This window comes from Petaurus breviceps, unplaced genomic scaffold (assembly GCF_028583685.1).
Source record: "Petaurus breviceps papuanus isolate PSGF00001 unplaced genomic scaffold, PetGlider_PUasm1.0 689, whole genome shotgun sequence".
In the NCBI taxonomy this organism is placed as follows: domain Eukaryota; kingdom Metazoa; phylum Chordata; class Mammalia; order Diprotodontia; family Petauridae; genus Petaurus; species Petaurus breviceps.
Window position 1 is genome coordinate 6,269,817 of NW_027186458.1, and position 112,434 is coordinate 6,382,250.

At 44.3% G+C, this 112,434-nt stretch overlaps 2 protein-coding genes across 3 annotated transcripts; one reads left to right on the forward strand and one right to left on the reverse strand.

The window, feature by feature from the left end:
• The first annotated feature begins 6,113 nt into the window (after window positions 1–6,113).
• On the forward strand, window positions 6,114–14,494 carry FABP2 (fatty acid binding protein 2). Its single transcript, XM_069104841.1, has 4 exons — window positions 6,114–6,401; window positions 9,104–9,276; window positions 13,098–13,205; window positions 14,162–14,494. The coding sequence occupies exons 1-4, from the start codon at window positions 6,200–6,202 to the stop codon at window positions 14,210–14,212; spliced, it is 534 nt and encodes a 177-aa protein (XP_068960942.1). The 5' UTR covers window positions 6,114–6,199; the 3' UTR covers window positions 14,213–14,494.
• Window positions 14,495–28,407: 13,913 nt separating this feature from the next.
• USP53 (ubiquitin specific peptidase 53) lies at window positions 28,408–85,610 on the reverse strand. Of its 2 annotated transcripts, XM_069104893.1 has the most exons (16): window positions 85,507–85,610; window positions 74,424–75,124; window positions 64,342–64,434; window positions 59,269–59,403; window positions 56,241–56,354; window positions 56,071–56,153; window positions 54,145–54,250; window positions 53,573–53,719; window positions 50,856–51,005; window positions 49,345–49,510; window positions 48,691–48,843; window positions 47,149–47,295; window positions 45,978–46,707; window positions 44,473–44,549; window positions 32,475–32,559; window positions 28,408–31,458 (listed from the first exon to the last, which is right to left on the reverse strand). In XM_069104893.1, the coding sequence occupies exons 2-16, from the start codon at window positions 74,568–74,570 to the stop codon at window positions 30,567–30,569; spliced, it is 3,225 nt and encodes a 1,074-aa protein (XP_068960994.1). In that variant the 5' UTR covers window positions 74,571–75,124; window positions 85,507–85,610; the 3' UTR covers window positions 28,408–30,566. The 2 variants fall into 2 exon arrangements, with proteins under 2 accessions (XP_068960994.1, XP_068960995.1); XM_069104894.1 differs by lacking the exon at window positions 64,342–64,434.
• Window positions 85,611–112,434: the final 26,824 nt, after the last annotated feature.

Consider the following 112,434-nt stretch of genomic DNA (forward strand, 5'->3'; position numbering starts at 1 on the left):
GAGAGAGAGAGAGAGAGAGAGAGAGAGAGAGAGAGAGGAAAGAGAGACAGAGAGAGAGGAGAGAGAGACAGAGAGAAGAGACAGAGACAGAGAGAGAGGAGAGACAGAGACAGACAGACAGACAGACAGACAGAGAGGAGAGAGAGAGACAGAGAGAGAGACAGAGGGAGAGGAGAGAGACAGAGTTAGAGACAGAGAGAGGAGGGGGGGAGAGAGAGAGACAGAGAGGAGAGAGACAGAGACAGAGAGAGAGAGAGAGAGAGAGAGAGAGAGAGAGAGAGAGAGACAGAGAGAGAGACAGAGAGAGAGACAGAGAGAGAGAGAGAGAGTATACTTCAATCTGCATTCAGACTCTATAGTTCTTGCTCTGGATGTGTATAGTATTTTCCATCATGAGTCTTTTGGGATTGTTTTAGATTATTTTATTGCTGAGAAGAGCTAAGTCTATTAAAGTTGATCATTGCACAATGTTGCTGTTACTATGTACAATGTTCTGGTTCTGCTCACTTCACTCAGCATCAGTTCATGTAAGTCTTTTCAGGTTTTTCTGAAATGCACCTGTTCATTTCTTATAGAACAATGGTATTCCATTACATTCATATACCACAACTTTTTCAGCCATTCCCCAATGGATGGGCATCCTCTCAATTTCCAATTCTTTGCCACCACAGAAAGAGCTACTATAGATATTTTTGTATTTGTGAATCTTTTTCCCTTCTTTATGATCTCTCTGGGAAACAGACCTAATAGTGGTATTGCTGAATCAAAGGATATGTACAGTTTGGTTACCCTTTGGGCATAGTTTCAAATTCCTCTCCATAATGATTGGATCAGTTTACAACTCCAACAACAATGCATTAGTGTCCCAATTTTCCCACATCTACAACATTTATCATTTTCCTGTTTTGTCATGTTAGCCAATCTGACAGGCATGTTGTGGTACCTCAAAGATGTTTTAATTTTTCATTTATCTAATCATAGTGATTTAGAGTATCTTTTCATGATTAGAGATAGCTTTAACTTTTTCATCTGAAAAATTGACCATTAATCAATTGGGGCATGACTTGGATTCTTATAAATTAGACTCAGTTATCTACATATTTGAGAAATGAGGCCTTTATCAGAGACACTGGCTGTAAAAATTGTTTCCCAGATTTCTGCTTCCCTTCTAATCTTGGTTGCATTAGCTTTGTTTGTGCAAAATCTTTTTAATTTAATGTAATCAAAATTATCCATTTTGCATTTCATAATGTTCTCTACCTCTTATTTGGTCATAAATTCTTCCCTTCTCTATAGATCCGATAGGTAAACTATTCCTTGCTCTCCTAATTTGCACATTGTTTCACCTTTATGTTGAAATCATGTACCCATTTTGACCTTATCTTGGTATATAGTGTAAGATGTTGGTCTATTCCATAGTTTCTGCCATACTATTTTCCGGGTTTCCCAGCAGTTTTTGTCAGATAGTGCATTCTTATCCCTGAAGCTGGAGTCTTTAGGTTTATCAAAAAGTATACCACTATAGTCATTGACTACTGTGTCTTGTGTACCTAACCTATTCCACTGATCCAGCACCCCATTTCTTAGCCAGTGCCAAATCATTTTGATGATTTCTGCTGTATAATACAGTTTTAGATCTCATACTGCTAGGTCACCTTCCCTTTTCTTTTCATTATTTCCCTTGATATTCTGGACCTTTTATTCTTCCAGATAAATTTTGTTATTATTTTTTCTAGCTCTATAAAATAATTTTTGGTAGTTTGGAAGGTATGGCACTGATGTAAATCAATTTAGGCAGAATTGTCATTTTTATTGCATTAGCTCAACCTACCCATGGGCAACTGATATTTTTCCAATTATTAAATCTGACTTTATTTGTGTGAAAAGTGTTTTGTAATTATATTCATATAATTCCTGGGTTTATCTTGGCAAGTAGGCTCCCAAATATTTTATATTGTCTATAGTAAATTTAAATGGAATTTTTCTTTCTACTTCTTGCTGTTGGGCTTTGTTAGTAATATATAGAAATGCTGATAATTTGTGTAGGTTTCTCTTATATCCCACAACTTTGCTAAAGTTGTTAAATATTTCAAGTAGTTTTTTACTTGATTCTCTACGGTTATCTAAGTATGCCATCATATCATCTACAAAGAATGATAATTTAAGGGACGGCCAGGTAGCACAGCGAGTAAGAGCACACCGGCTCCACTGTCGGGATGACTTGTGTATCGAATACGAGTTCAGACACTTAGCACCCACCCAGAAACACCTGGCCGTGTAACCTTGAGCAAGTTACTTAACCCCAATTGCATAGGGATGGCCAGGTGGCTCAGCAAGTAAGATCACTGGCTCCAGTGTGGGGATGACCTGGGGTTCAAATCCGGGCTCAGATACTTAGCACCACACCCAGAAATAACTGACCATGTAACCTTGAGCAAGTTACTTAACCCCTATTGCTTTAAAAAAAAAAAAAGAATGATAACTTTTGGGGTGTCTAGGTGGCGCAGTTTATAGAGCACTGGCCCTGGAGTCAGGAGGACCCGAGTTCAAATCTGACCTCAGACACTAGCTGAGTGACCTTGGGCAAGTTACTTAACCCCAATTGCCCTGCTTTCTGCCCTCCAAAAGGCCAAAAAAAAATGATAGCTTCGTTTCTTCATTGTCTATTCTAATTCCTCCAATTTCTTTTTCTTCTCATTGCTAAAGCTAACATTTCTAGTACAATATTGATTAACAGTGGTGAAAATGGGCATCCTTGTTTCATCCTTGGTCTTATTAGGAATTCTTCTAGCTTATCCCCATTACATATAATGCTTGCTGATAGTTTTAGATAGATGCTACTTAACATTTTGAATAAAACTCCATTTATTCCTATGCTCTCTAGTGTTTTTAATAGGAATAGGTGCTGTGTTTTGTCAAAAGTTTTTTCTTCATCTATTGAGATAATCATATTATTTCTGTTAATTTTGTTATGGATATGATCAATTATGCTGATTGTTTTCCTAATATTGAACCAGTATTACATTCCTAATAGAAATCTCACCTGGTGTTAGTGTATTATCTTTGTGATAAGTTGTTGTAATCTCTTTGTTTTTATTTTAGTTAAAATTTGTGCATCAATATTCATTAGGGAAATTGATGGATAATTTCTTTCTCTGCATTGGCTCCTCTCTGGTTTAGGTATCAGCACCATATTTGTATCATAAAAAAGGATTCCTTCTTTTCCTATTTTCTTCAAATACCTCATATAGTATTGGAGTTAATCATTCTTTGAATGCTTGGTAGAATTCACTTGTAAATCCATCTGGCCCTGGCAATTTTTTCTTAGGGAATTCATCGATGACTTCTTCAATTCCTTTTTCTGAAATTTCTTTTTATTATATTAACCTGGGCAATTTTTATTTTAGTGAATATTCATCCATTTCACTTAGATTGTCAGATTTATTAGCATACAGTTGGGCAAAGTAGCTCCTAATTATTGTTTTAATTCCTCTTCGTTGGTGAAATCACTGTTTTGATTTTTGATACTCATAATTTTGTTTTCTTCTTTCTTTTTTTTAAATCAAATAAATCAATGTTTTATTTCCCCCCATAAGACCAGTCCTTAGTTTATTAATAGTTCAGTAGCTTTCTTAATTTCAGTTTTATTAATTTCTTCCTTGATTTTCAAAATTTCTAATTTGGTATTTAATTGGGGATTTTTAATTTGTTCTTTTTCTAGCATAATCAATATGCCCCATTCATTGATCTCCTCTGTCTCTATTTTATTCATGTAAGCATTTAGAGGTATAAAATTTCCCCTACAAACTTCTTTGGCTACATCCCATAAGTTTTGGTATGTTGTCCCATTATTGTCATTCTCTTGCATGAAGTTGATTGTTTCTATGACTTGCTGTTTGACTCAATCATTCTTTACACAAATGGGACTTTTTAAGTGATGTTTAGAAGGAGAGATTGTATGGGACAATGAATAGAGCCCTGGGCTTGATGTCTGCAAGACACAAGTACAAATCCCACTTTAGATACTTTCTAGCTCTATGACTCTTGGTAAGTCACTTAAATTCTCTGATATTCACCTATAGACTAAAGTGGTTGGATTCTCCCTCTGGGTCTCTGGAAGTTCTAAATCTATGATCCCAGGACCCCTCTTTGGCCAATTAGGTAACCCTTCAAAGAAGGTAAGAATGTGTCCTATGGTTACTAAAGATTGGTGGTTATATCTTCTCCTAGGTTACTCCTGATGCCAAGATCAGTGCTATTCCCACTAGAGCAAACTGCCTCTGTGGAATATTTATGAAAAGACATGGAGGATCATGGGATTGAATGAAAAATGCACCAGGAGGAGGGCATGTCTATGTTGGTGAAGTCACAAATCCATACAGGTATAGAAGCAAACTTGAGAGAAGGGGGCTCCAAACCTTGGGAATTCCTTTCAGAATAAAGATATTTGACCCAAACACCTCAAATTAATGAAGCTTCCCCAAAATAGGAATCACTCCCTAGCTTTTGAAACCCAACCCCAAAGCCCGTGCTCTGCTGGCCCGTAGGTGACCTGTCCCCTTTGCCCCTCCCTAGAAGGTGCAGGGATGCCACACTGCTATGCCACCCCTCAAACCTTTGCCCAAGTGGCATGTTGGCACAATAAAGCCCTGGTCACCAGCCAGTAAAAAGTTATGAGAGCAAATTACTTTTTATTTAGTAAATACAAGGATCTTTGCCTTTTCCTAGGCTGCTGATTGTACAGTCATTGGATAATAAAAGCTTGTTTTATAGGTTAATTATCATGGGGAGGGGCAGAGACAATAGAAAGGCCAATGATAGGCTCCTTTCCAAGTTTGCCTGATTTATACTGTAAAACATGTCAATTCCCATAGAATGGTTCTAACCTTGGTTGGCCACAGCTGGAAGTAGAAAAATATCCCTTTTACATGAGATGCTATTTTGTGACCCAAAGAGGGTCTTCCTCTTTAGGACTGGAAGGAACCTCAAGGGTCATTTAGTCCAACACTCTTATTATACAGAAGAGGAAAATCAGACTCTGAGTAGTTAAGTGACTGGCCAGAGACCCTCAGATCATAGATTTTGAGCTGTATGGGCCACCTTGTCCAACCCCCTTGTTTTACAGATGAGGAACCTAGGTCTTAAAGAAGTGGCTTGTTGTTTCCTAGTCAGAATTTTACTTGGAAAATCACTGTGAGCTCTGGCCCAGTGCCACACATGACCACTGGAAACATGTTTCCATGGTTATAAAGGCAATCAATGTCAGAGGTCAAATTTGAACCCAGGTTCTCTGACTCCAAGCACCTCTTCTTTCCATTACCATCTCCCCAAGATAACCATTCCCTGGGAGCCTGCCAGTAAGGCATGGGGCACCAGGGGGTGTAATAAAGAACACCGCCTCCGGGGGGCTCCATGCCTCCATCAGAGTAGGTGTAATCCAGTACCAGACCAAGGACCCCCTTCAAGTTCTTCCTTTGGGTCTGACCTTGCTTGATCACAGCTTCACACAAGTCTGATGAGAGGGCGTTCATCTCCATCAGCCTCCATCTCCTAGAGACCCTGTCACCACCATCACCTTCACATGTGGTGACTAAAGATGGCAGGGTCCTTCTTCCCTCAGACACTTGCCTCAATGGAGCACAGAAGCACAGACTAACAATGAGAGGAACTTATACAAACACACCCCTCTGACAGAAGAGGAAACAGAGGCCCAAAGAGGCTAAGTCATTGCTTGGGTTGACAGAGCTAGTAAGTGTCTGAGTCAAGACTGCAGCCCAGGCCCTCTTGGCTCCAAGGCCAATGATAAAACACTAGTTTCTCTCAAAGTATCTCCCAAGTCTCAAAACATCTGCCCCAGGCAACCTGAAAAGGTGATGCCAATCATCCTTGGACATTACTGGCCTCACTGAGGAGTGGAGGCTGTGGAAAAGGAGGAAGAGGGTCTAGAGAGCAGCTCACACATACGCACTCACACACACATACACACCACACACCATACACACACACCACACACCACACACACACACACACACACACACACACACACACACTTACAGTATGTTCCCCAAACAGGGAATAATTCCAGAAATAAATGGACATTCAGATTTTGGTTTTCTCCTGTGTTGCAAATGAGTGACGTTTCAGGAAACCATTTTGGGAGGGGTGTTGGAAGAAGGCGCCACCCCAACGCTTAGTCTTGATGAAGCTCAGTGAAATCTTGGACTTTAAACAGCCACATCATTGTACAAATTGGTTCCTAGATAAGCAGAAGAATAAATGCTCCTCAAACCCCAGTCTTGAATCTCTGGCCAAGGAGGAAAGAAAAGTTGGAAACATGGCATTTGATGGGACTTGGAAGGTGGACCGCAATGAGAACTATGACAAGTTCATGGAAAAAATGGGTAAGAGTATTCTCTAGCAACAAATCCTTTTCTGAGCTAGGAAGTCAGATGACTGTTGAGAAACTTTCTGGTGATCTGTTCATGCTAATCATTCTGGGGGTGTTTGCGATTGTTTGCTTCTAAGTCACCTAAGGGTGATGTCAACTTTTGATCTCTATAATTCCCAGCTGATTTCTTCAGGAGGGTAGATTTTGCTGGCTAGGTGTTTATTTTCTGGATTCCTGTTAGCCCCAACCCTTCCTGACTCCAAGAAGGTGCCAGTAATTTACCAGATTCCATGAGCTCTTTAGAAACAGGTGTTAGTAGATTCTGGTAACAGTTGGAAGAAGAGAATATTGTCGGAAAGAAAGCAGGGAGGCAGGAAGGCAGGGAAGCAGGAAGGGAGGCAGGAAGGGAGGCAGGGAGGGAGGCAGAAGGTGAAGAGGGCAGGAAGGCGGGGAGGAAGGGAGGAAGGAAGGAAAGGATTATTAATTTAAAACTGAAGGGAGTCCTAGGGATCATTCCATCCAGGCCACTCAGTTTACAGAAGAGGAAACTGAGGTCAAAAAAGAAAACTTTCCTACTTTCCCACTGATGGGATTTCTAGCTCTGTCCACAAATCTCTGATTTTGATGACTCTTTCTTGTTGATAAAAAGGGAGTGAGACTTATCAGGGCAGAGCTATTACTAGGAATTATTTTCACCTGAGGCAAAAAAAAAAAAAAATTGAATAGGATGTGGTGGGGGCATATCAGAGGACTCTGACTATGGATGAATCAGGTTAGAAAAATAAGTACAGTAACATCCAGAGAGACTGTGTAAGGACAAAGGTGATCCCTTCAGGGAGGGGCACCATGGTGATGGGACCTGGCTTTGGTTGGCTAGCACCAGGTGAAGGAGCAGGACTGAGCCATGTGGCCTCTCCCCCAGATTTCAGCACCCTGGACCAAAGCCCATGAGCTTGGTCCTTGTTACATCTCTCATTGGAGGGAAGGGAAGCACCTCAATCAGTCTTACATTAGGAAGAATAAAATGTTCTTTCTCCTACGGGGGGTGGAGGGGTAGGGGGGGTGGGGAATGACCGCCTCTAGGACTGTCCCATTGTTTTAAGTGCCTGTTCTCAGCCTTGTCTGCATCTACCCTATCACCACACATGCAGCGGACAATCCCGACTCTCCTCTGTGTCGTCTGAATATATAATGGGGTAACTGGCGGCTCAGTGGATAGAACACTGGGTCTTGAGTCAGGAAGACCTGAGGTCAAATCTGGCCTCAGATACTTACTAGCTGTGTCAGTCATTTCACCTCTCTGCCTGACTCCACTTCCTCATCTGTAATATGAGGATAGGAACAGTGCCCACCTCCCACAGTTGTCATGAGGATCCAAAGACATACTTAGTCTGGGGCCTGGCACATAGTAGGTGCTTAATAAGTGTTTCCCTTTCCTTGGCCTTCTCAATTCTGTGACATTGGGGCACACTAGGAGTGTCCCTCACTGCCCTCCAGTGCCCCAGACATTCATTTCCTCTTCCAGGGAGTGTCTCTGTTTGCCCCAGATTGGCCTCAGCCCTGCCCCCTCCCCTCTCTCCCAGCAGCTGCTCTGCAGCTGCCAAAGGCAATTACCACCTAAAGGGGAATGTCAGAGTCATCTGGGTGGAGGTCCTATTCTACCAGCATAGTTCCAGGAGGGAGAGGGAGGGAAGGAAACAATCAGGTATCAAATGCTTCCTATATGCCAGGCACTGGGCTAAGTGCTTTACAAATATCATCTTATGATTCTCCCAACAATCCTGAAAGGGAGGTGCTATTATTCTCCTTATCTTACATATGAGAAAACCGAGGCAAACAAGTTTAGTGACTTGTCCAGGATCACACAGCCAGTAGATGTCTGAGGCTACATTTGAACTCAGATTTTCCTGACTCCAGGCCCCCATGCTTTATCCACTATGTCGCTTAGCTAGGAGAATAGAAACCACATCTTAGTCAAGCTTTTCATCTCTCCCAATGCCATCCAGAGATCCCTGAAATGCAGTAGGTACCCAATAATTTCAGAGACTGAAGTGAATTAATTTCACATTGTCAGCTGATAGTTAACTGGGCACTGAAATTCAAGTCAGGAAGATCCAAGTTCCAATCCTAGTTTAGTAACTTCCTAGCTGTGACCTTGGGTAAGTCTCTTGATTTTTGTGTGCCTCAGTTTCCTTGATGGTAAAATGAGGACGTTGGATTTGATGGTTTGTAAGGTCTTTTCCAGCTAAAACCACATGAGCCTAGCTATAGAATGGAGTGGGGGACAGAGATGACAGCTGAGCAGCCAACTCTCCATTCCAAAGTCATATTTCTCTCCCTCTCCCATTTTTCCTTCCTTCCTTCCTTTCTCTCTCTTTCTTTCTTTTTCTCTCTCCCTCCCTCCCTCCTCCCTTCCTCCCTCTCTGTCTCTGTCTCTCTCTCCCTCCCTCCTTCTCTCTCTCTCTTTCTCGGGCTCCCTCTCTCTCTCTCTCTCCCCCCCCCCCTCCTTCCCCCCCTCTCTCCACACACACACACACACACACACACACACACACACACACACACACACACACACACAAGCACCCTAGAAGGTTTCTTACAGGAAGTTACTGTCTCTGTTCTGCTGTTTAGAATACTTCCCCTCCCAGGGGCATCCTGCAGGATGTACATCCAAGGAATCTTAATTTGGGAGCTGTCATGTCTTCAATTTCACAGGCATCAATATGGTCAAAAGAAAGTTGGGAGCCCATGACAACTTGAAGATAACAATTACCCAGACAGGAAATAAGATGACTGTCAACGAATCCAGTTCCTTCCGAACCGTGGATATCGTGTTCGAGTTCGGAGTCGACTTTTCGTACAGCTTGGCTGATGGAACAGAACTCAGAGTAAGCAGTTTGTTCCTGAAAACACCCCCTTCTTTCTATACCACAGAAAGGAACTCCCACAAACCCTTCTGCTTTCCCTTTTAAACTCCTGACCAGCAGCCCCCACCTATCTGTCCAGCCCTATTAGTTATTACATCCCTTTCACTCACTCTTTTAAAAGTTTAACTTGTTTCAGTAAAAAGCATTTATTTTGACTATATACTACTGTTCCGACCATCTCACGGGCAGGGGCGGCCGGGCCTTACCCTCTCTGGTACTTACCCTGCGCAGTTGGCAGGCGGGAGGCAGCCGCGTTCTCCAAGAATGGAGTCACGGGCCAGGAGAGTCAAAGAGTAGCGAGACTTTATTAGGCAGCTTCTTTTAGCAATCACGTCCTAACTCCTCTTTGAGCTTCCCCACTTTTATCCCCCTTCTGCCCCACCTTCACCTGAGGCAGAAGTTCCCCCGGCACCAAGTCTGAGCTAAGCCCAAGGACACAAGTCGGGAGGTAACGGAGCCCTCGTCCTGGTACAGAGGGTTTCCCACAGATATCTGAGTCTCCTCCACGGTGTTTGAACAGCAAGGTCAGCATGCCCTTATCACTGTAAAGTCAGCATATTCTGGGTCTCGTGCCTCCAGGGGAACTGCACGTACACCCCCTAACATGCCCGCTTTCTTGTTTAGCGCAGAGCGCCTACAGATTTTCAAGGAAGGGTTGACGGAAGGGGGTTGGGGGGGAGCGTACAAAGAGGTTAGGGTGGATTTAAGGAGGGACACAAAGGACAATTAAAAATATCTACTACATGCTTCACAATGCAAATCGCAAGGAGATACAATATAACCAGAAGAAGAAGGGGTGAAAGTAAGATGTATAGCCAATGCAAAGGACTCAACTCTTGAAATCAACCCTAAATTTGTCGTGCCAAATCGGCCGCCATAATTTTATCCAGGGAGGCTTCACTGATACGGCAAATCAATTTATCAAATTATTCCAAATCCATTCTTACAGAGGTATTTCTAAAAATCCCTAACAAACGATTTTTAACTTTTTGCCAATCGTAATTAGACCTGTTCTATTTCACGAGTGTGATACAAATAGAATGAAATCTATGACACTTCAACACAGCTCAGGTTCTGCAAGGCTGTCTTTCACAAATTCTAGTTTCCTTTAAAGCATCTCATGTTTGCTGAAAGTCTCTGCTTTAACTTATTACCTAAATAGAAAGACACAGCGGTTGAAATGATCGATGATAGCAGACAAAATAATAGTGCATATCCCTTCTAGACATACATAGAGCAGGAGTACAAGGAATGCAAACAAGATTCCATTCAGAGGAGTCATACCTAGACAGGTATATCCATAAGTACATTGGAGAAGGAGAATAGAAGATACAGTTGCAATTAGTCCCATGATGAAAAGTCCAGAAATCACTTTTGTGCAGGTTCCCCCAAAGTCCAAAATCGAAAGAGGCTGGTTCTGCAAACAGTATGACATCATAAACACTAATACATTTTTGAGAGTACAGTTAAAGCAGGGTATATATTCCAATAAATTATAGTATTGACTTACATCGTCTGTAAATGATTTACACTAGAAGTAAGGAAGGCTTGAGGAGGTCAAATACATGTAGTCACAATTACAATTATATATGAAACAAGTGATGCAACAGGGGTAGGTGTCTTGAAACATAAATCAGGATGGAACCAGTTCGGTTTGTATAGAAAGCAGAGGGATCACAGCAAGAAACACAAATCCTGGGGTAACAGGTTTTTCAGTTCTTTGGGTGGATATAAAAAATGTTCGATCTGCTTTTGGTTGCATTAGACCTCTTCTTCTTTATTCCCATGCTCTGTCTCTGGGAGTTCTTCTGCTGCTGCTTGAGCTTTTTCATTTTTCTGGGTGATTCGGAGTACACACCTTGACATTTCTTTTCTGGCACCCTCACTGGTCATTCCCCAGCTTCTGGAAAATATATAAGCACAGCCTCGCCCCCACAATAATAAATTCCACATTACCTTCACTTTGGGAAGTATTCACCCCAATTCACATTGTTTTACTGCCGGTGTATGCTCATTTTTAGCAATGTTTTTATTTAGCTAATGTATTTTGGGTGTATAAAGCAGTAGCTAATACAGCTAATTACTCCCCCTTTTTTATTTTAGCAACTAGGTTGTAATATCTTTATTATAAGGGGTATGCCTGTAATTAATATTATTTTTAAAATGATCACAGAAAGATTGAAATAAGTTTGTTAGTGGCAGAAACATTAACAGCATTCAATTGTGTCAGAATGCCCATAGGAGCAGAAAACTATAACATATGGTTACATAGAATATTTGCATTTTGATCAAAATAAGAGTAAGCTAATGTAGTTCTATGAGAAGTAAAGTGAATATTAATAACTGTATCATTATTAGAATTAATAGTAATATAATTACAATTAATTAGCTTGCATTTCCAGGAAGCTGATAGACAAAAGAAGTTCCTGACTAGAACTTTACAACTGAATAGTAGATCTCCATTGTTCTCACACAAAGCTTGTTTATCCTCTGATTATGTTTTACTTTGGAAGAAAGAGACATTTCAGAAATTGAATCTATTAATTATAATAAGTTCAGACACTACTTTAACTCTTGCCTAGGCCATGGAATGACTATACATTGGAATCAAAATAGCAAAATCTGTTCTACTTTACTATAACTTAGCTGTAAGTTGTCTTGGAAATCCTAAAAGTAAAAACAAAACTTTTAAGAGTGAGATCCATTTAAACTAAGTTGGTGGAACATAAGTAACAGATTCTCAAAGTATTCATTGAGAAACTATTGTAGAATTCTTAAATATAACAAAGTTTTTTATCAAAAAAGGTATAGTAATTGAATCTTTATAGTGGCAACAATTGAGATTATTCTGATCATAGAAATTTTGCTATAGAAAGAAAAATAAAATGTGAATTAAATATAATATTAAATGGTTTTTATTTTAAGTAGCAATTTTTCACCAATCACAACTTATATCCAATTATATGTTGATTTTATTCCTATGGAGCTGTAATAAACAATAAAGATTTACTAGGTTTTTTCTCACATAAGGAATTTCATTTAATGTTTTTCTTTCTCAATTGCTAAAAATCCTTCTAATATTTTGCAACTTTCTTAGCAAGTTAGATTCATTGTTTAGGAACTACGTAGCTGAAACAAGTTCCTTTCTCAGGCTGAATGACCTTGCCTCTACAGATAATTTCCTTGGCAGTTTTATAAAATAAGAATAACTGAGATGGATTTCAAAATCCTGAGAATGGTTAGTTTCTATTGTAAATTTTCTCTTTTGGCTAATTGGATTCTTGGGTGTCTTCTCTTGGGAACATTATCAAATTATGCCACTCAGAAAACCCCACCCATTAAAGAAAGCATTGAGAGACTTGGAGGAGAGCATCAGCTTGCATCTTGTCAAAGAGCCTTACAGCTCCTATACCTGGCAGGGTCATCTAGGCTGACCTCCTTATTTTACTGTGTCTAAGGACACAGAGTGACCAAGCTGGGACTCAAACTCAGGTCCCCTGATTTCCAGTCCAGTGTTCTTTCCAGGACACCCCACTCACAGAGTATGCTCATCTTACAGGAGTATGGGAAAAGAACTCTGCTTTCATTCTCCATTCTACTTGCCGTTCCATTATTTTACTTGGGGAAGGAAAGATAATTACTGAAACATCGATAGGAATATTGACTATGAAAAATGAGTATCACTGATGATGCTAAATGGCTTTCTCTGAGATATCAACTTCTGGAATAAACACGAGATGCTTTTCCTAAAATGTCCCAAATATATTTTGTTTTGTGTGCAGGGGTCTTGGAACATGGAAGGGAACAAGCTTGTTGGCAAATTCAAACGAGTGGACAATGGAAATGAACTGTACACTGTCAGAGAAATTGTAGGGGGTGAGCTGGTCCAGGTGAGTTATTTAAAAATCCTGATACCCCGGAGAAAATAAAGCAGTCTTAACAGCTGGGAAATCTGAGTGCTCCTACCTCCTGAACTGGGTTATTATTTACAATTACACCGTCATGAAAAGCCTTCTCCAATACCTCATTGGGGTACAGTAACTCTGTGCTCTTGAGGGCCAAGCTCAGGCAGGCCATGCCAACTGTGGCAAGTCTCTGCATATGGGTCTCTCAATGACTATGTGCCAGTCATTTGGGGATCAACCAAACTGACTCAGGGAACTTCATTTTGGAGTCAAATGCAAAGGGATGAATTTTTCAGCTGTGACAACTCTTCAGGACCCTTAACTAATGGGATCTGTGCTCATGAAAAGAGTGCCCACCCTGACAAAGCCCAGGAGGAGTGAAGTCAGTCAACATTCAAACCAAGTGATGGCTTCACGTATAATAAGCATGAGTTAATGCAGGATTCCTGCTGAAACCTTGTTCATTCCTTGGGTCTGGCCCCAGGACACTTACTAACTGTGTGACCCTGGGCAACTCACTTAACCTCTGCCTGATGCAGTTTCTTCAGTCTGAAGTGAGGACAATAGTAGCACCTACCTCGAATGAGACAATAAATGTGGTGTGTTTAGCATGAGGCACATAGTAGGTGCTAAAATGCTTCGTTCCTTCTTCCTCTCCTAATGAAGGGATTTTGAAGTGATACATTATAGGGATGTCAAATTGATTGATTCTAAACTATAAATATCTTTAAAAATGAAAATTTAAGAGTTTTTTTTAAAATTTAGAAATTTAAACTTAAGAAATGAAAAAAAATTCTCTTTTCTATGGAAGGTACTACTGCTAAATGAAAAGAGAGTATTTACTGCTGATTTTTTTTAAATTATGCTCAATATTGACTTTACCCTCATTTGTTAAAATGTAAATTTTAACAAGCATCATTTCCATGTTTGTTAACTTTCAGAGCTATACATACCAAGGTGTGGAAGCCAAGAGAATCTTCAAAAGAGCTTAAAAGTCAACGTGGAAAGTATGACCCCAAACACTTCCAGAGCAGCTGGCGTTTGGTTTGGTTTGTCCATCAACTATGAACTTCCTGCTGGATTCCTTCTCCCATATCCATTGACTGACTGTTGCTATGCTCAGTCTCACCAAAGGAAAAGAAGCACAAGGCAATTAGGATTGACTTTGTTTTCCATGCATCGTCCCCAGCCTATTAGAGTATGGCTCTGTCATAGCTTACCAAGTGAACATGTAGTATTTTTTAAGGAAAATAAAAATGGCCAAATTCTTTTCATTCTGACTTCAATGACATAGAAATACACAGTGTCTTACACAGGGTGAATGGTCAACGTGTTTGTTGAATGAATGAATGAACAAACGAAACAGGCATGTTGTTCATCCCCATACTATATACCAACACACCTTTTCCCCCCACATGCTCTCTTACCCTGTTCCAAGCCCCCGCCTTTGTTCTTTCCATTCTCTGTAACTACAGTATTTTCCCTCCCCTTCATTAGCTGGTGAATTCCTCCTCATCTTCCATAGGCTGACTCAAATGGAATCTCTTCAAGGAGATGCCATGGGATCTACCAAGGCTGGAAATACTCACTTCTTAGGATTACTCATCAATTACTTGGACTCTGGGAGGGAAACAGCCAAGTAACAGAAAGCTACCAAGGGCCCAAGGATTCCTCTCCGGCTTATCAGACAAGCACATGTCATCAAAAGCCATGCACTTATACTGTAAGCTGTCATTGACAAGTGTGGGGAGGTGGGGTCAAGGGGGTGAGATGAGTAGGAAAAGGAAGCTCCCTCCTCTCACACCTGAAATCCATTCAGTCAGGCAATAAGCATTTATTAAGAACTTATTGTGCAACAGGCACTGTCCCAAATGCTGGGAATATAAAGAACAGTATTTGTCCTCAGAATCTCACATTCTAATGGGGGATGCATGAAAATCACATACAGTATACAAACAGGGTAGATGGAAGGTGATGCCCAAGCTTAAGCATTAGCAGCTGGGGGAACTGGAAAAGGCTTCTCGCCCAATGTGGGATTTGAGCTAAACCTTGAAGGGAAGTGAAGAGGCAGAGGGGAAAGAGTATTCCAGGCATAAGGAACAATGCAAAGGCGTGGGAATGAAAGAGTATGTCATGTGTGAGAAATAATGGTAAACAGGCAAATGTCTAAACCTAAGTAGTCATGAAGGGGTGAAGGGAGGTCAAAGATTAGTAAGAGTGGTAACGGTCATGGGGGCATCCCACTGAGAAGATGGAAAGGTTATAATCAAGGGAGCACGTAGAGGACTTTGCTTTGTCAGGGAAGAGTACCAACTCCTCATGCAAGGCTGGGGTGAAGGAAGAGACAGTGGGAAAAGATGTCTGAGTGATGTGAGAAGAGTGGAAGACAAGATGGAATTCTCAGTAGGGGAATTGGGGTTAAGTGACTTGCTCAAGGTCATACAGCTAGTTTTGTGTTGTGTCTGAGGCCGGATTTGAACTCAGGTCCTCTTGACTCCAGGGCCAGTGCTCTGTTCACTGTGCCACTTAGCCACCCCAGCCTCAATCTTTTCAATGAAATATGAGGTGAATTCTACAGCTGGAAGAGGGATGCTGAGGGAGCCCTGAAGAAGAGGGGAAAAAATATTAACTGTGGAGAGTAGGGTAGACATAAACTATGTTTCAATGTGCCTACTAGAACAGGGTTGTTCTATGGCAAAGAAGGCATCTCCTTTGGCATAAATCTGAGACTGAAGAAAGTGAAGGACAAAATAAGTAACAGTTTTTATCGTGTTTTATCCTATTTTGACCCTGAGACCCTTCTGCACCATTAGGAAAGTATGGTCATTTTAAATAAAGGCTAGGGTAGATGATAAAAAAAGGGAAAGTACCCCCGAAAGTAGAGAGGCCCATCCCTCAGGAGCCTACCCTTATTCAGGAGGAATCATTCACACTCGGAGGATGCCCCAAGACCACCATAATCACCACACCTCTTATAAAACACATTCTGGTAGAGGAGACAACACATGGAAAGTTTTACCTGTAAGTCACATGATCCTTAGAAGGCAGCAACAAATCAAATAGTCCTGCCTCTTCTTTAATGTCGTTTCCACTGATAAAATCATACCAGTTTTGCCATATGGCAGAGTCAATGACTTGAGTTGAAAGAATGTTCCCTCCTGTATTTCTATTTACTCTGCTTAATACAGATTTTCCAAAGGCTCAAGGTCATAGTAATTCTGTCCTTTGCCATGTAGTTATGGAACACAAGTGGTTTGGGATGGTGTCCCAGTTAGAGAGCAAAACTCTTGCAATGGGCTTAGCAGTTGAGATCCCAGCCCCTGTGCCAGAAGGGGTCTCTGCCCTGAGTGCTCCCATGCCTTCACACTACTACTAATGGAACAAAAGAAATTCAAGAACAGGGACAACTACACATTTTAGTTAACCATAGATGTCCATGGGAAATAACATCAGATCAGACAGATGCAGTCTTTAACTGAATAAAAAGACATGGTTAGGAATGGTTCCTATCCCACACATCTGAACTAATGGGTTAGAACTGTCAGTTCTTCCTATCTTTTATTTCTCCCAATATTCCAGCCATCTGAATGCCTACAATAAAAATCCACAATGTGCCCCCCATTCGCCTCTCTACCTTTCACCTTTCATGATCTCACTTAGAAGCTTTGGTTAGATGAAGGGAACTGCTGATATTGCTACCACCAGTCACTGCTGTCATGTTGCTACTCCATGTGGTGGGAGAAGACCCTACCATCTCCCTCTTTTCATCTCCTCCTCCCAAAGTGATGTCTTTTAAAAACTGGTCTCTATTGAGATTTTCCAAAAATTCCAAGCAACTGCAGGGAAAAAAGATTCCCCCCCCCCCATTCCAGTCTTATCTCTTGTTAGTCTCTCTTCAGATTGGGAAGGAACACAATTCCCAGGCTTTTTTCAGCTTCATAATCTTTGCTAAGATGACTGTTACATCAGGAACACACTCTCTTCTCATTTCTGCCAGTCCCTTCTCTGGTCAGCTCAGGAACAACCTACTCAAAGATTTTCTTGACATTTAAAACCAGACACAATTTGGGCTCCTACAAAGCTTGCTAGACTTGCAATGCATTTTTCCTCTTCAACATTCTTTTTCAGTCATGATGACCTGCTAAGTGTTCCATGGATAGGACATGACACCTCCTGCTTCCATGATTACACAGATGGCCTGCCTCTGTGGGATTGCCATGCCTGTCTCTCTTCTAAAAATAACTTTGTATTGGCTTTGTGTATACTTTTTATTTACTCATCTGTGTGCATGACTTACACTCCAGGGGTACATAAGTTACTTGAGAATAAGGACTGTTTTGTCTTTGTATTCTCAGCACCTAGGACAGTGCCCTAAACAGAGTACTGTTTAATATTTGAGGAATTAAAATAATTGACTTAAGTCAAAATGAATTATTAATATTCTCTCCCTCCCCTCACCCTTTTCTTTCCCCACAAATCTTTGGATCTCTCCTTTGTTCTCCTCATACCCTCCTTTGCAGATATATTTGCATATAGGTTAGATATAACCTGCCTGTAAAACCCTGAGGGCAGGGAGTATGGGTTTTTTTTATCTTTGAATCTTCATTCTGAGCACAGAGCCTGGAACAAAATAAGTACTTAACATCTGTGTCTGTCTGTCTGTCTGTCTATCTATCTCTAAATCTACCTATGGACATCTATAGATATTTATATCTATGTCTATCTATACATGTATGAATATACATACATTATCTAAAATGGTGCTGGATTTGGAGACAGAGGAATTGGATTCAAAGCCTGTCTCTGCCATTTAATACATGTATGACCTTGGGTAAGTCACTTAGCTTATCTGAGTTTTAGTTTCCTCAACTGTAAAATGAGGGGGTCAGGTTAGATGCCTCTCTGGGCCTTTCAGCCCTAACACTGTGATCCTATTTGTTTCTAATCCTTTGGAATTCAAGGAAAAGAATGACAGGAAGCTAGAGGAGGAAGAGTGCGGGGTTATTCACTAGCCATCAGCCCAGATTCAAGGTCACATGCTTTGAATTGTAGACAATGTAACTTGTTCTTTACAAATAATTTGGCCAGAAATAAAGGGAAAACTTTCCCATAATTGTGTAAAATAGAGCCCACTGGTATTTAACAAGGCTTCCTGAAGACCAAACACTTAGATTAATATGAGAAATGAAACTGGGAATGGATATAAAGGGAAACTATAGAAGATAAGCATAGGTAATATTTGTGTTCTTTTTTTTTCCTTTCCTTTTTTAGGTTATACATGTGTAGTCATGTAAAACATTTCTATGTTAGTCATTTTGTGGAAGAAAAGAGACAAAAAAAACCTCAAGAAAAATAAGGAAAGTTTAAATAGCATGCTTCAATCTGTATCCAGACAGCATTAGTTCTTTCTCTAGGAAAAGATAACATTTTTTTATCATTAAGTCCTCCAGAACTTCCTGGGATCATTGTATTGCTGACAGTACCTAAATCATTCACAGATGACCATCTTTTTTTTTTTTTAAGCAATTGGAGTTAAGTAACTTGCTCAAGGTTACACGGCCAGTTATTTTGCAAGGATGCCAATTATCTGAGTCTGGAACCAATCCCGGGTCTCCCGATGCCGGGACAGGCGTTCTTACTCACTGCGCCACCTGGCCACCCCCACAGCTGACCATCTTACAATACTACTGTAACTCTGTACCCAGTACATGCTACTTTGCATCAGCCCATGCAAGTCTTTCCAGGTCTTTCTGAGAGCATCCTGCTCATCATTTCTTATGGTATATAGTATTCCATCATAATGACCTACCACAACTTGTTCAGCCATTCCTCAATTGATGGACATGTCTAATGAGAAAATTTCTTAATTTCTGATACTTTGCCATCAGAAAAGAGCTGCTATAAATATTTTTGTACATATAGGTCCTTTGCCTTGGGTTTTTTTTTTAATCATGTTTGCATACAGACTTAGTGGTGGTATTGCTAGGTCAAAGGGTATGCAGGCTTTTATATTCCTTTGGGCATGGTTCTAAATTGCTCTACAGAATAGTTGAATCAATTCACAACTCCACCAACACTGCATTGATGTATCATTTTTCCCCACCTCCCCTCCAACATCTGTCATTTTCCTTTTCTGTCCTGTTAGATAGTCTAATAGTTATGAGGTAGTACTTCAGAATTGTTTTAATTTGCATTTTTCCAACTATATAAGTTGGAGCATTTTTTCCATATGACTGCAGATAGCTTTGATTATTTCATCTTGAAAACTGTTCATATGTTTTGATCATTTATCAATTGGGAATGGGATAGTTCTTATTTTTATGAATTTGATTCAGTTTTCTATATGCTTGAGAAATGAGTCCTTTATCAGAGAAACTTGCTTTAATATTTTTTTTCACATTAACTACTGGTAATTGTATTTCCTCCATCCTATTTGACCCCCCCCATTTATTCTATTCTGTCTCTCCTCAAAAGCATTTTGTTTCTGACTATCCCCTCTTCCAAACTGCCCTTCCTTCCATCTTCCTCAATCCTTCTTTTATCTCCTTCCCCTCCTATTTTCCTGTAGGATGAGATAGATTTCTATATCCAATTAAGTATGTTATTTCCTCTTGAAGCTAAACCTGATGAGAAGGTTCAATTTATTCCATTTCATTTCCCCCCATCCTGCCCTGTCTGTAAAAACTTTTTCTTACCTCTTTTATGTGAGATAATTTACCACATTCTACCTCTCCCTTTCCCTTTCTTCCAGTGCATTCCTCTCTCATCCTTTAATTTTATTTTTTTAGATATAAACCCTTTATATTCAACTCCTACCTGTGCCCTCTGTCTATGTATACTCTTTCTAACTGCCCTAATAATGAGAAAGATCTTATGTTACAAGTATCATTCTCCCATGTAGGATTGTAAAGAGTTTGACTTTATTAAGTCCTTTATAACTTCCTTTTCTTGTTTACCCTTTTATGCTTCTCTTGAGCCTTGTATTTGAAAGTCATATTTTCTATCCAGCTCTTATCTTTTCATCAAGAATGCTTGAAAGTCCTCTATTTCACTGAATATCTACTTTTTTTTTCTTGAAGGATTATATTTAGTCTTGCTGTCTAGGTGATCCTTGATTGTAATCCTAGCTCCTTTGCCCTCTGGAATATCAGATTCCAAACACTATAATCCTTTAATGTAGAAGAAGAGAAATCTTGTGTTATCTTGACTGTGGCTCTGCAGTTCTTAAATTATTTCTTTCTGGCTACTTGCAATATTTTCCCCTTGACCTGAAAGTTCTGGAATTTGACTATACTATTTCTGGGTGTTTTCATTTTAGGATCTCGTTGAGTAGGTGATTCTTTCAACTTCTATTCTACCCTCTGGTCATAGAATATCAGAGCAGTTTTCCTTGATAATGTCTTGAAAGATGTCTAGGGTCTTTTTTTGATCATGGATTTCAGGTAGTCCAATAATTTTTAAACTATCTCCTGGATATTTTCCAGGTCAATTGTTTTTCTAATGAGATATTTCACATCTTCTATTCTTTCATTCTTTTGGCTTTGTTTTATTGTTTCTTGACTTTTCATAAAGTGATTAGTTTTCATTTGCTCAATTATAATTTTCAAGGGATCATTTTCTTCAGCGAGATTTTGTACTCCCTTTTCCATTTGACCAATTCTACTTTTTAAGGAATTTTTTTCCTTCGGTGAATTTTTGTGCCTTTTTTTTCCATTTGGTCAATTTGGCTCTTCAAGGCATTCTTCTCTTCATTGGGTTTTTGTACCTCTTTTACCATTTGGCCTATTCTGTTTTTTAAGGTATTATTTTCTTTAATATCTTTTATGTCTCCTTTACCAAGCTATTAGCTTTTTTCTCATGATTTTCTTGCATGAGACTTATTTCTCTCCCCATTTTTTCCTCCATCTATCTTACTGGATTTTAAAAATCCTTTTTGAGCTTTTCCATGGCCTGAAACAAGTTCATATTTCTCTTTGAGGCTTTGGATATTGGAGCTTTGACTTTGTTATCTTCCTCTGAGTGCGTATTCTGATCTTCCTTTCACTATAGTAACTTTCCAGGGTTGGAATTCTTTTCTATTGTTTGCTCAGTTTTCCAGTCTATTTCTTGACTTTTAACTCTTAGTTGAAGTGTGACCCTGTTTCCACAGTGGGAGACACACTGTCTCTAGCTTCAGGGGTTTTGTGCAGCTGTTTTCAGAGATACTTCTAGGGACCTATAAGTTTTCAATTTTTCCAAGGTGGCATGATCTAAGGAGTGGTGTGTTTACTACTCTCCTGGCCTATGCTCAGAGCTTTTAGTGATGATAAGCACTCTTTTCAGCCCTGGAACTGGGACGAGGGTCCCCTACCCACTGTGGCCACAAGCTTTGGTATGCCAGTACTCTTATTGGCCCCAGGACTGCCACTCAGGACTGTGACCCAGATCCAAGTATGGGCGAAGCAACAGAGTCCTGCCTTAGTGCTAACAAAGAGACCCCTGTAATCTCCTTCTGACCAGTTGTTTGACCCCTTTAGCATCTGTGAACTGAGATCTCTGGATGCAGCTGCTGGTGCTGATTCAGTGACTCCCAAAGCCTATTTCTAGTTTGCTGGGGTCGGGGATATGTTGGTGTGATCTGCACTGGACTGGCTCCACTCTCACCCAGGTGCAACAGGCCTTTCCTGCCAACCTGCAAAATTATTTTACTCCATCCTTTTGTGGGTTCTTCTGCTCCAGGAATTGTTTATGGAATTATTTTAAAATTTTCCGAGGGGTTTTGGGGAAAACTCAGCAGATCTTGGCCTACAACCAATAGTGGTATTCTTAAGAGAATCCCCTGCCTAGGCAGAGACACCTCTACATTGAAATTGTAGGAAAAACGAATAAAAAATGTGATAGAGGAATCCTATTCAGAATCGGTCACAGGCAGGCTGGAGCAGAGCTGTGACCAAGATGGTCAGAGTATCTCTCCAGGGCACTGAAATATTTAAGGGGATGTCTGGACTTGCAGTCCCTTAAGCTGTATAAAAACAACTGAGTTTAGAAGCTCTTTAGTCAGAAGAGTTAAGTAAAATAAAAGGCTGTCCAATGGCGAGTTTCACAATGGCTGCTTTAGAGAGGAATTCCTTTCTAGTCTGCCTACAGCCCCATACATAACCCAAACAGTTCAAGGGCACATTTGTACTTCTTCTCCAGAATTAAGTACTGCTGGACACATTTCTGAGCTTGAGGGTTAGTTAGGGAGAAGTTAGTGAGGGCTATGAGTGTTCAGGGGCCACTAGGTGGCACTACAGTAAAGTGCCAGGCCTGGAGTCAGACTCTTCCGGAGTTCACATTTTACCTCAGACTCTTACTACCGGTAGCTGGGTGACGCTGGGCAAGTCACTTACCATGTTTGCCTCAGTTTCCTCATCTGTAAAATGAACTGGAGAAAGAAACAACAAACTACTCCAGTATATTTGCCAAGAAAACCCCCAAAAGGGGTCACAGTCAGACCAACTGAAAACGGCTGAGCAACAACAAATAAGAATGTTGTTACCTAAAAACAGCAAAACTCCTAAGCTCTGGTCTGTCTATTTCCTTCCACTATGGAACGCCTGCTGGCAGGATCTTCCTCTTATGTTTAAGGTACTGCTCATGACTTGGAAGCCTGGGGCCATTTTGGTAGATTTCCTCACTATCGGCTCATAAGTCCCATCTAAGAAATTGGGGAAACTCGATTCCTAGTATCTCATCCCCTCTTCATACTGAGACTTACTCCCTATACATAAGCACTTCAGTCGCTATATTGCAGAGAAAGATTTATTAAAGGAAAGAAAATGGAACAGATCCTTGAAAGAGAACCATTAATATGTAAATCTCCAGGCTTCTTTGTCTCTCATACTTGAGGATGGGCACATTTTATTTTCCCAGTGACTCAAATGGGAGGACCATTTGCTACAATATGACAAACAAACAAACAAACAAAAAAACAATTGTGAGGCCGTGGTAGAGTGGACAATGCATAGGACTGGGAGTCAGGAAGTCCTAAGTTCAAATCCTGCCTAAAACGAATGAATGAACAAAAGAATGGGGGAAAGGCATTGATTAAGCACTTACTTGTAAAGTATTGTGCTAAGCATTGGAGATATGAATAGGAAAGTATGGCAGCCCCTGTTCTCGAGTTCCTATTCTAATAGGGAGAGACAATACACATAGGAAATTTCAGCTGCAAGGCAGCTGACAGGAAGGTCCCAGGGTCCTTAGGGCAGGATTGTAAAAGAGAGAGCAAAGTCTCTTTTGTAAAGTCATTTCCACTGACAAACTCCTCTGTTTTCCATCTCCGGGGCTCCTAGTTAGGGCACTGCTCTTGGAAACTAGCTATTAAGGACCCTATTCCCAATCCTATCTTGTAATAAATGGACACCAATTCTCTCTGTTGCCACCTTTTCCTACATTTTCATTTTTGTTCTGTCCTTTCCAAAATCAGGTGCCTCCTCCTTTCTTCCTCCTTCCTGTCACTAGGGCAGCTAGGTGTTGCAGTGAATAGAGTACCAGCCCTGGAGTCAGTATAACCTGAGTTCAAATCCCAGCCTCAGATACCTGACACACTAGCTGTGTGACCTTGGGCAAGTCACTTAATCCCAATTGCCTTGCCTTCCCCCCTCAAAAAAATATAGCATATAAATAACAAAACCTTCTCTGAGCATCAGTTTCCTTGTCAGTAAAAGCAGTATGTTGGTAGGGTGATCCCTAAAAACCACCCCCGTTTCCCTAATATCACCAAATGTAAAACTTGATAGGATCATGGACCTAGAAGGGCCCTTCAGAAACTGTCTGGTCCAGCCTGAATCTGAATCTAAATGGCCTCTCAAATATTCCTGACAAGAAGTCATCGAGCCTTTGATTGAAGTCCCTGCAGTGACAGGGAGCTCACTCCCTCCTAAGGCATCCATTTTACTTCCGCAGAGCTCTAATGGTTAGAAAGTTTTCATTATACTGAACTGAAACCTGTGCCATCACAAGCTTCTATTGCTCATAGCATTTTATCATTGTAAACAATGATAAAAATGTAGAATGTAAGCTCCCTGAGGGCAGGGAATGTTTCATTTTCTCTTTTGTATCCCCAAACCTGGCAAACACTAGGCGCCAAAAACATTTTGTGCTGGGTTCTTTGTTTTGAGGAGCTTTTTGACTGATTGATTGAAATGCTCAGGACCCAGGACAGATCTCTGGGCAGTCTCCTTCTTCCAGATTGGAACTGATGACTCCCCTTTGGATCCAGAATTCAGCCTGTTCTGAATCTATTTAAAGGTACTCTCACAGAGCCTAATTATCTCCCCATCTTGTCTATGAAACTAGTAAGAGATGCTTGGTTTTATGCTTTCCTGAAATCTCCATGCTCTGTACTTAACTCAAGCATTCCTCTGATCTACCCGGCTGACATTCTTGTCCATTCTTGTCCATAGGTCAGTCTGGCAGGTTGTGCCTTTGCTGAAGTCAGGCTGACTCTGTGCTGACATTGTTCTCCTTTCTCAATAACCGGTAATATCTGAGGTGATTTTCAGCGCTTGCTAACTCCTTTCTGATCAGCCCTGGCCAAGCAGAACCAGTTTAACAAGTATTTCTGTTTTGCGTCTTCCATGCAATCCATCCCAGTCCCACAAATACCCCCCTTCATTTCTGCATCCTTAACTGTTCATCTAACATTCTCTATCCATCCTCCTCTGGCACTTTTTACATTTTTTTTTTCTATCTTCTGAAAGTCACTGAGATCCCTTCCAACTCTCAAATTCTCTGGCTGTCAGGGAGAGTAAAAGGCAGGGAAGGTAAACAAGTGCCTCATTTGTCCAGAGATTCAGACTTAAGCACTATTGGCAAGGCACCAAGCAGGTAGATGACTATGGCTTGGTTATAGGATATAGGTTCGTTCAGCTTAAATCAGTGAATCTTAAATACTCAGTGGGAACAAAACATTGTGCTGGGTACTAGGAATATGAAGATAGATAGACCTACTATGTTTTCCAAAGGTCAGTCATCTAATGGGGAGAAGAGGAAGATACATATACAAAGAGGTCTGATGAGAGAATAAGATAGCATGCAAAGAAGAGGGCTAGATGCCAGGCTATAAAGAAGCTGAGAAGAAAAAGGGCAGCACGGAGGAAGTGGTGACTGATATAGGTTTGGCAAGTCAGTAGGAAGCATGAAGAATGACTCAGTTTAACTGGAAGGTAGTAGAGGAAGGGACAGCTAGGTGGGACATGGGCAGAGTGCTGGGCATGGAGTCACTAAGATTGGAGTTCAAATGTAGCCTCAAACATAAACTGTGTGACCCTGGGCAAGTCACTTATCCCTGTTTGCCTCAGTTTCCTCATCTGTAAAATGAGCTGGGGAAGGAAATGACAAACCGCTCTAGTATCTTTGCAAAGAAAACCCCAACTGGGGTCACAGAGAGTCGGACATGACTGAAACAACTGAACAACAGCTTCACAAATAGTGTAGAGGAGGAGTAGATGAGATCCTATCTCGTAGTACTTATTGTGTTAGATATGGACCTCCAGGACCATCGAGTGCAAGCCCCTTGTTTTAAAGGTGAGTAAAACTGAGGCCAGGAAGGTTAGATGGTTTGCCCAAAGTCCTATGCTCCTAAGTACTAGAGGTGGGAGGACTCCAGAGCTTGGGTCCTTTCTCTTCTTCACCCTGCCTCCCTCATCGAAAGATTCTCAGGTCAACAGCCCTCAAGAAAGGAAGGAAGGAGGGAAACAAGCATTTATATTAAGGGCCTACTATGAGCTGGGCACCGCACTAAGCACTGGGGATACAAAAAGAGGAAAAGACAGTCCCTGCCCTCATGGAGCTCACAACCTAATGATTCTCATATGGAGGAAGGCATTGCATTCCCATTTTACAGAGGAAGAAACTGAGGCAGGAAAAGGTAAGGTGACTTGTCCAGGGTCACACAACTAATATGTTTCATGAAGACTCAGGTCTCCTGACTCCAGGCCCAATACTCTATCCACTGAGCCATATATCAGCTTCCATGTGTGGGATAAACCAAGTGAGGAAAAGGAATACCTAGCAGTGTGCTATCCTTACATATGTGTGCTTGCAGGAAACTGAGGCTTGGGGCCAGCTGGATTAAACGAGATTGCTTCAGGGTCAGTGGGAATGGGCCTTGTGACAACTTCGTCACACTTCATTTTCTCTTTTCCTCCCCACTCTCCTTTTCCTTCTTCTCTCCTCCCTCTTTCTTCCCTCTCCCCCCTTTTATCTTTTTTTCTTTCTCTTCCTCCCTTTTTTCTTTTTTCCTTTTCTTTCTCTCCTCTTCCTTTATATCTCTCCACTTTTTCTTTTTTCCTCCCTTCTCCTCTCTTTTCCCCTCTTCCATTCCCTCTCTCCCTTTTTTTCTCTCTCCTGTTTCATCTTCCTCTCCTTTCTCCTTTCTCCCCCTTTTCTCCTTTCTCTTTCCCCCTTTCATTCCTTTTTTTTTTTTTGGAGGGGGGAAGGTAGGGCAATTGGGATTGACTTGCCCAAGGTCACATGGTTAGTTTTGTGTTAAGTGTCTGAGGTCGCATTTGAACTCATGTCCTCCAGACTCCAGGGTTGGTGCTCTATTCAGTGTGCCACCTAGTCAACCTCTCATTCCTTTCTTTCCCTCCCTCTCTTCTTTCTTTCCTTCCTCTCCCCTTTTCTCCTTTATCTTTCTTTTATCCCCTTTCATTGTCTCTCCTTTTTCTTTTTTCTCCTTTCTCTTCCTCCCTTTCTTTCCTCTCTCCTTCCCCCTCTTTTCTCCTTTCTCTCCCCCCCTTTCTTTCCTCTCTCCTTCCCTCCCTTTTCTCTCATTCTCTCCCTCTCCTTTCTCTTTTTCCCTTTCTTTCCTGCCTCCTTTTTTTCTTTTTCCTCCTTTCTCTTCCTTTATTTCCTCTGTTTCCCTCCCTTCTCTTATTCTCCTTTCTTTCCCTTTCTCTCTTCTTTCTCTTTTTCCCTTTCTTTCCTCTTTCCTTCCCCCTCTTTTCTCCTTTCTCTCCCCCCCGTTTCTTTCCTCTCTCCCTCCCCCCCCCCCCCCCCCCCCCCCCCCCCTCCCCCCGCCCCTCCCCCCTCCCATCTCCCACCTGCGCCGCCTCCCTCTCCCCCTCCCCCTCCCCCTCCCCCTCCCTCTCCTCCTCCGCCCAGGCAGGCAGCTCCTTAGTAACACCTGGAGCACGTGCAGCGCGGGCGTCACGGAGGCGGAAATGCGGGAGGGGCGGGGCCTGCGTGCTGCACGTCCGCCGGGGCCGCAGTGCGCCTGCGCGGGGGAGGGGGGGGGGTCGGCGCCTGCGCCGTGCGTCGGGACCACTGCGGAAGTGCGAAGATGGTGGCGGCGGCGGCGCCTCCCGACTCGGGCTCCGTAGGAGCGGGTGGGCCCGGCCCCCGGGCGCGGGCCGGAGGCGGCGGCGGCGGCGGCCCCGAGGAGGAGCGCGAGCTCGGGTGCCCGCGGCAGGAGCTCACCAAGCACTCCTACTGGTTCGACCTGTGGCTCTTCCTGCTCTTCGACCTGGTGCTCTTCGTGTTCGTGTACCTGCTGCCGTGGTGAGCGCGGGGCGCGGGGCGCGGGCGCGCGTGGGGTGCGGGGCGGGCGGCGCGCGGGCCGCCGCTGAGCCGCCTTTGTTCTTGTTTTTGCAGAGCCGCTTCGGTTCCGGGGCCCGGCCCCCCCCCCCCCCCCCCTTGTGTAAAAGGAGCCCTTCCCGGGAAAGCCCGGGCGGGCGGCCCGCAGGGGGCCGCCGGAGCCCCCACGCCCCCCCCGAGAGCAGTCCGACAGCCTGCCAAGAGCCCAAGCCCGCGACTCCAATTAAAAGCGGTTGTGACCCGGAGGAGATGGTTTCCCGGGAAAATAGAGCACCCTAAAGAAAGTCCCGAGCCTTTGGTTCATTACAAGGTTGGTCACAAAGTCGCCATGAAAGCGCTCGTAAGAATGCGCGTGATCAGTCAGCAGCTAGAAACTCTGCCTGCGTGTGGCGCCTACACCCAGGTGTGAAATGCGGTGGCGTTTCCTGTTTGCCACTTCCCCGCGATTCGGTGAATGCCGTGAACCCAAGGCTCTGATAGCGAAATGCACAGCACGCTTAGGGAGTGCCAGCAAAGTGCAAGTGCCAGAGGCCTTTCAGATGGGTGCGAATCGGGGCAGTGCCAAAATACCATTCTTCTGCGCAGACTTTTTTTTAAATACACATTAATGAATCTTCTGAAATATTTGAAATGGATCTATTGTTGCTGACGTTACAATGATGCAAGCAGCAAAGTTAAATACATTGTTATTTCAAATAGAACTTTACAAATTTTACACTTTTTACAAATAGTACTAAAAGCTTTAAAACAGAGCTTTGGATAAAGGATAGAATGCAATTTACTCGGTCAGTTCAAGTATTTCTAAATTGTGTAAGGATATAAACGAACAATCATTCAGGGAGAATTTCAAACCTTTGAGAAATTTTAGAATAAATGGAAGACAAACGTAAGTCAGGCCAAGATTTGGTTACAAAGCAAATATGCATACTTTACAAGTAATTATTTTCCATTCTTACATCAAAGCACAGCAATTGAATATTATCACATTTCAGAATATTCTCAAATACTATAAGATGCTTATGATTAGGTGATTAAGAAAAGATCTGCTTTGTACATTTTAAAAACAGGTTAAATTTAATATAAGGAAACCTGGGTAATGCCAATTTCCCATTTCAGTGTGCAGCAGCACGTCTGTTAAGTAACAGATTTCTTAAAGTAGGACTTCACAGACCTCTGGGAGGTTCCTTATCTGCCAAGGAATCATCTCTGGCCATGTCAAAGAAAGGCTGGACCAGATAGTGAATTTTACTAGAAATGGAAGTACTGGTTATTAGCTATTGTGAAGGATCTACTTTATCTTTGGTAAGTACTTTAATTCTCCAAATCTCTTTGCTTCCTCAGTTCTTCCCTTAAGATAACAGAAGAAGTAAGGTCCTTGAAAGCAGCTAGAGTGAGGGAATAAAGTGGGTCATGGTAAGGGAGGTGCATTCAGAATAACAGGGCAAGAGAGTTACCAGGATGGACCACAGCTTGAGGCTCCTCAGGTCTCAGGTGATACACAAGCTCCAGGCTCTGAGACCCTGGCATGGCTTCACATATCTTTAGGGTTATCACAGAAACCCAGCTTCCTTCCACCTCCCACGAAGGCCACCGACTTAGTGCAAAACAACTGGACTTTTTTTTTTTCCTTTCCTAAAAGCCACTTTACATCTAATGGAGAACTGCTCTGATTTTTATGCAAAGGCTAGCTGGAAAGAGAAGACCTCTGCTTTAAAAGGTCTGCATAAACTAAAAGATGCTTCAAAATAACACTTTATTAACATTGAATTCCAACTGGCCATCTGAAGAGCATAAATTTTCCAAATTTAAGGACACACAGAAATCAGTTTGCTGGGTGGCCAGTTACTAACTATGAACCTTAGTTCCCAGTGTCTGGGGAAAGACTCAGGCAGCCATGGAAAGTGTTCATTGGTGACTTGTAGTAAGGGGCTGATGCCACTTTCTAGCATTGGTTCTTAGCTCCCAAAACACAGAACAAAAACACTACCTTCACATGAAATCAGAGAAAACACTTGCAAGATACAAATGTGCTAGAGGCTAATTGCATGTTTTTTAGCTTACATGATAGCAGTAACATTCATGGCATACCAAACTCACTGGCTCACTGGATCTGTGTATAATAGAGCTCCAGGAGGGAGAGATTCCTTCCCTTCTGTTCTTGATTTTGAAAAACTGGTGTCAGAATCACTCACAATTAAGGCTTTTTCCCTCCCAAATGCTATAAAAGGATAAAATTTACATGTTAATCTATTGTTTAAGACACTTGAAGGTATCATAGGTAGCAGACTATCACAGAAGTCAAAAAAAACAAGACTATGGGCGAAACCTCTGGCTGTTTACCCATGAAAAGTGCTTCCTCCCAAGCAAATACTGCGCTGACTAGTCTTGCCATGGTCCAGACACACGGCAGCATTGATCAGGTATATGTAACTGCTGGCAAGTTGCATACCCATTGAGCTAACTACCCTGCAGGCCACTGGCTAGCTATGTGTGTGTGCATGCATGGCTGGCTGGCTTCTGCAGCAGTGCCTGAGGCCTGCATAATGCATCCCAACAAGGCCCACCTAGGAAAGGTTAGAAGGCTGTGATCACAGCCAACATCCACAAGGAAGAAGAGGTGTAAAGGGACCAGGCTCCACGGACACGGAATGCCAAGGTTTGCAGGCTTCTACTCTTAACTCCTTCCCCACAGATCTCAGCAACTGCCTGTGGTCTATTCACATTTCTCCGGTCTGAGAGGTACCTGCCTGCTGGAAGTGTCACTCACACAGCTGGCCGGGTCTAGACATCGGCTGGCTCCAGATGGTCATGGAACACAGCTTTCAGCCTCGGTTCAGTTTGGGATAGAGGCTTGTTTCCATGTATATCACTACTCTCTGGAAAATAAAGCTTGGGTCTCTGGCGGTATTTCAACCTGTATGTATCAGTCATACAGCTGTCCACAGAAAAGTAGGTGGTGAGAGAAACTATCCCATGAGGCTGTGGCACATTGGGCTGTGGTTCTAGTTGGGGAACACCTTTAGTGACCACATCCAGAGGGGTCTGGAAGTCAGTGGGAGGACTGCATCGGGTCCTGGGTTTGTACTCAGCAAGTTCTTTTCCTTGAACTGCCCCTGCCTGGGAAGGGGCACTGATGGCATGCTTCTGGAGGTTTGGAGGCTTAGCTCTCCCCCTCCCCGAGAGTTCCAGCTCGGGGAGGAACTCCTTCTCTGACCGTGACACTGCCATGGCTTTAGCATACTTCTTTGGAGGCAGAGGAGGTGGCAGATTCTGGCAGGCGGTGGGCTCTAGCACCCCACTATTATCGGAGGGGCTGATGGCAGCTTGTTTAGGAGAGCTGCACAGCTCCCCCAGACTTAGCTGGGCAAAGGACTCGCCTGCTTTCACATGTGTCGACAGCTGGGACGAGGGGAGTCTCTCGTCATTGTCAACTAACTTTGCTGAAGGAGAATGATTAGGAATGTGAAAGGGGACAGATCCCCTAGTGCTGACCAAAGACGCACTGTTTTTTTCAGGCTTCTCTGAATTAAGCCTTTCAGGAAAATGGCATTCATTTGAATTTTCAAACTGCTTTTCATTTGGTTGTGGGATGTGTTCCCTTGTATCCTGGTCCTTGAAGATCTGGGGATTTGATAAAAACAAAAACTTCTCGCTGGCATCATGCACGTGAGACCTAAAAAATAAAGATGAAAATACAGATGGAGAATAAACCACTTTCACACACACATTTCTTATAGATTTTTTTGAGCTGTAACCCATGTCTGATTTTCGACACTATTCATTTAAAATATTTCCCATCACAGTGAAGACACAATTTGCAATATTCCTGAGTATTTTTGATCTAAGTCCAAAGAAAGGTTGTCTAGCTATCTTAATAAAGATCGCTGGTCCTTGGACTAAGAGATGGGAAGGATCAGTGACCTCAGAGATCCAGTCTAGTTCTCACTTTACTGATAAAGAAACAGATGCAGAGTGACTTGATGATTTTCCATTATTACTCAAGTCAGTTGTCTGATACAGAAATGTAGTAATCAGTGAAAACAAACTATTTACAAGTTACGGGCTAAAGTTTGGTATGTGAAAGAATAAAGGAACCAATAATGACAAAAACCCAGAGGGCAGCCTGGTGTGGTAGTTACAGTCCTGGCCTCAGGCAGCCCTGGGTCCACATCCATCCTGGCTGTGGGACTCAGACTCCTGAGCTGCACAGGATGGGGCAACCCCCTCTACCAGAAGTGAAATGAGAAACAATGAGGAAATTGAAAATCTTCAGTGCTGGGGCTTAAAGCTAAATAATAAATCCAGTGTTTGAAGAGGGCAACCTTTATAGAGGCAGTAGTAAAATGAACATTAAATCATTAAAGGAGAAGTTGAATCAATCCATCCGTAATAAGCACTCTGTGCCAGGCATTGTGCTGGGTGCTTCCGATACTCCCTAGGTACCAAAGGAGCCCAGATCGCAGGGAGCCCACTGAACACTGGATGGCTAAGGAATGTCCCATCTACAAGTGACATATGGTGATTTTCTTGAGTAATGCTGCCTCCTCTTAGGCAAAGGTGGGGATTACAACACTGCATAGCTGTCTGCTATTAGGAAACAAAAGTCATTCACAATGAACTGCATTCCCTGGCAAGATTAAAGGACAGCGCTATCATTTAGGATTTATTTCTTAGTGTCTCTACCATTACCTCTTCATTGAAGGATTATCTACTTGTAGATGCAAATCGGGGGATCCACAGGCCACTTCTGAAATCTTGATGTTTTCTCTCAAATCTAAAACGAAAAACCCCATCCAACATTTAAAATGATTCTTCAGAACTTACTCCATTTTTTTCCCTTCTTGAAGCTCTTTTTCAAGAGGGTAACTCTGCAGTGATCTCCTTTACCATTGAGAGGCAGCTTGGCCAAAGACTGGCCAGGCAAAGAGCCCCAATTTGAAGTGTACTTGGTCATGGGCATGATTGCCAAGGTTTTCTGTACCTCTGCCGGAACACAGGGATCACTGGTAGCATTTCTCTGAGAGGGTCATTAGGAGACTCCGGGGAGATCTGCACAAAAGGATTTCTAAATCCATCCCCACCAGATCTCTGTGAAATCTCTCTTCTGGCCTATGTCCAAACCCAGAATTGAAAAGAACATCTCAGCTGCCACTAAGACATGTGGCAAAAGAATCCCAGCCCCTCACTTGTCATGGCAACCCATCCCACTGTAAGCACCTGTCCTGATCTACAGCATACAGCAACCTCTCTGCAGCTTCTACACTGGGTTCTGCTCTCTGAGGCCAAGCAGAAAAGGCTCGATTCCTCCTTTATCTTAGACCACCCTTCAAATACTAGAAGACAGCTAGCATGTCCCCCAGTCTTCTCTTCTGTAGACAAGTATGTCCAGTTCTCTCAGTCGATGCTCATGGAACATCAACTCAAGGCCCTTCCTGGTGGCCATCCTCTGAATGGACTCCAGTTTATTGATGGCCCTTCTTAAGTGCCCAGCACCACCACAGTCCTCAGGTACACTCCGAAGAGGGCAGAGGACAATGGAACTTTCTCTTCCTGTTAACTCTGCCCCAATTAAGGCAGCCCAATGTATCGTTAGCTTTTTTTTTTTTGGCTGCCCTATTACACCGACTCCTGGAAATTACAGTGACCCACGTGTCCTCACCCCAAAGACTGACTGCTCCTAAATTACAGTAGATTCAGTCTGACGCTAGAGGCGGCCTGAGGATGAGCCTCATGTTATTGAGTCTCAAAGCATGCTTATTAACAAGTGGCCACATGTAGCATTAATGTTCAGAATACAACAGGTATACTTTTCTTTCTTGTAACAAAATATCCTTTTTTACGTGTTTCCTGGAGTTAAATGACCTATATATTTAGAGAAAACTTTTCTGAAAGCATGGTTTACGGCCTTCAAAGTGCTATAGCAGGAAAAGGGTAGGAGGGAGGGAGGAAGGTGAGACCAGGTAGGGAGGAAGGGACGAAGAGAGGGAAAGGAGGGAGGGAGGGTTTTTAGTGTCCACAGGCCCAGCCCCCTCCCTGCTGGGACTCCGTGTAGCTGCCTCTGGCACAGCAACAGTATAAAAAGCCTCATGTCAGGTCTCGTGAGCACATTTTCTTATTAACTGGTTTGTCCTTTTAAGTACTCAGTATCTTATATAACTAAATGCTGAAAACCAAAATTAAATAAAGCAGTCACAAGGGAGTTCATTGTCTTTCTTCCCAAACCTTCCCCTATTCCAACATCCCCTCAGCTGTTGAGGGCACCATCATGCTCCTTGTCCCCCAGACACACGATTTGGCTTCACCCTCCACACAGCCAAGTCAGTGCCAAGCCTTGTTTCCACCTTCCTTCTCTCCATTCACACAGCCACAGCCCTCGTTCAGGCCCTCTGTGCCTCTTGCCTGGACTATCAGCCTAGCCTTCTGACTGACCTCTGGACCTCAAGCCATCCTCTATTCAGCTGCCCAGGGGATTTTCCTGGAGTGTATTTCTTGACATGTTAGCCCCCTATTAATGGAGCTCCACTGTTATCTCCAAGATGAAATAGAAACTGTTTCAGTTCTTTATAACCTGGGGGGAACAGTCTACTGATGCTTTATTCCCACCAACTTTAGACCCTAAGCCAAGCTAGCCTATCTCCAGTCCTCTGAACATGCTAAGCCACCCTGTATGTCCGCATTGGCTCCCCCTGTACCTCCAGTGTTCTCCCATCCATTTACATCTCTTGGTTTCATCAGTACCTTGGTCAAGACTCCCAGCTCAAATCCCACCCCCCAAGGCAGGAGGCCTTTCCTGGGCCCCCTTCTTCAGACGACCCTGATGTTTCTTATTCACTCCCTCAAGTGCTAGTGAAGGCTTGATCCCAGGGCTGCTTTCTCTGATGCCCTGATGTTAGTTAGCATTACTTTAAAGCGTCGTGTCCCTCCATACCCTGGGTAGCTGTGCAACCCTGGACAAGCAAGGGCAAAATGAGATGTTTGTAAGCTAGCCAAGGCTAAGAAGGCATTAGCTGTGTTAATCCCCTCCACCAACCCCAAGAGTTCCTCTTTCATGAGAACCAGGAAAACAGGCTCTCTTCCTGCTTGTGCTCACGCTGCCCCACACCAGCGTCTGACTTTATGCAAAAACAGCACAACAAACACTTGTTTTATGTCAACAAAAGGCCCCCAAGCACTGGTGGGACTCCTCTGGACAATGGAGGGCTTCTTTTTGATGTCCTAGCAAAAGTATCAAAACCTTGTATTTTGTTTGTTTGTTTTTTAACAGATAAACAACCAGTTAAGAATGGTGTATTGTACTCATGAGACCTGATACATGAGGCTTTTTATAATGTTGCTGTGCCTCCACAGGCAGCAAGATGGAGTCCCAGCAGGGAGGGTGCTAGGCCTGTGGATAATAAAAGGGAACTAAAAAGGGATGTACACCTGAGATAACCATGTTTAAAGAATGCCCTCCCTCCTCAAGCCTTGGCAGGACAATCAGGATGTTGCTGGTAAAATCTGTTCAGTGACTTCACTAAGTGGCTCCTATCATGGACATTGCATCGCAGAAGATACATATAGGGTGCAGGTCAACCTGGGAGCATGCCAGGGAAGATGGGGAGGTGCCGGTTTTCCTTTACTGTGGTTTAAACTTCCTTCTAGTATTTCTGAGTGAATGAGAAACACTTTTTCTTTAGATCCAAATGGAGCCTCCTTCTCATAGAAAATACACTGCTCTGAACACTGAAGTTTTGTCTTCTTTAGCCAGGACTACTAGACTCCATAAACTCTCATGTAAACACTGTGAGTGTATATTGATTAGAAATGCAAATCAAAACAACTCTGAAAGTACCCCATTTTACTGGTCATATTGGCTAACATGACAAAACTGGAAAATTACAAATGCTGGAGAGGATGTGGGAAAATTAGAACACTAATGCATTGGTGGTGTAATTGTGAACTGATCCAACCATTCTGGGGAGCAATTTGGAACTATGCCCAAAGGGCTGTACAAATGTGCATACACCCTTTGAGCCAGCCACTTCTAGGGCTGTATCCCAGAGAGATCATGCAAGTGGGAAAAGGACCTATATGCACAAAAATATTTATAGCACCTCTTTTTGTGGTGGCCAAGAACTGGAAATTGAGGGGATGCCCATCAGTTGGGGAATGGCTGAACAAGTTGTGGTATAGAACATAATGGAATACTCTTGTGCTCTAAGAAATGATGAGCAAGCAGACTCCAGAAAAACCTGGAAAGACTTCTATGAACTGATGCTCAATGAGTGCAGCAGAACCAGGAGAACATTAAACACAATTACAGACACGTATCTGTGACGACTAACTTTGATAGACTTGGCTGTTCTCAGCAATGCAAGGCTCTAAGACAAAGCCATAAGACTCATCCAGAGGAAGAATTAGTCTGAATGCAGACTGAAGCAAATGCTTGCTTTCTCTTGTGTTTTTGTTTTGTTTTGTTTCTCTCTTGTGGTTCACTCCACTGGTTATAATTCTTTACTACTTGACTACTGCGAAAATGTTTAATGTGAAGGTATATGTAGAACCTATATTGGATTACGTGCCGTCTTGGGGGAGAAAATCTGGAACTCAACAAATTGTGGGACTGAACATTGTAAACTAAAAATTAATAAATTTAAAAGGAAAAGAAATTTGAGTGTATGAAATGGGCATTTTATAATCTCTTCAGAACAGACTTTGTCATTCCCTACCAACTGCCAACCAACCCCTGGGAATCAACTCAATCATGAGCCAGAAAGACCCTGTTTACGTACAAGTGGAAAAACAAAACAAAATAGTTTGAGGTTTCATATAAAAAAGAAAACGTGTGGTCTGAGCCTGTTAATGCAGATAAACTCAGCTCATCTCTGTCTTCGTACATGTCACTAACAACGAACACAAGGCCCAGACCTACGGTAATCTTACCAAGTAGAACACTGTCTGTGAGAGCTTCACAAGAATGGACAGCAGGAGGCAGCAGAACCTTATAAATACATGTACAATCTTTTTCATGCTCCTGGAACTCACCAGTGACACCAGGATTCCAACAGACTTAAAAATAGATGTGTTATTTTTCTCTTCTGCTGACACAGACATGCATGCATGGTTAACAAAGCAGACTGGAGTCTTTACTGGTAATTCTGGCTCTGGGTACAAAACTAAAATGGCAGATTTTAACACCACGCACAGCAAATCACCAGAGCATAACAAGCTGGAATGATAAAGTCATGAAAAATCTGACTTGGTATCAGGAGAAAAAGGCCAAATCCTGACATGTCCCTGTTCGCAAAGTTTATCTGAGTAGCCAACTGTGCTGGGGACAAAATGCAAAGTAACACGGCACACTGGCCACATGCAATGTGTTCTTGCTACATTTTTCATTCTAAATTTTAGGCAAAAATTTACAGCAGTTCTGGAAAACTGAGCACACACAGAATTTCAGAAGGCATACTACCTCAGGAAATTCTGAAGCGAAGGCTGCTCTGTATACTTTTGACTAAGGTCACCAGTGTTCAAAAGGAGAAATGGAGAGACTTGATTATTTTAAAAGCTATAATATAAATCACAGCCAATTTAAGAGGACTCTCAAAAAAAGGGGGCTGGCTTTTTTTCATCTTGACACCTAAGAACTGACTGTGAATAAAAAACAAATTTAAAAATCATACAGTGTATTGAGTCTTCTCATGACAGAGCATTTCAGGATAAAGTGTGACTTCACAATGAGATCCACAAGTCTTATCTTTAAACAGGCTGCCCTTCAACATTTTTAAAGGCTACTAGAGAAAAGTGGCCAGTGCCTATTTTACTAAGTTTAGAGTATATTTTTAAAAAGAAAATAATAGTTATTCACTAGGCAGTAGGCATGGCTGCCCCAGTTCCTCCCCAGATTCTCCATGGCCTTTCCCCTTTAATCCATCCTTCATGGTACCAGCCAAGGCTATCCCACCATCCTAACGCACAGCCCTGGGCTAGGCTTAAAAACTTGCCATAGTTTGCAGTTTACTACTTCCTTAGTGAAATGCTGATGTCTTTGTGTGGCCCCCATGGGGGCCTGCCTGGCCAGCCCTCACTACTGTCCACTGCTCAGGTTTGGCCCTTTCAGGCTTTCCCCGGCTTGCCTTGTTGCATTCCTTCCTTTCCTCAATGAGCCACTATGCCAGCTCGTCTACAATCTACCCAAATGGCAGTCAAGACGCCTGCACTAAAAATGGATGCTCCGCTTGGCAAGGCTGCCCATGTCACTTGGGAGAGCTTGAACAGTTAGCAAAGGGCTATCCTTTTCCCTCCTGACATCCAGCTGCTTCTTTGTAGCTTCCCCACCCTAAACTTGGCCATATCTTCTGAGATAGCAGAACAATCTTAACGCCTCTTCAGGCCAACGTCCTTCAAACAAAGACAGCTCGCATGTCTTCCTGATGCTGAGTGAACATCAGGTCCTTCAAACCACCCTCCCACGGAAGGATCTCAAGGTTTTCACCAGAGCAGAGAAGATTCTCTCTAAAAGTCAACGCCAGCCTCTTCCCAGCATTGCTCTAAGCCGAGGACGATTTCACAGCCTTGTTTTATTTTAGGAGCTGAGACTGGAAAGACAGAAGCCCAAAATGTGTGAACTGGGGGTTCAAAGGTCACCTAGTACAGTCTGAAAAGGACTCCCCTTCTGTAACACCCAGCCTGAACGTAGTATCTCTGGCACTGATAATAATCACTGGCATTTGGAGAGTGCTTTAAGGCTTAGGAAGCACTTACCATCCTCAGGGCCACCTTGGGAGGCAGGTGCTACGTTATCCCCATTTTACATTTGAGGAAACTGAGGCAGACAGTATAAGACTTGCCCAGAGTCACACAGCCAGTAAGTGTCAGAGGCTGAGTTTGAATTCAGATCTTCCTGATGCTAGGCCCAGCACTCCATCCACTGAGCCGCCAACTAGCCGCCTTTCTGCTGCTTTTTCGTATCCCTTACCTCATCTGAAGTTCAGGAGCCACAATGAGGCTGCCCTAGCAGGTGTTGCTTTAGTTTTACGAAAAGAAGCTAATGCATACACTGAGCTGCCAGCAAGGCCAGGGTGCAGCGCTGAGAACCCGGGCCTCCTGCCTGCTAGCCAGAGCCACGAGTGCTGCCTCCAGCTATGTCTCAGGTGCTAAAGTGAAGACCAAATTTGGGGCCTTCCAGGTCACTCTGCAAACCTGTGACCGACTCAGCAGCTGCCCTCCTCTGAAGACCTACTGTGTGCAGAACGTCGTGCTAGGGCCACTCAGGGACATGGTCTGACCCCCAGGAGACAACAGTGCAGGTGACTGGGCTGTGATCGGGCCCTCGAGCTCGACCTCACACCATCTGCCCTGGGCTTTCTTCCTTTCCTCAGTAAATGTCTCACAGGGATGGCTTTTGTCCTGACACATTCTAGCTGCTACTGCTGTCCTTCCTCATTCTGGGGAACAGAAATGAACTGCTGTTGGCTACACATATTGGCAGATTTACCTATTGCTCTGTTACTGGTGCTTGGCAGTGCCCAGTGCCCAGTAGGTGCTGAGTAGATGTGTTTTCTGTCTGATAGCCGTGGCCTTTCCCCCCCTGCTGGAGTCTCCTATACAGCTTCCACCTCTAGACTCAGGGTTCCCACAAGGAATTCAGAGGGAGGGGACACAGGCAGCAGCTCATTGTTCCTCACCCCAGGAACAAGGCCCTACTGATCCCAGCCAGGCAGGGCAGAGACATAACTCTCTGGATGAGCTCACTATCCACAAGAATCGGAGACTATTCCTATCTAATAAGATACTGTTAGTTGCTAATGGCTTTCGTTTGTGTTGGGCCTTAGACATACCAATGCAGGAAGTGAAACAAGGAGCTGACATTCTAATGAGGACACATCTAAGAAGGTCCAGAATACACCCAGAGCAGTGAGGGAGGGAGGCCATTGGGAAGGTCAGGAAAGGCTTTGTAGCAGAAAATAGAGCCAAGTGGTTTCTTCTTGATATGGGAGAAGGCCAGGACACAGGGATATCTTTGTAGGAGGAACGGTAAGTTCTGGCCCCAGGAGAGTGAGGACTTGAGGACAGTGCCAAGGCTATAGGCCTGGACCACTGCAAAGACGGAGGGCCCTTTGACGGAACTGGGAAGCTCAGAAGAGGGGAGGTAAGACAACAAGCTCTGAGGTGGTCTTGCTGAGGGGGTTTCCACAACAAGACTCTTGTCCAAAAGTCAATTATCTGAGGATATTCATTGCAGCCAGCAGGAGCCTAGAGGGGCAGAAGGCCAGACCGGTGTTTAAGGACCCATACAGTGCCACAGCACCTAAAAACTTCTACATCCCCCTTGTTGGCAAACTAAATAAAGAACAATTCCAATCCCAAATTCCCACGCCCCCAGCCGATTCCTGAGTTCAAATAAGTACAGATTTAGAAAAAGAGAAAGAATGTCCCACTCCCCACCAGTCACCATGGCGGGGCCTCCAGAAAGGCAGGAGTATCCATATCAGTCAGAGAGGGGCCAAGGTGAGGCACCATCATCTCCACTTGGAGGCTGATTGGCAAGCCTGTAGAACTGTCCATCTCTAGCTGCCTGTAATGAATATCCTCTAATCCCCAGGGCAGATGCTGGGTTACCACATAATTACTCATTAAGGGACATTTGCCACCAAATGTAGGAATGGAATGAATAAGAGAAACTGATCAAGTCTCATTTTAAAACTCCTACAACTCAGCTACAGCCCCTATTCTGGTAGCTGTGGCCCCAATTTAAAAATGAATAGTGCAAACAATCTACAAGTGCCCAGAAGGGATAAAGAAACTTCTGTGCCCTGAAATGGTCTGGGCCTTTGGCATCAGTGAGGCTTATGCAAGGCAAAGGAAGAGTGGAGACCAATCTGGGAGCAGAAAATGGCAGGAGCAAAGGCATGAAGCTGGAAGGAACAGGAGGGACTGAAAGCAGGGAACTTTAGTTGGACTTGTGGGTCCCTTTCAGAAAGCAATAGGAGATACACTGAGAAAAGCAGCTTAGGCCAGGCTGGAGAGGGACTGAATGCCAAGCTGAACCCTTAGGATGCTGAAAAAATCCCTGTCACTGATCTGAACAAGTCCACAGGTTTGGGGCTGGAAGGACCTGAGAGGCCTTGAAGTACCCCCCCATTTTGCAGAAGAGTGCCCCAAATAAGCAAAATGTTTTAAAGGAAAAAAAAAAACAGACTCAGCAAAACAATTTTTAAAGAAAAGAATAATGAAAATTCAAAATTACAATTCACAGTAATGGTATTATTACAATTTCTTTCAATTCCTCCCTCCTGAAGGTGAGCTCTTCCCTGATTTCAGGACGGCCTGCCCCACCCCAGCCAGGCGCCCATGCCAGGCACTGCTTTCCTCCCTTCTCTACTCACTGGATGCCTCTTTCTCCTCCTTAACCAGCACCTACCCCAGCACGAGCCCCATTCCTTGTGGCTTCCTCAACTTCCCTGCATGTGTTGTTCCCTAGCAGACTGCCAGCTCTAAGAAGGCAGGGGTGGTTTTGCTTGCTTGTTTTTGTGTCCCCAGCCCAGTATAGGGTCTGGCACACAGTGAGCCCTGAATAAGACACTCTATTACTATCAGTCCTTCCAAATACACTTTTGCAGGCTGCTGTTCAAGGATGGCTTCCGAGTACAGTAAAATCATTTTGAAGCCACTCATATTTGCAAAGCTTTTCTATCTTAAAAACATCCCTCTGGACAATACAGTGGGCTTATTCACATTTGTAAAATGGGAAAATCCCATCCCAAACTAAAACTAGCTGTGTTCTGTAATAAAAGCAAGGACACAGTAAGACCACAGCTGAATTCCCTAAGCTTCCTCACTTTTGCAACTAATCTAAAGGGGCTGACTGGGGGAGGCAGCAAAGCTTCCAGGTTACCTTCCTGTTTCTCACAGTGAAAAACAGGGGCCCGAAAGCTGGGATTATCAAGCTGAAACTTACTTGGTACAGTTTCTTCCTTACCAAAACCTTGGCTATACAAGTATAGCTATTTTAGTGTGTGCCACAGAAAAACACGCCAATACCCAATATTGACAAAGCATCTATATTTAGACAGGAAGGTGTCCTTTGATGGTAGAAGAAAAAGAGCACTCTTCTGAATGACCTCCTGTGAGTGTCTTAGGCATGAAGCTCACACCACAGAGGAAAGGCTGGCAGGAAAACTCATTTAAAATATGATTCTCAAGGCAAGAATCAGCAGAATCATGGCAGGCTTAGGACTTATAATTAAACTTACTATTAGTCATTCTCGGATGCTTTCCTGGGTCACTCATGCCAGTGAGCTGGGGTGGAGGGTGCAAGCCTGAGCAAGTCATAGGCCAAACTGCAGAGCCCACAACTGACCCAGTGATGGTTTCTGTGTCTGTTACCCATTAAACAATGTATTTAGCAGAAGATGGCCAATAACATTTTGATGAGAAATGTCAGGGGAATTCTCGCCCAAGGACCAGCCTCACTAAGTTCATATGTTCACACATGGACTAGCTGCCAAGGGCTCCCAGATTTTGGCCACAGCGACTCTATGAAGTTACAGAGGAGCTGCAGTCTGCATCAGTAGAGGGCAATGCTGCACCACAATTTACCCAATTGCTAGAAATTACATTCATAGTTTGTAGAAGTGCCTAAATGTAAACTATTTTAAAATACAAATAATGAAAACTGCTGCAGAGCAATAAATTTTTACCACTACCCAAAGCTTCAGGCCCCTTCCTTTATGATGACCAGGAGACAAATAATGCTGTGTAGCTGGAAGTGAGTTCATAATTATTGTTCAAACTCACTGGCTTCTGGGGTCATTTCTGGCCAACCTTTTAACTGTTTCCTTTGATTCTCCACAAAAGAAACATGTAACAGCCCTTGTAAGACCCTGTGAGGCATTTTAATGTGGGAAAAGAAGTTAATTTCCTTCATGTAAATGTGTCCTCTCAAAATTATACCATCTGATGAAAACAAAATAAAGGCCTCATCATATTCAGTGATGTGTCTGTGAATGTCTACAACCCTAGAAACAAGGTCCAACATTCGGGTTGTTTTCAAAAGTTTAAACAAATATACCTATTTATCATTCTGAATGAAGAACTACTAAAAGGAAAACGAAAGAAGGAATGGATGTTCTTTGGAGAAAAAAAATAGGTCTTACATCTGTATTAAAACATGTCATTGGACCAAGTAAAGAAGTCTGCATTTTATTTTTGTGGACAGGGACTGACTACTATCTACCAGGCTGAAGGATAAGTAAGGGCTGGTGTGAAAGCCCGTGAAGTGCCGACACGGAAGATCAGGAAGTTACTCTGCCGTGATTTCCTTCCCTCATGAGGGTGTGTGGACAGAAGAAGCCAGCGGCCCCAGCATGCGCCTGCCACTACATGAAGGGCGAAAGCCCAGTCAAAGACGACCCGTGTCTTATGGGACAACTCCAATGCTCTAAGCACACCACCCCCCTCCTGCTGGCCAGGTCAGAACTCCTAACGAGCATCTAGTGAGGAGCTGAGGTCCCCAGGAAGCATCCTGGCTGTGAACAAGTGAGCAGCCATTGGGGAGAATCATCACACTCTGGTAGGTTTGAAGTAGAAAACCCTTCCATCTGGTTCATCCCTTCATCTTACAAGTGAGAAATGAAGCCAATAGGGTTCCTCATGTGGTGAATGGCAGTGCCTGGCCTCCACCCCATGCCTTCTAATTCCTAGCTTTGGGCTCTTTCAGCCACTCTTCCATCTGTGGCCTTGGGGTCTTCCTGACTAGACTGGACTGGGCAGCTTCTCAGTTCCCTTCCCACTGAGATGATGATTTCTATAACACCAAGAGTCAGGACTTTTTCTTATGCAAAAAGGGGAGAGGAGTCTCTTGCTAAAGTTATTTCCTCTTTCCCAACTACTTACAATAATATTTTTGGAACTTCAAAGACATGCCAAAAATAAATTTATTAATACCCCACAAGTTCCAGCAATCATGCAAAAGAACCTAAAAAGGGGGGTAGAAATCTTAATATTGCTCTCAACCTGAATATTCCAAACTAAGCCAAGAACACTGTAAAAACCAGAGTGCCCCTCAAAGCGCATTACTTCCCTTTTACATGCACAGATGTCATGAAAACAAGATAAACCAACTTTTTATAAGATGAACAAATCATTCACAGTTTATATCTAAACTCCTGAAACACCTGAAGAAATTATAGTCTAACATGCTGCAGCCTGATTTAAAATGTGAAGTCCGCCTCCTGTGCTAGGCCTCAGATGCAGGGAGCCGCTGGAGCAGTGCACAGAGCCCTGGGCCCTGAATGACGAAGACTGGGCTCAAATCTAGTCTCAGACACTAGCTGTGTGACCCTGGGCAAGTCACTTCTGCTTGCCTCAGTTTCCTCAACTGTAAAATGAGGATAATAATAGCACCTGCCTTGCAAAGTCCTTGTGAGGATCAAATGAGACGGTTTATAAAACATGGTGCCTGGGACACAGCCTCAATGCTCATTCTCAGTGTGGCATGAAGATGGCCTTCAGTTTCTAAAGGCCAGAACCAGCAGCAATGAGGCCAGGCCGTGAGGATGGGCCCAGCACCCGAAGGCCATGATGGCCACTTGCAGACTCCTCACCAGGCCCGGGGCCGGGCCATGACCTTCCTGACACAGCGAATCTGCAGGATGAATATGAATGTGACACTTGGTTTTTATTGCTACTGATGAATGGTTCCTACCTTCCAGGTGGTCTCTGCACTGTTGGGAGTTACGCTGCAGAGTGTCTGCATTCAGTTTGCTTGACTGAATCTGGTGACTGTAAAAATAAAACAGAACATCTGGTTTAGAAAGAACACAAATGCTTATCTTCTGGTCTGACGTAGTTAGGATGTTAGGATTGATATGGTTCTGTCCCTAGCAGCACATCTCCACCCCTCTGCCACAGGCATGGGCTGTCTGAGAGCCAGCAAGCACACTGAAGGGATCACAGTCAGGGGCTGAAATCCAGGCGATCCTGAACAAAAATGGCAGGAGCTTTCTGCCATCAGTCCAGCTGGGCTGACAGATGATTTCTGTGGGGAGTTAGGGGTTAAGAAGCACTGTCTCTGCTACCATACAATAAGGCAGATCATGCAAGTGACATCACCTCCATTTTACAGGTGAGGAGAAAGAAACTTGTTTGACTATAAGGAACCACAGCTATTGGGAAGAGGTTGAATCCCCGACTGCTGAGCAAGGCACATTAGTTCTCTCTACTTACAAAACCAGTTCACATCCTTAGTTTAGAACTCTGGAAAAAGTTTCAAAATCTCCACTATTACTAAGAAATTTATCACAGAGTTCACATTATGGAAACAAATAAGGAATGGTTCATCATCAATGTAAAATTATTAAGCCCCCTTCATCCCAGTCAACCAGCTGCTTGCTGACACTTCACAGATTATGGCTATGTGGAATGAACACAAATGCAAAAAAATTAAACTGCTGTTCCAACGTGGAACATCTTCTCACAAGATCCAACACCAAACTGCACCAGAGATGCTAGCAAAATGAAATACAATACAGGGTAAAGACACTTCTTCATGATGAACACTTTCAAACTGTTCAGTCCATGTTTACATGGGATATTGACATGAAAGTCTTTATGAATATGAAGCTTGAAGATGGAACAGACCTTCCAGTCTTCTCATTTTATAGGTAAGGAAGGAGGTCCAAAGATGTTTACAGATTTGCTGGTTGGTCCTAAACACTGGTATCTTGACTTTTGATCCTGAATTATACAGTTATCACTTCCACATTGTGAGGGGCTAGGGGCACAGCCCCACAATCTGGAAAATTGGCATAAAATTTTTAGCCCTCCTTTTGTACCAGAGAAATCTGAATTATTTTTTCTTTTATGGGATGTTTACAGTACCTTATTGTAAAATCTGGGTTAAGTATTTGATCAAAGGCTCTGTGGATCTGCTGGCCTTCACATGCTGTCTACAGCTTCCCAAAAAAAATTCCCATTTAATTTCTTATACTGATCCGCAATTCAGCAAAACTACAATGGGGAAAGTCATGATGTGGAAGGCAAAACTGTATTTTTATTATTATTACCTCTAAATTTGGATAAATACTTCAGAAAATGAATCAAATGAAGACCTACAGATTCCTTTAGAAAAATATGAATTTGTATTTCTATATAAACATTTGTTGTTACCTAAACCAACCACAGCAGCTTCCTTTTAGTCACAAGTATTACCTGCCAGGGCGTGTTTCTCTCGTGCCACTGGGGTTCACAGTGCTGTTGCCTTCCAGGAGTGGGGAATCCAAGCTGGCAGAGCCATTGCTCACCCGATCACTGCTTTCGTAGCCTGACTCAGTCCTCTGCATCTGCCCACCGTCACTGGGACCCTTGGTCTCCATGAGGCCTTTCCCTTTCTCAGATCCTTTCCCCATGGATTCCAGGGAGCTCCTGCTTCCAGTCTCCTGCTTGCCTTCATCTTCATATATGGTCATCAAGCCTTTCTGCCTGGACGTCTCTTTGGGCCAGTTGTTACTTCTCTGATCTTGACCATGTCTGGATTTACTGTTTGCTTTCTGCCGGGGAGCAGCATGTCTCTTCTCAGCATCACTGAAAACACTGTCCACATTCAGTGTCTCTCTCATTGGTTTCCAGCTGCGGGCCCGACTGCGGCTGCTGCAGGTGCTACCCCTGTCCCGAGAGTCTTGGCTGCTGTCTGTGTCATATCCCGCGGCACTGTCACTCTTCCCTCTACTGGTGACCTTCTCCCCTGAAGCAGGCAGCTGGGGTTTGACTGAACTTGGCACTTGTGCGGAGGTCCGGCCCTGCGGTGTGGCTCGCTCATGGCGGGAAGACCCTCGCCCTTGGCTAGAATATCCAGGCTGGCTGCCATGCTGCCGAAATCCATTCACTGAGGCAGTGAGGGGTGCTCCAGATTTGAAGTGAGATAGGTCCTCGCTGGGCAAATCTGAAAACGAAGAAAATGCACTGAGCTCTGGACAGTCACTTTTAACATGTGAATCGAGAGTTCTGTCTGCTGTAAGAAGGAGCAGTTGCCCACAAGCAGCCCTAAGTCAGAGGCTGTGATGTCTGGCTGCAGGGAGGAGGGCAGACAGAGAGGCCTCTACTGAAAGGAGCCTCAGCTTAACCTCCAATAAAAAATTATTGGAGCCTTTTATTCACAGATACTGTTGAAATGTGGCTCCTACCTTTGGCAAGACTAAGCTTTGTGGAGGACAGATATACATAATAAAGGTATTTCAAAGCTACGTTTATGGCAAAATCAAGGCAAACAACCCCAAGGGGTTTCTGCGACCCAAGAATTACAACCAGAATGACATTGGGAGCAGGGACATGAGGGTGTCCTAAAGGGCATGTCAGGCGTATGCTGCTGCCCCGGGGCACTCACCTCGGGGTCTCCCAGGCTCTCTCCTCTGTTCCTTCTCCAACTCTCTTCTTTGGGAGGAGAGGAAGTTTTTCTGCTCAGCAACTCTTTGGGCACATTCTCTGGAAATGTCCTTGAGTTTTTCCCTCTGGTCACTATGACCAAGTTTAACTGGAAAAAGAACCATTCTCATCATGAAGGAAGATGTGGACTTACTGAGCAACTGAAAAGACTGGGAAAATCTTAGCACTGAAATATTTAAAACTAGTATATGGCCCAAGAGCACAAGGATATCATTTACTGTGTTATAACTATAAGTGTGAGGGTGTTAGAATTAGAGATGGCTCAGTGTATGCCTCTGAAGCCAGCTGGAATGAGTGTGGCCTAAAGCAAAAATGTGCTCATCTTAGAAGTAGTATCGTCAAAACAGAACAAAGCTACATCAAATGTTAATGTAGATTATTCCAGTCTCAGAAAAGAAAACAACTTTAGGCATCAGTTATTACAAATCTAAAGGAAAAAAGTTATTGGAGCCTTTTATTCACAGATACTGTTGAAATGTGGCTCCTACCTTTGCCAAGACTAAGCATTGTGGAGGACAGATATACGTAATAAAGGTATTTCAAAGCTACGTTTATGGCAAAATCAAGGCAAACAATATCATGCCTGTGGACTGGGTTTCCCAACCAAAACTAAATACGGCCCCTCGGATTGTGTCGCTTCAAACTGAAGTCACACACATGACAATCCTGATTAAAACTGACTGTGGAATCACACAATAACAAAACCAGGTCTGATTGTACTAAGAATCAGGTCAAGTACAAACAAAGGCCCTAAAGCCCCTCCACTCTCCACAGCACTGACTGGTGCCCCACTTATCAGCAGATTCCCACATTATAATGTATGTAGTCTGGCTCAAACGCAATACCTGAGATGGATCTTAAAAAGTCCTGTGGTTACTGAACCACTGAGGGGAGGGAGACATTCCAGTGCTAGCCACACAGAGAGGGCGGGGTGGGACCTCTCTGCTGCTTACTTCCTGGGGTCCCTGGGCACAGACCCATCCCCACCCCATCTCCTCTATAAAGCAGGAAGATGGGATGACCTCTGAGTCCCCTTCCAGTTTGCAGTCTCAAACCCTATAATGTATGAAAAAAAGACGAGAAGTGAACAGGCTGAGACCATCCGGGTGGGGTGATCTGAAGGAGATACTTCCATCACAGAGATCATGAGTCCACTAAATTATGTCATAGGCCCAATTTAGCTTACAGGGTTCGGTGACTCACTTAACCCACCGGCACCGCATAAAATGCTGACTTCATAGTGGAAACAATACTGCTAAATGAAAAATGAGCCTTAAAAACAACACATACATTAAAATATAACTAGGCTGTGGAACACAGAACCTTACACTCTGCTGGTGGCAAGACCGCCCTGGCTAAACACCTTGTTTATGCACATACAGAAGTTGGGTCTATACTAGGAACTGTGGGTTGCATAAAAGAGTTGGGCTGAATTCCATATTTAAAAAGGGCACCACACATACATGCGCGCACGCACACACACCTGGTCCTTTCCCACCCCTCGCCAGGGCAGGGCTGCGAGCGGAACCCATGGTGTCATCAACGGGCAGTTTCTGATTGATTCTCGGCTTCACCTGATGGCCATATCCATCTTCTTTGGTACTCTCTGGTTTGTGAATCGAGGGCCTTTCAAAACCTTTGAAAAAGAAACATGGAAGTTTTTAAAGATGTAATCTGTCTCTATTAACTATTAACTAAAAAATAATTATTTTCTGGGCATTCTTCACATTAGCTTCTGCTTCTAAAAGATTTGCCCACTTCCCACTTCTCAGCATGGCCCCTTTTGAACAGGACATGCAGAATCCAGTCCCCAGCCCAGCGACCTCAGCAACAGCAACACTGAGCAGGGAGCTGGTGGTTGCAGTCCAGTCATGATCTCTAGAGCTGGGGACTTCAGATGCCTCTGCAGTCTCTATGGATCCAGGCACTAATTATCTTCCAGTCTTCCATATAACTTTAGGAAAAAAGAGACTGGCTCACAGATTTTTCACAATGCCTGCTCCCAAGCAAGTTAATCATTTCCAAGAGCAGAGTCTGGTGACATACTGTCCTTAGCTCCACGAGAAGTCTACTAAACACCTAATGCAATCTGGTCCCCAAATCTTAACACTGATGGCAAAGCCACTGAAAAAATTACCCGCATCTTCATCAGCAGTGGTTTTATAATAGGACCAGTGGACGACATGCCTGAGAGCGTCTTCGGTGGACACAACTGAACCATCCGGGTTTGCATAGAACAGAAGCAGCGGCTGAAAATGGCATCTTGTGCACTTGGAGACCACATCCTTCCATTTAGTCCCGACCTAAAAAGGTTTTGAGGTAAATGATCTATAGGACAGCCATTAGATGAGCTGAGTATTAATAATCCTTAAAAAAACAAAGGGACAACAGGTGCCTGACACACCCACCTTCCCAGGTCCAATGGGCTGTGGCCCAGACAGGGCCATTCCTCCAGAATTAAATCCCACAAGGCTGCTGAGATCCTGAAATGCTCCCCCTCCCTCCCCCACCCCCAGCATCACATCCTACATATAGGGGCTTGGGGAGCTATCAGCATCAAAATGTATCAAGGGCACAAAAAGGAAAAAGCTTTTATTTAAGTCACAAGGAATTTAGTTGCCTAGTCTCCATTATCAGCTGAATTATTTGTTTAGAAAAATAAAGTCATTGGGAAATTATAAGGCTTTAAAATTTTAGAACTGCCAGTAAACGTTATTTCCATTATTAAAATGAAAACAGTATGTCAAAATGGTTTCTAAAAATTAATCTTATTTTTAATTAATTTTACAGATTTATTTTATCTTTCATTTACCTAGTTTGCAGCATAGGAACAGTACAAAAACTTGCTCAGGGAGCAACTCAAGACTCAAGCTAGTCTCTGATTTTCAGGTTATTGATTGTTTTGAAATCTTCCACAACAGCCTTGGTCTAAGCCTTGCCCCTCCCTTTTCTACCTTGGCACAGCAGGAACCCTACGCTCCTCAAGTCTGTGCCAAGGGCACCACGCTGTGTCAGAGCTAACCTAGTTTGGTTAGAAACCACGCCCCATGACCGACTGGCTGCTGCTAGCCAATGAACATCCCAGTGTAGCTCGAAGAACTCCACATCACCAGATGCCTGGCTAATGGGGAAGGTTTATTTTCCTCCAGTAAGCTTTCTAAGACACAGAGAGGTCCAAATCCAAGCTGACATAAAGAGAATAATCACAGTGGTAAAATCTTGGAACAGCCAGAGAGATTTTAATGAAAAAGACATTCTGTCAAAGGATGAGCCAGTTCCTGTGAGTGGGCCCACAGCAATGTACAGGCAGGGTGAACATGGCTTTCACCAACTAAGGCTGCCACCTGTGAGACATCCTTACTTATGTGCCCAGACCATCTTCAGCAGCAGATTCCATGAAACCTGCTCACTGCTCTGAACACTTGCAGCCACCAAGATACGCGCCTGTCAGCAGCACACCCATGTCCTGTATCTGGGCCCCCTCCTCCCTGAGGCATGGCACATGTCGGTATGATAAACTTCACACAAAAGAAATGACTCTTGTGTCTACAATTCTCCCACAGGTGTCCAAAGATCTTTGTGAACTTTTAGCAGCTAGAGTCGACTGTCTGAGTGAGGTCAGTCAGCCAGTGCAGAACCATCTCTCACCTCTTTCACATTGGCATCATCAAAAAACACCCATTTGGAACTCTTGGTATGAAAAGCGAAGGCACAGTAATGTCGGCTGGTGTAGCAGATCATGCCAACAAGGTGGAGCTCACTGGTCTTGGCATTTTCATCAGTTACCCTATAAAACAGCTGGACAAATGGATGGATGACTCATGAGTAACTATGGTTTGACTCAACAGTTTTAAATACTGAATGACACGGGCTTTCTGTCTCCCTCCCTTTATGCCCCCACCAGGACAGGAACCTCTCTGTTCTCTTGTCACCATCAGAATCACAAGTCTTCCTATCACCAATATGCAGTACACTTTCACTACTCATATAGTGAAGACATCATCACTGCATTAAGTATACTAACCACATTAACCCCAAAGCTCAGTTCTACTAAAACTAACTCCCTCCAGCGGCATTGGGAGAGTGGGGGGAGTGGGCTTTGAGTCAGGAAGAACTGGCTCAGATCCCCTCTCTGAGACATACAGGTCTGAGGACACAAGGAAGTCCCTGTGCTTCTCTAGGCCTCGGGTTCCTGATCTATAAAAATGGGGAGGGCTGACTCCAGTACCTCCAATGAATGCCCTTTCAGCTCTATCGATCCTACATTCACATTATCTGTTAAGCCTTGGGTCACTGTGATAAGACAAAATTAGTTAACAGAAATATCCATTTATTAAGAAATATATATGGGCTGCCCATGTCTCTGAGGCACTGTATGTATTAGAAACCATTGAGGCAGACTGTAAGCTCCTTGACGGCAGGGGTTGAGTGCCTCACTCATAGTAGGTACCTACTATGTTTAACTGAATCTTAAAATTCTAGGTTCAATTTTCCAAATTATATCTCAAAACAAAATGGCCTAACAAACATTATACCTACGTATTTGAAGAACAAGTGAAAACTTTTATTAGGTATTTATGAATTCTGGCTAGTCTACTGATTCAGAGCATTTCAGTAGAAAACATTAAGACAATAACTTTTTAAGGACTCAATCAGTATGCTACAATCTTAGCAGAAGTCCTGGAACAAGGGAAGACTGGTAAGGGAAAGTTCATTAGGTTCTATTCACAAATCATTCCTCAATGTCAATTGCACATTGTACAAATGTACAAACATACATTTCCAAGACTTGACAATTTTATTATGTCATCATGGTCAGTCTGATTTTTGACTATCACTGAGGGGCAGCCAAGGACAGTGGGAAGAACAAAGACCCAGCAGTCAGAAAATCAAGGATCAAGCCCTCCCTCTGACACGTACTATCTAAATGATCTTAACCTTCACAAGCCTGTAATGTTAATGGGTTGGGAAGATCTTCCCCACCGTTAATAGGTCTATGTGACCTGCTTTTAGCCCTGGCCCAGCTCAGAGCTATGATACAGCCTAACTCAAAGAGTCTTTTAGGGGAGGTAAGCATGCTTAGGGGAGGCTTGTTGTAGGAAGGCTTTCACACCTTTTGCTAATTTCTAATTAGGCACTGAGTCACGAGGGCTGGGATGCCTTCTTGCTCTGAATTGTGATTCCCTGGTCCACATTCGAGTGGCTGTATGTTCAGAGCTCCCCACCAACTCGGATGTAAAGGCTCTTGATCCAGGGATGTATGTAGAGTGTGTAGTTGATTCAGGCAGTCAGAGCCCTGTCTGTTGGTCTTTAGTTCTCTGCTTGTATGTTCTCTAAAGTTAGGTTCTGAACTAGTGAATGGGATGAAAAAGACTATTGACCCCTTAAACGGCTATCTTTCCTAGTAAAACAGATCTAAGAACCTGTGCTAGCAGCCATCCTGGGGATGGCAGTGTGGATGCTGCAAAGAAGTCTCAGTTTCCCTTTCAGTAAAATGAAAGGGGGCTAGACTAGCTGGCCTCAGACCCTCAATGTCAGGGTAGCAGTGTGGTAGAGGAGAAAAGAGCCCAGGCTTGGAAGGCAGAGGAGCCGGGGGAGGGAAGCATCCCAATGCTGCCCCCGCCTCCTAGAGGACCTTAGTAGAGTCACTTCCCTCCTGAGTCTCGATTCCCTCATCTGTAAAACCAAGGGAGGCTGGACTAAATAGGCAGTCTGTGATATTACAGCGTTTCATTGAGGACAACCCTTTCATCTCTGCCAGCTGGTGCAGGAAGGGACCTCAAAGGCTATCCAATCTGACCCCCTCATTTTATTTCATTTACCTATGATGAAACTCAGCCCAGAGAGAAGTAAACTTCTCTTGAGAGAAGTCACAAACACAGTAGGTAAATGAGCCAGGGCTCTGATGTCGGTTATTTGACTCCAAGCCCAGGAATCTTCCCCACTAGACCAGGGCTTCATAAGACTTTTTTCACACACACCCCTTCAGCACTTAAACTGCGGGTCATGACCCACAGTTTAAGAAGCACTGCACTAGCCCACACAATACCTCCCAGTATCAGAACTATGTCAGAAGTCCTCCTTAAAGACAAAAAAGGAGTTAGATCAAGGAAGCAACATCAAATGTCAAATAGGAAAAGCCCTTTACAACAACTGAGCAGCACCCGGTCACAAAGGGCCCCGCTGAAAACAACCCCAAGGCAGTGAATGAACATCATCTCATTTCTCCTCTCCAGGTGACCGTGAGAGGGCACACCACGAGTTCCTGTCAGCCCACGGTGACCATCAAAGACAAGTCTCTTGTTCTTCCCCATGACACCTCTGACAAGGAAACCAAACACTTAGAGAGAGATTAGTGGAAATACCCCAGGAAGATAAAGGTGTGTTGCTAGACTGCGAACAACTTCTTCTGTCAGATCAGAATGCTCAGAATCCCAAACTAAGCCAATTGTGACAATCTCGGGGCAGTTCATTAGAACGCGGCGGATTTTTATTTTTTGGCCACAGTTACTCTAGAGGGGAAGAAAAAAAGGGCAGAGTTATAAAATAAAAGTAGCTTCACACATATTTTACATACCAAGTTTTATTATTAAAAATAAGGTTCATACTAGCAGTATTTTAGTTAGAAAATTTACTTTTTATTCCAGGCTAATAAACAGGCAAAATTTTGGTGTGGTTAAGGAACTTTGTTTTCTGATATAGAACTTCTCATCCCTTGCAAGTTAATCAAGGATAGATTACTCTTAAAAAGTAGCAAAATGTTAGACTGGCAACCAGGCTCTCTGCCACAAGAAACGACCATGAAAATTTTCAACAGAGAACATGCCCATTAATCATGTATATTTTAAAAGGTCTTATTCTTAATTACATGAGAAGCTTCAGGAGCCAAAGGAGAACAAGCCAGAAATGCAGGCCCCCTTTCTCAGCTGATACTCACAGGACATTTCCTAAAGTCATCAGCAGTGTTTGCAGCTTGCAGCAACTCGGCAAACATTTCAGGCTTCAGGCGTTCATGTCTTTCAATAATTTTTTCCACTTCATTACTACAAATAAAAAGAAATATTTCCATTTCAGAACTATAGACTTTAAAAAGTCAAAATAATGTAATCAGAAATAAAAAACCTCTGGCTGCAAAAACTAGACTCCTTTATAATGAGATGTTTACATGAAAATTTCACTTCAGGTTTATTTCTACAAATTGAAATTCTATTTTCTATTGATTTTCATCATAAAACGTGTAAAAATATAAATATAAAATGTTTAAAATGTGTGAAGAGTAGGGGCAGCTAGATGGTGCAGTGAGTAAAGCGCCAGCCCCAGAGTCAGGTTTTCTAACGAGTTTGGTTCCGGCCTCAGACACTTAACACCCACACAAAAAACTAGCCGTATAACATTGGGCAAGTTACTTAACCCCAATTGCCCTCCAAAAAGGCAAAAAAAAAAAAAAAAAATATATATGTGAAAAGAAGTTAGGACATAAGAATAGTGCTTTGAAAAACACAGAAAACTTAAATTTTAAAACTACATTGTATATATGGTTTTCCTGATGTTCCACTCTTCATCAGTTCATACAAGTCATCTAATGTATCTCTGATTTTGCTGATTCTTCCATGCAATAATACTCTACCATACTCATATGCCAGTTCATTTAGCTACTTTTCCAACTGATGGAAAGCAACTTTTTTTTAGTAGCTTGCTAGCACAAGAAGCACTGCTGTGACTATTCAGGTGAATATGGGACCTTTGTGTCTGGGACTCCCTCTGGGGATTTACAGACCTGGCAGTGGGAGCCCTGGATCAGAATGACATCACAATCACTCTCTTAGCCCAATCTCAAACTGCTTTCCACAATGGCTCCACCCACCTTTAATCAGTGTGCCTGTCTTTCCACAATGACTCCAGCACTGGCTGTTTCTATCTTTTCTCCTTCCTAGACAGAGTGAACAATGACACCTTGAGGGACCAGCCATGTCAGCTAATCGAAGTCCAGTTAAGCCTTCTATTAAATGGTGATTTATACTTTTTTTTTGTTCTTTCCTCCCCGGGGAGCCAAGGGATGATACAATGGGAAAAAAGGATGCCTTTTTTCCTAAGGGGGAATCCTTGGGGCAGCACTGTAGGTTAAATATTCCTGTCCTGATCTCCTTGGCATCTCATCTTGGTTTCCACTGTAGAGCTGCAAATGAAAACCAATCCACATTGCTTTACATGTCCAATATGTTCTGCACTCTACCCGTTACCTAGAATACTAACTCACGTCTACATGGCCATGGGCACCACATCTGTTGGGCCCATAATAAAAAGAAGAATGGCCACCAAGGGGAGAGCAGATCACCTCTTAAAATTTCACCTCGCTTTGAAACTGACAGTCCCACTAAGCTACAGGGATGGGCATTACTGGTTTTTAAGTTTCCCAGGAAAGCTAAGGCATCTCTATGTGGTTTTTTTTTTCATTTCATGTCTTCCTCCCAAAAAGTACAATATAACTAATTTTAATTTTGTTCCTTTTACTTCCTTTCCTTTCAAATGATATTACCTACAGGAGAAGCAATGTGGTGCAGTGGATAAAAAGTTGGCCTTGGCTTCAGGAAGCCCTCCCCGCCACAACCACACATCCCCCCTCCCTCTGTAGCCCCAGACAAGTCTCTTTCCCTTCTGGACGCCTGCTGCAGAGAAGGTGTCAGCCTTCACTGGGCTGACGAGAGCCCTTACCCAGAGCTTGCCCTATTGATGACAGCGCCGACCCAGCCCCCTCACAAGAATAAGATAATAAACATCACTGCCAAGCAAACTCCAACCAGTTAGGTCATAACAGAACAGTGATGTCTGGCAACAATCAGAGAGATGGTGAGCAGCTTCTTACCAAAGGGCTGTTGTAGAAATGTACCGGACAAACTCTGTGAAGGGCAGAGGATCTGAGGATGCTCCACAGGTCCGGCACACACACTACGGACAAAGAACAGGCCTTTTTTCAGGCTGTGAAGGTTTGAAACAAGGAAACGTCACAATGCCAACACACAACAGCGACCGCACCTGTTCATAGAGAGTCATGGCAAACTTGCGATGAGGAATGCAGGACTTTGAGGTGCACATGTCTGAATCCCTACTCGGCACAATATGAAAATGAATCTTCTCAAGGATGTTTTCCTAAAAGGAAAAGAAGAATATGTGATCAAACCAGTGACTGAGCTAGTCTAATTTTCCTCTCTAAGACCAAATGCTTACTCATCAAGAATTTACCCAAGAGTAATGCACTGCCACTCACAGCAGCCAACACAACAGATATCTCTGCAGACTGACTGGCAAATTCTGTCCAGTCATTTCTTTTTTTGTAATCTGCAAATAACGACTGAATGAAAACGCCTTTCTGAAGTGCTGCCTGTGCTCCAGGCACTGTGCTAAGGTCGGACCGCAGGACAGTCTGGGTTCCTGAGCAAATCTGCTATGGGCAGGAGGGCACATAAGAGGAACTAGAGCGTGTGGGCGAGGAGGAGCAGTGCACAGAATGAGAGCGAGTCTTCAACTAGATGAAGTCACAGTGGAGCAGCCTCTAACAGCTATGTATAAGAGTCACAGCGGAGCAGCCTCTAACAGCTATGTATAAGAGTCACAGCGGAGCAGCCTCTAACAGCTATGTATAAGGCAGTCTGGGCACTCTGCTCACACAGACCATGAGCAACAGGGACCCAATCTCCAGACAGTCAACAAAAATACGGCCTCCTATTTCTATAACATCCTAATACTGAAAAAAAAACTAAGTCATCAAATCAAAAAAAACATTTCCTGGGCAAACGTTACAATGCAGTGGAAATAAGAGTAAAGTCTCAGGGTAATACTTGCATTAATACTTCAATATGGTACTCAGACTGTAAGTAACTCTGCTATGTGAAAATTAAGAATTATAAATAGGGGTGGGAGGCAATTTCCTGTAAAAAGAGAATCTTTGATTTACAAAAACAATGTTTTTAAAGACGAGAAACTTATTTTCTACTCCGATACTTTCCTAGTGCATTTAAATCATTCAATTTGAAAAGAAAAATACAACTTTTCATCTATTTCATTTATTATTTATCAATGAATTATTCCTTAGGTGGGTAATCCCGAAGGCAATATTCATTTTATTTGGTGTTTAAATAGTTTGGAATGTCAAACCGAGTAAAATGGGTTCTGGGCCCATTCAGGTACAGAGTAGATCTGTGAGGGGGTAGGACTTAAGACCTACCTTGAGGATTGGATGGATTCTGGATAGGGAACAAGGGAGGAGAGCACTTGAGGAAGCTGGAGACAGTATTAGCAAAAGCACAAAGGTAGCAACGCAAAAAGTACTTCACTGTTTAGTAACTGGAGACTGGCTGGAGCAGAGAGGTTTATGTCAAGAAAATTACGCTGGAGGGGCAGCTGGGTGGCGCAGTGAATAGAGCACCAGCCCTGGAGTCAGCAGGACCTGAGTTCAAATGTGACCTCAGACACTTGAGACACACTTACTAGCCATGTGACTCAACTGCCCTACAAAAAGCAAACAAAAACAAAAATTACACTGGGGTTGAATCATGAAAAGCTCTACATGCCCTGAGTCTGTAGGCAATGGGGAGCTCCTGCTTTTTCGCAGGTCAGTGACAATGAAAGGGTTACTTTAAGAAGAATAATCTGTGGTATGTGAATGTAATGGAATACTCCTGTGCTATAAGAAATGAGAAGCAGACATCTGGACATAATAACCTGGAGAGACTTATACAAACTGATGCTGAGTGAGAAGAGCAGAACCAGGAGAAATCTGTACACAATCACAGACACAACCTATGTGTGATGACTCACTTCAACAGACTGGGCTCCTCTCAGCAATGTAAGGTTATAGGACAACTCCAAAAGACTCATGATTGAGAGAGATGCCCACACCCAGAGAAAGAGCTGCGGAGTCTGAAGGCAGACTGAAACAAACTACTTGCTGTGTTTCTTTTTCTTGTTTTGTTTCCTCTTTCCCACTGATCAGTCCATCAGTTATAATCCTTTACAACCTGATGAATGATTAATGTGAAGATATTTGTAGATCCTGTTTTCTGTTTTCAAGTGCATGCTGCCATGATGCGGGGGAAGGGGAGGAGAGAGAGGGGGAGAAAATTTGAAACTCAAGGGACTGTGGAGCTGAATGTTGTAAACTAAAAATAAACAAATCAACTAAAAATTAAAAAAAAAATAATCTGGTATCAGTACTCAAGACAGAAAGCAGGAAGGAGAAACTGAGGACAAAGAGCCCAGTTAAAACACTTCTGCAATAATCCCGGGTTGGGAGGCTGACCTAAAGTGACAGCTGCAGAAATGGAAAGGAAGAGATGGAATAAGGAGACAATAAGAAACAAGAATCAATAAGACACAGTAACAGATTCCATGAAAAAGAAGGAACATTTTGAGGTTCAGTAACATTTTTTTTTTAAATCCGGTCTTTTACCAAGGTAGAGAGTTGTCTAGAGGGATGTCATCACCCCTGCAGGCCACATACAGACTGAGAAAACCACAAAGTAACATTATCTATGTTGTACTGCATTATTAAGATTTTGTTCAACGTTTCCCAAATACATTTTAATCTGGCTGGGCCTCACTGGGGATCCAACTCCTTGGGACTCTCTAGCCACTGTTTCTTAGGTCACTAATATATTTAACATACAAAATTGAAGAACATTTTTGAAAAGAATGTTTATTTATCTTACTAAGTTTTCCATGTTAAAGAAAATGGTTCCATTTACACAATACAGACACTGATGGCTGTATTTGCTGTCAGGGCAACTCAACAAGGCACTTCAGAACCCAGAGCAGGCCTTACAGCTTCTATTTTGTCCAACCTGTCAGCTTCTAGGAAGGGAATCTAAACAAACATTCAACTGAGCCCAGGACACCACAAAGCTACCAACCAGGTCTGGTATTCTTCCATTACTCTAGATGTGGCAGAAATCTTTTTTTTGTTGCTGCCTCAAAAACTCTGGGAAAGCTACCACTGTGGGAGCCCGTCTGCATGCCCACACACGCACATTCTCCCCCTGTCTAGGAGGCCTTGAAGAATACTCACAAAGCACTCAGCGGCGTCGTCCATGAAGCCAAGCTGAAACCGCTGCTCATCTCTGAAGCTCTCTGCCAGGGCAAGCCGGATATTATCGGATGGAAGCGCTTTCTCTCGACTGTGCTGAAACTGTGCAAATATCGTCTGGCCCCCAGCCAAGAAAACAACAAAGGAGAAGGGAATATAATAATATTATTTCTATAATGTTCATATAATTTAATAACCCCCTCTTCATTTTAAACGTTCCCCAGGATCCAATGAAATCTAAAACTTGTCAGAAAGTCATCCCAAGCTGGAAACTCATCCTGAATCTCTTGATGAACATCACTGCATAATATTTTTAAGTTAGAACTGTTGACATTAAGAGCAAGGTTCAAAGACCCTTTTCTGAATAGCCACCTGGGCCAGAACACTTTTAATTCACTGTAGAGGGAAAACAGCACAAAACCAGCACATACAAACAAATGAATGTAGACCAGTCAGCTAAAGTCAAATATTAAAAAAAAAAACCTTCAAGAAAGACCTAAGTATTTTTTTTTTAATTCTCCAAAATCTATTACTTCACAAATGAATTAGAATAATAACTTATGTACAATTCTTATTTTCGGAAAAAATATTAACACAATAAAGTTGAAATTTTTGGCACAATAACATAGGAATTGAAACTTCAAAGCTGTATTTTTCAAAGTTGGCATTAACTTCTGTAACAGTTTACAGACAGAGTGTGCTCCCAGACTGTGGCCTGAAACTGCAGATGCTCATGGGAAATCACAGGCAATGAGCGGGGAGGAGGAGGAGGTGGGGGAGCTTCTCTTGAAACAAAAAGGAGCAAAAGAACAGACCTAAGGCCCTGGGCTTCCAGTGACTTTGTACATGTGCACACCTCCTAATCAGAGACATCCTGAGCTAAGGTGCGGACAGCAGCACCATAAGCTAGAAGACTACAAATGAATGAAGTCTTAATATTCAGAAATTTCTGTGGCCAAGAAACTAAGATGACTGAATGAGATCCTTTCTAGGTCTGAGATGACCCCAGTTCAATCCTTGGGTTTTAGGTGTGTGCCCATTAGCAGAGGAGTCATGACAACTTCTAGGGTTGTGGAGAAATTCTGATGAAGATCACAGTTTCCAACATCTACTGGACAGATCACAGAAGAAGCATTTCCAAGTTTCATGCCAGCAAGGGAACACAACACTGTCCCGGGCTGTGGCCCAGCCTTGCCTTGCCCTCTCTCCCACTCTCTTACACACCCCGTTTCTACTGCCCTGAGATCTCGGCTCCTGCCACACACCCTTCAAAGTCAGAGGACCAGGGGCTACTTCTCACCTCCTCCCTGACCTCAGTCTTGGCGTGCCATCATTCAGCCAATCTCTCCTACATCCCCAATCTCTATCTCTCCGTCTCTCTGCTGCTTCTCCTGAAAGCAGAGACTCATGATAAGCAGTCAGGTTTTTCCTTAGAAAACGCAACTAAAACCTTTAGTTCTAGTTCTCTGTTCCTCTTCCCCTTCACTGCCCAAACTCCCAGAAGTGTCAACACTTGCCTCCATCTGCTTTCCACTGACCTGACTCCTCAAATTCTTTCGATCTCCCTGTCCTCCTCAGGCCCCTTTAAAGCTGCCCTCCCAAGGCAAGTCCAAAGGCCTCACTCACTCCGCAGCCTCCCATGCCCTCTACTCCTCTTGAGACTCTTTCCTGGTGACCTTCCCTGGCTCCTTTCCCTCCTTCCAGCCTAAGTTCTGCCCTAGGTCTTCTCTCTCTCTCCCTTATTGACTTCCACTTTTCCCAAGGCTCCAGTAACCACTTCCAAACAGATGACTCTGCTCCATCCCCTTTCTTCAGAGCTTTCTTCCAAGTGCCTGCTGACTCTCCAGGCCAAGTTCCACCGTGTTTCACACCACACTTCCTAGCTCCCCAGCCCTGCAAGCATCCAAAGATGGGCTCCTCCCACAGCTCTCCACCCCCCTCCCTTTCTGTCTCTCTCCCTCTTCTCCTCCACCTTCCACTCTTTGGTCAAGTCCTAGCAACTCTACCTTTGCAATACTATGGAGGTCCCTCGTCCTTCCCCATTTCAAGGCTACTTCCCCAGTTCGAGTCCCTGTCACCTTGCACCTGGCCTCTCCAACTGGCCTCATAACGATTCTTCCTTCCACCAAGAGTGAGCAAAGATCCTTCACATCCACCATTATTCTCATCCTATCCCTCCCCTAAACTATGACCTCCTTGGTCTGGTATTCAAGGCCCTCCACAACCTGACTCCAGCTCACCTCTCCCATCTTATTTTTCACATCTCCAATTCACATACTTATTAGTCCAACTGGACTAGCAGCTCCCATTCCTGTCTTTCCTACCCCACCCCCATCCCCCTTACCTTAACCTTTCCCATTCCATCATCCATTTCCCCAAACCCGCATGTTGGACCGTTTTGACACCCATTTATTCCAACATGAAGCTGACCGTTATGTGTGACACATTGTATGGGTTCTGGAGTTATCCCCAAAGAAGATAAATCCAATGTGCTGTAGGGCTTCTCAAGACCCAGCTCATAGGTCCCCTTCTTTGTAGCTGACAAAGACCCCTTCCCCCTTTAACTGCTCCTGGCCCTTTGCTTCATCCACCTCTACCCACTATCACATTCTAACTTGCATTATAGCAGCTGATCTCCTTTACCAGCATGGTGCCCAACACACAGTAACACAGGTGTTTAATCAATGCTTGCTGGTTTGACGACTCTATTAGGGAGTGAACTTCCTGAGAGCAAGGACTTATCTTGAGAAATAAAACAGCCTTGAGATCAGTCCTTTGAGACAATTGAATTTCAACAAAGGATGGCATTTTCACCAGACAGAACACTATTTAGGACATTTTCTTCTCCCAGTACTTTAAAAATAAATGCTATCAACTGGTAAGAGAGGGCTACAGGGAGCTTTGTGAAGCCGCTCTCAAAGGCTGCACCAAGAAGCCCCAGCCCTGGTGGGCAGTCCCATGCTGGAAGGGAAGGATGGCCGACAGCTGCTGTCTGAAGGCAGGCCCGCAAGCCCAGCCACAGAGTCGTCGTCAGCCATGGGTGGCGCCGGGGCCTTCAAGGACGGAAGTTATCATAACTCGGTGACTAACCTACTTGTTGACCTAACTACGCTATCTTCAGACACACTTGCTTGTGTGAGTATCTGACGTCTCAAAAACAGCTTTCAGAAGTAGCTCCAAATGGCGACCTCCTTCAGGACTTTCATCACAACTTAAGGATTAGATCCATTCTACAATTTCAACTTCAACTGACTGAAATATCCAGAATTTATAGATGAATGTCTACATTTTATCTACATCCTTAATGACTAATAACCACAAATTGATTTAGTCACATTCTGGCTGAAACAACATTGGATTATCTCCCCTGGACATCAGTCAAAAAGCATTTATTTTTACTATGTGCCCAGCACTGTGCCCCAGGAATCACAGAAACACGGTGCTGGTCCAAAGGTGCCCCCATTCTAATGGGGGAGAAAACAAGGAACAAAACAGAGGTGTAAGACGTGTAGTGAAGGGACCACAAGGGGACAGAAGACCAGGAAAGACCTCGGCCCTCCTGCCAGAAGAGATAAAAAGGAACAGGCATGAGGGGCAGCCAGGAAAATGTCCACAGCAAGAGCCAAGACGTCAGTGTCGTAAGGTAGGAGGGGAGGGGAGTAAAGTAAGTGGAGGCTGTCTGGAAAGACAGGAGGCAGCCGGGAGCCTCAGGAGCTGACTGCAAATGGGGATGACGGGCAGACCTGCCCTTTGGGTTCGCTGTGGCAGCTGAGCGGCAGGGAAAGCCCCCAAACAGCTCAGGCCCAGCTACGGGTGAGGAAGGCCTCCCCCAGGCTGGGCACAGGGTCAGAACAAGGAAGGTGAGGTTCCTGAGAGAGAATGTGATGGTGGAAAGGACAGGGCTTAGCAACAGACTGGATCTCTGGGGTACGAGAATGAGGAGCCAAGGGTTACCCTAAGGGGAAGATCCTGATGAACTGGCAAGATGGTGGTGCCCTTGAGAGTGACAGACAAGCCTGGAAGAAGGGAGGGCTTGTGGGGAAAGATGGAACACTCTGGCAATGCTAAGTCTGAGGTGACTACAGTCTGAAATGTCCAGCTGGCCACTGGTGAGCATCCCTCCAGTGAACTGCGACCCACTCCAGGGCAGAGAGTGTCTACTGCCCTTCTTTGTATACCCAGGGTTAGGACAGCACCTGGCTCACAGCAGGTGCTTAACAAAGGCTTGCTGCCTGGAGCACAAGAGCCTGTAGGGGCTGAACAAGTAGATGTGGGAATCTGAGATGTCTGAGCTCAGGGGAGCTGATGAGATTACCAAGGGAGACAGTATGGCCAGAGAAGAGAGGAGGTCCAACGAAGCCTTGGGGAACACTCGTGATTAGTGATCATGGTCTGAAGACAGCAAAGGAGAGCAAAGGAACAGGGAGACAGCCAGGAGAAGGGGGTGGCAGGGCCAAGAAAGAGCAGACTGGAGAAAAGACCATTAGACGGGCAAGTGAGAAATTCCTGGGAAGTCTGGAGAGAGCACTGTGAGCCGAATGAGGAGGTCTGAAGCAGCGAACTGAGAAAGGCTGCAAATCAATTTTCAAGCTAGCAAGGCATCTGGAAATTTCAGCTGGGGCAGGAGAAGGCACAGAAATAACAGCGGGCGGACATGCTCTGGCTGTTCATCAAAAAGAAGCTGAGTGGAACTTTCACCACTAACAGTCCTAGTCTTGAATTTTTCCAGTGTCTTAATTTTGTGTAATTTTCCAAAATGTCTAGAATTTTAACGTCATTAAGTTTTTAAATGAAAATTAGAAAGTTGTTGCTTTAAAATTACTTCAAATCCTTCTGAATATGTATCAATTTCTGTTACTTTGTCATCTCCAGTTACTTTTTTGTAAGGACTGAGCATGTCCATTCAAACCTGAATAAAGCATAAATTCCCAAATACTTAAACAATGACAAATGACTGAAAAGACACGTTCGGAACTCTATACAAACCCATCATTTCCTCCCAAGCCAGAATAATGACCACTTAAGCTCCACTTTGCTAAGAATTACTGAGTTTACCTTTAAAGCACAAAATATGCAGGCATCTCCCTGACAAACGTGTCCAGACAGAATGCGGAAACTCCGGCGGAATATGTCCAACTGCCATAAAACCTAAAAGAAAAAAGGCCAGTATTAAGAGGACGAGTCTAAAAGGCACTTTTTCTGCAAAGAAACAGCTTGCCTTTGAATATTTTATCAAAATCATTCCTTCTTGGTTACTTTATCATCAATAAGAAGAGAGGGAGAAGGGAGCACTTTCTGTAGAAAGATATTTAAAGCAAAACATCTGGGACAATCCATAGCAAAGGCCTGGGAGCCAGGTGGTCTGAGGGGGGATGCGCTCGGCCCTGCCCACCTGCAGGGGCCTGGCACTGAGCAGATCAGAGTAAGCAGGCCCTGGGCACCGGCAGGCAGTGACCAGCTCGTGGACACGAGTGCCTGGTGGCAGCATCTATCTGAATGGCTATATGAGAGCTGATGAAGATGCCTGCCTCACAATCATGTTCCCAATCACTCGCAGGGCGCCCTTGGATAAACTTTCTGGCCACAGACATTCACAAAGAGCCTCTTCCTCTATCAGAAGCCCAGATAAACTGGAATCTCCTCCAATGGAGGGAGGGCCTCTGCCAACAGAAATCAAGATCACTCACAAAAGGGAACCTTAGTTCACTGAATCATTATTTACATTTTTCCAGATTAGCATAAAATCAGGCACAGATTACTGAAAAGCATCGGTAAGAACACAATTGACACTATGTGGAGTATCTTATGAGTAGAATATTTCTGTAGTCATTAAAAACTAAGTAAATAAGTACAAGAAAAAACTGCCTACTGTGTTAAGGGAAAGCAAAGGGAAGTCCCAAACCCTCCCCTTCTAGTGGCCAGACTATCTGGCTGACTGAGAAAAGGGTAAATGCCAGGCTGCCAGCAGCAATGCCAGGGAAGGTGAGATGCAGCCCGCCAGAAATAACTGGAGCTCCACGTACCTCTCTGGTTTGTGTCAAGGGAAAAAAAGTATATGTGCGCACAGTAAAGTCTTTCTAAAGCCTGAGCACAGAAATCTTAACAAGTACATACTACTTTTAAAATAATTTTTTAAAGCCTCAAATTCTCTTTAATAATTCTGCAGGCTTTTAACTGACATTATGATCAAAGTTGTTGTTCAGTCGTATCTGATTCTTTCTGACCCCATTCAGGGTTTTCTTGGCAAAGACACTGGAGTGGTTTGCCATTTCCCTCTCTAGCTCATTTGACACATGAGAAAACTGAGGCAAAAAGAGTTAAGTGACTTGTCCAGGTATTTGTCTAAGGCCGGATTTAAATTCAGCACTCCATCAACTGCTGTCAACATTAGTCATTTAGTTATGTAAGATCCCATTCAAGCAACAGAAATTAAAAGGAAAAGACAATTTCAAGTGTTTTTCTGTTGATGAGTTCAGGTTTCCTTTTCTTCTAAGCTAATACACTAAAAGTATTACTTCATTTCTCTGTAGTAGTAATCTCCAGGTGATAAGAATCGAAGAATATATGAAAAATGGGGTTGAGGATAGGGATGGTAAAACTTAACTAAGGATATAATGATAATAACAGCTGCCAATATCCTAATTGTACATCACCACATACAGCTACAAGATTCTGAAGCCAGCAGGCTCTGTAGAATGTACACACCAGGGCGGCTGGTTGCTGTAACCACTTTTTAGCTCCCCCTGAGCATTAAACTTGACTGTAAATCAATAAAAACTGTATTGATTGATGACATTAAAAAAAAAAAAAACAACCAAGATGTCTCTTTGATGCCAAACAAGAATTTAAAGAAAAAAAAAGATAAGCTATTTAATGTTCTGGTTCCAAGTCCAAGTCAGGTGAAAATGTACAAGCTCTCTGCACAACAAGCTTCCATTCTGATCACTGTATTCCAGCTGATGATTCTGCTTTGGAGGTTGGCTGAAGCCTTCACCCTACAAACTGCATTTTCTTTGAAGAGTACAAAATGAATTTCCTTATCTCATTCTCCTGACCCTCCATCAGGATTACTTACATAGTAAGCACTTGAAAATAACAGGTATGCTCATACTAAAGCTTCCTGGATAAATGCATGCTTTCATCTCCATTTTGAAATAAGAAAACTGAGGACCAGTAACCCACTCTAAGGTACTAGAAGCTAAGAGTGGGTCAGCAAGCCTTTTTTAATACAATCTTACTGATTTAATCGGGTGGCCCAGTGGACAAAGTGCAAGGACTAGCTTCAGGAAGAATTGAGTTCAAATTCAGCCTCAGACACTTCCTAGCTGTGTGCCCTGGGCAAGTCACTTTACCCTGTCTGCCTCAGTTTCCTGATCTGTAAAACGAACTGAAGGAAGTGGCAAACCAAGAAAACTCCAAACGGGGTCACAAAGAGTTGGAAACAACTGATTTAATAAATTAAATACTGATTTAATAAATCCAACATTTTGAAATACATAAAATAATTTTAAAGGAACCAATACATCCTGCTCACAAGAAGCACACAGGCTGCCCTGAGAGGAAAGTAGCAGCCTTGAAAGGTGGGGCTGCCATGAAACCTGATAAGGAAATGAGCTAGCAGGTCCTCACAGAATGATCTCTGAAGAGTGGCACAAGCTCACCAGCATTCACATCTGGCAGACACGGAGACTGGGTTTGGAATTGTTTCTACCAGACCTTCTGCCCCAGTGAATCTGAAGCTTTTCTAAATTTTGCCCCAGAATATGAAGTGCAGAAATCACTGCTTCCCAGCCTTAGTAAAGGGAAGTGATGAATCTGAGGCATGTCCTCATGCCCAGTGAAGCCAGTTAGTCATTCTGCCATCTCAAATCCAATATCCCCCCCAGCTCCTCCAACCTCCGGGCCTCCCAAGCTTTCCCCTTCCAGTCATGGCCCAACCATCCTCCTCATCACGCATGAGCCTTCACAGCTTGTAACTGTCCAGGCCTCTGTTTTTCTCCTTCACCCTTCATGCTCACTGCCAAGTCTTTCGAGGTGTGCTTTCATCCTGTACACACATCCTCCCTCCTCTACTCACACATGGTCACTCCAGTCTGGGTGGCCTTCATCATCCATACTGTAATAGCCAGCCACCCTACTGGTCTCCTCGGTTTGAGGCCTGTCTCCACACAGTTACCAAAGGAACCTTCCAGAAGGCAAAGGTCTAACTAACCATGTCACTCCTCTGACCAAAAGTCTGCAATGGTTATCTATTACTCCTAAGATCAAATATATCCATGGTTATCTGGTATTCCAAGATAGAATGTAAAGGACTTAATTGCCCCCACCACATTCTGGCTCCAACTCCCAGACCATTTTCCTTTACATGACTTCCTTCCAGACAAGGGGGTCTATTAGCTAAAGCCATCATTCTACCCCCATCTCCAGGTTCTTTTACATTCCAAGCCAAGAATGTGTGCTGCTCCCTCAGATCTCCACCCCTCACAAGGCTTCAAAGGCTCAGCCTCAAGCACTCAGAGTCAGAAAATGCTACAGGTAGAGTTTACCTAACTTTTAGGGAAGCATTTGCTAAAGCATGGCCTATGGTTTCTGGTGGAGAAGACTAGAGAGATTAGAGCTTAGAATGGGCTAGGTGAAAATATAATAGATTTGGAACTGCTGGACCAGACTCAAGAGTTAAAAGTTCCGTTTAGCAGGCCATCTCCCTTACACTGTTTAAACATTTTATCAGACTTGGTTGAAGGCCTACCAGGGAGGCTCATCAAATATGAAGATGACACAAGCCATAGTTAACAGACTCAAAGAGCTAAGGACTCCAGAGGCTCTGTCTGCCATTTAACATTTCATCAATGATTTGAAAGAAGGCCAAGGAGGCAAGCTCATCAAATCTGCAGAGGACCCAAGAAAGGGAGAGCAGCTTTCCCAATGATCTTGCCAAGCTAGAGCACTGGGGGTAAATCGAGGAATAAAAGTCATACGTCTGGGTCCCAGAAATGAACTTCGCTGGTAGAAGATGGAAGAACCATAACTAGACAGCAGTTTGAAAAAGGCCTAGGAATTTCATGGCACAGCAGTAAGTTTCTTAGATGAAGGTCTCATTCCCATAACATATAAGGAACTCATTCCGATGTCTAAGAACAAGGCTCCTCCCCATGGATCAGTGGTGTAAGAATGAACTGGCAGTGCTCTAGAGAAGAAGCCCAAGCTATCCATAGTCTTACGAAAATGCTGCTCCAAATAACAAATAATTGGAGAATCGCAAATTAAAGCAACGTTGACCTCCCATCTCCCAGACCGACAAAGATGCAAAGAAGGAAAATATACCATCAGAGGGGCTGTACAAGGATGGAGTTATCTGGCTGTGATCAGGCACGGCCACTCTAGAAAACAATTTGTGATCATACCCAAAACTCAACAGGGCATATGCCCTTTAACCTAATTATACCAACACTGGGCTCAAACCCCAAAATGATCAAAGAAACAGGAAGAGGTCTTTTACTTATGAAAATACTTACTCGATTTTGTTTATAATGGCAAAAAAAAAACCACTCCAGAAACTAAAGGTCTGCTCATCAATTGAGAATGGCTTAAGATTTGTGGTAAGTTAATATGACAGAGAACTGCTGTGGTGCAAGAAAGATCTGTGTGAGCAGAAAAACAAGTAACACTATGTCAGTGTTGGAAAAATGAATACTGTGAAGACTATAGACTGACGAAGAATGAAATGTGCAGAACTGGAGGAAGAACGTATACCCTGAGAGGACTGCAAAGCTAAACAACTTTGAAAGCCTCAGACGTGGAGCTGCTCAGCCCCAGAACCATCCATGACTCCAGAGGATGGATGATCACACTCGCTCCCTGCCGTGCTTTCGGGGCTGAGAATCACACACACACGCACACACACAGTGCACACCAAGCGTACCTGCTTGACTGTGCATATTTATTATGATCATTTGTTTTTCTTTTCTCTTTAATCACCACAGGGTGGGAGAGAAAATGGATTTGCTACTTTTCTTTTTCATGTTTTGGTGCTAATGGCTGTGGAATGTGACTGGCACTTTCAGATGAGGTCATCACAGTTAGTTTTACTCTACTGTGATACTGTTACAAGACACGGCTCCTGGAGTGGGGTAATCTGTGCACGTTTGTAACATAAAAACAAAACACTCCAACACAGCTGGTTTCTTTTTTAAGATGTGCTAGTAATTAGCCCGTGCCCAAAGTGCATGGGCTGCCTCCAATGGGCGCGAGTGGTGCCCTCTCTTAAAGTCTGCAAGCCAAGGCTGACTGACCACAGAAATATCCCCCAGCGCACTGGTTCTGGGGTTTTCTCATCTAAGGATGTTTTCTCAGTGCAGACAGTCAGTGTTCCTCCACTCTCTGGCCCCTTTTTCTTCGCCAATCCTGTCTCTTTCTATGTGTTAAGGAGGGAATTGCTTTCAGATAGGACTTTCACTCCATGGTCATTGAAACCCTTCTAACTTTAGAAAGTTCTATGATTCTGATGATTTAAACCCAGCACTCAGGGTTTGCTTTCTGGTCACCTGTGTAATTGCAGGTGAATCACGATCTCAGACCATGAGTTTCTTCCTCTATAAAATGAGGGTATTGGAGAGGCGGCTAGGTGGCAAAGTGAGTAAAGCACCGGCCCCGGAGTCAGGAGGACCCGGGTTCCAGCCTCAGACACTTAACACCCACACAAAATAACTAGCCGTGTGACCCTGGGCAAGTTACTTAACCCCAACTGCCCTCCAAAAAGCAAAAAAAAAAAAAAAATGAGGGTATTGGCCCAGATGACAGCTAAGGTCTCTTCTAGCCCTGAATCCTCTAATGTTCTATGAAGTTTTATCAGAGACTCTGACACAAAGCAAAAAAATTAACACCAGAAAATGAGGAAAGTGGAGCTGTTTGGGAAGCTTCATTCACTAGGCACTTACTGAGGGCCTCCAGAACAGATCTGCCACCGTGCACAGACAGCCCCTGTGGGAGACAAAGTCTAGTCTGAAAACAGGGCAGGAGGCTGAGAACCAAATACAGAAAAGCTAAACACATCCTGATGCCTCTTCATCTCTTAAAGGGGCTGCCTCTGGCAGAGCCCACTAAGAAGCTACCAAGGATGTGAGCCGATCACCTACAACCGGCCACAGGCTGGGGAAATGCTGGGCTCTGAGCCGATCTTTAACAGTCTCCATTACTCTGATGAGCCAATGCAAATATGGAGCAACCCACTTGAGTCCCCTTTGCATCTCTCTGCTGTCCTCTGGACCACCCCAAGCTCTGATGGCCTGTGATTCTGAGCCCTGGTGTGTTGTGTAGGGCACATCTGTCTGAAATCTGTGGGTTAGCCTGTAAGGGTTCAGACTGCCAGACTGAAAGCTCAGTACATTCTGACACATGCAAACTTGCTCCCCTTTTCTTCTTTCTTAATTCTGGACCAAATCCAAGATCTTTCTAGAGTTTTTCCCAGATAAGCACAATGAGATATTATCTCAATAGATTAAGCATTCAGTGGCATGTAGGTCTCAAGGAAAGGCATTTTCTATACATTGTTCTTTCTTATATAGATTGTTTAGGATTATCTTTCAAGTAACCTTGGCTGTCATGGAGGGAACCCCGTAATGTTCCAGGCCCCTCACTATCAACACAGTGTCACTTGCAAACAAATGCACCTGGAAGCCCTGTCACTAAGCAATCCTTATCTCTTTTAGATCCTGCATAATCATACTGCACAATACCACCTTTAGAGAGTGAGTGTGAGTGTGTGTGTGTGCGTGTGTGAGAGAGAGGGGGAATATATGTGTGTGTGTGAGGGGGGAATGTGTGTGTGTGTGTGTGAAAGAGAGGGGGGAATGTATGTGTGTGTGTGAGGGAGGGAATGTGTGCGTGTGTGAGAGAGGGGGGAATGTATATGTGTGTGTGTGTGTGAGAGGGGGGGAATGTGTGTGTGTGTGAGGGGGGAGAATGTATGTGTGTGTGGGGGAACGTGTGTGAGGGGGGAATGTGTGTTTGTTTATGGGGGGGAATGTATGTGTGTGTGTGAGGGAGGAATGTATGTGTGTGTGAGGGGGGAATGTATGTATGTGAGAGAGGGAGGAATGTGTGTGTGTGAGGGGGGGAAAGTGTGTGTGTGTGTGTGTGTTTGTGTGTGTGACATAAGGTAATCTGGCAAGAGAGACTGTCTTGAATGAGAAACAAGGTTCAGTAATCAATAAATTGGGTCAGCGGCCTCTCTGGATGACCAGAGATATTGAGTGGGAGCTAAAAGGGTCTTTCATAACAATCAGCAAATGCCAAGAAACACAGGAGTCTTCTTCTGCCTGGCTCTCAGAGACATACAGTCAGAACTGAGATTGCATCGTTTGGATGCCCCTCCAGAAAGCCCCTTAAACCATCCTGTGATCTGAGTCACAAGACAAAGGTTCCCAGGCAAGAGGGAGCTACAGTAGTTTGGGGCAGACAGGTGGCACTACAATGGAAAGAACTCTGGCCAAGGGTCAGGAAAGCTCATCCTCCTGAGTTCAAATCCAACCTCAGGCACTTCCTGGCAGTGTGACCCTGGGCAGGTCACTTCACCAGTTTGCCTCAGTTTCTCCATCTGTAAAATGAGCTGGAGAAGGAAATAGCGAATGCTCCAGTATCTCTGCCAAGAAAGCTCCAAATGGGGTCACAAAGAGTCTGACACAAAGACCCAGAAGGACAAAATAATTTAAATTGATGAGATTTGACCTTTTAGGTTACTCAAGTTTCTCTGGAAAGGGGGTGCTGAGTGAGTTTACAAAAGTGGAGGTAATTATAAGGCCTGCAGTTAAGACAAGGGAAAGCCTCGCTGCCTTCAAATGTCTCCAATAAGCCTCTACTGACTAATATGGAAGAACAAGGTCCATTAGCCAAAGGGAGGGGGAGGAAAGAGAAGAAGCACTCATTAATCACCTACTATGTACCAGGCACTGCACTAAACATTTAACCAAGTGCATAAACACCTTTTTAAAGACTCTTGAAAAATGTAAGGCAAGTATGAAAGAATGCTGCAGCCCACTAATAAGAGAAAAGCCAACTTAAAAACCTCTGAAGCCCTCTCTACCCAGCAAACTGGCAAAGATAATGAAAGATGGAGATGGTCAGTGCTGGAGGAGATGTGGGAAAGGCAAGCGCGCAGATCCACCGTTGGGGACTTGTGAATGGACGGGCCCAACTGTGCCCATCCATTCTCTCTGACCCAGACCTTCCTAGGCATCCAGATCAAAGGCAGAAAGCCCTCATTCAATGGACAAGAACCCTGAATAGCTCAAGGGCCATCCGGGAAGGGAACAGCCCTGTGCCGGCAGACAAAATGAGTACGAAGAATCAGCGCACGAGAACATTTCATGTGAACAAAACAGATGTGGACCACGAGGACTGCAGTGCAAAAAGAAAGAAGGAAAAGAGGCCATGCGGGCACGATGCCGAGCTGGGCACTGCCCGGGCTCAGCGCTGGGGAGCTTTGCTTTTCCCCCTTTCCTTTTTGTATTCTTTGTTAACAAAGAACGCTTTGCTGGGTAGAGAAGGTGGAGAGATTCATGAATGATCTGATATAAAAAAAGTTATTAATAAAAATTTCTACGTGATGCCTTCAGATGGCTGAAGCTCCCGCTCTAAGACCTTCCTTCGTCCTTCAGCCAGGCTGAAGCAGCCAGACACCCAGAGGCAGGGGGACAGGTGGCTGCTGCCCAGCTCACTGAACCACTTTCAGACCCTGATGGAGAAAGCCCTAGACCCTGAACCCAAAAGCTTTGAGGACAGAAGTATCCCCCAGACCACCAGCTCTGCTTCCAGCCTAGCCCCTCTGACAGTATGGAGAGAAGAAAGCACTGTGGTAAAGGAGCCACCTTCTTCATCACCATCAGTCACAAGTGCTGACCAACTGCCACCAGCAGGCAAAGAGCCCCCAGACCCTGCGAGGGGCAGCAGAGAGCACAGCCCTGCTTCCAGCCCAGAGCTCCCAACCATCACATTCAACATGTGGAGAGGAGGGCAAGCCAGCACCTTATATACAAACTCCCCTCAGACCCTGATGGAGGCAGGAGCTGTCCCCAAGCCTAAGGCCCTCAGCCATCGTCCTGGGAAGCAGCAGCCCCTGGGGGTGAGCACCCTGGCTACTGCTCCTGCCGGGGCTGCAGCAACTGGAGACCCACCAGAAAGTAAGGTTCTTGTCCCCAGACCTTAGCCCTGTCTGATGGAGAGGCCGCACCATCAGCTCAGCCACTGTCTCCGAGGACCCTAGTGAAACCCTCCATGTCTGGCTCCCCCAGTAGAGAGCAAGAACAGTCTGGCTTTTCTATCTGTACCCCCAGAGCTCTGTTGTTCAGGCCTGTCCAACTCTCCAAGACCCCATTTGGAGTTTTCTTGGCAAAGATATGGGAGTGGTTCCCATTTCCTTCTCTAGCTCATCTGACAGATGAAGAAATTGAGACAGAGGAAAGTGGCTTGCCCAGGGTCACACAGCTTGTCAGTGTCTGAGGCCTTAATAAATGCACATTCACTCACTGCCTCATTCCTCTGGCGCCTCCCTTGTGTCAGAGAGCACAAGCTTTCTGCAGGTCCTTTCAGGCTGGAAAGCCTTTGGGACTGCACTGAATTTGGAAAGGCTCCCCAGAAGGTCAGGGCTCAGATAATGGATTTTTTGGCTACAGAAATTCTCAAAGGTTATGGAGGAGTTGCAGACTACGTCAGCAGAGGAAGTAATTGCTAATCCTAGTACAGACAGCAGCAGTACTGAAGAGAAAATGTACAGAAGGGTGGTCTCAAGAAAATCTTCATACTTAACTTAGATTTGATACAGTGACCAGAGCTTTTCTTGTTAAGTATTTAAATGATATATATATAGGGTGTCCCAAAAATCTTGGTGCAGTCAGAAGTGTTCATAGATTACAAGTATTAATAGCTTTGAGAATTTCTTTGGGAATTTCTCAACTTTGAGAATTTTTATGGCCAAAAAAATTTAATTATCTGGAAGTGAATAACTTATTATTAGTAGTAGCTATTAAAGCTTAAAACCTCACTGAGACTTTTGGGACACCCTGCACACAAGCCTCTTCGCAAGTTTTAAAGGACGACATACATGGGAGCTACTACACAAAGAATTGGTAAAAAGGCCTCACCTGTACAGCGCTGTTTAGAAAGCAGCTGTTTTGTCCCGGTTCATTTAATAAGCCCTTGGTAGGGGCTAGCGATAACATGCTTCCAGGCTGATAAACTTTTCCCAGGTTGCCCCCCCCAGGTTTCCGTAAGAATTTCACCCAGGCCATGTTTCGATGACTTTTTACGTGCAGAAGGTGAGCGCCCTATTTCTCAACACTTTCTCCAAAGATGAAATAGTAAGGCCTTCAATGGTTCACTGGGATTCCCAATAGTCTCATCCGCTAGCTAGCCCAATAATATCCTTTTCCTCTGGAGTTCCCAGGTTAATGACTTTCACATCAAGGCAGTTTATCAATCTTCTTATAACGCCCATGAAATGTGGACGCTCTAATTAATTAAAAAATAAAACCCAGGGCCTCCCTCAGATGATAGGGCCTGGCAGATGATAACGTCTTAAGAAGAGAAAATCACTGTAAGAGTCAAGTGGATCCAGCTGGAGATCATTCAGGACAGAAGAACGGAGAAAAGGCCTATCCTGGAACAGGTCTTTGTAAAGCACAACAATCTGCTTATCTCCATTGGGTCAAAAATGCCTGGAATCCTCGTTCCCCATCATTGCTCTGCTCATCTATTTGACTTGTGTCTTCCTTCTGGGAAAGAGTCTCTTTCACACATGAAATCATCCTCAGCAAGGCCATGTTTGCCATCATTGGCAGTCAATCTGCAAGGGGGAAAAATAAAAATATTTACATCCAAGGAAACATTAACCACTAGAGAATTCCATTTTACAGAGCAAAGCCTATCTGTAGAACTGAAAGGAGCCAAAAAAAAAAAAAAAAGCTAAAAGTAACATTTTTTTTGTAAAGATGAACCGCTGTAATGGGAATGCAAATTTGGAAGATCTTCCCTGCCCCTAGGCTAAAGTGCACCTGGAGCCTGGGGTGGGAGGCTTGGTTTTCAGTAGATACTTCTTGATTGGCCAGTGGGTCAATAAGGTTGTTACATTCTCTGAGCCAGGAGAAGGCTATATAAGCCCTGATGTGTAGCTTTGTTTTGGGGCTCACTTTGAGAAGTGTTCTGTGATTTGATCTGAATTCTGGGAAGCCGTTGTCCAGAGGCCCCACCCCCCCCCTTTGAAACCCAGATGTTGATTGGGTATGGATGTAATGGTTGGACAGTTTGATACATGTTTGACTGATTAAAGTAAGCTTGTTAACCCATTTTGAGTTGCTTTCCTTTATCAAAGCAGATCCAAGAACCTGTGGTGGCAGCGACCCTGAGGACGCTTGGGGTGCTTGCTGCTACAAACGCATATGCCCCATTCAAACCAGAAGTATTTCAGTGCCAATCCTACTCACTGTCTACTTAAAGCTTTCTGGGTTCTAACCATAGTTTCATTGGAAGGTAAATTTGATAAGATTCCAGGTGCTAGGGGGTCTCTGTCAATATCAATATTCCTATTCCACATAAATGCAAACACATAAAATACTTTGCATAATCTATTTTACACTATCCTTGTACACTGGTGTGCAGGAAGTCAAGTGAGGTCACATTAAAAAGAAGCATCAAAACTGGACCTATGTATGATTCATTGGTTTGGTAAAGAAATACCCTTTACCAAGGCCGAGTGGCACTTTCTCTGAAATTCAGTCTTATACAGTTACCTAGAAATAGGAAGCTAGATTGCTCAGAGAATAGAACACTGGGCCTGGAGTCATGAAGACCTGAGTTTAAATTCAGCCTCAGATACTTACTAGTTGTGTGAACCTGGGCAAGTCACTTAACTTATTTGCCTCAGTTTCCTTATCTGTAAAATAAGCTGAAAAGGAAATGGCAGACCACTCTAGTATCTCTGCCAAGAAAATCCTAAGGATAGTACTGGTCCTTTGGTCCACAGGTCACAGAGAGCTGGAAATGACCAAACAACAACAGTTAACTAGGATACTAAAATGTCAAGTGATTCACCATGGGTAGAATGACATGGGTAGACAGACATAGCAAGTATGAAGCAGATGTAAGACTGACCTGGATCATCTTCCAGGACAGGGCACTACTCACTACACTATGCATGTAAGTTGAACCAGTCCCAACGGCACTCAGGAAATGGGCCAGATGACCAAAAACAGATCAATGTTGGCGAGACTGTGGGAGTATAGGCACTAGTGCATTGTTGGTGGAGCTGATCACAAAGAAAAGCAATCTGGAATTACGTGAAGAAAGTGACTACATCGCCCATACACTAAACCAAAATATTTTTAGCAGCACTTTTCTGTTGTAGCAAAGAACCAAAAACCAGGTAGATGCCCCTCCACTGAGGAATGGCTCAACAAGTCACGGAGCAAGATGCAATGAAGTATTACTGTGCTGCAAAAAATAATAGATAAGACAATTACAGGGAGCCAGCAAAAGAAAGCTGGATCTGAAGTGATGCAGAGGGAGGTCAGCACACCCAGAAAAACAAAATGAAGGGAAGACAAGCAAGCGACCCAGACTAAACGCTGAGTGATGCCAAGGGCCAACCGTGACCCAAGGAAGAGACAGGAGGAGGGACTTCCAGGGACTCCCTGCCAAGGCAGAGGCCCGTGTGGGCGCCACACCAGCACACTCGGGGATAATGCTGCCTTGTCCTGCCGAACTTCCCCCCTTTTTAAAAATTCTTTATAAAAGATAATGGGGGGAGAGGAGAGAAGAGAAGAGATGGAGAAGAAATACAATGGGAAACAGGTGACAGCAAGTAGAGGCCAATAAACAGTATGATTCAAGAAATGCTGTGCATTCCCACTGCCCTTTCTCTGTGGTCCACTTCATTGCTCTCAATCGCCCAATCTGTGGCTCTTCTCTGCTACCCCCTCGCTCATGGGGGTCAGGCCCTGTAAGTGCCCTCGAACAGCGGTTTACCAGTGGGCACCAACTTCAGCTCCTGTGATCCCTTGTTCTACCCCACTCTTACAGAGGAATGTTCATATTCTTTGTTCATGCTTCCCTACTGGTATTTCAACTACACCCCACTCTGAACCTGCCATGCACACTGCAGCCTCCTGTCCTTCCAACGCTCCCTGTGCCTCAACTCCCCGAATCTGCTCTGTCCTCATCCCAACTTCCCAATCAACACCAGCCCCGTGTGCTGGCCTGGCTTGGGGCCTCACTTTCCTGCCTTCAAAGCCTTGACTCTACAGTTAACCAGTGCCATTTTACACACTGGCCTCCATCCTTAACTCCTTTGTCCCCTGGATTAACACAACTCGTTCCTCTCCAGAGCCAACCCCTACCATGCTCCCATTTCCCTCCCATTGTATCACTAAATGCTTCGGCAGGAAATCAGGAAACCACACTGGCTACAAACATACAGGTCCATTACACAGTCCTACTGCATGATCTCAATTTACAACCAGCGGCTAGGTGCCAATCTCCACTCTCTCTTGACTGACTATATCGCCCCTTTCAGTCATCTGACAAGAGTTCCCTTATCCCTACTCTGGTCTCAAAACCTCATTGCATCATCTCCCACTCAATCCTCCTTTCCTCACTCTGACAAAGAAGAGGCTTTTGTCCTTGCCAGGCTAACCCTCCCCACCGCAGGCGCCCAATCCTGTCTGTTCTACAGCCGGGATCCCTAATCATTCCCCACCCCACAGAATCTCCAACCTTTCCACACTTATTGGTGCCTTCTCATCTGCTTTCAAGCAAACCCAAGTTCTCCCCATCAACTTTGAAGATGACTCCACACGACTCTAGCACCCCCTCAAACTATAATCCCATCTTTCTCCTCCCTTTCTCAGTCAAACTCTTTGGAAAGAACTGTCTACACTTGCTGTCTCTACATCCTGTCTTCTTCTCCCTGTCTCCTCCAATCCTCAGCAGTCGACTTTTCGGCCTTAGCATCACTGAACTGAACTGCTTTTGCCAAAATTACCAAGCTCTAAACTAACCCAGCTAGACACTCAGTTTCTCCACTGAGCTCAGTCCTAAATGACTAATTATCACTTGAAGCAGGACACTGGATGTCCAAGAGACATCTCAAAACCCAAGACATTATCCAAGCTTGCCCCCAAACTCTCTCCTCTTCCAAACTTCCCTATTTCTTGTGAAGGTGCCATCAGCTTTCCCTTCTCCTAGATTAAATCCCTCAACATCAGCCCTGACTTCTGTCCACCCCACATTTCCAATGACCTGCTGAATACTGCTGTTTCTGTACCTCTTGAATTCAATCCCCTCTTTCTACTCAGCAGCTGGGCAAAGCCTCCATTCCGGCCTCCATCCCTTCCCTTCCCTTGACTGGCCTCCCCACTCTCTCTCATCTTTTCTGTTCACAAACACAGAGGCACTGGGTCAAAGCCTGATGAGCACAGGCCTGACTCAGTTCACTCTTTATTAATAATCAGCCCACCTGGTCTTTATCCTTTAAGGAGATTTCAAAACACTAAGGAGCCAAACCTCCCCAATACTGTTATTGCAGTTAGTTTGGTTTTCAAGAACATCATCTTCCTAACAACTCATTTGTTCCATTATAAGAAAAATGTACTGAACGTATTGCTATAAAAGAATAGTGCCCCAGGTCTGAGGTTCCAAACCCCTCTGATACCAGCTCTGTAAGCTTAGATAAGTCACTTAACCTCTCTGGGCCTTGGTTTCCTTATCTGTAAAATAAGGGGACTGTGCTATGGCCTCTGGGGCCCCTTCTACCTCTCAATCAATGATTGTATGGACAGGTAGTACTGGTTAAATCCTTCTGAAAAAACAAATCCCATTACAACGAGTATCTCAGCACAACATACTGCTTCCAAACTTCGCCCTTTCAGTATAAATGATATTTGACAAAATAAATTTCCAAGAGGAATCTCCCCCCCCCCATAAACAATATTTTACTGACTTCTGTCATGGAGCTTGACTATCAAAGCACAGAAACAGACCTTCATTCACAGGATCAGATATCTACTCCCAAAGAGACCTCAGAAACGGTCTACTGGTCCAACCCCCCATTTTACAGATGAGGAAACTGAGGCCCAGAGAGATTAAAATCATTTGCCCAGGGACATTCAGGGAACCTCAGAGGGGGATCTGAACCCAAGTCCTCTGCCTAGGATCACTAGTCTTCCCACTGTACCCACCGTTCTCATTGTATATAGGATGATAAATGACAACTCTGGATCACACTAACACCAACAGAATGAAATAATGGGACAGTGTTAAACATGATGGATAGAAAGCTATAAACAGAAACATTACAATAAAATTTCTCTTTCACATTAATAAACAACTTGGCACTCTGAAAAAATCTTAAGATTTGCCCATGATAACATTTGTTTGGCAATTTATTAGTGAAAGTAGTAAAAAATAAGGTCAAATGAAGAAACTTTGGCTACTTAACTCTCTAAAAATTAAATGAAGACAACATAGGCTTAATGCTTTTTCCTACATGTGTGAATATCTCCAACTAACAGAACACAAGACAACAAAAAACCCAAACATTCAGAATGAGTAAAGACACAGACAGATAAGGTAAGGGAAATGCTGCATCCTCCAGAAGGCAGCCCCCCTCTGCAAGCTGGAGCCTTGTCTTCCATCCCCTTGCTTCACTGACTCCCTCTGAGGAAAGCAGCAGCCTGACCAGGCCCTGCTCAAGCCAAGGCTTTGACTAGCAACAATGTATTTTTAGACAAGTCTTTGTCTCTTCTCAAAGCTGGGACCAATGGCCAATGTCTCTTTAGGGGAGGAATTTTTAGTTAGACCAGTATTAGGACACTTCGATGACCAAGTCTCTGTGAGTTGACAGGAGCCTGGGGCGGAGACGACTTCTGGGCTGTTTAGCACTGCCACATGGTGGCAGAGGTAGTGGGCACAGGGCAGCCTCCCACAGGCCTCCTCTTAAAGGCCAGCCAGGATAAACTCAACTGCTGAAAGCCAGACACCAAGATCTGCATAAAGTGGGGAATGTGGGAAAGAGCCACAAAGCAGGAAACCTCCCTTATCAGGCCACAGCCAGAGTAAGACCTTTATTATGTTAAATCAGTTCTTGTTCAGATGGATCTGCTTAAAGGAACCTACCCCCTTCCACCAGGAACCCTAATCTGGCAGTTCCTCCAGGTAAAACAATAAAAACCTTGTTAATAATTTACTCAAGAAAAACCACATTGGCTCAGCGAAGAACAATGTTAACCATTACAGGGCTCACTGGTGAAAGTGAGCAGGGTCCTTTTCCATACACATTTTTCCACAATGTGGCCCATTTAGGAGAATGCCCACTTATCAAAGCCTTAATTTCAGAAAAGGCCGGCTTAGGAAGGGAGCCTAAAGCATCAAATCACCACTTCCAGTTCTAGGGAAACACGCTTTTGTCCTTGGTCTGTGGGCCCATCTCCTCCCCAGCAGGCACTGGGCAGAGAGTTTAAAGTGAATTTTCTCTTCTTTTCAGATCCAAAGTCTCTCCCTCCTCCTTTCCCCCACTCCACCGAGCAGGTAGCTGTGCCCTTTTCACGTCTACATCCCTAACACATGCAAAGAAGGGGCTTTGCCGAACTGTATTCTATTTTTAAATTCTTCACATGCAGAGTGAAGATTATAAATATTGCAGACAAATAAACAATTATCAACCATTTAATAAGTGATTTAAAAGAGTACACAAAACCCTATGCCAACTAAGAACCTCGCAGTTTCCCCACGCCCAAAATGAATGTGGCCGATAGCTCACCAAAAAAAAAAAATGGTACCAAACTAGCAAACAACCTAGGAATCTCTCCAGAAGGCAGGGGGAGGAGGAGGGGGAGAGAGGGGAGGAGAGGGGGGCGGGGAGGGGGGGGGGAGGGGGGAAGGGGAAGGGGGAGAGAGGCTGCCAAAACAGGAAAAACACCTTGGATGCATGCACGCTCCAGCCAGCTCACATGACCTCCTAGGCCTTTCCTTCTCCTGGCATGTCAACATATGGAATGAATGAATTACAATTTCGGACCCAACAGTCCTGAAGTAATCTGCCCAGAGCAGATACAGCCGGGCCCACCTCCCTGTTCTCTCTCTTCATCTTTCCGGGTCAGGCTCTGGGCAGCCAGAGATTTAGCTCCATAGAATTCCTAAGGAATTCTCAGGATTACTGTTTTGCCATTACCTGTTCCCTCACTAAGGAGACTCGCAACAGAACTTCCCCTGAGGGAAGGCAAATTAGAAAGGGGGTGAGGAGAGGGAGAGACGGAGAGAGGGGAGGGAATGACCATCCCACACACGCTCAGCCAACTCGGCCCCCTCGGGCCTGGCCAGGCTTTCAGGGTGGCCCCAGATCACCGGTCTTCTCTCTGCCTAGGTGGTCTGTAGTCTAACAATCCTGCTTCTGTGTCTCCTGCCACAGTTGCTTACCCAAACGCTCCCCACCAAGCTCCTTTTTAAAGCTTCCTCCCTTGGAATCTTCACTCACAAAGCTGCTCCTTACCATTCCTCCCTCTGCTCCAGCCCCTCCCCAAACCTAGCTGTGTATCTGCTTTTAGAAGAGCCAGCAAGCTTTAATATCCCCATTGTACACCCCAAGGACCCCGGTCTAGCCCCACACCCAGGCACATATTATGTCTGAAATGAACTGAAAGTGAAATGAACTGAAATCCTCAGTTTAAAGGAACAGGCTTCCACAGTCAACGTGAATCCAGGGGATTGGGGAACAGAAAGAGTTCTGCTTCCTGGGCATTTGACTGGATGCACTTAGATTTACAGGGGATATGCCTTGTAAAAAATCTCTGATGCTAAAATAAAGCAAGCACACACACACACACACACACACACACACACACACAGTCAATAATAACTGAATAATGGAATTGTGCCCCACCGCAATCAGATCAAGCTTGATGTTCAAAGTTCCATCACAGACAACATACAACTGCAAGCATCCTGAGACTCCTCTGAGAGGAGGAGAGCCTTCGACTGGCAGGTCTCACCTCACAGCAGACTCCAGGAAGCTCAATGACTTCTGTTAATCACTGAGGCAGATCCCCACCATGCACACACCTGCTAGGTAACTGCTCTAAGCTGAGTACCTCAGTAAGTGCACCTCTTTAAATGGAGGTGAAGAAACTGCGTTACATTACATCTAGCTGGGAAGTAAAAAGTTTTACCAAGGGCAATTCTTGCCCAAAACATGTCACAAATTATTTGAGCAAGACCACATATACAACAAATGAATTGCACTGTTTACATCCCCATAAAATAAATCAGTTCACATTTTAACTATCTATAAACTTGGGGGGGGGGGGTTGCTATAAAATTTCCAAAGCATCTAGTCCTTGGGATTCTGATCCTGAATAAAACACATATTTACCTGTAAGATCTGGTATCAGTCATACCAACTCGTTTTATGAATTACAATACCTTAGATGACTTTCTTTAAACAAAATAAATTCATTTGAAGAGAGCACTTTTGAAATGTTTGTTACCCAAATCAGACGTATGTGCCAATCTGAAGAATAAATAGACTGGGAGCCAGGCAGGAAAAATCCTAAAAGCTATTCTTTTACTAAAGAAAACAAATTCACTCAAGAGAAACTTACTAACAAAATGTATACATTCAATTCAACAAGTGTGTGTGCCAGCTCTGTTCAAGGCCCAAGGCCAATGGAAAAGTCCCTGTGTTCAAGGAGCATAGAAGTAACTGGGCAGAGGGAGAACATGTCCTCACCCAGATAAGGAGAAGGATCCAAAGAAAAAGTGGAGATAGTAAGAGCTAAGGAGGAGAGTCAGCACAGTCCCAGGGCTGGCAGCACAGCTAAGCCCTGCCAGGAGATAAGGCTCAGCAGAGGCCCCGGTGAGAAGATAGTTCGAACTCTTCCAGGCCTGGGGGCCAAGTCAGCCAGGCTGAAGGCAGCCAGGGTGGCCAGTGCCCAGAAGCTGGAAAGGCTGCTGGAGCCAGGCTGGGAAGGGCCTCCAATGCCAAGGCAATAAAGAGGCCCCCAAAAGTTCATCACCAGGGAAGGGACATGATCACATCTAGGCTTCAGGAAGACTGTTCCCCAAACTGGGTGCAGGGCAAATTAAAGAGAGGAGAAGCTGAAATCAGAGGGAATCAATTAGGAGGCTATTGGAATAATCCAGGCAAGAAGTATCACAATGGCCTTCAGGAGGGCACAAGTAATGGGACTAGACAAAGGGCTCGTGGGCAAGTCATTTCAAGAATAACCAATACTCTGTTGTCAGGCTGGTAAAAAAAAGTATTTTGTCTACAACTGACTAAAAGAAATCAAGTCTGCTGTCCCCTCCCACACACACACAGTGTTTATCTATTTAAAATGGTCTAATTATAAGTTTGTAATTCAAGGTAAATAGTGTATCATTTTTTTCAAGGTTTTTTTAAAACATGAACATTCATCTGCCTAATCACTATCCTCTCAAGAAAAACATTTAAAAAGATGGAAAATAAGTTTACTAGATTCAGTTAAAATCAGATTTGGGTTTCATAGTCTTAAAAAGACAAAATACTCAACAGTGCTGTGGTGGGGATGGGGGTGCTATAAGGAGGTATGCGCCCCCCCAAGGAAGACAAGGCCCAAAGAAAGGTGACGTCCACACCCAAAGCTCCAGCACAGCACCTTTTGTGGCAGCAGTGAAGTGGAGAGAATGCAGAAATGCCCAGTGGTTGGGGAATGGCCAGGAAAGGAAAAGCATGCTATTGATGGATGGAAACAGTTCACAACTGAGGCAGCCCAGCAGAGAGACAGCTCAAGTCAGGAAGCCTTGGGAGCCAATGCTGCCTCAGGCATTCACTTAACCATGCGCTCCTGGACAAGGCGGGAAGGTGGTGGCTCAGCCTCAGTTTCCCCATCTTACATCTGCCAGGGTTGGTGTGAGGGTCAAGTGCCTGGCAGACCCTGAAGAGCCAAATAAAGGAGCTCTGATTGTTCTGAGGCATGAAATGGCTCAGAGGAACTGGAAAGCAATAGGCACGTCAGAAGAAAGGAGAGCCAGACCTCGGAGTCCACCAGAATGAGGAATCGCCAGCATGGGACACTCTTTCTGCCCATGTAAATTAGCATCTGCCTGGGTTCCCAAAGGTACAGTGGTGGTGGTGGTAGTGGTGCAAGGAGAGGCAAGGGCAGAGGTGGTAGGGGCAGTGATTTACCCTAACAGTAATAACCACTTAGGGTGCTGACCAGGAGTCATCTTCCTTCATCCTCAACACCCCAGGGAGGTGGCTGTTGGTGTCCCCTTTTTACAGCTGACCAACCTGAGGCAAAAATCTGCCCAGGATCAGGAGCTGGTGCATGTCTCCGGGCTGGTGACAGTGTGCCCAGCCCGGGGTCAGGAAGACTCCTCTTCCCGAGTTCAATTCCAGCCTCAGACTAGCTGGATGACCCTGGGCAAGTCACTTCACCCCGTTTGCCTCAGTTTCCTCCTCTGTCAAATAAGCCGGAGAAGGAAGTGGCAAACCCCTCCTGTGTCTGTGCCAAGGAAACCCCAAAGCGAGTCACAGAGGGTGGGGCAGGACAACAACCTCCTGACCCCAGGCCAGAGCTCAGCCTGATTCCAGGGACCTGCCCAGGGTCACCAGAAAGCATCGGGATGCAGGCAGGTCTTCCCAGGTGCCAGAACCAGATTTCTGCCACTCCCACCTGGTGCGCTTGGGGCTGGCCCGGGCTCGGCCCTGGGAGCGGGGCTTCCCCCCGGGACAGCTCGCAGGCGCCGGGGTGCGGGCGGGCGGCCCCGCGGGAGGCGGGTGCGGGAGGCGGGGTGCGGGCGGGCGGCCGGGCGGGCGGCCCCGCGGGCGCCCCGGCAGCCGCAGCCCCGCCGATCTCCTCGCTCCGTCTGCGGCGGGGCCGCTCTGGTGCCTGCAGCGCCGCGCCAGGGCCGGGGCTTCCCGGGACGATCTTCCTCGCCCCTCCGCGGGTCCGGGCCCGGGATGGCCTCCCGCGGGCCGCCCATCTCCCGCCTCCGGGTCTTTGCCCGGCGACCACCCGCCAGGAGCGCCCTCAGCCTCGGCTTCCCCACGGCAGCCAGCTCCCACCCCGCCCCGGAGGACGCCCTCCTGCCGGGTCCCGAGGGGGCGGGGGGGGTCTCCCCGCCGGCAGCGCTCGCGGCCCTGCAGCCCCCAGCAAGCTCACGGCCCCCGCGCCCGCGCCGCGCCCCGGCGCTCACCTCGCCGCCGCAGGGGCCCCGCCCCGGGCACTGCCCGCCGCCGCCGCCGCCGCCGCCGCCGCCTCCGCCACCGCCTCCTCCCCGGGCTCGAGGCAGCGCCGACTGGGAGCGCGGACACCTGCGCGGCCCAGACCCCCGCGTGCCGGGCCCCGCCCCTCCAGCCCCACCCCCGCCGGGCCCCGCCCCCAGCTGGCGGCCTCCCGGACGCCGCTGCGCAGCCGCGCAGAAAATATCGCGAGATCACGGACGCACCGCCTCACCCGGCCCGCCCCGCCGCGAGTCTGGGGCGGACCCGTCAGGAGGGTGGAGGCGGGGGCGGGGGTGTGTCCTCAGCCGCCAAGCTCCGCGTGCCCGCTCGCGCTCCAAGGCTCGGGCCCCGCCCCCAACTCCCCAGGCTCTCGGGAGGTGGAGGGAGGGCGCACGCGCGGGGGCACGAGGCACCGCCCTCGGGTCCCTCCAGCCTCGGGTCCCTCCAGCCTCGGGTCCCTCCAGCCTCGGGTCCCTCCAGCCTCGGGTCCCTCCAGCCTCGGGTCCCTCCAGCCTCGGGTCCCTCCAGCCTCGGGTCCCTCCAGCCTCGGAGCCCTGCGCTTACCTCACGCGGTCCAGCCTGCGCCCCCAAGCCCCTATCCCCGCCTGCGGAGGTCCAAATAGGCCTGGCTGCGGCCGGTACGTGAAAGGGGGCGTGCCCTAACGAACGTTTAACACCCGGCTCCGCACACGCGTCTTTCTTCCGCCCGGGGAACGTTTCCTCTTGCATCCCTTAGTCCAGGCCAATGACAAAAGTGTAAGGCCAGCGTCGGTTCGCCGAGTTTGCCGCTTCCGCGGTGCAAACGCTCACCCCAAACATTTAACAACCAGCTCCCGGGGCTCCCGTAGTGGAGCCTTACGCGCCTGCTTTCAGACGATGGCTCCGCCCTCCGGGGAGGGGCGTGCGGGGGTGGGGTGAGAGTGAGAGAGATACAATTGTACCCATTTCTTGGGGAAGACTCCGAGGCCGGGTAACAGTAACCGCGAGAGTAACAATGTATCCGCGACCACCCACGTGAAACCTCGAGCTTTGCCCGCATTTCCCATTTCCCGCGCCCTCCTGTTAGCCGCTGTGCGGGGACCCGGGCCTGCCAGTTCCTAAGGCTGCAACTGGCCGTGCCTCGCTGCTCCAGAGCCACTGAGGCATGTCCAGCCCGAGGACCTTTCTCTGATGAGAAGGCTTCCGTGCGTCCTGGGCAGGCCCCTCCAACCTGGCGTTTCGATCTCATTCATTGGAACGTTTCAGAAGCAGAACCATTTAGTTGTGGAGGCTACGAATTCGGCGGATTCTGCTAGGCTCCCCTCCCTCCTCAAAGTCTTCAGTCACTCAGCAAGCATTTATTAAGTCTCTGCTGTGGACTAGAAAGTGTTCTGTGTGCTGGGGTACGAAGAAAAGTCCCCCCCCTCGGGAAACTTTGGCAATAATGCGGGATCTCATGTGCGTGTGTGTAGACATGAATAACAAAGCCGTGCGTCCTCCTCTAAAACGAAGGCTTTGTGCCCTGGCAGCTCTATTGCTGTGATCTGTGGAGAAAACAACATCTCCGAGCTGCAACAGACCCTTAGCAGCCACATGGCCCAACCCACACCTGGAAAAAGAATCCCTGCCTGCACGGAAATAGCACTTTGAGATTCGCCAGGCATTTTATTCATATTATCTGTCTGATGCTCAAGACAGCCCTGGGAGGGTCACCTGGGGGAGGCTAGAGCTGACTCCCCACAAAGGAGGTTGTCATATCTGACTCTTCATGATCCCCAGAGATCACAGCATGCCAGGCCCTTCTGTCCTTCACTATCTCCCAAAGTCTGTCCATGCTTATGTTCGTTGTTTGCATGACCCGATCTATACATCTCATCCTCTGCAGTCCCATTTTCCTTTTGCCTTCAATCTCTCCCAACATCTGGGTCTTTTCCAATCTTCTCATTATATAGCCATAGTATTTAAGTTTCAGCTTCAGTATTTGACCTTCCCATGAGTAGCCTGCGTTAATTTCTTTCTCTATTGACTGATGTGACCTCCTTGATGTCCACAGGACTCTCAAAAATCTTCCCCAGCACAATTCAGAAGTATTGATTATGCAGGCGCTCAGCTTTCTTTAATAGTCCAGCTCTCACAGCCATAGGTTGCTACTGAAAAAACCATAGCTTTAACTCGGGAGAGCCAGTTTTTAAATATTCAGCTATTAATCAGGCCTTGATTTATTGTTTCAATTATAATTTAGACTTAAGAAAGTGTTAGAGAAAATGTTAATAACGAAGCTTAATATTTAAAGCATATCAAGTGAACTTTTTTCCCAGAACCATTGTTAAACATTTAATCTCTGATTGATTATAGGATTAACCAATTTGATTACCTACATTTTACAGATGGGGAAACTGAGTAATAGAGAGGTCATGGTGACTTGCCCAGTTACATCTGAGCCTTGCTTGAAAAATTCTAGAAAGGAGGCCCTTCATTTGTTGTGCATCCCCCAATCTTTGATGGCTTAAGATATTAAACAAGTTTTTCCATATGTTGTGAAGTCAAAAATTTGCTTTTCTCTAGCTTGTACCATTGCTTTGACTGCTGCCCTCTGGGATAGATTAGTGCATGGTAATATGGCAATGCATTGGATTTGGAATAAAAAGTCATAAATTCCTGATTTTGAATCATACTCTGGAACCTTGGGCACACCTAGGGACTCTTCTAAGGAATTAGACACAAGAGCTGACTGGGGGAGAGAGTCATATTTCAACTTTAGGGGGAAGTTTTAGCAACTGACTGGTTGTTCCAAAGTAGAGTGGGTTGCCTTGTTAGGTAATGAGCTCCTCATCCTTGGAGATATTTAAACCAAAGTTTGCCATACACTTAGAACCCATGATGTCTGCCTTAAGTGAATAATGTCTGGAAAACCCCAGATGTTTTCCAAAGGAATATTTACTTCAAATGGCATAATCACAAATATATAAACTTTATTCTCTCCAGCACAGGGTAGGCACAATGCTGCTGTCCTCTCTTCCCCCATCACCTCAGTCTCTGGAATGGGGAAGGGGATTAGGTTCATAGCTAAACTGTGACTCCATAAATCAAATCTGAGCCCCACCTCAGGCTTTAGTCCCAGGCACCCTGGCTTCTCAGAGCCAGCATGTCAGGGTGATTCACTGTGCAACCCTTCCCCCAATCCTGACTCCAAAGTCACCACAGCTTTGACTGCTAGATCCCATGAGGGTATCCTCTAGAACCTTGTACTGTTAGAAAATGAGAACAAACTACCTGGGATAGAACCAAACCACACACCCCCAGACCTGTGCTGAGTAGACATCTATGCTGGGTGGGCATCCATGCTGAGTGGCCATCCATGCCGGGTGGGCATCCATGCTGAGTGGCCATCCATGCCGGGTGGCCATCCATGCCGGGTGGCCATTCTTGCCGGGTGACCATCCATGCCAGGTCCAATAGACAGGAATCACAGAAAAGAGCAGAGCTGAAAAGATTCATGGACTCGGTCTCACTGCTCTTTTAAGGCACCGATCAAAGGAGGCCACCACCTCCCAAATGTGGTAGGGGACACATCAGGGCCCCATGCCACACAACAGAGAGTACTCCAAGACCTGTCAAGGCTGGTTTCATATTAGACAGGACATGTCCATCTGTAGGTGGCTGACCCATCCATCCAAGTGTTTATTATGTTAAATGTGGAAGGACCTTGTGTGGGAGCACTATGCTAGACTGTAGGGGACCACAGGGCTTAGTCCTGTCCATTCCACCCCAAAAGACCATAATCTCCTAGAAGCCTCACCTGAACTACCTTTAGGCAGTTAGCTCCCAGGATCTGTGTACCCCAAGCTCTGATGTCTAGTTCCAGACCTATACCTCCAACTAGGGCCTCACCTGGAAATAGCTGTCTGGAGCCTTGTGGACAAAACCAGCCTCATCTCCTGCCTCATTGCTTCTCTCTCTGATGGTGTGATTCCACTGATCTTGGGGTTATCTTTAACACCTCAGGAACCTGCGCCCCAAGAGTCTTTAGAGTAGCAAAGCTCCCAGCCGAGGGGGTTGGGAGGCTCAAATAAAATAATGGGCGAAATATATTATTTTTCTTTTATTATCAGCATCAGCATCAGGTCCCCAGGCCTCCAAGCTGGTGATGACTTTATCCCTGGGCCTTCTATTGCACTTCTACTGAGCTCAAACAATGTTTATGGAGGAATGCAAGGGTAAGCTGGTAAATGTTTAATGACTGGGCTCTCCAGAAGGAAAAAGAAATAGATACACATACTTTTAAGTTTAATTTGCTTTATTAACACTTCCTTAAGTCTAAACAATCAGCAAAACAATCAATGAAGGCCTGATTGTAGTGCAGACTGCTGAGGTGTGCATGTTCACACTGCACTGTAGTGATGAGGCTCTTGGAAGCCAGTTTGATCTGCCTCCAGCACAGCCCTGTCCATACCAGCAGGTAACCTCCCAGGCCTGCACTCATGCTTATGCAGGACTTTGTCTCAGATCACTGAGAGTAATTCGTGTTGTTCTTAAGGGAATGCTGACCTTGGACATGTGTTACTGCTCTAGTCTCTTGATGTGGGGAGCTAAGATGCCAGACCCTTTACCACAAAGCATTCTTTTTAATGTCAGATTTCCAGTCTCACTGGCTTGTGATGGGCAGGGCTGCCAAACCAAACAACTGCACAACAAAGGGAAAATGGCAGCAGCGATGCAGAAATTACATTCAGGGAGAAGAGGATAAAGCTCAAGGATATGAGAGCCCTGAGAACGCTGGTGATGCGCCAGGGAGGGAGGAAGTGAGAGGACAGATACTGGCCTGTCAGCATGGTGGGAATTGGTGCACGGAGACAGGCTTCATCTCAAGATCTCTCCAAAATACATTCCGGCTACAGCATTCAAAGGGTTTTAAGATGGAAGCGTGTCTTATAGCCATTCTATGAATGATTGAAGGAATGAAGCATTTGTTAAATGCTTTCTATCTGTGAAGCCCTGTGCTAAGGGCTGGGGGATATGCATACAAGAAGATAGTCCAGCTTTCCAGGGGCTCACATTCCAATGGAAGAGCCAACACTTGGGAAGCTAGGTGGCACTGTAGGGTACAGCAAGTGGGGCCTGGAAACAGGAAGACCCGAGTTCAAACTCACTCACCGCATGACCCTGGGCAGGTCACATGAAGTGCTTAGCACAGTAGCTGGTAAACGGTAAGCACTCGATAAATGTTTCTGTTGCTGTTGAGTCACTTTTAAGTCGTGTCCAACTCTTCATGATCCCATCTGGGGACTTCTTGTCAAAGATGCTGGAGTGTTTTGCCATTTCCTTCTCTGCCTCATTTTACAGATGAGGACACTGAGGTAGCCAGAGAGTAAATGCCTTGCCCAGTACATCCAGCCAGTATATGTCTGAGACTGGATTTGAGTCTCCCTGACTCCAAGCCCGGAACTCTGTCCACCGTGCCCCCTATATGACTTAAGCAATCTCCTTTCACTCTGGCACCATTTTCTTTCCACAATGTCCTGGCTCCTTATCTGCAAAATTGCATTACCTTATAAAGTCCTTTGAAGTCACCAGATGAAAGGAGGCACAAAGTCCTGTAATATGTTATTAATTTTATTGTTGTCATTGTTAATGTGATGCTTGAGACACCAGTGGATTCTTCCTCTTGTGGTAATGTTTACTTTTATAGACCCTTGGAATTACATTGCACCTTCAATACCAAATTACCCCTGAAAAGATCCCCCATAGAAACTTCTTACAGATGGTAATCTAATCTCAAAACTCCCAGTGATAAGGAAATCACTCTATTGCCCAGCAACTCAGTCTGTTTGGGGAGGAGACAGTTTTCTTCTGTGTGCTTTGAGGCTGGGTCAGACCTCCCCTGATGCTCCCCAGGAATCCCTGAGGGGTGGGAGCGCCTCTTCTCTAATGCTACCAGTCAGAGCCTCCAATCTGGTAAGGGCCCCTCACTTCTTACTGTGCTAGTTTCTTTTAAGCCTTTCCTTGTTGTCAGTCCCTCGTTTCAGTCTGTCTCAGTCTTCGGGACCCCAGCTGGGGTTTTCTTAGCAGAGATCCCAGAGTGGTTTGCCAGTGCTTGACTTGCTGGCTCCATATCCCAGAAAGGACTCTGTTTTCAGACTTCCTAGTGACCTGCTCTCCTGACCTTTTGAAGGTCATGAGGTCACAGCCATCTCTGGTGTCCTTCACCCTAAAGCAGAAAGGATGGGTCCATGGAAGACAAGAGCAGAGGGCCACAGGTTGGCCTCAGATAGCCAAGACCTTAGGCCTGTCTCCCTCAGTGTTGTCTCTCACCCAGCAGAGACAGGCAGGAAGGAGTCAGGTCCAGAAGGACAGGCATGAATGAATGAATGCCCCCCAGCTCTGGTTCCATGGCCCCGTCAGACAGGCTTATTTTCACCATGTAGTTAGCAGACTAGGCGCAGTCAGTCCCTATCGGACTCTGCCATCTGCAAAGCTCTCCTGAGGGCCAGGCACCTTGGCTGACTGGTCCTCTGCTGTATTGGGCCAAAACTTGCCTCCCTAGGTGTAGCCTTAGTTCTTCCATTCTAGATAAGTCTTAACTTCTTTTTAACATGATAGCCCTGCATGTGTTTGAAAACCGTGACCATCGTTCTCATAATTCTTTTTTTCTCCAGGCTAAATATCCCCAATGCCTTTCCCCCTCTTGGTTGCTTTTCTTTGACCAATTCTACTTTCTCTGAGTCTCTTAGCCCATGAACAGAGTACATCAGGTGTGGACCAACCAGAACGAAGTACAAAGTGCAGTGGGAATATCGTTTCCCTTCCTGTGGTCACTACCCTATTAAAACAATCCCAAGTTCTGTGGGGCTTTTTTTTCCCAGCAGTTCAGATTCAGCTGGTGGGCAACTAAAATCCTAGTCTCCTCCCCTGCACCCTCCCCCCCCATTAAACTGCTTTTAAATGAGACTTCTGTCATCCTGCACTTAGAAACTATTTATCTTTAACAGAGTCTTAGTCTTGTTCGTTCTGGCCCATCCTTGCAGGCCATAGAGATGGTTTGGAATCCTGACTTTCCTATATCCCTTAAACTATTCCTTCATAGTTTGAAGCAATTAGGACTTCTGATGAGCATGCCTTCATTGCTTTCATCCAGCCTACCCGACAGCACCAGGAAGAAGGTGCCATTTACTCACCACGACTGATAGGTGTTATTCAGCCTCATTTTCCTCATATGTAAAGTTGGGATAATAATCCATCATGCACAGATGTTGTGAAAGTCCTCTGTAAGCTCTAAATCGCTACATAAATGTGTTATATGCAGACACACACATTGGATATTCAAGTTATTCATAAAATTTTAGACATTTGCCATTCATCTCTAGCCTTGAGACAACCTGTAAGTGTCGGGGTATATGGGATGTTCAGGAACAACTAGCACCTCTGGTGTGAGGCCTTGCCAGCTGCTTCTCCATCTTGGGTGTCCACCTGGCACTCAATTTTCACCTTTGACTCCTAGAAACTTTAGCATAAACAGCAGCCACACCTACATCACACCTCCTGGGCAGATGCATTGTAGCAGGCTGAGGGTAAACAAAGGGCCTCCAGCCCACTGAAGGAGTTAGAGGAGTGGCCACCCCACTCGTGTGAAGACTTCCTGTGGTGGAACATGTGGACAAGAACATCCAGGAAGGCGGCTGAAGCAGGCCCGGTGGAGCGCTCAGAGCCTGGGCAGACCTGGAAGACGCTTCGCTCACCCCCTGCATCCCAGCCATCTCCAGATATCTTGACTTTCACAGTGACTCTGGGAGAAAGAGTGAGGCAGACGGTTTTGTGCAGCCCTGCCTTACTTGGACCCAGTTCGTGCTCAGGTAAGCTGTCCTCCTGTGATGTGATTGATCCTCTTTGAAGATGAAGGATGACCGACAACGTGTAGTCACCAGATCTCGATGGTACACATAGTTGGCAGTAGTTGTAATGGCGATTTCAATAATCTTTAGATCAGCCAGATAGATGTTAGGTGACCCTGATTTAAAACATTTGACAAAGACTAGGATGGAGACATTAGTAAAAACAAAGGACAATGAAATGTGATTGTAGGTTTGCAAAGGGGAGGTTGTGACTAATGAACAGCCTTCCATTCATCTAGAGTGGAAGGCCGAGAAATAGGCAGGTAGTGTTTCATTAGGAGATGAGGCTGTGTAGACTGGAGGTCGTGCTCATATCAGTGAGTCAGGCAGTAACCATTCGTTACGTGCGGTATACAGCAGGCACTGTGCTAAGTGACTTTCCTAGGGAGAGAGCCCCTCGGAAGGGACAAGTAGCAGACATCACTGATCGGGGGGTGGCCTGGCTCCTAATTCCCTTCCCTTTCTGCCACCCCTGCTTTGTGTGAATAATGCTAAGGGAGCAGCAGGAATCCTTGTCATTCAGTCGTGTCTGGTTCTTTACCCCACTTGGGGTTCTCTTGAAAGTGACACTGAAGGGGTTGGCCATTTCCATCTCCAGCTCGTTTTACAGATGAGGAAACTGAGACAAACAGGTAAAGTGAGTTGCCCAGGATCTCACAGCTGGTAAGTGTCTCAGACCAGATTTGAACTGAAATCTTACTCTAGGTCCGGCTCTCTATTCACCACACCACCTAAATCACAGAGTCCTAGGCTCTCAGAGCCAGAAAACACAATGGAATGTCCAGTCTGCCTCCCTTGTTTTACAGGTGAGAGCTGTAGGCCGCAGAGGTTAGTACAGTCACCCAAGGTCCCGACTCGGTGACAGGGATTGAAGCAGCTGCCGTAGCTCCTGCTTGAGTATCTGTCCTATTTCAAGATTTGGCATTTGGATGGGATAAAGTGGAGAACTTTGAAGCTAGAAAAGACCTGTCTGACTCCTTCATGCTTATGCACTGTCCAGTTTTCTCTGAAGCCATCGGAAGGTCTTCAGTAGGGAATGAAGATCTTTGTGCCTACTAGAAACCTTCAGGCTTTGTTTGCTCACCACTCGCTGATCAGTGACTGGTGGACTTGGAAGATGATCTGTGTGTGCATTAGCTATGAATACTCCATAAAGACAAGGAAAGGGAATGTGCTTACCAGTAACTTATAAGCAACGGTTTTCTTTTCCTGTATGGTGCACAGTATACGCTGGTACCCTGATGTTATAGGCAAGTAGTTGTGTTTGGGAATCCATCAAGACTGTTTTCCTCCACCTCCTTGGAACCTAACCAACCTCAAATCTTGCAAAACATACAAAGAGCTCTCACATCTTGGACTAATTTGTTTTTAAAGTTAGTCCTTTAAGAAATACAATAGTGAAATAACATGGTCTTGTTTTTTACTCTCAGGATACTGGCCAAGACAGCTGAAATACTCTGACCAAAGGAAGTTGCCCTGGAGAGAACATTTCTTTGTAGAAAGGACAAAAATATTCAGGCCAGCCTTGCTTTCAAGTTTAACTTCCTTGTTGAAATTCACTACCTGAACAAAAGAAAAGAATAAATCAAGTTAGTAAATAATAAAGTGATTGGAAAGTATTCATTGACCTCAATAATGTATATTTAAAATAAACATAAGAGATAATGACTGGCTGGGGCTTGAGCAAAGCTCTTGATATTACTGTTATTGTTCCCATGTCTGTGTCTTCTGTTCCTCCTTCCTCTCCCCATCTACCCTTCCTTCTTTCACACAGATCACCTCCATACAAAATGACTCCTTAACTTACAAATCAAAAGAGGGCAAAGGGCCTTGGCCCAAGCACGCGCATGGGTACACACAAACACACACACACACACACACACACACACACACACACATACACACTGACAGAGAGGAGAATAGATGGAGCAAGTAGATAAATTAGAAATACTCCAGGGGTGAGAAGCATCACAGAAACCAAGAGAGGAACGCTTCCAGGAAGAGGAGATAATTAACAGTGTTGAAGGCTGCAGAGAGATCATGGAGGGAAAGACCTGAGAAAAAGCCAATGGACTTAGCAGTTTAAAAATCGCCTTCTCTAGATCCTCCCATCCCTTCCAGTTATTATCCTAAACCTCCCCCTCTTTCTCAGCCAAACTCCTTGAAAAAGCTATAGACGACACACTAGTTGCTATAAAAAGTCATATAGTCTATACTAGTTGCCATAAGAAGTGTATAGACCATATACTATCGTGCCCATTTCTTTCCTTCTCCTACTCCTCTGAACACTCTGAAACCTCATTTCTGATCTTATCACTCGACTGAGATGCTCCTTCCAAAGCCGCCGCTGGTTTTGTGACGGCTGAGTCTAACGGTCTTCTCTTGATTCTCAGCCTTCTTGACCTTTCAACACTTCTTCTGGGCATTGTCTTCCCTCAGCATTTCCATAGTATTGCGTGTTTTCTTGATCCTTTTCCTATCTATAATAAAAGGTTCCTCGGTTTCCTTTGCTGGCATCTGCTCCAAGCTATGCCCCCTGATTGTCAGCATACCCCAAAGCTCTTCCCCATACTCTTTTCTCCTTATTCTCTGCTCTTTTCTTATTTGGTGACTTTATCAGCTCCAGTTACTTTAATTATTATCTCTGTGCTGATGACTCCTGTATCTATACATCCAGCTCTGGTCTCTCTTGGAAGCTTGCAACCTCAAAAACATTCCTTGAATCAAAGGGATGATGCACCATTCATAGGAAAGCTGTATCTCCAAGAGAAGACAGAAGCACTACACAGGGTAAAATGAAATAATATCAGAAAACAAATACTCTGAGCTCCCCTCACTCAGTGTCCATACCAAGTTTTCCTCCCAGCCTCTCTTTCTGCTAAGTGGAATGGTATAAACTCCAAGGCTTGTAATTCAAGGATCCCTTTCCATCCATCCAGTTGCAATGATTCAACCCTAATGCTGCCTCTCCCCATCCCATCCTGCAAGAAGCAACAAGTAAACAAGCATTATGGCTTAAAGGATAGAAGGCCAAAACCAAATGATGCAAGTCCTTTGCCCAGAGCTCCCAATATGAGGAGTACAACAACTCAGAGTTCTGGGCAGCAGTGGAAGGAAGAGGTACCAAAGCTGAGAAGAGAAACCTAAGGCAATAAACAGATGTTTAAGAGAGAAACTGAATAAAACCATAGCTTATAGTGCAATAGAGTATCAGAAAGAGAGGAGGAATGAATGTGTCCAAAACACAATCAGTAAGTATCATACTTGTATGAATTCGAGACCTGCTTTTTTAAAAAATCCTTTGAACTCCTTAGTGATCCTGGACTAGGGCCAAGAAACTCCAGAATGGCTCAAAAGACAATTAAAATTTTTAAAGGAAAACATGGGAAAGAATTGGTGGTCTGAAAATGAGTGCTCATCCAAGCTTTAAAAAAACACAAACAACAGAACAGAGAAAAATGAACTCATGATAATCTCTCCAAAGACATAGAAGGCCTGAAAAATTTGGAATTAAAAAATCCTGAAGTGAAAGAAAATTTGGTAGAAGTGTGGCAAAAGACAGCAATCTGAAAAAAAACATATGAATTCTATATAAGCCAGAGGTATGGACCTTGAACACAGGTTGTGCAGTGATAATGATGATAAAGAAGATTAAAATTGAAACACCCAAATACTCTACTTCAAGAAATAATATAAGGAAACTTCCTTTAATGTTTTAATATAGACAAAAATTATTGATCAAATTTATTGATTAGTTGATTGAATCTATAGGTCATCACAAAAAAATAAAATAATTCAAACTTTAGGGCATATAATAGTTAAATTTCTCAATTTCAATATCATGAAACAAATTATGCAAGTAATCCAGTGAAAAGGCCCATCATATAACCCAGAATTATTCCACAGACCAAAAAAAGCTAGAGATAAGAAGGGAATAGTATATTTCAAAAAACAAAGACATTCAACATACAACTCAATATAACACATCTTTCAAACCTAAGTCTAGTCACAAAAACCCACTAAAATAATAGACTTTCAACAAAAGATGAGTGTTTGAGACATTCCTGTCAAAAAAATAGAGATGATTGGGGTTTTTTTCTAACATACACCAAACACACACACACACACACACATGTAAATTAGTTCAATTTTTTATTTTAAAAATGAGTTAAGGAAAAAAAGTTGCCTCATATTTATAAGCTATTGCTTAAAAAGTCTTTTAAAAAAATAAATCTACAGGATAAAATAAAGTACAAAGATGATCATCAGGGGACCTAAAAAAAAATCTAAAGCTAAATAATTAAGGAAAACAAAATAGGAGAAAGGAATGGGGAAGGGTTGAATTAATAATCCATGGCCTAAATCCCTTTAGAAGAGAAAATAACAGAAGAGAAAGTTGTATTGTTGTATTATAAAGTTGTATTATATATACAAATAATGTTTCCCTAGGACATAAGTAACAACTGGGGACAAAAATGCAACACCAGAGACAAGATAGCATAGCTTTGAGAGTAGAGACTGATCATTGTCAGGTTTAGCTTTTACAAGTTGGGGCACCAAGTGATACCCACCTCATACTGCATTCCCCTGACATTGCTTTATTTATGAATGGATATTTTAAAGTCTGAGGCACAGCAGAAAGCAGAGAAAATGAAATAAGATCTATAAAGGCATAACATAGAAATGGCATATAAGAAAACTTAGATTTAAGCTTAACCCTCACAAGCAACACAAAGATTAAAGAAGAAATGAATTAGCATGCTAATCAGAATTGATAGAGCATATGGATCAGAAAATAAAATCTAGAATAGACTGGAAGGGAAAAGAAATTAGGTTAAAGCAAAGAAAAACTTTGAAAAGGGTGTGGCAAAAAATTGTTACTTAAAATAAAAGGCTTGTGGAGAAGGAAGATTTTGAGCTATTTGCTTGGCTTGGTGGAGGAAAAGAAGGGTAAAGGAAAGAGGGAGAAATGGTGAATAAAAAGAAATTAATAAAGTAAATTCAGAAAACTTAGATGGGTAGGCAAATATGAGTGTGGGTGGGGTGGGGGGAGGAGGCTGTGGAAATAGTCTAGCATCAGAATGTAAGCCCAACTAATTGTAGGGATAAAGTACTGACTTAAAAGAGAAAAGGGGTTAAAATGCAAAATAGCAAATGGAAGAAAATACTAGCCTAACAATCATAACTTTAACTTAAATGGGTTAAATTGCCCAATAAAATAAAAGAGAATGTCAAAATGGGGAAGAAAAAAAAACTAATAATCTTCTGTATATAAGAAATATTCTCATCCCCCCCCCACCACCACCCCAGGCTCTTTGAGAAAGATAAGGAGCAAAGTTTACTACAATGAATCAGAAAAGATAAAGAATAACATGTTCAAAGGACATGAGACAAAATCCAAAAAATCGTCAGCATTTCTATATAGTAATAACAAAACTCAGGAGGAACTAATAAAGGAAGATTCCATTCAAAATAATTCCAAAAGCATAAAGCATATGCAAGCAACCTGCCAAGACACTCAAGACAAATACCATTACAGATCATTCTTTAAAGACCTATAGAATGACAGGAGAGGTAATCACTATTGCTTGTGGTTGGGCCAATATAATAAAAATACAACTACAATAAAAACGACATCACTTAAATCAACTTAAAGGTGTGATAGTGTGCCGATTAAATGGCCAAGAATGTATTCATTTGGAGGAACGAATGGTCTAGAATCTGAAGAGGAATAATGAAAATTAGGAATGAAGGTGAGGGAGGAGTGGGATTAGCACTACCAAACTTCAAATTATGTTACAATGCAGCCATCAAATTAATTAAAGAAAAGAGAAGGATAAATGACCTCAAAAATCAAGTGTCTGATAAACCTGAAAACATATTGCTTGGAGAACTCCCCATTTGACAAGAACTACTGGGGAAAAACTACTGGGAAGATAGCTTGGCAAAAATTATCTCCAACCATTGTCTTACATAATATAGCACAATAAGCTCAAAATGGATATGAACTGATTGTAAGAAAGAAAGAGACAGGGATAGAGACAGAGGAAGAAGGGAAAGAAAAGGAAAGAAACAGAAGGGAAGGGAAGGAAATTGTCTCAAGTACCTTTCACAGTTAGTAAAGGGGGATAGAAGTGGTCACAAAAGATAAAACAGATCATTTACATTACATGAAACTGAAAAACTTTTGCACTAACAAAATACAATAAGAATAAGAAGGGAAAGCATTAAGTGGAAATAAATCTTTGAATCAAATATCTATTGCAGGTTCTGATATCCAAGATATTTAAAGATTTAAACTGTATAAATGATCAAGAATCATTTCCCAATGTATGCATTGTCAAAGGAAATGTACAAATAGTTCATGAATCATGACAAATATTAATAATTATTCAAACATTGCTTCTAACCCCTAATAGCAAGGGAAATGCAAATCACAGAAGCTCTACAGTTTCTCCTCACAACCAGGAAATTGGCAAAGCTGACAAAAATGGAAAAAGCCGATGTTGGAGAAGAAAGACAGGAATATTAACACACTGCTTGGTGAAGCTGTGAATTGAGCCAGTTATTCTGGAAAGCAATTTGGAATTATTAAAAAAAAAAAAAAAAAGAACAAAACAGTGACTTTTACAGGCCCATATTCTTTGGCCAGGATATCCCACTAGGTATGTGGTCCCAGAGCTCCAGGAGTTCCAGCACTCTTCAGATGGGTTCTGCTTTCAGCCACCATTTTGTCAAGAAGCAAGCCATGTGAAGATGCCTGGCAACTGCTTCTGGGTGCAACGTGAGCCCTGGCTACTGAAGACCCAGAAAAGGAATATTTCTCCATAAAAGTACTTGGCACTGTGAAATAAGGTGACATCAGAAGCTGATCCATTCCAATCAGTGGGAATGATACTAAAGAAAATGCTTTATCATCTACTTTGCTGCCTTCAATGTGTGTTGTCTCCTTTGGAATGTAAGTAAGGACTCTCTTAACTTTTCAACTGTTATCACCAGGGCTTAGTCCAGTGCTTTACCATATAGTAAATGCTTAATAAGTGCATTTTCATTTATTCATTTGTTCATTCATGTCCATATGGTGGCCAGGGTAGGGGATGGGGCAATCTGTCCTTCCCCATCCCTCATGGGAAGAAGCCTTAAAACAGCCCTGACATGAATAATGATCAGGAAGAGAAGTTTTAAGAAAGTTCTAGGGAGCTTTTCAGACCCACAGAGTCATCTGAACTTCCTTCTCGAGGACCAGTAAAGGGTTGTCCACTCAAAGTTCAAACACTTCATCATTGAGTCACATAAAACCAGATGCATTTAGGGCTTATCACCCCCAAGTGCCTTGTTGTCCAGTCACTTTTCAGTTGTACTGGACTCTTTGTGACCCCATTTGGGGTTTTCTTGCTATTTCCTTCTCTAGTTCATTTTATAGATGAGAAAACTGAGGCAAACAGGGTTAAGTGACTTGCCCAGGATCACACAGCTAGTGAGTTCATGAGACTTACTAGCCTCATATAAACTTCCCTTGACTTCTCCATAGGAACTATTACAGTGTCAGCTGGAACTAATTTGAACTCAGGTTGATGAGTCTCCCTGACTCCCCGCCCTGTACTCTATGCACTGGTCCATCTCGCTGCCCACAGGCACTGAGCTAGTGCATTAGACTATCAGCACCTTGAGAGCAGGGACTGGTTTTGCCTTTCTTCATGAACCCTGCAGCACTTAGCATAGCATCTTATACAAAGAACTCATTTCACAAATGCTTGTTGCCTGGCTGATCAATACGTCTGATTGGCTGGCATCACGAAGGACATCTTTGTGCATGTTCTGTTCAGCTCCTCAGCTTCAGATTGATGGATTGACTATTGAAAGTTCAGGCAAGGGGGTCACTTTCTTTTTTTTTTTTTTTTGCCTTTTTGGAGGGCAATTGGGGTTAAGTAACTTGCCCAAGGTCACAGGGCTAGTTTTGTGTGTGTGTGTGTGTGTGTGTGTGTGTGTGTTAAGTGTCTGAGGCCGGATACGAACTCAGGTCCTCCTGACTCCAGGGCCAGCACTCTACTCACTGCGCCACCTAGCCTCCCCCCAGGGGGTCACTTTCTATAAGAAATCTATCAAGCTTCCCCTAGCTGCTAGTACCCCACCCGTCACTCCCCACCCTCTTCCCTTGTGTTTACTTTTTTTTTTGGAGGCAGTGAAGTAAATGGACCTGCCCAGGGTCACACAGCTAGTGTCTGAGATTGTATTTGAACTCAGGTCCTCCTGACTCAAAGGCTGGTACTCCATCCCCTGCAGCACCACCTAGCTGCATCTCCTTGTGTTTATTTCGTAGGTGTTTTGTGCATACTCATTGTGTGTCTATGTTGTTCCTTTGGTGGAATATAATAAATTCACTTAATTCAGTGATTGCCTTGTTTGTGGTCTTTTAATGTACAGTGTCTAACAGTGCCTGAAACACAGTAGTTGCTTAATAAATAAATGTTACTTTATCAATTAAAAAAAGTTATTAGAAGTAATTCTATTTAGTAATATTAGGTGTGTTTTAAAATAGGCTGTGAAGTCAAACTTACCTCCACATTTTGTTTTCCCCTTACCTCTTTATTCAGTCTTATTTCCTGCCTCCTCTGCATCCCCCCACCCCCAGCAATCCCTGCCATTGAAATATATTTCAAAACATTGCCCAACACAGAATAATAAGCACATTCTTTTATGAATGTGAAATAAAGCCTCCTGGAAATGGTCAGCTTTCTTCCCACCTGCCTATATGTACTGAATGTTCCAGCTGACATTGTAATAGTTCATATCAAGAAACCAAAGGAAATTTATATCCTGTGCTGAAATTGAGTTCCTGTGTTTAAGGAAGGCAAAAAGATACTTTCTTTCACCTAATCAGAACTCCCATCTCTTGGGGTGCTTGCATAATTGGGTTCTATTATTAAATTAGTTTGGGGAATGTTCAACTTTTTCATGAATTTTAATTTTGCTGAAACCACATTCTCTGTATTATTTTCCTCTGCTACTTGATACTCTCAGAGAAGGCTAAACAGCCAACCACCTTTGGCTGTGGTATGCACGTCCCCTCTCACTTTTGGCAGAGGACTGGTGTCCCTCCTCTCCCAGGACAAAGCGAGTGGCCAGGCTTCCCCCAGAACAAAAGCTGGTGGAGGTGGAAAGGCCTTCTTCAGAAGAAAGGCAGGATTGAAAGCAGTCCTAGATGAAAGACGGTGGTGGCTAGGGGAAAAATGCAGTGATGTCATCTAAGTTCTTTCTGCTAAACAGTAGTGTTAGGAAATGCCAGCATGAATAAGGCTTCTGGTACACCCCTGCCCTGAGCTAGTGAGTTCAGAATGTTCTTTGCACACTTTGGGATGGGTCATCTTGCTCAGTGTTACCCTTTGTGAGAACAAGTGACTTCTGGATTGTCTGTTCACTGGGAACATTTTCAAATTGTAATTTGAAAATGGATGTGGGGGGTGGGGTGCAGCTAGATGTGCAGTGGATACAGTACTGGGCCTGGAGTCAGGAGGACCTGAGTTCACATTGAGCTGCAAGACACTTACTAGCTGTGTGACCCCAGCTGCCTCCAAAAATAACTATTCAAATGGATGTGGCAAATGTTAGCAGACCACGTATATCATCATCACCGCCATCATTATTCTAGACCCCTTGAAGGCCCACATGGTAGGTGTTACATATTGCTAGTGAAAAACTGCAGGCAGAAAGTGGTCCCAAGGACATCATCAAATATAAGCTTAGCTGGGCCAGGGGGAGGGGCAGGCCAGTAGTTGGAGGGTGTATATGCTGTACTGACATGCTTAAGAGCTCTGAAGAGCTAGAGAAAGCCCTCCAGCACATGGGACAGGTACCCTAGACAGACTGTCGGAAAATAAGAATTGTTATTGTTGCTGTTGTTTGTCATTCATTCTCCAAGAGGATCAATGGCACCAGGAGGTGATGTCTTGACTTTCAAGTGAATTGGATTTAAGTGAGGGAGGATTGTGCAAAGTCACCAGTCCAGTGGCCAGATATAGGTAAGGGCGACTGGAGATGACCCTGCATGCAGTGGGAGAAGCTGGCCTCTTTTAGCCAAGGTCTTTCCCAGGTCTTACTTTGCCGATGCATATTCAGTAGTTAGAGGCTGGGTAAAAATTGAGGCAAAAGACAGCCTAGTTTGCCTCCCAAAGGAGTCACTCTAGGAGGGGAAGATGCTCAGAAATGATGGCTATTTACATTTAACTCTGAGCCATCAGAACTGGAGAATATGGATGGCTAAGTCACAAAGGAGAAGAGCACAAAGTGAATGGGCTCTGGCCTGTATAATTGTCCAGCTGCTAAAGGACTCGTCGCATTTTTTTCTTGTGTGATCAGGTTTCAGTGTGCGCTCAGGTGACCTAAGATGGAGGCAGCCATTTAAGAGCTGCCAGGGACCTGCTTCTGGGAGAAGCCATCCTGCTGTTCTCCCACCCCAGGGTGGGCACAGCCTTTGCCTTTGCCTGTGAGCCAGAACAGGGCTGCCTTTAAAAACACCAGCCTGGGATGTTCTCTCTCTCCTTCCAGTAGCACTGGCAGGAGTGGGGAGGGTTGGGGTGAAGCTCCTAGTCACCCAAAGCCTGGTCTCCAGGAGCTAAAGCAGGTGGAAGGATGGGCTGCCTTTCCCCTCTACCCCCTCCCCTTTTAAAAATTCTGAACTTAAGAAAGAAAACAAGCATTTCCTTAATATATTAGAGTAGAAAAAAAAGATGATTACACCTAAACAGGAAATCTATTATGGACAACTTGTTATTCCTTTTAAATATACAATAGTTATCATATTTCTTTTTTTCTTCCCTCCCCCAGTGGCTACTATTTGACACAAATGTAAGTGTGTGCATGTGTGTATGAGTGTGTATGTGAGTGTGTGCATGTATGTGAGAGTGTGTGTATGTGAGTGTGTGAGTGTGTGTATGTATGTGACTGTATATGTGTGAGTGTGTGCATCTGTGAGTGTGTGCATGTGAGTGTGTACGTGTGTGTGTGTGCATGTGTGTGAGAGTGTGTGCATGTGTGTGAGTGAGTGTGTGTGTGTGTGTGTGTGTGTACGGATGTAAAACCATTCCATACATACTTCTGGTTATCAGTTCTTTCTCTGGATGCAGATGACTTCTCCCTTCATATGTCCTTTGTAGGTAATTTGGGTATCTATAATACTCCAAATGACTTAGTCAGCCAAAGTCATTCTTCAGACATTATTGCTGCCACTGTGTACAGCATTCTCTTGGCTCTTCTCTTCATTATTTCGTGCAAGTGTCTCCAGGTTTTCCTGTGATCGTTGAGCTCATCATTTCTTACAGCACACGAATATTCCCTCACAGTCACACACCATAACTTGTGCAGCCATTCCCTCTCCCCTTTAGGCTCTGTGGCCCTGAGGATCCAGCTTGGACTTTGTGCCTTGTTTTGCTTGTTCTTTTCAGTCCTAGACCCAGGTGGCAGGGGCCTTGTGCCCAGGGGTCCTCGTACCCAGGAGTTTGAATCATTGTGATCCTGGTGGCCAGATTCCAGGTTGGATATTTAGGAGGGAAGCCTGGAAGAGGCAGCTTCTTAGGACAGAAGCCCAGGGGAGCTTTTGACTTAGAACTTTGTGGGAGTGTCGCTATATGGAAACTGAATGAAACTGAGAACCCCTCCCTTCCTCAGAGACTAAGGTGCTAAAAGGGGGTGGGGAGAGAATTATGCCTCCCAAGTTTGGGAGTTGGAATGTTTGCTTTTTCTTGCAAAAGCTCCTTTGATTGAGATTAAATGGAATTGGAGTGGTTGGGGAGCCCCTAAAATTGGGGAAATATCTGTGGTGACCTGAGCCAGTGGCAAAGAAACTCCCAAACCCCCTTAGGAGTACTGGAGAACCTTGGAGGAGGGCTTAAAAGTAGCTGAGCTGACTTTCAGGCCATGAGGGCTAGAATAAGTGTTGCTATATTTGGTTATATAAGTAACATCAGTGCTGAAAAACATGATTCAGTGTATGGTGATCTGTTATCTTGTATCCTCGGTCTGGAATGAATGAAGGTGAGTATATGAGTGCACCCCATCCCTTCCAAAAGGAAAGCCGCTTTCATCATTGATGACCACCCCCCATTTTGCTGGTTACTGTATCCTCCCTTGGCTCTCTTCTGATCTACCATCTGAGGGTCCCTCACTTGAATCAGCTACCAGGCTCCAGCAATTCCCTGGCCACAACATTTCTCATGTCTGTGTCCATCTCTCTGCTCAAGGAGTCACTGGCCTAACTCAGGCCCTGCCCTCCTCCCCTGGACTACTGAACTGGAGGGGTCTCCCTGTTTTTCACCAGTCTCTCCCCTCTCCAATACGGCCTTCTTTCTTAGCTGCTAAAGTAATCTTCCAGAGCCCCCGAGGCCATCAGTCTCTTTCTCCTTGCCAAGGCCAAGCCCTTCTATGTGAGTCCTTGATGCTGTTCCCTCCTGTTTTCTCTAGAATATTGATCCTATGATAATTTCTTTTGCTTTTAACCTCTCCTCATCTATTTCTTCTTTCCCTGCTGCCTAAAATCCTGACCAGGTCTTCCTCATCCTTAATAGTCTCTCAGCTGTCATGCTAGCAGCCTGTATCCCTTCTCCCAATTCACAGTCACACTCCTAGAAAACAAACCCAATCTGTTCTCAGGTTTCAACTTCCTCTCTTCGCTCACTTCTCAAGCCTTGGAGATTTAATTTGTAGGCTCACCATTCAGTAGAAAAGCTCCCTCCAGTGTTAGCAGCCATCTCGTAACTGCTGAGGTTTTCCTCACTCCTTATCTTTCTGGAACTTTCTGCAGCATTTGCACTGTTGCCTGCTCTCTGCTCCTAAACGGTTTCTCCACTCTGGGTTTTCGTGATGTGACTCTTGGGGTCCTCATCCTCCCTCTGAATGCTATTCCTCTGTCTCATGTGCTGGATCATCATGCATGCTCCAGTCCTTACTGTCAATGTATACTAGCGGTGTGTGCTGGTAAATGTTTTACAACTGGGTCTCCAGAAAAGAAATGTACACACTTGTAAGTTTATTTACCATATTAACATTTTCTTCATCACCTTCTTAAGTCTAGACAATCAGCAAAATAATCACTTGAGCCCAGATTTGTAGCAATAGCTAATCTCCAGGGTGTGAATGTTCACATTGAAAATGTAAAGATAGTAGCCAGTTGAGCTGGCTCCCCAAACACCCTTGCTACCCTAGGGCTTTGCCTCCCTTCTCCCTCTATACCTTCCCATTTGGCGTCTTTTCAGATCCCATGGGTTCAAATATCATTTCTATATAGACGACTTTGAGATGTATGGATCCAGCCCTAGTTTCTCTCCTGTGTTCTAGTCTTCTGCCTCTGACTGCATAGAGGACATCTCAACCCCCATAGCCTGTAGTCCTTTTGAAGGTGGCATGTCTGAAACAGAATTCATCATCTTCCCCCCCCCCCAGAACCCTCCCCTGTTCTGAACTTCCTCATGCCTGTCAATGGCATCACCATTCTTCCAGTCATCCAGATGCACCCACCTGGAAGTCACATCCTCCCCATTCTGCTTTACCCTCTTCCCTCCATCCCCATAGCTAAGTCTTGTCATTACTATCTCCTCAGCATTTTTCACATCTTCCCTTTCTCTCTGGTTTTTTTTTTTTTTTGGTCTTTTTGGAGGGGAGAGGGCAGGGCAACTTGGGTTAAGTGACTTGCCCAAGGTCGCACAGCTAGTAAGTGTTAAGTGTCTGATTTGAACTTAGGTCCTCCTGACTCCAGGGCCGGTGCTCTATTCACTGTGCCACCTCATCACCCCTCCAATGTCCTCCTAATTGGCCACCCTACCTCAAGTGTCTCTCCTATCTCCAATTCATCTTCCCCACAATTGCCAAAGTGATTTTCCCAAACTAAGTCACTTCACTATTCAGTGAATGCCTCTAGAATCAACTATAAACTCATCTGCTTGGCATTTAAAGCCCGTCCCAACCTGTTTCCAGGCTGCATCTCCAGCCTTCTTGCATCATTGCCCTCCATGCAGTCTGTGCTCCAGTCAAACTCTCCTTCTTTTTCCTTCCAAAGGACCCTTCACTCACATCTTTGCACCTTTGAAAGCCTCTCCCCCATGCCTGGAACTCACTTTCTGCTCCTGTCCTCTGATTGGAACCCCCAGTTTCCTTAAAACGTGTGTCTTCTTCTCTGTGAGGTCTTTCTCAGTGTCCCCAGCTGTTACTGCCCTCCCTCTTCCCTCATTATTTTGTATTCAGGTATTTGTTTCCTATTTATTCTGTAAGGGGGGGGGGGTGAAGACTGGGAGTGGAGGGGAGATTGGCCAGTGAGGCTTGGGGGAAAGAGGCTCATTAACATCAAAGTGGGGGATCTCAGAGCAAACTGCACATGACTCTCACTGGCCAGTCCCCATGACACTGCTACATGTAGATGAAGTAACCTCCTTGCAGACAAGGACTCAATATGTTTTGTCTTTGTGTTCCCATCCGCAGCAGGTGTCCCAAGCACAAGTGCTTAATTAAGTATGAGTAAGGTGCTTCTTGTCTTTAGAATAAAACACGACGTTGCTCAGCCTGGTGTCGAAGGCCCCCAGTGCTGTGACCCTGACTTACTAGCAAGCCTCATCTCACACAGTCTGATCAGAATGACCTTCTAAATATCCCCCGACCTGAACCTTCCTTCCCCGATGTACACGCTCCTCTTGGACAGCCTCTCTTGCCTGGGATCACTTCCTCCTAATGTCACCTTCTGAGGATCCGGAGCTTCCTTGCAGGCTTAGTTACATTATTAAGCTCTTCATGGATAATATCTCCTTTGATCCTCACCACAATCCTGGGGGGTATCTGTTATCATCCCTGTTCTACAGTTGAGGTAAATAAAGGCAAAGTGACTTGCCTAGGGTCACAGCTAGTATCTGAGGTTGCCTCCTGAGATGAAGGAACTGACCAGCGTGCAGGACCTGACCCAAAGTACTAGGTTCATTTCTGTATTTTTATTTGCTTTTCTTCTTCTAAACTTCACCACACTCCAGCATGGGCAGACCCTTGCCATTGTCCCTACCACTATGGAAGTGAACAGAGGCCTTTGTGACTTCAGTCCTGGGATCTGGGCTCTCTCAGTGACGCTGACTGGCAGTGGGGGTTCCTCTGGTTAATCTACCTCCTCTCCCTTGCTTTTCTTGACAAGGGAATACCTTAGTTTGCTTTGAAAGCTGACTCTCAAGAATAGCAAACTAATTACTTTAAAGCACTTTGAAAAAAAACAATACCAAATGTATTTCTGCATGCTAAGAATGACTAATTCAAAGCCACTCACTAATCCTGGTATGCTTTCCTAGCATAGTCACTAGACCTAAAGAATTGGTGGTGACCAACCCCCACCCAAATGTATTTTTAGCCCATCCTTCATGATTCTCTTTCCTTCCCTGAGTCTTTGGATTATGTGGACATATCTGCAGACATTCTGGAAGCCCAAAATTCAGATTTGATGAGTCAGCAAAGGGACAGACTTCCAAAACCAAAGACGTCAAGAAAATGCTTAAATTCTTGTTCCAGACAGGTTCATTCAGATGACTTGGTTAAAAAAGACTGTTGAGATTATTGAGTTGGAGTGAAAGAATTTATATGATACACATAAGGAAGTAGGTGATGTGGTACAGCTGAGTCCAAGGACCCAAATTCAAATCATGACTCTGCCCTTTTATGTGACCTTGGACAAATAACTTAAATAACTCTAGGACTCAGTTTCCTCATTTGTAAAATGAAGGGGTTGAACTAAAAGACCTTTTAGGTCCCTTCCAGCTCTCGATCTACAATACCATATAAGAGTTTAGAAAATCTCCATTTAACACTGATTTCAGCTGAATTTCAATTCAGCTGTGGAGGAATGTATACAAGGCACTTGGTCAGGTGCTATAGAGAATACACAAGCAAGCAATACATATATATGTCCATCACATGTATATAGATGCAAATGGCCACATGAGAAGGGAGAATGCAGAGGGCTTGCTATGGGATCACCAAAGAAATTCCTTCTGACTGAGAGCTGCATAAAAGGTTCCTCAGAGGTGACATTTGAATAAGGAGGAGAATTTTGATAGGCAGAAGGGGGTTTCAGGAGGAAGGAATAATGTTTGTGAACAATAGTAACTGACACTGACATAGTTCCTGGATGGATTATTTCACTTGATCCTTTCAACAGTCACCCCATCAGATAATAGGTAACTATGGGTTTTACAAAGGAAGAAACTCAGGCTCAAAGAGATTCAATGATATTTCCTGGGCACAGCTAGTAAATGCCAGAGGTAAGATTCAAACCCAGGACTTCCTTATTCCTATACATCACATTTATCCATCTGCTGGGCAATGTGGTGGGTAGGGTACTGACACAGTCAGAAAGACTTGAGTTCGATTATTGCCAAAATCACTTACTTGTAGTGTGACCCTGGGCAAGCCACTTCATCTCTCTGTGACTCAGCTTTCTCATCTGTAAAATGGGGATAATGAGAGCTACTACTTCTCAGGGCTGGTGTGAGGGTGAAATGAGGTAATAGTTGTAAAGTGTTTCTGCTGACCTTAGAGTGTTTATACAAAAATGCCAGCCTGCTGTTCTGAGTCTAGTTGTCTGGGAGGCTGCTTATGCCACTAAGAATACTCACACTTAGCATTTCCCTCTTACTAATTCTACATAAATTAGATTGTCATTACCTTACAGAGAAGGACTAGGTCCTGGGAGGCTGAGCCCAAGCCTGGGATCACTCAGCCTTGTTTCTGAGGCAGGTTTTCCATGGTATCTCTGCCTCACTTAAATCACATTCATGTGCAAATCAAGACATCGCTCAATCCCTATCGTGACATCTTTGGTCTTCAAAGTAAAGGCAGAACAGCACTTCTTGAGTGGAGGGTTAGGACTCCTCCCAGCCCATCACAAACTGCTTCTAACAGAGACAGAAGACAGGGGAAATCTGCGTTTGCTCCATAAATTCTCTATAATTGAGGGCTTTGTTTCTACGTAAAGGAAGGTGCTTCTGCAACCAACAAGCATTTCCTAAGAACCTGTCCTGTGCCAGGCTCTGTGCTATACATGGGGGATACGAAGAAAGACAGAAATAAGGCCTTGTCTTCAGGGAGCTCACAGTCTAACAGGGAAGTCAATCCCTTAACAGCTTAGATACAAATAACCTTGTAGATGGGAAAATTAGACATGATCAACACAGAGAAGGTCCTGGCATCAAGGGGGATCAGAAAAGCTTTCTTTTGGAAAGGCTGTAACTGAGAATTGAAGAAATCCAGGGAAACCAGGAAGACGATATAAGGGGGGAAAAGAACTCCAGTAAGGGGACAGCCGGTGAAAATGTCTGGAGTCAGGGGTGCCACGGAGGCCAGTGCTGCTGAATTGTGGGGCTAGGGGGGTGGAGCTATGGAAGGGGTGAGATAAGGTTGTGAAGGGTTGGGAGCACTCTGAAATTAGGTCCAAAGAGTTACAAAACTGTATACCCTCTGACCCCACAATACCACTATTAAGTCTGTTTCCCAAGATGATCAGGGAAAAGGAAAAGAACCTATATGTTCTAAGAAAATCTCTTTTGTGGTGGTAAAGAACCTGAAATTTGAAAGGATGCCCATCAGTTGGGGAATGGCTAAACGATCTGTGGTGTATGATTGTGACCAATACTGTTGTGCTGTAGGAAATGAGGAGCAGGTGGGCTTCAGAAAAACATAAGAAGATTTACATGAAATACAGAAGAAGAGTGAAATGAACAGAATCAAGGGAACATTGTATACAGTAGGAGCAATGTTGTTCGAAGAATAACTGTGAACGACTAAGCTATTCTGAGTATTATAAATATTCAAATCAGCTGCAAAGGACCTATGAAGGAAGATGCTATCTACCTCCAGAGAAAGAAATGATAAATACAAGTACTCATAGTATGGTTTTAGGGATGTGTGTGTGCGTGTGTGTGTGTATGTGTGTGTGTGAGAGAAGTAGTAGCCTTTTCTAGTGTGAGGTGGAGAGGGAGGGGAGGAGGGGAGGAGACAGTTCAAAACTTAAAATGTAACAAAAATAAAATTAATTAAAAAAAAAACCAAACAGTGGATTCTAAATATGTTTAATTAATATATATTTTTAAATATCAAAATATGTTTTACTCTGGCGCTCTTTCAGATCTGATTCAAATTACAGTTGCCAGGACAGTGCAAATAGAACCTGGTACAATGCCATGTGCTTCAGACGCATGGGGTGTTGGGGTGAGCCACTGTCAGGTAAAACCAGCAGACATCCACAGTATAATTCCCGTGGGCCAGGACCCCAACAACATCCCCATCAGTCTTCCTCAGACAATAATCATGAAAACTGAATACAAGTCCTTTAACAAGTACAAAAACCTGCCATGGGCTGGTTTATACTTTGACAACAGTTGTAAGTTAACTGAATAACTAAAAAAAAATGATGCAGATGTTGGAATCCAGTGCTATGGGTAGGCTCACAGAATTAGACCCAAAGGATTTGTAAAATCAGAATTAAACCATTGTAACTACAATGTCAAAATTAGGAGAGGAAAAACAAATTACCTCTGTATTCAAGGATTATGGAGCCGCAGAACGAAGCCTTTAAAAATAGGAAAGAAAAAGAAAGAAATGGTTAAGTACACTGGACTAGAAACAAGATACAACATGCAGAATGTTTTCCTGAACTTATCTACAAATTCCCAAAAACATTATGAAATAGCTTACTAGGAAAAAAGGCATTCCCTAAGGTTTTACCCTGAATCAACCTTGAGAACTTAGAGGCAGAAACAGAATGTGATCCCTCCTCAAACTACTGATCTAAAATGTTCTATCTCTAAATCAGTGTATGAAACAAACAAACAACAAACCCCAAGCCCAACAGGACTTGAATTTCTTCTCAGTTAAAAAATTCTCTTTAATTTGTAGCCAGATTTATGTTTAAGAAAGAAACACTTGATACTGACTTGTGATATTTCAGAGCTACCCCTGGAAGAAAAGGACGCTCCTAACTTCCCTCCCCACCTTCCACTCTTTTGACCCAAGAGAAAA

Excerpts from the sequence above, each read along its gene's own strand:
- FABP2 (XM_069104841.1), top strand. The coding sequence starts at position 6,200 with ATGAAGCTCAGTGAAATCTTGGACTTTAAACAGCCACATCATTGTACA. Across the intron at positions 9,277-13,097 it reads CTGATGGAACAGAACTCAGA|GGGTCTTGGAACATGGAAGG; the intron begins GTAAGCAGTTTG and ends TTTTGTGTGCAG. Across the intron at positions 13,206-14,161 it reads TAGGGGGTGAGCTGGTCCAG|AGCTATACATACCAAGGTGT; the intron begins GTGAGTTATTTA and ends GTTAACTTTCAG.
- USP53 (XM_069104893.1), bottom strand. The coding sequence starts at position 74,570 with ATGGCCTGGGTGAAATTCTTACGGAAACCTGGGGGGGGCAACCTGGGA. Across the intron at positions 64,435-74,423 it reads TTCTAAACAGCGCTGTACAG|GTTTTATGGCAGTTGGACAT; the intron begins GTGAGGCCTTTT and ends TTTTTCTTTTAG. Across the intron at positions 47,296-48,690 it reads GAGGGGTGGGAAAGGACCAG|TTAAACTTGGTCATAGTGAC; the intron begins GTGTGTGTGCGT and ends TTCTTTTTCCAG.